We start from the raw sequence: 144,179 nt of genomic DNA, 5'->3' as shown, positions 1-144,179 counted from the left end.
AACCACGAATGCCAGGATTCTAGGTCACATCAGAGCACACAGCCTACTAAGACCCATGCAGTCAGGGGGTAGAACTAAAGCTCATTCTGCTATGGACTGTCCACAGCTGAGATAGGCTTATAACCTGATGCCATTGCTGTCATCACTGATAATGCCGGTTGGGTTACATTGAAGTCATGGTGCTCTGCCAGATACCATAGCAGGTGCAGAGGCTCTGTCTTCAAGCATTGGTCTGGGGACAGGGATTGCTGGGAACTGCTCAACATAACCAGATTTCACGGAGACCAGAAACTGTTCCATGGCATTTTGTTCTGCTCAGGGGTGGAAGATGGTGATAGAAAGCCTATCACCTGAGTTTCATGGTTGTTAGGTCTTTGCTTTCTTGAAGGTTCCTGCCAGGTCATGTTGGCTTGACTTTGAAACATCCTGAAATGATTTCACACTCCATCCCAGGTGAAGACTTCTGTCTGATACTACAGCACATCTAGAGACTGCATTAGGCATTGGCCTGGAGATGGGGACTCTTGGGATCTGCCTAGTATTGGACTGTACCAGTTTAGCACTGTGTCGGAAGATGTAGGCCTGGAGTTCTTTGCTGTTTGCCTAAGGTTGGAGGAATGTGATGAAGTAATATACTTAGATAACACACTGCAGGTGAGATGCAATGTAGCAGTACCTAAGAACTGTAAGACACATAGACTTGAATGTGGCAAATGCCACTTTCAGATATCACTTCTAATTCCTGACATGCAGTCACTCAGACATATAATTGAGGGGATTTTTTCAACATTATAAAGAAGTAGAAAGACAATAATGTTAATATCAATTGGTAGAAAAAGATTGATATGGAATAACTTTATAAAATAAGTAGTAAGATAAATTATGAGATTGGAAGATTTTCCAAACATTATTATAGGAGAAATCAAGTTTAGAAGAGGGAAAGAAATGACACAAGAAAATGCATAGTGTGATTCCATAAGTAAATTCTCCCAGTGAGTGTACATTTTGTATTGTTATTGTGTGGTAAAATATCTGGAAATAGGCACACCTGTGTTAATTTAAGTTATCTCTGATAAGGAGAGTAGGATTTGTGAGACAGGAAGGTGCAATAGGGAAGCAGAAGTGAGGCTATCAGAGCGTTCCACCCTTTTTTGTATATTCCTCTTTGTTTAAAATGTTTATGACCAACATATATTCAAATAGTCTACACAAAACTTAAGAAAAATAGACATCATGGTTACCGTTATACAGAACTGCTTGGTGGGAGCCCTAATAGAGTGATTACTCCTCAAATCTACCTTAAGATCATTTACATTTTCAGAATATAAATATATAGCCAATTAGGAGATTACAAACATCCAGAGTATATAGCAGGATTGCTCACAGGCCACCAAACATAGGGCTGGTCTCACCACAGTACATGTTTTAAGATAATGCCTAGGTCCTCATTAGAGTAGCAGCCAGGTTTATAATGAGGTGATTGTGCTGACACACTGCACTCAGCCCTATCACATTAAATTCTGCACTGCGGCAAACAGAGTCCCATTCTGGAATGGACTTTCTCTGCTGTGATCCTACTAAACTTAAAAAAGAAGAAGAAATACAATTGTTTGTGGCCAAATGGGCCAAACTAGAGACCATTTTGCTAATGGGAATGAACCAATCCCAAAAGGTCAGATATCATGTGTTTCTTCTACAGTAAGATAATATGATGCCAAACTTAAGGATTTTACCTGTGAATTCTACCTTATTGTTCCTCCCAGTTACTTGTACCGTTTGTAATAAGACCTTGCGGTATAATTTTTAAGCAGTCATTCATAAGAGATTGATTGCTTGTAATTACCTGAGATTGTTAATATCCCTTTTGTCACTGATTTTTTTAAAAGATTTACTGATTTTTATTGGAGTCAGATATATTGAAAGGAGAAGAGACAGAGAGGAAGATACTTCATCTGATGATTCACTCCACAAGTGGCCGCACCGGCCAGAGCTAAGCCGATCTAAAGCCGGGAGCCAGGAGCCTTTTCCAGGTCTCTGGTGTGGGTACAGAGTCCCAAGGCTCTGGGTCATCCTCGACTGCTTTCCCAGGCCACAAGCAGGGAGCTGGATGGGAAACAAGGCTGCCGGGATTAGAACCGGCGTTCATATGGGATCCTGGCACATGCAAGGTGAGGGCTTCAGTTGCTAGGCTACCGTGCCGGGCCCCCTTTTATCACTGTTATTGCTACTGTCCATTAGTGATGAGGATCTAGTCCTCATTGTACCTTCATTGATGCTTGGGACACATGCTGGCATTTGTTCCTATGTGAAGATGCTGGACACTCTTTTCTACCACCCTAGTGTCACATTCATACCTTTGTTGTATGTTTGCTAACTTCATGTGGATTAAGGATCAATATTTTTTTTTCTTCCTGTGGTGGAGTACTGTACTCAAGGAGATTCATTGTGGAAATGCAGGGAAGATTAGTATGTTCATAGGTGGAAACAGAGAAGTAAGTCCTCATTCATGCACTACAAGGATGGACTCACAATGAAATGGCTGATAATTTTGTACACTGTTGGAAGACACCTCAGTGGCAGCATGATGGACTTTTGAAAATTCATGAAAGACATCCATAGTAAGACTGGAGGTGAGAACAGAGCGGAGGGAAGGGAACTGGGGTGGGGGGAGACCCCAGTGCCAACTACACTGAATCATAAAACAGTAAAAAAACAAAACCCCAAAAAACCCAATCAAGAAAAACAGTGACAAAATGAAACGTCTCTGGTGTTGTTAATTGTGAAATTGGTTACAGTCAGTTGGCAACGCCATTGCACAAGGACATCATTAACATCCCTCATAAAAGTCCGAGAGAAAGAAGTGGAATTTTCTGCCCATAGACTGACCTTTTGGTACTGGCATTTTGCTTTTGACTATTTGTAAAACAGTGAAAGCACAGCTGTAAGTAGCAGTGTTGTTCATTGAAGCAGCTGTGTTGCAACAGGGAGTGAAGAGGACTGTGACAAAATGGCTAAGTACAGCACCAGTGCTATCTAAAGAAGCTGACTTTGTTCAACTCCAGTTGGTTGAAAGAAGGCCCACTCCTGTAGATTTTGATTGTATGTGATTACTCCTGCCCAGCTTTTAAATACTGGCACGTTTATATATATTTGCAAATATATACATAAACTCTGTGAAACTTCTTAGAAAGTAAGTCAGATTTTTTTAAAAGATTTATTTATTTTATTACAAAGTCAGATATACAGACAGGAGGAGAGACAGAGAGGAAGATCTTCTGTCCGATGATTCACTCCCCAAGTGAGCTGCAACGGGCCAGTGCGCGCCGATCTGAAGCCGGGAACCAGGAACCTCTTCTGGGTTTCCCACGCGGGTGCAGGGTCCCAATGCATTGGGCCATCCTGGACTGCTTTCCCAGGCCACAAGCAGGGAGCTGGATGGGAAGTGGAGCTGCCGGGATTAGAACCAGCACCCACATGGGATCCCGGGGCGTTCAAGGCGAGGACTTTAGCCGCTAGGTTACGCCGCCGGGCCCGAAAGTCAGATTTATTTGAATAGCCATCATTTTGCAACTTCAAATTTGTGTCATTGCTGTGCCCTGCATCCTTAATATGATTTCCCCAAGCTAGTACCACAATACAATTAACTGTGGAAGCTATTAAGAATAGGGCTTAGGGCTGGTATTATGGTGCAGTGGGTTACGGTGCCAGCATCTCAGTCTGAAGCATTGGTTCACATCCAGGCGACTCTACTTCTAATCCAGCTCCACGCTAATACACCTGGGGAAGCAGTGAAGGATGGCCCGAGTACTTTGGTCAGTGTCACTGAGGTGAGGAAATAGATGGATTCCCTTGCCCCTTCAGCCTGTCTGCTGTGGCCATTTGGGGAGTGAATTTGTAGATGGAGAATCTCACTCTCTTTACCCCCTTTCTGCCACTCTGCCTTCCAAATAAATAAGTAAATAAGCAAATTAATTAATTAAAAAAACAAGGACTATCAGGCTACACTCAATGATACTAAATCTGAAAGAATATTTTTTAGTTAGCTCCTCCACTGAGTGTATACAGTTAGCTTAACAACAGCTTCTGACCAGCTGCCAATCAGCTATAATTGGAATGACAGATGGGATTTATCTTGAATGCAAATTCAAATCCATTGATGGTAGCTGTCTGTAACACTGATTTGTGGAGCAGTTTCAATGGGGAAGGATTTATGATCTTTCAGTGATTTTTTTTTGGGGGGGGGTCGGGGATCCAGCAATAGGAAGGGATGGTACATGTACAGGTTATTTTCTGATCATGATCTATAGTGTAGTATTAATACTTCAAAAATATTATTTAAGACTTCTGTGATGTGACCTCAGCTTCTACCCCAAGAAATCTGTATTTAGAGATAAAAACATGACAAAAGAATGTTTGGAAACAGGGCTCAGAAGCATTACCTTTAGAATTTAAACTTGGATTTCCAAGAAAGCTTATAAGGAATAATTCATTTCAAATCCCATTTTAGTAGACGTTGCTTTAAGTGAGGTGTTTGACTTTGAAGCAAAATATTGTTTATCTGGCAGCCAGTTTGTTTCCTAAGACCCGTTTATTCTAACCTGTTCAGTAGTAGTTCTTCTACTTCATTTGTTCAGCTCTCTTGTTGTTACAATTTTGGGAAGGATGGGATGCCCATGAATAGTGATGTATATAGCTGAACAGTTTACCACTATTTGCATCAGTTAAGATTGTTTGAATAGAAGTGGTTTAAGGCATTATCGAGTATCATTCATTTTCAGGTAACTGAAGCTGGGCAGTCTTGTTGTTGGTTAAGTAAATCAATTTTGTCATGAAGAATCAAATTTCTTCCCTGTCTATTCTGCCATACTGATTGGACCAGCACTGTCCCTCCTTATGATCTCAGAATGACTGATCATCTCCAAGCATTACCTCCTTATATGAGAGTCTCCTGGGTATTGAGGAAGAGGGTGGCATTAATAGGAACCTTTCTCATTAAGCACTGTTCTCATATCAACAAGCAAAGATTTCCACTGAAGCCCCAGATAGCCTCTCCTTAGACACCATTGGGTAGAACTGTGTCCTAAGCACACCACTAAACCAATCATTATCAAATGGAAATGGATTCAACCAATGGTAACTCATTTCATGGCCTAGATACACCGTGATTGACAAATCAGAAAAATCGGTTAATGAAGGGTGGAAAGTAAGCAAAGGTGTGTGCTGCATGCCATCCAAAAGCCAATTCAGGAAGAGGCCCTAGTACTAAAAATGCAAGTGCCACCTCCCACCAAGAGTGACATTCTTAAGGGTCAGAGATTTATGGACATAAACAACTTGGAGGCTACAAGATGTGAAAAAGTGGTGACTATTACAAATTTTGTTGCAGTCACTTAAAGGCTTATTAACTATCTGAACAAATGATATATAGTTCAGGGAAATTTCACTTGTTTGGCTAGGTAACACATGCTAGTTACCAAAGGGGTTTAGTAAACATGATGAGAATTCTTAAGACATTAAGTAAATTCTAGTCATTCTCATACCTGACTTATAATCTGAATGCATGAGCTTTGGAAACTCCAGAGAGCTAAGGGATAGGTGAAAAATACGATGGCCAGAAGTATTTGTAACTGGACAATAAAAAAGCTTAGAAACTTTTACTAACCTACAGAATCTAAAGCAATAATATATAAAATCAGTATGTGTGTCTTGGTCACACTGAAGCTTTTCAAAATGAGAATGAGGTAATCACTTTTCAGTAAAAACGTTCATTAAAAAAATAGAGCAAACTAACTTACATTTCCCTCGATCCGGTAGTTTTTAACCTTTTGGGTTTAACGGTCTCATTGAGAATCTTAACAAGGTTATGGAATACTTCCCAGAGAGAGGCATATTTGCATACTCACATGATTCTTTGAATACTAATAGCCTCTTCTGCAATGTTCTTGACTCTATTAGAAAAACTAAGGCAGCATAACTAATAACTAACAATAGATACCATTAATTAAGTCCTTGCCAGATTTGCAGGTTCTGCTGAGATCTACTGAGCTAGAGCATCAGGGACTGACAAAAAACATATAATTATATAAAGCTCTTTCATTGTTTCTGTTGAAATTAATTTGATCTTTGCTGATTAGTCAGAGAAACCAAGGCTTTAGAGCCAGGCAAATGTGAGTTAAAAATAAGTTTTCCATTTATTGAGTAACAGCAAGTTTACAACAACTGTGTAATGGGATAGTTAGTTATCCTCTGCTTGGAGCAGTATAGAGATGGTGAAATGAAGTAATGTGATTACATTAGATTATGCCCCTAGCCTATAGTCTGTGCTGCAAATATTCCTTCTTTATCATAAGCATCATATAGGGCTTGATTTGTTTGTAGTGAGAATATTGTCCAAATGTTAAATAATTACTTGAACTAGAAAATTCATGGCTACAATATTTACATTAAATGTTAAAACATAACTATACTACTTAAGCAAGCAGAAAATGGCAACTGCATGAGCTAGAGATTGCATAATTTGAGCCATATATTCACATTAGCAAGGCAAATCTTCAGAAAACAACTCACCAGCCCTTAGATCCAGAAGTTTTTCTTCATTGTAACCCTGATTTTGCAAAGGTTTTGTAATGTTTCCAATTCTAAAGATCTAAAATTTTCATCTGTATGCAATAAACTCTTGGTTGCATACAGGAAGTCTTCCTAAGTGTGCAAAATTGTTCCGAATTGGGAGGAGAATCAAAGAAGACATATTGTATGTACAACAAAAGAGAGAAAATAGCCTTTGAACATGATGTATTAAACATGGTAGAAAGGTGTTAAAATCTGAAGATTTACTCTGATTGCTTCTTTAGTTAAGACTATTCTAACGTCATGTGGCAATTTTTAACAAGGAAAAAATGGGGAGTCTATAGTAGGAAGAAAATAAGAACATTACTTGGGTAAAACTAATTAAGGAAAAGAAAAGAGCAGAGGGAAGCCAAAATAGGAGAAGCAACGGACATAGGAAATTTTTGCAGGGATTTTAAAGCAGATCAATAACTTACCTGGGAATTTTTCTATTATTTCTAGTGTTAATACAGCTTCAACCCAACCAAGAACCTATCAGGTGAGCCATGAGTATTAAAGTCAACAATGGAATCCAGAAATGGAATCAAATCAATGAAAGCTCAGTGACCTTTGCAACCTACAAGGCCACTATTGTTTCTTAGAGAAACAGCATTTAAGATAAACATTGCCCTGAGCTTATGAGTGTCCAATCAAAATTGAGGGTGTGGAGAAGTGGCTGCAGTTCTGTACACCTGCAAAGAGCAGAGCCAATTCACCTTTGCCTTTTCTCATGTGGGGACTTCACTCTCTGACTGTCAGTATGATCTTCCTAGCAAAATAGTTTACATTCACACACAAGCTGTGCTTTGTGACAGGCTTATCCCTTTGCTAATATTATGAATTTTGTAGGGAAGTAGAAATTGCTCTACCAATCAATAGCTAGCAATAATTATTTATTAAGTTAATAATATGTTATAACAACCATGTACTTTTTTTTACTATATTAAAAACATTGGGCTAAGCTCTTCAAAATGTAGTGTTTCATTTAAACCTCACCTAATTCTTACCTTAATCCTATGAGGTAAAATATATTGTTGACCACATTTTATAGATGAGAAAACTAAGGTTTATGGCAATTCAAAAGCTTACTTAAAAGCTCTACGAGTAGCAAGTAGTAAACAGGGAAATAAAACCATGATCTGTTCGATGCTATAGCATGTAGTCTTTAAGACTCTGTTACACAATGTGTGAGGTTTTTTTTTTTCTCCAAATGGACACTTAAGATCTCATATTCCAAACTGGGCTGCAAAGAGTCTGTGAACTATCTGTAGTTAGATGTCATCAAGTGTGCATGTGTAAATGTGTGCCTGCAGATGTACAATGTTTGTAATTCTGGGAGGTTTGTAATTCTCATCAGGTTCTTTGAGTAGAACTCATCCAAAACAGTCAGAAACATTTGCCTAGCTGGTCCATGTTTCAGTTCTGGAATAAGGTAACACCATCCCAGGACTACACCATTGGGTCGCATTGACAAGCTTTCTCGCACATTTTTTCACCTCTCAGAATTGCTGTTATTAAGTTGTTTGGGAATTAAATCTTGAACTAAGGAACAATACCAGAAATAGCTGTACAAAGTCTGCTGAATTCACTTTAGGAACATTTTTTTAGTTATTTTCTCGTGTATTTTATCCGTCTTCGAAAGAAAATCCCATGCCATAAATTATATTTGAGAGAATGAAAATATTTCCTAAATGTATTGCAAAGGACATAATAGTGTTTTTCCTTACTCTTTGAACCAACGTTTCAAACTCAAATCTGCAATCCAACTTTAGTACCTGTGTAGGACTCTTTGGCCTGTATGTTTTTACCATAACTTTCTCTTCAGTCAGAGCCATCTGCTCCAATTTGAATTTCTCTTTGATCTGAATATATACATATATGTATGTATGTGTGTGTGTGTGTAGTACTTCATACATACCATTTCATTTCCATGTATTCTTGTAAAGCATTTTAAATTCTTTGTGGAACAAAGAACACAAATGGAAACTTAAACTTTTTCTTCTACCTCTTGTATCACCTCATGCTTCTAAAGAGGAAGAGCTTGGAACTGTGTCAATTGTTTAATAGTTTAGCCTTCCAAAATATTTGGAAATTACCACAGGATAAGACATTACAACAGACCAAAGTAACATATACTTCAATGAAAAACATTAGTAATTAATTGATTTGGGGAATACATTTACTCCTCTCTTCTTTTTTTAAGATTTATTGATTTTTATTGGAAAGGCAGATATACAGAGAGGAGGAGAGAGAGAAAGGAAGATCTTCCATTTGATGGTTCACTCCCCAAGTGGCTGCAATGGCTGGTGCTGTGCCAATCTGAAGCCAGGAGCCTGGAGCTCTTCTGGGTCTCCCACCTGAGTGCAGGGTCCCAAGGCTTTGGGCCGTCCTCGACTGCTTTCCCAGGCCACAAGCAGGGAGCTGGATGGGAAGCGGGGCTGCTGGGGTTAGAACCGGTGCCCATAAGGGATCCTGCTGCGTGCAAGGCGAGGACTTTAGCCACTACGCTATAGTGCCAGGCCCGACTCCTCTCCTCTTGCACAATTACTATCTCAGGCAAAAAATGTATTTTTCATGTTGATTGAGTTATTTTTAAAGCTGTATGGAGTGAAGGGAATGAAGACCTTATGACTTAAATCCTAGATTGGAAAGAATAAATTCTCTTTTATTTATGTACGCTTCAGCACATGAATTTGTCTATCCTATTCAAAAGATCAGCACACCAGCACAGATGTTGGCCAATACAGCGGTATCTATATACAAAATCAACACTTTCCTTAGAAGGAACTTTGGGTTTGGTAAAGTCCTCTCATAAGTGGGAAACTTGAACTCACACTTCTTGGTATTTTTTTTTAAAAGGATTAACATATGTGAATGGAAGACACACACACACACACACACACACACACACACTCACACACGGATACAAACATCTCCCTTCCGCTGCTCTATTCGCCAGGTGCTTGCAACAGCAAGACAGCCTGGGCTGGGCCAGGTTGAAACCAGCAGAAAGGAATCAAATCCGGATCTCTCACCTACTGCCTCCCCGGGTGCTCATTAGTAGGAAATTGGATTCAAAAGTATACCTGAAATTCATATCTGATATAGGATGTGGGTGTCCCAAGGGGTAGTTTAATCTTGTAACAAATATTTGTCCCAAGAACTTTGGATTTTTGAAAGCAGTTACAATAAGTAATTGCTTAAGGATATAAACTTTGGTGCCATAGAATATGAGTGCTGAAAGTATTTTAAGTGAAGCTGAACCAGTTATGAACCAATTGTGAACTTCGCTGGAGGATTTCAAAACGTGAGGGAAAACCTCAAGACAACTTCAATGAGTATGTGGTGTGAAACACACGCTCAAGTTTGACTTAGTTACCCTCTGAATGGGAGAATTCTCATTTTTTTGCTTCTAGCTAAGATAAATTCCCTGAGCCTTATTCTACAGACCTAGCTATGTAGTTTCTGACTTCTTCGCTCTGTCTCACAGTTCTTTCCAACTCAAGATCCAAAGTTGGATTTAAACACTTCCGACTGATTGTTCTTAGTGGCCCCTGTCTGAGAAAATTCTTTGTTTATCAGTACCTTGAATTGCTCCACTCTTCTCTTGCTTCTTCTCTCAGCATAGTTCTTGTTTTTCCATCTCCCCTGCCAAGACCAGTTCCTGCCAATACCCTTTTTAGCCAGATCGCTGTATAATACCTCCAGCTAGTGGCCTAGATTCCACTCTTGTCTAGCCACAATCCCTTCTCCACAACAGAAGCTTGAGTGATGTTTTCTATCTTTGACTAATTGCATCATCCTTTTGTTTGAAACTCTTCCATGACTTCCTGTCTTTTTTACAAATTAGGACTTAAGACCTAAATGTACCTGCTTGATCTACTTTTGGGACTCATCTCCAGCATTTTCAATATCTTGCCACATGGACCTTTCTCAGATTTTTCAAAAAGCCACTGCCTCCTTTGTTTGAGTCCTACACACACACACACACACACACACACACACACACACACACCCCTAACTATTTTCTGTTTTCTGTTCTGTCTCAAGCTCTACCCAAAACTCACTTCCTAGGAAAAGCCTTCTGTGCCATCTTTTATAGTTTCAGTACTCTATAGTGACAAATTTTGTGTCTATTTGTTTAAACTCTTTCCCAAGGCAGCATCGTGCTGTAGTAGGTTAAGAGATGCCTGTGATTCCAGTGTTCCATACGAGCCCCAGTTTGAGTAATGGCTGCTCCAGTTCTGATCAAGCTCCCGGCTAATGTGCCTGGGAAAGCATTTGAAGTTGGCATAAATATTTGGGACCTGGATGAAGTTCCTAGCTCCTGGCTTTACCCTTGCTTGGCCCTGGCCTTTTAGGCCATTTAGGGAGTGAATCAGCAGATGGAAAATCTCTCACTCTTTCTTTTTTTCTCCCTTTCTCTTTATAATTCTTTCTTTCAAATAAATAAATATTTAAAATATTCTCTGCTGTTTGATTTAATTTCCATGAATAATGAATATCCTTGTTTTTATACCATAAGTCCAGTGCCTAGAATAATACATTGCATAGATTCAGTGTTGAATGAATTAAAAACAAATTAAGTAATAAATGATATGCTCCTTGAATCATCCAGAAACACTACTCTAAATAATGTTGTGATTTTATCTTGAGAAAGTTACCAAAAGTTCATTTTATTATTTCTATTTAATTCTGAAAGTATTAAGTCATTGTAAAATGAATGTTCTTATTTATTTGAAAGTCAGAGTTACATGGATAGACAGGAAGAGAGAGGGTGATTTACTCCCTAAATGGTCATAACAGCTACTTCTGGGCCAGGCTGAAGCCAAGATGTCATCACAGTCTCTCATAGGGAAGACAGGGACCCACACACTGGTGCTGTCTCCTGCTGCTTTTCCCAGGTGCCTTAGTAGGGAGTTGGGTCAGAAGTGGAAAAGCCAGGACATGAACCAGCGCCCACATAAATTCTGACATTAAAAGTGGATGCTTTTCTTGCTGTACACCATACTGTTGATCCTTGTGAAAATCAACTCTAAGCACAAATTTCAGAAAGAACTAGGAAGATGATGGGTATCCACAGTTAGGGAGTGCTTCTAATATGCAAGGTATTTAAAGCTAATGTTAATGCAATTGTCACCCTTACCTAGTGAGAGTTCATGAGAAAGAAGAATAACTCCAAAAGTGCCTTGAGCATAGAGAGTTATCACATGGTAAAAATGGCCAATACTTCAGTGATTTCAGCAAAATAAGCTTGATCTTTTGAAACAACAGAGCCAAGTGTATCTCCTTTGTATCACAGAACCCTTATAACACCATTAACAAACCCTTCTGAATGGTTATGTGAATTTATTCAGACTTTGGGACTCATGTGTCAAAAAACATTCTCACCACTGCTGCCAATATTCCTTTCTGTATCTCTTTTTATGCATAACAGTATTTTCTCCATTTAATGAACAAATAAAAAGATATTAGCAGCAGTGTTTTGATATACTCTTAAATATGTAGTAATGAGCTCAGAAGGTTATAAAGTTATATAAACTTTTGAGGATTTGTGGACAAGTTTAATCAAATCGCAACAAACAAGAAGCTTTCTATCTGCTTCTCTGGCACAAGCTGTCAGGAACTTTGATCTCTGGGCTTTATGAGCATGAAAAGTCCTCATTTTTAGTTTCATTTTTATCCATTTTTTCTAAGACCATAGGAACTTCCGAGATGTCTCTCTTCTCTGTAATGTGACAATTTCTAGAATTCTGAAGAAGCAGAAGACAAGTGTTGTGCGCTTCTCTGCTCCTACCTTATTTTCTAGGTTTGGCATATTTTTGAATATATATAAAAAGATTTGTTTTATTTTTATTTGAAAAACAGAGTTTTGGTGAGAAGGATCAGAAGAGAGAATCTCCATCTTTGGGTTCACTTCGCAAATGGCCATAGTGGCCAGAGCTGAGCCAATCCAAAATCAGGAGCCAGGAGCCTTCTCTGGGACTCCTACATGAGTACAGCATCCCAAAGACTTGAGCTATCCTCTGTTGCCTTTCCAGGGTATAAGCAGGAAGCTGGATTGGAAGTGGAGCACCTAGGACTTCGGAGCAGTACCCATATGGGATGCTGGCACCCTAGTGAAAGCTTAGCCTACCACGCCACATAGCTAGTGCCTGTGCTTGGCCTCTTATGAAACAGGTGCAACAAAGGAGTGAAACAATTCACAGTTCTTAGTGCAAACTCACCTTTTGTATCTTTGATTTCAGACTTTTATCAGTCATCCATAAAGAGATAGAGCTAGCAATGCAATTGATTAAGTCTCACTATTGTGGGTGTGTGTGTGTGTGTGTGTGTGTGTGTGCCTGCACGTGCCTCCTCCCTTGATGCTTTTTCCTTTGTATACTGCCATGATTCCTCTGTGAAGCAACAAGGCCACACATATGTGGGTGGGATGTGGGTGAGGGGGTCTCACTTGAAAGAGTTGGCTATTCCTGGAGTCAATCATGTGGTGAAGAGGAGGATTCTTGGAAAAGAATGAACACTTAGAAGGTGGGCTTTAGAAAGGCAAGAGGGAATGCCTGCTGCTCTCTGAAGTTAGCCTCCCCCTCAAGTTAAAGATGGTCTCTGCAGCATGGAACCCAAGCAAATGAGCTGGTGCTAGGGGCGGAATTGCCTTTCCAGGAGACAACAAAATAAAGCACGAGCAAACCATATTTTATGAATTGTATTGCTGGTGATATGTTCCTATCTGAAATTGTTTCCCTTTTCACTATCTGCGAGCTTTAAGTGGAGTCTGTTTAAATGCTCAAGCCTATGTCAACCCCGATGCTGGGCATTTAGAGAACAGTTGTGTTCTGAATTAGTGAACTCTCTGCGCTCATGTGCTGGTAGCAATGCTGGTTTTTGAGAGATTCCCTCTACTCAGCTGGACATTGAGTAGAGTCAATCATTGAGTATCCTCAGTGATACCCTGGGAGAAAGAAGATTTCATGAGGGAAGATGATGATCCCTTTATAGGAGCATTTTTTAGCGTCTTCCACCTGAAAGTGAGCCCTTAGATGATGCTCCAATGCCTTTGGGTCTCAATAGCTAAAGGGGTGGTGATGAGCTTTTGGTCAACTTGAATGAATAGCAGATCATGCATTGAGTGAGGTTTCTTCAGAATTTATTTACCAGAGAATTCTTGACTAAAGGTATCTTTTTATTTTATATGTTTACACAATAGAGAAAGAACAGGAATAAAATCATAACCTAATTTCCAGCAATTCAGTTGTTAGTCATTTTAATGCAGGAGTCATCTAAAAGAAAATGAGTGGTTTGGTAATGATTTAAAACTCTATGAACAGAGTTATTTTTGGGCCCTTATTGGAAGACCAGTGCCCTATTTGACAGCAGGTTGGGAAAAGCTATCATGTCCATACCAACAGGATGTAATTGAGTTTGCATTTTACCAAGACTTTTTAATCACTCTGCAGTTTGCACTTCTGGAGCCTTAGACTGTACTGTTTTCTATCATTGTTCTCTTCTTTCCAGTCTGCTTTCCAGGTCTAGAGCCCTGAATAAACCCTGAACAAACTGACTTTCTTGGAGTGGATAGAAAGTGTTTTTTTATAAAAATGTTTTTCATGGATTTGTCATTTATAACCTTTTTATTTTCTCCATTTTATTGTTACCTTGTTCTGAAAAAAACAGAGAACCAAACCCTGCAAGACTGTTGCTAGCCAAAACAGAAACAAAAAGTAAATCAAAATAAAACTAAGAAAAAAAACCAACAACAGGCAAATGGAAGGGAACAACACAACCATGTGGTCCGTTTCATTTAGCTACAAAGCACTTGTGGCAGGGCGTCACCTTACAGGTGCTACTGGGATCCCATCCCAGCATATCCCAGCTGCTGGTTTGTATCCCAGCTGTTCCACTGCCCATCCAGCTCCCTGCTTGTGGCCTGGGAAAGCATTAGAGGATGGCCCAAAGCCGTAGGACCCTGCATCCGCGTAGAAAACAAGGAAAAAGCTCCCGGCTTCTGGCTTCGGATTGGCTTAGCTCTGGCTGTTGCAATCACTTGGGGAGTGAACCAGAGGATAGAAGATCTTTCTCTCTGTCTCGCCTTCTCTCTATAAATCTGACTTTCCAATATAGTAAGTAAATCTTTAAAAAAACAAAAACAAATCGCTTATGATAGCCAGTATCTTTTCACTAACTTCAATTATCGTCTACTGTGGCTTGACTGTGTCACTTGAATTTCACATCCTGAGATCTTATTCTCAACTTTGTGTGATAATGGTACTGGAGAGGTAGAGCCTTTGAAAGGTGTTTGGTTCATAAAAGCTTCGCTGTCCTGTATGAACTAACCTTTAATGAATTAATTGGTTATTAGTAGGAGTGGCTTTGCTTTCAAAGCAGGACCTTCTAGCTGGATGATCCAGGAGGTCACATTCAGTACTGGAAAAATGTTGTTGGACTTCCAGCCTCCATAACCATGATCCAAATAAGTCTCTCTTCTTTATCAATGTTTCTGTCTGTGGTATTCAGTTACAGAAGAAGAAAATGAACCAAGCCGTCATCATAACCTCAAACACAAAAACACAAAAACACACACACAAAAAAACAACCAAAAAACAATGTAGTCTTTTTAAGATACTGAAAGCAATATAATGAAATATCTGTTAAACTAAAAATTAAATTGGAAAGATTTTATTTATTTTTATTTGCAAGGTAGAGTTACAGAGAGAGAAGGAGACTGAAAGAGAAGGAAATCTCCCACTGAGAGATTCATTCCCTAAATGACTGCAATGGCAAGAGCTTGGCCAACCCAAAGTCTGGAACAAGGATCTTTTCCCATGTTTCCCACATGGTGTAGGGGGCCAAGCACTTGGGCCATTCTTTGCTGCTTTCCCAGGCTACCAGCATGGAGCTGGATTGGAAGTGGAGAGTGGAGACTTGAACTGATTATTCCCATATGGGATATGCTGTGCTGTGGTGTGAGTTAAGGCAGCCTGTGACAGTAACCCATTAAGTTTTAATTATATTTTATCATCTAGGTTTTATTCCCCTCACCTAAATGATTAAGTATCTATTCCTTGTATTTGTTTTTTATTCAAAAATATTTCTCTATGGCTGATGCCTTGGTACAGCAGGTTATTCCATGTCAGAGAGACAATTTGTGTTCTGAATACTCTGTTTTGATTCTGCTTCTTACTACTGAACCTGGGAAAGTGTCAGTAGATGGCCTGTTTGGCACCTATGTAGGAGGCTGGGATAGAATTCCTGCCTCCTGGCATTGTCCTGGTCTAGCCATGTCTATAGCAGCTGCTTAGTAGTAAACTTGCAGATCAAAAGGTCTTTCTCTTCTTTTCTTTTTGACACCCCAGATTTTGAAATAAGTAAATGAGTGCATCTTTTAAAAATTTCCTCATAACCTTATTAATTAAAGGTTTTGTGAATGGTAAAATATTACTATTCTCATCTAATTAAAATGATAACCTACACGTTTTATTTGCATAGTAGTCTGAAAACATTTCATTAACTGAGCAAGTTTGAAGTTACATTTTACCCCTTTATAGCTGAAGAAAATGAAACATGATAAAGTCAGGGCTAAGTGTGTGCCATACATAAGATGCCAGAAACCTCAATTTCAGACCTCAGTGTCTTTGTAAAGATCAATCAAATTGCTTAAGCTCTGGAACAGAGACTCGAATCTGGACTTGACATTTCTTTAGGACCTCTGGTACCTTTGAAGATTTCTCCTGTTTGGGGGAGAATTACCTGTTGTGTGTTTTTCCCTCTCTTGATGTATTCCAAGTCTCCATGGTGAGGCTGAAGGAGGCCTTATCCAGAACTCAGGTGCATCAGTCTGGGAGACCCCAAGAGAATCATCTGGGGTGTTGCTGGTGCTCCATGAAGCTGAAAAGAAACCCCAGTGCAGGGGCCATGCTCTAGATTCTCCCGGGCAAGATCTGGTGCAGAAAATGGCTGGTTGTCCCTGGCAGTGTAGCCCAAACCTAGTTGCTGAAACTTTTTGGAGAAGATACAAGTTACTCAGTATTCTTTAATAAGTTTGACTTCTAACCAAACTTAAAGAAATGTTTATTTATTCATTGGAAAGGCAGAGTGAAAAAGAGATTTTCAGTCCAATGGTTTCCATTCCAAATACCTACATCAGCCAGGGCATACAGTGTAGAGCATCAGGCTTGCCACTAGTAGATCCTGGAACTGGAATCTAAATTTTCGAACCATCACCTGTTGTCTGCCTCAAGCTATGCATTTATGAGGTAGCTTGGGATTTTGGAATTTTCTCTGACTGAAAATCCTGAGTGATATGGATTTAATTTCCATAGCCAGAGAGTCCCTTTGCAAACATCCTACTTGTTTCTGAGATTTGTTCTCTCAGCTTTAACATTCCTTCTTACTCCTTCAACCCAAATTACTGCCTCAGGTTTGGCAATACAGATATATTGGAAGATAACACTTTGTTAAAAAAATTTTGCTTCTATCTAACTTTTGTTCAGAGGGAACATGACTGTACACTTGGAAAAGTAATTCGAGTGAGCATATCACAGGCCTGTCACTCATTCAGCAAATGTTTATTGAGTGACTCCTAGATGCCAAGTTGATTCCACATACCACAGATAGGACAGTGAAGACACAAACTCTACCCTGGTATCTTTTATTTTAAGGTTTATTATTTTTTGGAAGGTCAGATTTATAGAGAAAGAGAGACAGAAAGAACGATCTTCCATCTACTAGTTCACTCCCCAGGTGGCCACAACAGCTGGAGCTGAGCTAATCTGAAGCCAGGAACCAGGAGCTTCTTCCACGTCTCCCTGCAGGTGCAGGGTTCTAAGGCTTTGGGCCATCCTCTACTGCTTTTCCAGGCCAAAAGCAAAAAAATGGAAGGGAAATGGAGCAGCCAGGACATGAACAAGTGTCCATATAGGGTCCCAGCACATGCAAGGCGAGGATTTTAGTCACTAGACTACTGCATTGTGCTGTACCCTGAAATCCTAAGGTATTAGGTGGTAGAGATATAACAGAGTTAGTTGCAATTAAAATAATATTCTTAAGTATTCATAGAAAATTGAATTAAAAATTAAAGTTTATTTTGTTGTAAACAAAAAAGCCACCGTAATAGGTTTTATTATGCATGTACACGAAGTAAAAAATAGTTATGTGAATTTTATTTGAGAGAGTTACAGAAAGGAGATGAGGAGAGAGTCTGGCGAGATGGCCCAGTGGCAAAATCCTCAACTTGCACATGCCAGGATCCTGTATGAGTGCTGATTTGTGTTCTAGCTGCTCCACTTCCCATCAAGCTCCCTGTTTGTGACCTGGGAAAGCCATAGAGAATGGCCCAAAACCCTGGGACCCTACACCTGCATGGAAGATCTGGAGGAGTCTCCTCAATCCTGGCTTGGGATCAGCTTAGCTCTGGCCATTGAGACCACTTAGGGGGTGAACTTGTTTGATGGAGGATTTTTTGCTAGGTTGCTCCTTCTCTCTGTGAATCTGCCTTTCCAATAAAAATATATATGCATATATATTTTAGAAGGAGACCATGAGCTGAGAGAAGAAAGGAAAGAAAGGTGAAAGAGAGAAAAGGGGAGAGAGAGAGAGAGAGAGAGAGAGAGAGAGAGAGAGAGAGAGAGAAAGGGAATTTTTATATCCTGGTTAATTGTCCATATGGCTGAAAGTGCTGGGGCTGAAACTAGGAGCCTGGCACTCCATCTGGATCTACCACAAGTGTGGCATGGACCCAAGGACTTGGGCCATGTTCTGTTGCTTTCCCAGGCATATAAGCAAGGAGCTGGATTGGAAGTGGTGCAACTGGGTACTGGCTCCCTGTGGCTGCTTAATCCTCTGCACCACAACAATAGCCCCACATGAACTTTTTTTAAAAGATTTATTTATTTTTATTGTAAAGTCAGATATACAGAGAGGAGGAGAGACTGAGGAAGATCTTCCCTCCGATGACTCATTCCCCAAGCGGCTGCAATGGCTGTCACGGAGCCAATCCAAAGCCAGGAGCCTGGAGTCTCTTCTGGGTCTCCACATGGGTACAGGGTCCCAAGGCTTTGGGCTGTTCTTGACTGCTTTCCCAGGTCACAATCAGGGAGCTGGATGGGAAGAGGGGCCACTGGGATTAGAACTGGCACCCGAATGGGATACAGGCACATGCAAGGTGAGAACTTTAGCCACTAGGCTACCAAACCAGGCCTCTAACTTTTTAAAATATTGAAACCATAGGACCAGTGTGGTTGCACAGCAAGCTCATCCTCTGTCAGAATTAATGAACTCAATCCTGGATTTCTCATGTTAATGTCAGGACTCAAATACTTGAATCCTCACCTGCTGCCTACAAGGGTATGCATTAGCAGGAATCAGGAACAGTGAATGGGGCTAGACCCAGGACTAGGATTTGAGTCCTGATACAACTGGCCTGGTATGTGGGTATTCCAAGTGGCAGCTTAACTGCTGTGTGACTGCCCATCCCTCTCCTTGAAATTTCTGAAGATCCCTGTATGTGAGGATCAGGTTTTTTAATACCCAAGCACATGTATTTTTAAATTCTACTTTCATGAAATCTTTGCTATTTCTGTACAACATGATTAATTACAAATCTTATCAGTGCTGTGGTAACAGACAGGAAGAAGCAGTTAACTCAGACAATTTGATGGGAGACAAGGTGACAGAAAATTCTGTGGTACCAAGTAGAGAAACTAACTCTGGTGTAGGACGAAAGATGAGAGTAATGTTTAGTAAAGAAAATCATAGACCACCTAGTCAAAGACAAGAAGGCATGAGACAGCTTTCAGGAAGGGTACAAAATGTGATGTGTTTGGCATGATAAACAATAGGTAGGTGCTTTGGGGCTTTAAACAGGAAAGGTTTGTAATTTAACCTGAAGGTAATGTTAGGCTATGAGTGGCATCAAGGTCATGAACATTGCCCTGATAATCCAACACCATAAAGTTTATTGGCACATAGAATACACTTGATACCCCTTGGAACTTTTTGCTTATGTCATTTAATCCCAACAGCAGAAGAGGTAGTTACATGTGTTGTGTGTACTATCTTTACTTCACAAATAAATAGAGTTTGGAAAGATTAAATAATAAATAATGGCAGGATTAGATTTAGCCAGATGTCTTAGGTTATACAGTCATGATCACACTTCTGATACGAAAAGATCTCTCTGATTGATGGGGTCTACAGTACATTAGTGGGGAGGGCGCCTAAGGAAGGGAGATGAATCAAGAGGCTCTCAAGGCATTTCAGATGAATGAAGGTGGTGACTTAAACTAGCTGAGTGGCAGAAACATAGAAAGAAATGAAAACCATGAGAGGTTCTCATAAACTTTAGAATCCACAGAACTGCTGATTCACTGGATGTGAAGGATGATGGAGAGAGACGATACAATGGAAAATCAGTGTTGCTTCTGACATCTGTGCCTGATACTTCAGTACTTCTAGAGGTCCAGGCTACTCGATTTCCAATTCAGTTCTCTGCCTGTGTGCCTGGGAAGCAGCAGATGATGATCAAGTTTCCGAAAGCCACATGGTGATCTGGTCCCTGGATTTTACTTTCAGCCTTGTCCTAGGCCTGTCTGTATAGGCCATATGGGGAGTGAGTCAACAGATAGAAGATCTTTTTCTGTCTATTTCTTTTTCACTTTGCCTTCGAATAAATAAATAAATAAATAGATTTTTGAAATATCAGGGTATTTGGCTTGATGTAAATGAATTTGTTCTGTTTAACATGTGTTAGTTTTGACCACTTTTGTGGTTTTTATGTAGAGGTGATATACAAACTTGCTGTTCAGAATGAAGATGAATGCTAGGGGTAGAGCACATAACAGAAGAAACACATAACAGAAATGCACGTTGCAATCATGGCAATGGGTGATATCATCCAGAAAGGATGTCAAAATGGCTATTAGTTCACGGGGTGGTCACAAACTTCATGGGATTCACAAAATGAAACCATTTCTGTAAGTAATATAAAGATCCTTGCTTGTCTTTTCTATTCCATTCCAGTCTAATGCAAGGATACCCTGGATTTTTTCAGGATCCACATACCGTGTAACGATGTCATTGCTCTGAAGGTTAGCAGTATATGTGTCCTGCATACTCTCTTAATACTGCCTCGGTTTTAATTTTAATATGTTAAACATTAATAAGCAGCTCTCAAACTTCTAACATATTAGCTATTGCCTACTTGATATTAGTATAAAGGAGTCACAGTATGAAAAAAGTTTAAGAATCATTGTGGTTGGGGTTTTAGGTTTCATTCCACCAACAGCAATCACTGGAGATCTGAGGGCAGTGGAGAATATAGCTGGAGTCAGGTCAATAGAAGGTTGTTTTAATGGCAGCTTTGAGGATACACTGAGTGGGGATAACATGAAGCTATTGAGGCAATTTGCTTGGTAATTACATCAACTCAGGTATGAAATTACTAAGGGTTCATACTCTGGAAATATCAGCCAGAATGACAATGGCTAAAACAAAAGAAACACAAATGTGAATTGATATTTTTCCTAGATATGTGTTACTATGGAACAAGAAAGGTGCAAAAACAAATTACAGTTGGGACAATGTGATCAGAAGAAAGGTCTTGTTACTGTTACATCTCAATCCCAGAAAAAATGACCTTTGGTTCACAGTCAGGATTAATTAGATGAACATTACCCAGTAGAAATATAATGAGAGCCATATAACATATTAAGAGCTGTGCTAAAAAAGAAAAGGTGAAATTAATTTTAAGAACATTTTTAACCCAATACATTAAAAATATTTTTGGCATGCAATTAACATGAAAGTTAATTTTAAAGTTATTTATTTCAACAACAGAGTTATATAGGGAGAAAAGGAGAGACAGAGATTTTCCATCGACTGGTTCATCCTCTAAATGACTATCATGGCTGGGATTAGGCCAGGACAAACCCAGCAGCCTGGAGCATGGAGCTACATTCAGATGAACTTTGAGATGGACTTTGAAGACATCTGCTGCTGCAGCCCCATGTGTAGTAGTAGGGAGCTGGATTAGAAGTGTAGCAACCAGCACTCAAACTGGCACTCACGTGGGATGCCAGCATTGCAGGCTTGCCGCACTGTACCACAAGGCCAGACTCAGCATGAGAGTTATTAAGGAGATAGTTTAAATTGTTCTGGAGGGGTTAAGTCTTTGAAACCTGGTATGCATTTTGCACATATAGCACACATAGAATCTAATTAATCAAATTTCAATATTTGATAGCAAACATGTGGTTAGTGGCTGCTACTTTTTCACAGTTATAAACTACTGTTTTCCATGAGTCAAGATCATCAGAGCTCTACTATTGTTTCCGTCTAGGGTCTTTCATAGTTTTGTTTCTTTGGAGCTATTTTCCAGGGAAACACTGAATTTGTGCTGAGTCATCTAGTACTCTTACCTCCTCCTGAGCTCATTTAGTCAGGGTGCAATTTCAGGCCCTGTCTAACAAAATAATTCAGTTGGTGATGGCTTGCTTCCTTGGAACCGAGTCTGTGACTTATCTTTTACAGGAGCTGTTTTTTGGGTAGCTAGTCAACTTGCACAGTGGTCTTTTGTCTGTGTTAGAGAAAGCAAATCTTGAATTTTGTGAGAGATTATATCGATAATATTAAGAGACTATGAAAAAGCAGTGATGTAGTGAAGTAATTTTGTAAGATGGTGAGAACAGGTAAGTCCTAAAACACAACCTTAAGATTTCGGAAGTGGTAGCTGAGCTAAGAAATTGTTAGATACCCTCCCTATACCCATTTCCACCTAAGAGGAATCATTATTTTTCTTTTCAGGAAATCTGAACTGTCTCATCAGGTAAATGCATTGAGGGCACTTCTTGCATTATCTCTATGAAGTTTCTAAAACACAAAATTATTTTTTTCATGGAATGAAAATGAAAAATTGGAAAAAAGAACAGACATGTAAAAGCTCCTCAAATCCCAAGATTTCTGCAAAGATTTCTGGGATTAAGAGATGAATGAGTAAAGATGAGAGTGTCATGTACTTATTTTGGGATATAGTTAGTTTGTGAAAGGAAAAAAGACAGTAAAATGAGAAAAGATTAGACCTTGATAGTGCATAGCAAATTATCATAGCATGTCTCCACACCATATGCTCATTCCATGGTAAGTTCATGTTCCAAGATGAAATGAGAAATTAAGATGCATGGCATTGGATATTCTGGAAAGGATAATAATAAAAGAAACCTATCTGCTAAAAAATAAACACACCCAATGAGTAGTCTTTTTCAGAATGCAGCTATTACATGCATTTATGTGCCCTTATATTTAGAATAGTATTTGGCAAATCTTTAATTTCATGTCTGTCTATACCTTCTTTGCTTGCTTACATATGATTTATTCACACAGTTTTCCTAATGGGTTATGGACCCCCCAATTATTTGATGTTGTTTTATCTTGGCTATGAGAATCCTGGAGTTATGATGCAATGTTACCATGACAATGAATATGTACAAATAGATGATTAAGAGTAGGGGGAATGCTGAATGTTGAGAAACACATTAGCATGTAAATTTCCTTCCAGTGAAATCTAAAAATCTTGCATGTAAATGTTTCTGTTATATACAAAAATATAGACGAAAGATGTGTATGTCACATTGTAAACAATCTATTTCTATTGTTTATGTTAAATAACATGAGCAACTCGATATGCTGCACCCAAGGCTACTTCCTTAATATTATTTTATTTAAAATGAATGCTAGATTCAGACTGGATCCATTTCCACAGATGATGTGGCAAGTGTGTTAGAGTGTGTGTGTGTGTGTGTGTGTATAAATAAGATTTAAGTTGGAAAACATTTACCCATTTATTAGAATGAAAGTCTTTTCTTGGTTGCCGTGAAGGTGATATTAAGGTATCGAGCACTTTAGAAATATAATTGCCCAAGAATAAACTTTGCCAGCTTTTTGGACTCAATGTATTTGGTGGTAATTACGACCGTACTTCAAAAATTTCAATGTACTGATATTATGATGTGCACTATAGGAAGGAAACTACCTTTGAATACATATTTTAAAATGCTATTACAAATAAGGAACTTAAATATTTGCTTTATTAGCTTTTTTGTAGTGTCAAAAACTTGGAACCAATAATACAAAGATTCTGTTTTTGTATTAGAGGGTCATTTATTGACTTGCAAGGCCTCTGACCACTCCTGGCTTTCTGAAACTGTTTCTTGAGGCAAGGTAAAGATCTTTGCCATCTGACGAGAATTCTTTAGAGCTGTGTTATCAAAAAAAAAAAAAAATAGTATTGTGAGTCAAATAGATGATACCAAATATCTAGTCATTGCATTTAAAATGAAGATAAGTAGGTGAAAATAATTTTAACAATACAGTCTTGGACTACTTAGCAATGGACATATATTAAGAAATGTATTATTGGGTGATTTCACCACTGTACAAATATTATACAGTACACTGGCATGAACCTAATGGTATAGCCTACTACACAATTAGGCGTGCTGCGTTGCCTATTGCTTCAGGACTACAAAGCTGAGTAGGGTCTACTGTACTGATTACTATTAGCCATTATAACAAAAGGTAAGTATTTGTGTCTGTAAACATATCTAAATACTAAAAGGTACAATTAAATGTGGCATAATAGATAAATGAGATACTTGTATAGAATGTTTATCTTGAATGGAGCTTATAGGACTGGAAGTTGATCTGTGTACTGGCTAAGTCAGTCAATGGTGAATGAATGTTATCACTGTGTGCCACTGTAGACTATAAACTCTGGACACCCAGGCTATACTGGACTTATACAAGTTTCTTTCTGCAGTAATAAGTTATCCTAGGGTCCTTGTAATTTTTAAACCCATAAACTTTTCTCTTTTTTAAAAAACTTTTTGACTTTTGTAATAATATTTAACTTAAAAAGAAAACATATCCTACTCTTAAAGAAATTAACTTTCTTTTTTTGTTTTTGGAAGCCTTCAGATTTGTTCTTTTTGTTAACATAAAAAGAACCAATTTGATGTATTTCATAGATAGAACCTAAGAAGATAACCATGGGAGTTAATATAGAATAAAAAATGTCTGGGAATAAAATTGATGTGATTTGAATATTGTCTGTTGCCTTTGTCTATTTTGCTGTGAACAGCAGTCTTTCTACTTTTTACTTGAACAGTAGGACTAGTACATTAAGCCTGTGATTAACAAGCAAACTGGAAGCATGGATGCTTTTTTCTTTTTAAGAAGTGCTTTATTAATTTGAAAGGCAGAGTTACACAGAGAGTGGGAGAGACAGGGGAAGAAATCTTCCATCTGCTGGTTCACTTTCCAAATGGCCTTGATGGCTGGGGCTTGGCCAGGGAGAAATCTGGAGTTAGAATCTCTATCTTGGTTTCTCAAATGGGTAGCTGGGACCCAAGTATTTGGGCCATCTTAGATTCCTTTTTTGGTGCGTTGGTGGGAACCTAGATGGAAATAGAGTACCTGGGCCACAAACTACTGCTCATATGGGATGCCAATGTCACAGGTGGTTGCTTAGCTGGCTGTGCCAAAAAGCCAGACTCTATACTTATTTTTCCGTCTTAAAACTTATTTAACTTTTTAAATCCTTTTTGCTAAAATCTAGACACAACAACTCACATTTATGTAGGCCTACATCAGATCAGAGTTAGTAATATCTGCTTTCTAGTTCCATATCTTTTCTCACTGGAAGGCTTTCAGGTGAGACAACCTGTAGTCTCTTATGATAGCAGTGTCTTCCTTTGGGCTACATCTTGGCTGACCTTCTTGAAGCTGCTTCACAGTTAATAACAACCATCATATGTATGTTTATGAACATTCTAAAATAAGTATAAAATACGATATAGTACACACCTAAAACTAGTTTCATCAATTGTTACGTAGTGCACGCAGTTGTACATGTAACATTTTTCTACTGCTGGTGATGCAGTGCTTTTGCTTGCTCTAGCTTCATGACCAACATGAGAGCCATGCTGTCACCAGGCAATAGAGAATTTCCAAATCCCTTATAATCGTACGAGACCACAATTGTGTGAGCAGACCACCATTGACCAAATATTGTGGATCACATGTTTATATATTTTTTGAAACTTACTTATTTTTATTGGAAAGTTGAATATACAGAGAGGAAGAGAGACAGAAAGATCTTCCATCTGCTGATTCTTTCTCCAAGTGGCCGCAGGGCCGGAGCTGAGCCAATCCTATGCCAGGAGCTGGGAGCCAGGAGCTTCTTCTGGGTCTCTCACGTGGGCACAGGGTCCCAAAGCTTTGGCCGTCCTCTGCTGCTTTCCCAAGTCACAAGCAGGGAGCTGGAAGGGAAGCAGGGCTGCTGGGACATGCACCTGCACCTGCGTAAGATCCTGGTGTGTGCAAGGAGAGGACTTTAACCGCTAGGCTAAAGCGCAGGGCCCCACATGTTTGTATTTTAATACAACGTGAGCAAAATCTCACCATCTGAATATGTAAGCAGTGAGAAATAGTAATACGTTTAACATTCTCACTTACGTACTTAGTTTCTTAGATTGGATAAAATTCAATTGGATCTAGTCACCATTGCAAGTGCTCAATATCCACATGCAGCTACTGGAACCTCGTTGGCAATGCACCATTCGACTTAGAGGAAAGCTGTCTAGCTTTTTGAGATAATAACCCTGATTTTTTTTCTTAGAAAACGAGAGCTTTTCAATTTGCAGAGGACATTGCTTACCCTATTAGAGGCAAAAATAAATATGTGGAGAGCAAACACCAGACATAAGTGTGATTCCCACCGTTGTACCGTGCTCACATACACTACCCTTAAAAAAAATCTGCACAATGCTTGTGAGGAACGGGGTGCAATGAAGTTTCATTTGCTTTGGGCACTAAGTTCTTCTTGTTGGATTCAACGTCTCATGATTCCAGAGCAGGTAAGCATGAGGTGCAGTTGCCCAATAATGAGCAAGTCAAGTCAGTCAAAATATGTGTCCTAGCATTTTCTTGCCTTTATTTTAAAAAGCATCTGTTTTGTGGGTGTCTGGAAGGGATCAGACGTGTCCCACGTCTCCATTTTTTTTTTTGATTGATCAAGGATGAAATGAGAACGGAGTCTGTTTATGGTCAGAAGTGCTCTATTTCTCTGATGTAGCAATGGAAGTGATCCCGAGGGTCACTCTCCTGCCTCAGAGTCCAATGCGCCCGCCTCTAGCACTGTGCCCTGTGACAGGGAAGACCAAGGCTTTCCCAGACCTCGGGAAAACCTGCTGGTTAGTGAGTGCCCAGCAAGTCGTCTCTTACGCTAAAGCATTTATCATGTTCCAAGCACCCCATTGCAGTAATAATCATGTGTTCTTGCTTTTACGTGTGTGTGGCACACTTACATGGATCAAGTTAAAATAATCCCCTCTTAAAGTTTAGGCGACAAAAGTGAATTGACTTTAGGTTCATTTTCATTGGTTGGTAATGCTGCCCTTTTTATTGTCAACACTTACCCCTTTGCTAATAAAGTTCTAGGGATTTAAACAGTATTCAAACAGGTTTCTAACAGATTAAACTATTTCCCGTCAGCCCTTAGTCTGGGTGCTGGCTTTTTTATTTTCCCCTCCAGTTCTTCAATTGTTCCAACTATTGCTGCTGAGCTTGGATTGCTCTATTGTATGCTGGAGATGGCCACGTCATGTAGTGCAGGTGGTTCAGCTCTAGTCCTCAGGTAAGAGATAAAGTTTGCTAAACCAGAGGTAGGGCCCCCTGACAGGCGGTCGATGAAAGGCTGTTTCCAGGGATGGACAGAGAGGGCGCCTTTTCAGACTCGTGGGCAGCTAGGACATGTCAGTGGGACAGGCGGGTAGGAGCAGCGGGGGGAGGGGGCGTTTTCTCATGGCGCAGCCTGGTTATGTTGAAGGACACTGGGCAATAAATAAACTCCGAGAGCTTAAAGTGCGGATCTTCTGTAGGGAGACCACAGAGCTGATCACCAGGAAGTCCTTGCCGCTTAACTGTGGCTGAAGTTTCCTTCACGACTCTTGTCCCAGACTCCCTTTTAGAGCATCTAGTCTTGGGGGCTCCACGTTATTGCCCCTTCCGTCCTCGCCCCAGCTGTGGGCGCTCTCGCTGCCCCGCGATCCGGCCGTCTCTGCCCGCCTGGCTGGGAGCTCGGGGCCGGGCGGCTGTCAGAGGGCGCAGGGGGCGGAGGCGCGGCAGGGGCGGGCTCTGTGGCCCCCCACCCCCTCCCAGCACGGCTGTCAGGGCCAGTGGCAGGAGCGCCGCGCACCGCCAGCCGCGGGGGCCGTAGGATGGGGCAGGCAGAGGAGGGGGGCGCCCGCGCCGACTAGAGCCAACTGCACGTAGGAACAGGGTGTCGGGGCTGCGCCTTCCACCTGCGTCCCTGGAACTTCAAAGCGGTTCGCGCTGTCCCAGCTACCTCGCTTAGCTCTGGGGCCTCGCAGCCCCGGCGCGGCCGGCTGGTGGCCATGACCCCGGCACTTGGTTCTGCGCTCCGCCAGGCTCTCCTGCTGCTCGCGGCGGCAGCAGAGCTCTCGGCAGGTACGGTAGATTTTTTTTTTTTTTAAACTCCACGCTCCTTAAGGTGGGATTTGGGGGTGGTTTTTGATTGGGCACAGGGTTGGGGGAAGGAGGGTGCTGCGAGTAAGCGGGTCTTTCGCCGGGTGGAGGGGGAAGCGCCAGTCCAGTTGGGACGTTGGGGCACAGGAAGGGGCGCAGCCTGGGTCTGGACAGTGAGGGGTAGACAGGTGTGTTGGGAACCAAGCCACCAGCAGGAGGTGAAAAGGCGACAGGAACTTTCAGGTAGGGTAAATAGGGTCGAGGTGGTGACTCATATGGAGGAGTTTGCAGCAGGCGGAGTAGGAGAACATTCATGGGTACGCGCACGGTTGGGAACTCGGTGGCACCGTGAGTTCACCGTGCAGAAACTGGGAGGGCTGCAGGTGCAGCTTAGAGACGCTCGGTGCCGAGTGAGGCTCCCTGAGGGTGTGCAAGGAAAACAGAAAACGGCATGGTGGCTGTGGGGGCGGCGGTTTAGTCTGCTAAGGAGATGAGGGATGCCCCCAAAGCTGCAGTTGCCAAGCTATGGAGGTGGGAACGTGAGTCTGGGTAGTTTGTAACGCCTATTGCTTTCGAGGTACGATCTTTACTGAATTTCAGCGGGAAAAAAAAATCTGGCAAGCACTCCAGCGTATCTAACAGGTCTGTGCTTTGATAGCCTCAACAGAGCGCTCGACCCAACCTAGAAACCACACGTTTCCTTAAAGTGTTGACTAGAAACCGGGGCATATGCGCCTTAGGTAAAATCAGAGTGTGCCCTGAGGAGCACCTCTTTAATTCTAAAACTATTTTCATTGCATCATTGCCCTGCATTACACAGAGCAGGAACAGATCCCTAACTCACTCTTTAAATATTTCAATCAGACATTGAACACATTTGCACACAAAAACCTGGTGTTTTTCCATGGAGCTGTACTTTGTCCGAAGCTGATTTTGATGCATTTTTGTTTTCCCAGATGACAATCTGCTTGACATTAATAGCTATACCCGGGGTGGGTAGTTTCCCTTGTAGTGACATGTGCAGGAGAATGTTTTGAATAGTATGATTGCTGTCACGTACAGATTTCAATGTTTCAGATGGTGCGGGAGAATCACTACAGGCAATATTCTAGGATAAAACGTGATTATTGGACAGGATTAATTGGTGACATCTGAGGATGAAAACATTTCAGTTGTCTCTTAGGAAAGAAGAAAGATGATAGAATAAAGTGAAATATGTGTATTTAGAATTCAGAAGTGGGAGAAAGGTCCCATACGGAAAAGTTACAAGATACAGGTGAAAAGTACCTATTTGAGTTGCTGACAAGGCTCTTGATAATGAAATCAAGTTCGCCATGCCCTTTCCCCCTCACTTGCTGAGAGATCACAGCTTTAGCTGGGCACCTGTGAAACTGTTTCCATCAGCTGTCTGCACCATCTTTTTAATTTGAGAGAGCTAATAATTTGGTTGTGGACAATTAGGAGAAAGAAATTTAGTTACTATTCTTTGCCCTGGTTTTAAAAATATGATTTGTTAGATGACGAAGTCTTTAGACCTATGGCCTGAAAACATTAGAAAACGTGTCCCAGTGTGTTTTTGAAAAGGCAAGATTTTGGCATTGATATGCACAAAAGACATGCATCATTCACTCAAATTTGATTGCTTCCTCAAAATTTGAAGTATAGGAAAAATTCATGCTGTGGAGTTAATGTGTCAGTGTAGTAGAAAAGTTCTTATCAAAGCTGAATCTATATAATGAATTTTTCCAGTCAAATGCAATAATTTCAAATCTTAAGAAACTTTCACACTTTGAAATTCACATAAACAATGTCTATTGTTATCTCCCATATTACTAACTTTTAAACAAATCTTTGGTTATGTGATAGAGAAAGGAATTCAAGGAAGGAGTTTGCTTTATATTTACATCTTTACAAAAAAGAAACCACTTCAGATTTATTTATTTTTGTCTGAAAGGTAGATTTTACAGAGAGAGAAGGCTTTCCCAGGCTGTAAACAGAAAGCTGAATTGGAAGTGAAGCAGCCAGGACATGAACCAGCACCCATATGGAATATAGAGGATTAGCATGCCACCATGCCAGCCCCATATTTTCGTGTCTTAAACTGATTTTGTCACATGGGTACCTGCCTTATTTTTGGCCTGATCACATTTTCAAAGTACGTGGTTGTCATATTGGCCATTCCTGAGTATGTTTCTGCCATTTTTGGAATATTTTATGAGAGCTTGACTTAGTAAAACTGTATATAGAAAGTACTATCATCAAATTTGTTTCAGCTAGGCACCAGGAATAAGAACTTAAATTTCTGAAAACAATCAACCAGCAATCCCACCTTGCTGGGCGTGCCCTTATTCAACATATCTGTCCTCTAGGAGGGATGACTGTCAGGAGCAGCGAAAAGCCTACCTACCCACTTGAGAATCTCAAGAAGACCAGAGGGTGGGAAATCAGAAAAGTTATTTATTGGTCTATATTCGATTTTAAAAGTTAGTCTGTTCTGAGTTGTTCTGACTGTCTAGGTTTTGGATTCCTTGATATTTGATAAGAAAGACCAACCCTAACCTTACAGTATTAATCATGTGTGCAAAACAATTAAATGGCAGAACATGTCCTGAAGTTCTCTTCTTTGAAACTGTGATTTAGAAATTATACAGTCTGGCACATTTTGTAGCCTCTTGTGATTTTATGAAATTTCTTTGTCTTTTGATTGGGAAATAATTATTGAGAGTCTAAAAAGCCATGTAGTACTTCTCTAACAGTCAAGGCTAAATGTTTCCTAATTAACTGGGCTAGAATTGGAGGTTTCAGATGGTTAAAAAAAGCTCCAAAACAACAGTGGCTTCCATGAGGTTCCCAGTACTATGCTTGGAAGTGAAAGTGAGAGCTTGGGAATGAGTGCCCAAGTGCCAAAGTATTACCATCTTTTGCCCTTCTTTAAACACAGTCATATTCAGTTGGCCCAAATGTCAGGAGGTTCCCTTGTTCCAAGGAAGGACTTGTTGGTCCAGGAGAAATTTCTTGCAGAAGCTCCTGGGGGTTTCTTTGTTCATTTAGTGAACTGCCAAAACGCATTATCTAGCCTTAAACTTGTAGGTATGTAACAGCAAATTCCTTGGAACCACTGAACTCATACAAAAATGAGAAGATCTAAAATGTGGGAGAAAGGGAGGAGTGAAGAATGACAGTGAAATTTTTTTGTCCTAAGCAATGGAAGAATGGTCCATTCCTAGGGTTGGACAGATTGCAGGAGAACCTGGTCAAGGGAGAAGAAGGGTACCATGGTGGAGAGAGGAGCCAGATGAGAAAAAACTGTGAGACATAGAAGTGAATATGTAAAGTAGGCAGTTACTTTTATCTGCATTGAATTAAGGGTTTTTCTTTTCTTTCTTTCTTTTTTTTTTTTTTTTGGTCTGGAATGAAAGTTAAAGTCTGTGAGCCAAGGGCATTTACAGATAAGTTTCAAAGAGATTATTAAGTGAGTTCATAGATTTAGTATATCAAGGACAGAACACACAGCGAAAATGAATTTCAGATAAGCAACAGATAGCTTTCTAGTATAAGTGTGCTACAGATATGACATGGGATATACTTATACTAAAAATTACCAATCACATCCAGATTACCTGAGAATTCTATACTTTCATCTGGCAACCCAACCTAAAGGAAAAATTGCGATGAACCATTCCTGACATACATTTCTACCTCTTTCAGCAAAAGGTGTATTAATAGGTGCCTACCATTTTCTATGACTTGTGTCTCAGCAACTTTCGTTCTAGCTGTTCCCAGTGCCCCTGTCTGTCCCTGTGTGAACAGGAAGACATACCTAGCTCCTTCTAATCTTCTCAAGTATCTCAACATGAAAATATGTAGGAAAAGCATAAGAATAACTTTTTCAACTTGCTGGAAGAGATTGCTAGATGAAAGCTGTTGGTTTTTCCAAAATTTGCTGTCTTTGGAAAGTGATTGTGATTCTCAGAATCATTTTTAGAATGTTTTTCTTGTGAATAAACTTTCATACTTTTCTCTTTTAGGGGAAATGCTTTCAGACAGCAGATAAGACCCACTTTAGTGTGATTTTCTTGGTAGGAAATTTCATCTCTTGTTGTAAATAGGAATGTGAATGGTGAGATTGGCCAAGCAGTTAACCTGAAGGTAAAGACAGATATATCCCCAATTGATGTTCCTGGGTGCAAGTGCTGGCTCCGCTGCTGACTCACCTTCCTGCTAATGGACACTCAGGGAGGCACCAGTGATAGTTTGAGGGGCTGTGTTCCTGCTACCCAAGTAGGAGACCTGGAATGAGTTCTCTGTTCCTGGCTTTGCTTCCACTCCATATGCAATAATTGTGCATGCTTAGGGAGAGGGAACCAGTGAGTGGCAAAGTCTCTGGATCTGGGCCTGTGTCTCTCTGACTCACAAATAAGTAGGTCTTAGAGAGAGAAAGAGAGAGAGAGAGAGAGAGAGAGAGAAGAAGAAGAAGAAGAAGAAGAAGAAGAAGAAGAAGAAGAAGAAGAAGAAGAAATTGCATAGAATGAGTGGTGGGGAGTTCATTGATTTCTACAGGATTTGTTAATCTGCCACAGTTTGAGGTATTGAAGCAATACCTTAAGCCCTTTGAGAATTCAAGCCCTTTGGGAAAGGGTCAAAGATACATAAATATCAGTAAGGCTACTTACTTCCTGGCTTGGCCTAGTTGTAGGCACCAACTAATTCATATCATCTTTATTTTGAGATTTGGGGTTTGTATGGGAAAATGTTCTATCATTGTGTAACAGACTATAGTAAGAATGTGTCATTGAAAAGCTCCAGCAAAATATCTTTAAAGTTTATCTTAGCAAATAATGACACAGAAATTTATTTTCAATTATACATAATTGATACAGATTAATTAAAAACCACCCCAATTTTTTAAGGACCAGGAGTGTATAGAGAACATACCTTATCAATTATACATGTAAGGTTTTGGATAAATTTTCTATTGTCTTGGTCTTAAGTTTTTCTTAAGTCAGTATTGCAAATCTTAAGGTATTTATTCCTATCTATTTTTTTTTAAAGAAATTGAGGTAAGCTCATAAGTGATATAGAAGTAATACTTTTAGCCTGGTTGTGTTATATCTTTGCTCAAGGAAGGATAGCCAGAAAAAGGAGGTGAAACAAGACGGAGTGACTTTCTTTTGTTACCTGTGCTTTGGCTTGAAATTGCATGACAGAATTCTGATTATTTACCATTTTCTAAAATTATAACAATCAGGGAGCCAAAGGATGCAGAAAGAAGGGATGGGAGAAACCAGAAAGTTCCATCCTGACAGTGATACCATCAAAAACCCATCTATTCCCTAGAGAAAGGAAGCCAGAGAGGCAGCAGGCAAGGGGAACTCCACCTCCAGCACTTCATTTATCTTCCGACTTGCATGAGTTCCAGGCAGGAAGTTCAGGGATAAGTGTCCACTGAGGGAAAGGCACAGAGTCTGTGGAAAGAGGTGACTGTATCTCTTCTATGAAGAAGCAGGTGTGACCCTTACTGTACTCGATCTGAGAAAAGTTTAGAAGACACGATCATGACCATTTTTGTTTTTTTCTTTGAAAACTGGTTCTCTCCCTAATGAATGGGCTTGTAGCTTGAAATCTCAGTACACATGACTACTCCTTCCACTGAGTGATCCAGTGAAAAAGTGAAACAGAGGGTGGGAATGAGTTGGAGTGTCAAACAGGAAGGAGATTTTGTTTACATAGAAGCCAGCACTGCTACACCTTGTGCCTGTGGCGTTCACCTGCTCTGATTGGCTGGTCAAACAAGTGAGTTCTCCTGTGTGTCGATTCCTTCCCCCCTAGAATCAATTCCTTCTTCTGTTGTTCTTTTGGAGTAGACATGTGAAGATACAATTTCTTTGGAGCTATTTTAAATTAATCCTCTCAGGAATTCATGGGTGAATCATTCTGTATGACTCAAAAACTTGACTTATTATTTTTTTAAGGAATGTAAATTTGCCAGTGACTTAAACATCCCAAACTATATTAATCTACCTTCTCATTAAACGTTTTACATCAAGAAAAGCCATAGGGATGTTCATAATTTTTTTTAAGATTTATTTATTTTTATTGCAAAGTCAGATATACAGAGAGGAGGAGAGACAGGGAGGAAGATCTTCCGTTCGATGATTCACTCACCAAGCAGCTGCAACGGCTGATGCTGAACTGATCCAAAGCCAGGAGCCAGGAGCTTCCTCCACGTCTTCTACGCTTGTTCAGGGTCCCAACTGCTTTCCCAGGCCACAGGCAGGGGGCAAGATGGGAAGTGGAACTGCCGGGATTAGAACCGGCAACCATATGGGATCCTGGCACGTTCAATGACTTGAGCCACTAGGCCACCAGACATTTTTCTCTTCATCTATTTTTTTCTTTCTTTTCTCCTAGTATTGTGAAGGGATATTGATAGATGCCACATCTCTGTTGAGAAAGTGCCTTAGACACATTTTTGTGTGTGCAAGTCAATGATTGAAATAATGATTCTGTAGTTTAAAACAAGATTAGATAAAAAATCCAATCCATCAGGATCTGGACAATGATAATTGTAATAATGTAAAATGTTTAGTTTCATAAATACAGACTTATCCAAGAGATAATAACTCAGAGGGTAGTAATCCAGATTAACACAGATTTAAAAACCAGATTGTTTTAAAACAGCGCCAAAATATATTGAAGAGTATTAACTCATCAGATCTCACGATTTTATTTGATGACATTTTCCTGGCTTGCTCTCCTTGAACATACTTTTTTTTCCTTCATCATTACTTTCCAAGAGCAAAAATTCTACTCTGAACATTTGCTTGCTCTAATAGTCATAGTGAGATTGTGTTCTTACTTAACTTCCGCTTGGAATCTGTAATGTGCATTTCTAGGAAATAGACAATACACTAAATTTTAAAGATGATTATTATATTAATAGCAAAGATTCCTCACAGGATAACAAGCATGTAATTGAAAGTTTCCTTTTCAAAAATACTTTTTCCTACAACTGTTTTCTAGCTATGGTTTATGAAAAGTCATTTCTTTTTTTTTTAACGGTTTGAATATTTTATTCTGTATTTTGCTTAGACCTGAAAAACCAAATAGAGCGTGAGAGATGAGAAAAAAATGGTAGTGATTTGTTAGAGTTGGACATTTCACTTTAGTGCTCATCGATAACAACCCGTCTACAGGCAGGTAGGCAGAAAGTTGAGGAAAATATCAGAGTTAGGAAAACAACATCTTAAAATGCTCTACAAGTGTTCAAAAACAATGCTTGGCCCGGATTTTTCCACAGTCTGTAAGGATTCAATTTGCATGAATATTAAAATATTTTTGACTGTTTTCTTGCTTCATAAGATTATTGGAAACAGTTTTAAAAAGTCATTTCTTTTTGCAGAGAGAAGAAAGCTAACTTCATTAAAACATGACTGAGAGTTACTGTGCCAAAAAACATGAATTTCTCTAGGATTGGTTTTGCTGCACTGGGCTTTGGTTGTTGACTTTACCATAAGGTTTTCCACGATGTGCTCTGAATAGGCTTTTAATATTCATAGAGTTTGTAGTGATGTCCCCTTTGATGTTTCTGACATAGGGAATTTTGACTTTCTTTCTACCATGATCAATCTAAATAGTAGTTTGCCAAGTTTTATTTACTTACCTCAAATAGGTAGCTTTCAGTTTTGTTGTTTTCTCATTTGCTTATTCAACTGTTTTCTGCTCTATATTAATTATTTTCTCTATTCACTTTTGTTTTTCATTCTAGCTTTTTAAAACAATACCTTAGATGAAGCATTGGCAACTTTTTTTTTTTTTGTAAGTAAGGGCCTATTAGAACCTAGTTTAGGCTTGTGAACTATGTAGTCTCTCTTTGTATCTATAATGTTCCCTTAGTATCTGTGGAGAATTAATTTCAGGACTACCTGTGGATTTCAAAATTTGCAGGTGCTTAAGTCCCCTCTGTGTGATGACATAGTGTTTACATAAAACCTACACATATGCTCTCTCATTTAACTCATTTCTAGGTGAGTCATACAATACGGTGCAATATAAATACTGTATAAGTAGTTATTATACTGTATTAATTAGGAAATAATAGCAAAAAACCCCTCGTACATATTCAACACAGATGCAATTTCCTCCCAATATTCCCCCAATATTTTTATCCATTATTGGTTAAATGCATGGATGGGGAACTCACAGAAGAATGGCTGTGGTTAATATTGCCTTTATAGTATGAAAGTGGCCATAGACACACATAAACAAAGCAATATTGCTGTGCTTCAATAAAACTTTATTTTAAATAGTTTACTGGTTTCTCTTCAGATTGAATAAATCTTTCACCCTAAATGGTTTACTATGTCAGTTATCTGTCGTTTTCTGAGATAGTGTATTTAATACTGCTTTCTAATGTAAGTGTTTAAAGTTGTAATTTTCTCTCTTTTTAATTGCTTTAGCTCATTCATAAGTAGTCATATGTTGTGATTTTATGTTCATCATATTAAAAGTATTTACCATTTCTCTTTTTCAAAATATTTGGGGAATTCTCAGATTTTTTTTTACTGTTGTGATTCTAATTTAAATGAATTAATGATGAAATAAAGTAATCTGAATAACCTCAGTTCTTTTGAACTTTCATATGCATTTTATGGTCCAGTATGGGAATATTCTTTGCACATATGAAAATAATGTGTATTTTGCTTTTGTTGGATGCAGTGCTGTATAAATATCTATTGGGTCAAGTTGCTGGGTTCTGTTATTGAAGTCCTTTAGATCTTTATTGATTGTCTTCTTGTTTTGCACATTGTGGAGAGACAATTTTTGACATCTCCAGAATACTTGTGGATTTGTGTATTCCCTTTTACCAATATTTGTTTTGTATATTGAGAATTTAGGGATATTACATCTTCTTGATGCATTCTGATATTAGGAGAGCTGTGCATTTTTGGGTGATATTTGCTATGATGGCTGTCTTTTTCCATTGCCGGGATGTTCTTTGCTTTGAAGTCGATGTTCGCAAGATTCCCATTCATTTCTCCATCCAGCTTTCTTAAGCTTAATATTTATATGCCCATGTTCAAAAACTGTCCGCATTGCTATTCTAGCCTTTTATACCGAATGTCTGTATATAGATTTTTCCATCCTCTTATTACTAATGCATATTTGACTTTTTTTTTGAGAGGATAGGGGTGAGTCCTGCTTTTTCAGTGCATCTTACGTGGGTTTTAACTGGAGTGTTTAGAACAACTAAATGTAATATATTTGTCAGGATGGTTGTTTTTATATCTGTCAGTTCACTATTTTTGGTGTGTGTCCTTTCACTTCCGTTTCTTTCCTTTTATTCATTTGATGTAATTGACTAAAAACATAGTTATATATATATATTATTCTCACAAGTAATGCATAAGCTATACCTTTTTATTTTTAGTGGTTGCTTCAAACTTCTAATATTATTTATGTTGTCATATTTTATTTAAGAAGCTTTTAGTCATATAATTCCATTTTTAATCCTTTGCATTATCAATCTTGTACATTTTGCTTCTATGTATCTTCTAAACTTTGAACTACCTAGTTATTAGTTTGGCTTGAAGTATTTGCTATTTTTCACCTAATGAAATAATAAACACAATGTTACATTACTCATGTATTAATAATTTCTAGGTTTTTCATTATTTTTCATGGATTCAAAATTACAACTAGCATATTTTTTCCTCAGGCTGAAGAACTTCTTTCATTTAAAAAAAAATTTTTAAGGAATATTTATTTATTTATTTATTCATTTGAAAGGCAGAGTTACAGGTTGGTGGGAGGAGTGGGTAGGATAGATGTGTTCCTTCTTTTTTTGAAAGTTTTATTTAGTTTTATTGAAAGTCAGATATACAGAGAAGAGGAGAGACAGAGACGAAGATCTTCCGTCTGTTGATTCACTCCCCAAGCAGCTGGAACAGCTGGAGCTGAGCCAATCCAAAGCCAGGTTCTAGGAGGAGCTTCTTCCTGGTCTCCCATGTGGGTGCAGGGTCCCAAGGCTTTGGGTCACCCTCAATTGCTTTCCCAGGCCACAAGCAGGGAGCTGGATGGGAAGCGAGGCTGATGGGATTAGAACCGGCGCCCAGATGGTGAGGACTTTTGCAGCTAGGCTACTGCTTCGGGCCCAAGGCCATCTTTTGACTCATTCCCCAAATGACTGCAACAGCAGGGATTGGATCAGGCAGAATATAGGAGCCAGGAGCTTCATCCGGGTCATTCAGGTAAGTGCAGGTGCCAAAACAGTTGGCTGTTCCTCAGCTGCAGTAGACGGATGTAGCTAGGGAGCAGCTGGGACTTGAAGCAATATCCAGATGGTATGCTGCCCCTGCAGGCAACTGCTTTTATGTACCACGGCACTAGTCTCCTTCACTTATTTTTATAGTCCAGTGTTTATGGGATTAAATTTTAACTTATTTTAGTTTTTGAAAATGTTGTTATCTCACTTTCCCCCTTCAAAACCTTACTATTGAGCTATTAAAAATACATAAATATTGAAGGAATTTTACATGTACCATTCACACAGATATTAGATTATGCTATTATCACCTTGCATTTGCCTTATCACGTATATACCCATTATCCATTTTTCTATCCATTAAGAAATGTTATTTTTGGTGCATTTCAAATTATATTAGACAGCAGTACTTCCTTCTAAGTGCTTCAGTATATATATTATTTTGACAGTTCAATATTTACTCAACAAATATGTATATATATATTATACAGAGCTCAGTATTTACTAATAGTTTTGTCTGTTGAGCAAACATGCATATATCATATTTACAAGTCTTGTGTGTTTGTGGAATTTTGAACATGTATTTGTCTATTCTCTTTCAAGATACTGAAGGTAAGATCACCACAGTTAGCTTCCTTCTGTGCCTGGCTATTCATTCCCATTGTCCCAAAGGCATCTGTTCTTATCTTTTCCCTATATTACTTTTGGTTGTTTATGTGTGTTGTTTTGAAATGTCATAATGTGATGTTTGTTGACAGTGCTGGTCATCTATACCTTTACTGAGAGGAGCCTGTTAAAATCTCAGGGTATACTTGTAGATCTATTTTTCCCATTACTTCTGTTTGTTTCTACTTCATGTATGTTGAAACTCTCATTAAAAAAGATGGGAATTGACATGTATTCCCATGCATGTCACTTCTCCCCATCCTTTCTTGCAACTTATCTGTCTTTATATTGAAAATGGATCCATCATACACAGTATACCACTGCCTCCATATTTTTATTTTCTAACAATATGAAATACCTAGCTTTTATTAGAATGGTTGATCCATTAATATTTAATGTAGTAATTGAAATAGTTTTAAGCCTAGCATAATGCTATTTGTCTCTCTTTTAATTGCTTATTTGTGTGTCTCTTCTTACCTCTTTTGGTTAGTCATTAGTTTTGAATAATTTCAATAACTTACTGATTTATTAACTTTTGATATTTTATTATGGCTTTAGACTGAACTGCATTCTTAATTTAGAGTTCATTTTGAGCTAGTACTGCATTGTTTCAGATTTTACTCTTCACATCTGACTCTTTAATTTTCCTACTTCGCACTTACCTCTTTGCCCTGACACATCCCACTTTTAGAACAGAGACTTTATGATGGCATGATTAAATATACCAGTAATATAATTAATGCACACCAATCAAAAGTGATGAGACACACAAGTAATTAAGGACGAAACCTATTCTCACAAAACTGAACATTCAGCAGAACCTCGTTTGGATATGATATAGCATTGGAGTTAACATATAGGGAGTTTAAAGTAACTATGATTAAAACATAAATTGGAAAATTATGGAAAATATGCATAAAGGGAAATGACATTTTACAGGAAAAAAGTTGTAAGAAAATGAAGTGGAAGGGTTAGATACAAAAATATGTGCTAGATAATGCTTTTGATGTACACTTAGTAGACCCAATACAGCTAACGAGAGTCATGATTTGAAGATGGATTAATATAACTTATTTTTAAGAGTATAATTATACTCTTAGGAAGTAATCTTTCTACAGTGGGAGGTGCTAGAAAAGAGGATTGGGAATGAAATGAACCAAAAGAGAGCATCCAGAGCATCATAGGGTAGTGACAGTATCAAGTAATATAATAGATACATAGTTGGAATCCTAGCTGGAAAAGGGAGAAAACAGGGTAGAAGAAATATCTAAAGAAATATTGGACACTAATTTTCCAAATATAATTAAAGAATTACCAATTATAGAAGCTTAGAGAACCTGAACTGGGTATATACATTTCCTTCCAAATCCCACACCATTAAATACATTATATCCATATTTCTGAGATCCAAAGGTTAAGAAAATATTTAGGGTAACCCTAGGAAAACAGAGTTGTTGTGTATAGAGAAAAAAGTCAGGAATCATAGCTGTCTTTGGATCAGAAATTTTGCAAAAACAGAAAACAGTGAAATAACAACTTTAAAGTGTAGTAGGTAAAAATCTTCCATCATAATATGCCATCCCAATGAAAGTCTTTTAGAATCAAAGACAAATAGTAACATTTTTAGGGAATTAACAGCTTAATTTCTTGTCTACTACCCACACTGTGAGAAATGCTAGAAGAATAGTCTTAGACAAAATGAATGTAGTATCAGATAGAAGCTTGGCTCTGCATAGAGAAATATTGAAGTGGCTAACATGGAGGTACATATAAAATACATTTCTAAAATTAACCCTACTCTAAAGCATTGATTCCTAAAGCAAAATAGTGGGTAGGCTAAGTGACTATATAGCTGATTTACAAAAGGTAAAATGTGTGACAGCCTTAACACAAAAGCTGGGGAAGAAGAATTGAAACCATACTTGCCCTATTGTAATTTTCTCACATTACAAGTTAAGTATTATAATATATCTAAAGATATATGCTAAGTATGCAGTGGCTAATTAAAGATGTATATTGTATATCCAAGGAAACCCTTGGAATATTTAAAATGATGCCAAAAAAGGCAATGATAGCCATAACATTGAATAAAACTACTTGATTATTTGAAGGGGCCAAAAATACGTGAAATAAGTGAAAAAAATAAAGCAAGATTATAGATTTTAAATTAACCATATTGATAATTACATTAAATATAAATGGTTTAAATTCAGCCATTGGAAGCTAAATCAGGAACTGGAACCAGGAATCAAACAGTAGCACTCTAATGTAGTTTATGAATGTCTTAACTATCATACTAAATGTTTGACTTGGATTCACCTTATTTTAAGGTATACAATGAATCCTAACTAAGGTAAACCATACTGTGGGCAATAAAACAAACCTAACACAATTAAAAGAATTTAAAGCATATACAATATGTTCTCTAAGTATTTACTAATTAAGCAACACAACACAAATTTACATCATAATTGAAAATGGAAGTCCACAGCAAAATAGAAAACATCTTGAATTGAATGAAAACGCAAATGCAATATTAATAGTTTCACTTCAACTGCAGTGGTTTTTTTTAAATCAAACTTTGTTTAAAATGTTTATGCGACACATTTGTAAGTATTATTTACCAAAATAGTTTTAATGATTTTGTGATTATTTTAAAATTTACTTTAAGTGAAGTTGAACATCTTTTCCTCTGATTATTATGTGTAATTTTTGTCTATTTGCTAGTTGGACTAAGATTGTCACTTTTTATTTGCTTAGGAAGCCTTCTCTTTCTGTAACACTGCATTTAAAATAATTTTTAAAAAATTTTAGAAAGAAATAGTATTTATGCTCTACAAATTTTTCCAGACTTGGAAAGTAGAGAGAACATGTTTCTCCACATTTTAATAGACCAGCATTATACTGAAACAAAAAGTAGTAAAACATGCTGCTATGAAAGAAAACTGTAGATCAACAACAACAAAAATTAAATGCAAAAATCCTCAACAAATTATTATCAAGTTAAACATTAACAAAACAGAAATATAATATGTCAGAATCAAGTAGAGTTTATTCTGGAAATATAAGACTGGTTCAGCAATCAAAACTCTAATGTTGCAATTTATAATTTCACCAGAATAAAGGAAAAATGAATGAAAATATCAATGAGTGTGTAAAAACCAGATAACATTCTTTTAAAATGTTTTATTTTTTTTAAAAAAGATTTATTTATTTTTTATTGGGAAAGCAGATTAGTTTTATGGAGAGAAGGAAAGACAGAGAAAGGAGGCTCTTTCATCCTCAGGTTCACTCCTGAAATGGCCACAATGGCCGGAGCTGAGCTGAGATGAAGCCAGGAGCTAAGAGCTTTGCCTGGGCCTCCCATGTGAGTACAGCATCCCAAGGCTTCAGACCATCTCCCACTGCTTTTACCAGATCATAAGCAGGTAGTTGAATAGTAAGTGCAGCAACTAGGACACGAACCAACATCACATGGGATCCCAGGTTACAAGGTGAGGATTTAGCCATTGAGACATTGCATTGGGCTCAACATTTAGCAATAGGAAGCACTTGAAAGAATTCGAGCATCTACCTGGGTAAATGGAATCAAATACCACATTTATAGACTCAAAGACTCAATGTTGTTAATGCTAATTATTTTATAATTTCTCTGTAGATTTATGTAAAATCAAAGCCTCAACCAAATTCTTAGCAGAAACATTTATAAAATTACTAAAGCTGTTATTAAGATTTATATTCAAGAGCAAAGGAACTAGAATAAATAAATTGATTTTTAACAAAGGGAAATAAGCTCACAACACCTTATTTCAAGTCACATTATAAATCTACAGTAATTAAATGTGATAAAAAGAATAAGTTGAAGACAATAATAAGTAGACTACATATAAATGTCAATTAATTTTGACAAAGAAATTGAGGCAATTTGCTGGTGAATGGATGGTCTTTGAACATATGATCCTGTAGTAATCGGACAGGAAGGGAAAAACGCCCTAAAAGATGCATTGCACATCTGTGATTGTTAACTCAAACTTAAAAATGAAATATGAATCTATTAAAAGTCTAAAAGTAAATGATCTTTTTACATTAGATTAGATGTAATTTCTTAGATGATAGAAGCAAAGCACAACACATAAAAGAAAAACAATGATAAATTAGACTTCATCGAAATAAAAAATTGGTCCTTTGACGAAGCTGTCGAAAGACCGAGAAGACAAGGCCAGGGATAGGAAAGAGAAAGTACCAAGCAACATCTGATAAAGCACTTCATTCAAAATAGAAAAGTAATATTCAGAACTCAAAAGTAAGGAACCAACCCAATAGAATGTGGGAAACAAGGCAAGATTATTGGAACACTCAATCACTGATATAAATGTGAAATAATACAAACACTTTGGTAAACACTTGACAGCCTTCTGTGAAGTTAAACAAAGACACTTTATATATAACATAGTAGTCCCACTCCTATATATTTAGTAAGAGATCTGAAACTTACATAAAATCCATATATTCATATTTACAAGTTTATTCCTAATAAGTAAAATCATGGGAAAGATACGAACACCATTTTATTGTATACAACCGTATGAGCATGTTTCACACGTCTTGAGTGAAACGAAAGAAACCTAGCTCAAAGAAATGAATTCATTTGATATTCTGGAGAACATAAAAGTGTTGTAATACAGAACGTTGCCTGCCAGCAGTTGGTTGAGGAGGGAAGGTGTCTAAAAAGAGAATGGAGAAATTTGTGCAGAGAGATGATAGTACCACAATTGTCAAATCTCATAAAAGTACCCACAAAAACGAATAACTATTGTAATATATAAATTGCACCTCAGTAAATCTGCATCTCCCCCCTAATTGGAGGATATGTATGTAAATTAAGAGGTTTTATAAGAATTAGGAAGTCAGCAGATAATGTTTCAGATTGGTTAATCAGTAACGTTTTTAGAGTTACCTCCCTAATATAGTATGTTAAAGAATAATAAGAAAAATAGTTATAAGTGGGTGCGTAGTGGATTTGACTGACCTGGGATGGATATTTTAACTCTTCTTATGCTTTTTCCCTGTATGCACTTATTAAACAAATTTAAATGTTTTTAACTTTAAAATAACTTAAATTTTATTTAAGTGGTAATGTTTAAAAAAGATTTGTTTACTCATTTATTTGGAGAGTTACAGGGAGAGAGGGAGACACACAGACACACAGAAAAGACAGACAGACAAGATTATCTTCATCTGCTGGTTCACAATGGTCAGTAGTCTGAGGCTTCATCTAGGTCTCAGGTGGGTGCTGGGGCCATCAGCCACCTTCAGCTGCTTTCCCAGGTGTGTTAGTAAGCATCTGTGTTGGAAGAGGAGCAGTTGGGACATGAAACTAGTGTGTGCATGGGATGTCTGCATCACAGGTGGCAGCTGTAGCTGCTCTGCCAAATGCTGGCCTCAAGATGACCTGTTTTTAATTTACCTTATAGTCAAAGGCTTAATAAAGAATTCAATAAGTAAAAAGTATAAAGACCAGAGGCAGGAAAATAGGCAGCAGCTATAAGCAACAATGAAATAAAAAGACATTCAAGTTCTTATCTTACATGTGCCAGGATCCCATAAGGGCCCTGGTTTGTATTGCAGCTGCTCCAGTCCCCTTCTTGTGGCCTGGGAAAACCCCAAAGCCTGGGACCCTGCATCCACATGGGAGACCTGGAAGCTCCTGGCTCTTGGCTTCAGATCAGCTCAGCTCTGGTCAGTGCAGCCACTTGGGGAGTGAACCAGCAGACAGAAGATTTCTCTCTCTCTCTCTGTCTCTCCTCCTCACTATAAATCCAACTTTCCAAGAAAAATAAATAAGCATGTTTTTAAAAGACATTCAACTTCACTCTTCTAAATTTTAAAAGTCACAAAATCATTAAAACTGCAATAGCATATAATTCTATAAATTTGCTTGAGAGGTATTTAATAAAAAGTTTGCCAGAATGTTGCATAACAAAAATCTGCAGTTACCTTTGTTTCATAACTTTTTAGTTAATAAGGAATTCCTGTACATATTGAATTTTTTCATGTATCATCTTCAGTGTAAAATTCTATGACATAGATACAAATGGAATCAAATTAGAATAAAGTAGATTGTGTTTAAATACTATGGCATAGTGGGATAGTGGTTCCTCCTGCTAGCAAAGGAATTATAACTCAGGGATAAATCCACATTTAGATAAAACTCATTGTAACTGCAGCATTGCTTGCCTGCTCGTTTACACAACAGCATTTTGCTCAAGTTGAAAGGACATTTATCACCCACCTTTGGGTTACTTGGGCTCCTTGTCTTCGTTTACTACAGCATTAAGCTTGTGTCTAGAGAATTTTGCTTGAATCTGCAGTCTCGGACTCACTAATGTGTTGGCAAACCTCATCTTGCTGAGTCAGATCAGAGGTGCCTCTTGTTCGGTACACTAGCATGTACATAGTGGGCAGTTAGCATTTTCTTGATTCATTTTCTACTTCCAGGACGAGTCTCTATATCTGTACTAACCCTCTCCCAAGATAATTAAAAGAGGAGAGAAACATCTGCCAGGCGAGGCTGGTCTGTTGGTGTATGTTCTCTGTAGAGATCAGGCACATTTCCCTGCAGAAAAGGAGGCATTCGGTGATCATTACATATTTGAATTTTCAGGGACAATTCTGCTTGTCAACATCCTAGCGTATTTTCACTGCATAATTCTAACAAATTCATACTCAAAAATGGAGTTGCTGGGATAGCATGGCAACAAGCGGCACAGCATAGCAGCAGGGCCTGTGGGTGTGTGTCAAGAGTCCACCACCAGCACTATTCTAAAGAGCTACTTAGTGTGGTGGTTCACACACCACATCTGAGTACTGGGGCTCTGTTCCTGGATTCAACTACCAATTACAAATTCCTACTGTTGCAGGCCCTGAAAGGCCATGGTCATGGCTCAAGTAATTTGGTTCTAAACACTTGTATAGGAGTCCCAAACTGAGTGTCTGGCCTCGCCCATGACTCAGTCCAGCACCTGGCACTCTGATATGGGATCCAGCTTAACTCACCGTGCCACAGTGCTGACCTTCCATTTTTAAAGTTTGTACTGGGAACAAGCATTTAGCACAGCGGTTAGGATGTCTGTGACTTGTATCAGTGTCTGGGTTTGTTTCTGCACTTCAGCTCTTCCCTTCATCTTCCTGGTAATGTGCACCCTGACAGGCAGTGGTAATGACCCAAATAATGATATCCTTGCTGCTCCCGTGGGAGATATGGGTAGGACACTCTTGGGCCAGCCTTGGCCCAATCTTGGCTGTTGCAGGCATGTGCGGAGTGAACCCGTGGGTGGGAATGCTTTCTGTCTTGCACTCCCTCCCTCCTTCCCTCAGCACCCCTCCATGTTCTTTCTCTTAAATAAGAAGCATTTACTACTTTGTACCAATTGATACTCTGTATGGAAATGTAATCACATCCATTACCCTGCCCTCCCAACAAATTTCTGGGTGTTGTATAAAATCATTTCCAACTTGGCAAATGAAAATCATATCTTTGTATTAATTTTTTATTGCTTAATATAATTAGCCTTTTCATGTTTGCTGACAGTTTTTCTTTCCCTGTTCAGTCACTTTGTTCTCTTTTCTACTGAAATATTTATCAGAGGGCAGAAATGACTGATTAAGAAAGGAAAAATATTAAACTATAGTAACCAACATGAAAGATAATATTCCAGATGCTTCTATACTTTGATTGTACTCGGATGCCCATTTTCTACGCTTGAACAAAAATGTCTATCTTTCTGGAGCTGCTAATTTCATCATCATATCATGGCCATGTTACTTACTACCTGTTAGCGTGGCAGATTTACTACTAAGAAAAAGCTCAGGAAGCCATGAGGGGTTGTTGAACACCGAAAGGAGTGTGGTTAGTTTCTTGAATATTGAGCTGTGGATTGCTTAGAACATGCAATAGCCAGAACTTGTTAAAAGTGTTATCTAGAATATCTCTTTGAATCAGTTATGGTAACCCCAGAAGTCTGAGAACCAAAATATTTGGATTTAAAAATTTAATTTCCTATTCATGAGTTCCCCCTCCCACCCATCCTCTTTGAAGACAGATGGACAGGTGATGTCGACTCATTTTACTTGGACATGAGGCTCATATTGTCCAAGAAAAATGAGCCTCATGTCAGCAAAGACAAGACTTGAGCCCTAGAGTCTGTTGGGCAGAAGCATAGCTGAGGTCCTGTGTGGTCCTGTTCTATGTGGATTGCATCGTTTCCACTTCAATGAGGACTGAAAAACAGAACTAGGCCCAGCGCTGCAGCCTATTGGCTAAAATCCTCGCATTGATTGTGCCAGGATCCCATGTGGGTGTCGGTTCTCATCCAGACGGCTCTGCTTCCCATCCAGCTCCCTGCTTGTGGCCTGGGAAAGCAGTTGAGGATGGCCCAAAGCCTTGGGACCCTGCACCCACATTGGAGACCGAGGAGAAGCTTCTGGCTCCTGCCTTCAGATTAGCTCAGCTCTGGCTGTTTTGGACGGAACATCTTTCTCTCTCTTTTCTGTCTCTCCTTCTCTCTGCATATATGTGTTTCCAATAAAATTAACTAAATCTTTAAAAAAAGAAAACCCAGAACTACACTTTGACCACTTAATAGCCTTCCAAATTACGAAATCTGCTAATTCACTGTAACTTTGATTAGAGTAAACTTTTTTCCAGAACGATTTTCTTCTTGAAGCATGATCCTAGGACAACAATTTCTTGGTTTACTGCGTTGCAATCAATTGATTGATCTACCTGATACTGCATGGTGGCTACTGATGTGTTCTACTCTTAGGGTTATGGAAGCTTAGAATTGGAAGGGATGCTATGGATCACCTTATTGAACTATTCCTGCACCAATCAGTTAACATGTGCCTCTAAGGACATGTTACTAGCACTAGCATCAGCACCAGGTGATGTTGTCTTCTTGACACAAGTTCCCTTGTCCCTGCAGAAGAGTAGCAATTCTTACTCATCATTACAAGGTGTTGCTGGAAGCTGGATCCTTCTGCAGGTGATTATAAAATGGTAATCCATTCCGATGGAGACAATATTCAAATTATGTGGTATATTCTAGATATAGAAGTTAGCATCAAACAGGTCAGATTTGTTAAGCAATGTAGGAGACATGGTCCTGTATTTAACATCTATATGATCTTCCAAGTTCTGTAAAATAGGCTTAAATGCTTTTACTGAGGAAATGCAATGTGAAGGTCTGTGCCCCAGTTGTGATGGAAGCATTGCCAGATGAATTTCTGGTGTTTGAACATCCTCCTCAAGTGAGCTAACTGAGCCAGGAAGGCCCAATAGCCTTGCATCTTGAGCAAATACTTTGTTAGACAACTGATGTATCAGTATTTCTCATTGAAGTTTAGAGTGAGTAATTATTGCTATTCAGCTCTATTGAGTTTCCAGAATATTCCATAGTGACAAAAATTCTATTGTAGAAGTTTGTTATTTAAATTTGAGACCACCTTTCTAGGTGTAGTGTGGCCGTTGGTTGTAAGCAAAAGACAGGTTGAAACAAACACAGGTTGGATACTTCACCTTGACATCAGGGTTCACAGTCAACTACAGAAATATAGTGTCATAAAATATAAGTATGTTTTAAATTTTCTAAAGCTTCAAAAAGATATCTTGGTTTTCTTAAATTCAGTGCTTAATTCTGAGATACATAAGTATGTCTTTTCCTTATTCGATAGTATTTTTAAAAAATGTGTGTTTTTAAAGGCAGGCTTTACAGAGAGAGGAGAGACATAGTGAGGTCTTCCATCTGCTGGTTCTCTCTCAAATGGGCACAACGCTTTAGAGCTGATCTGATCTGATCTGAAGCTGGGAACCAGGAGCTTCTTGATTTCTCAAGTGGGTACAGCGTCTCAATAACCTGGGCCATCCTCTGCTGCCTTCCCAGAGTATAAGCAGATGACTAGTAATGTATTTTTTTAATGTCCTTTATTTCTGCCTTTATCCTCCTCGCCATGCCCTTCTTTCACACCTTTTACACTTACATATGAGATTTTATCTTTAACTTTTAAAATTTATGTTATTTTACATGATGTATTTATGGAATGCAATATGACGTTTGAGTTCACTTGAGTAACTTCCTGAGTTATGGTCACAGAGAGTGTTTTTAATAGCTTTATTTAATTATTTGAAAGGCAGAGTGACAGAGTCAGGTATCTGACTCACTGGTTTACTCCTCAAATGACAATAATACCTTGGGCTGGGCCAGGCAGAAACCAGGTGGCAGAGAGACGCAAGAACTTGTGCCATTTTCTGATTTTTTCCCCAGATACATTAGCGGGGAACTGGAGCAAGACAGGAACAGCAAGGACTGGAATAGGAACACAAATAGGCATTGTAGGCAGTGGCTTAACCCACTGTGCTTCAACACTGGTCTTTATTATTATTGTTTGTAAATGTTCTTCCATGGATAGGTTAAAGTCCTCGCCTTGAATACGCCGGGATCCCATGTGGGCGCCAGTTCTAATCCCGGCAGCTCCACTTCCCATACAGCTCCCTGCTTGTGGCCTGGGAAAGCAGTCGAGGAAGGCCCAAAGCCTTGGGACCCTGCAAAGGCCAGAGCTGAGCCAATATAAAGCCAGAAGCTAGGAGTCAGGAGCTTCTTCCAGGTCTCCCATGCAGGTGCAGGGTCCCCAGGCCTTTGACCATCCTGTACTGTTTTCCTAGGCCACAGGCGAGGAGCTGGAAGGGAAGTGGAGCAGCTGGGACTTGAACCAATGCCCTCATGGGATCCTGGTGCATGTAAAATGAGGACTTAGTCACTTGGCTACCATGCTAGGCATGAAAGTTTTCCTTTTTCCCCTTTCTTTTCCTTTCCCTTCCCCCACCTTCTCTCTCTCTTTTCTTCCTCCTTCCTTCTCCCTTTTCTTCCTTTCTTTTTCTTTCTTCCTCTCCTTTCTTTTTCAGATTTGTTTTATTTATCTGAAGGGTAGAGCTACATAGAGAGGTGGGATGGAGAGAAATTTTCCATTCTCTGGTTCACTCCCCCAATGATAAACCATGACTGGGCAAGATTGAAGCCAGGAGCATGGAACTGCATCCGAGTCTCCTATGTGGGCAGCTGGGGCCCAAGTACCTGGGCCATCAGCTGATATCTTTCTTGCTTCCTCAAGTGAATTAACAGGGAGCAGGATGGGGAACTTGAACTGACTCTCTGCAATGGGATGCCAGCATGTCAGGCAGTAGCCTACTGTGTACCCACACACTGACCTGATTCCATTGAATATGGACCTAAATGAATATGAATTATATAATAACTAGTAAGGAATTCATGGTCAACTTTGAGTATTTTGTTTGGAAAGACTTCACTAGCAATATTGAGATGATCAGAATCTATTGGTACAAAAAAGGCATTTCTCAGGCTAGGAGAGAGATCTGAATGGAGGGCCACTTTGCCAAACGAAAAACATTCAAAATGCTATTTTGTTATTTGGAAACGCATTTTATTTGGAGATTTTAATAATGGAAAGTCCAAGGTGCAAAACCTTTGCTTGAGAAATGGCAATGGGAGGCTCATTGTGTGAAATAGTAGCCAGCCGGCGCCTTATCCTTCTGCCACTAGGTGGTACCAGGAAAGGCTGCAGCACCTGTGCCACTGAGTCCTGCTACAACCACACCCCACTTCCCACTCCAGCAGGTGGCTGCAGCTGCCAGGATGGAAGCATGAGTGCCCACAGTATCCCAGGGAGGGTCTGAAAGTACCAAGTTCCGTCTCTGTTAACGAGAAGGCTCTGCAAGTTCAGAGAGCGAGGCACAGAGCAGGGGCCCTTGGACAGGGGACTCTAAGGATTTCTAGCAGGGCAAGGGGCAGAGGGCGGGCTGGCAAAATGTGGGCAGGATAGTAAGTGTTCCTACAGGGCTGTAGGTGAGGACTGCTGGCAAGTGGGCTGGGACTATGAAAGGCCGGAAGTGTGAGAAGAGCTGTGTACCTCGGGACTCCCCTCTAACACACCTGTCACCCTCTCGCCCCCACCCTGCCGCATGAAGTGGGGGCCTCTCTGTCACGTGTCTTGTAAACTCTTTTCTGTTTACTGCACTATCCTAACATCTTTTAACCTACAGGGCAGAGTTCCTTTAAGGCTTGCCTTTTCTTGCCCTGCCCTGCCTCCTTTTCTTAACTCTTATCCCAGCATTTGGCAAGCAGTAAAATACTCTAAGTAATGATTAAAAAATGTTTGCTTCTGTGGACTTAGAATAAAATAGCTCATTCACCACCTGTTGAAGATACCTGCTGCACACTCATACACAAATCTGACATAAACTCAAGAATTAAAGTTTAGGAAGATCATCAAGTAGCATCTGAGAAAAATACTGAATAGCAATTGTCTGATAGGTATTTGCAAGGTTAATGACAAAGGAAAAATCGTGGAGAAATTGTTACTGTTTACATCTCTCGCATTAAGATTTTAATGAGGCCATCACTATAAACACATATATGTATATCTCTATAGAGAACCATTTGCTGAGGCAGTTAAAATGGTGCTGTGGTGTGACATTTGGGAAATTTGTTTCATATTGCTTTCAGCTTTGTGTCCTATGTGCTGCTTGACTTCAAGGAAACACAAATACCATCTTTCTTTTTTATTCCAAAAACGATGCAGATAATATGCTGGGAAAAATCATGTTCATGTGGATTAGGGATAAGTTATTGGTAACACAATGGCAAATAATTTCAACGTTTTACTTTGTGAACAAAAGCTTTTTAAAATTGAGAAGAAACAAGATTCATTCAAGGGATAAATGGCATGGACAAACATGCACTGAGGAGGAAATCAAAATGAAAATTTTTTTGTAGACAAGGTTCAATTCCATTAGTAAGAAAATGCAAGTTTAAATCAGATGGAAATTTTATCTGTCATATTACTGAGATTTTAGGGAGAATATCTAATGCAGAGAAGTGTATTGTGAGACTGGCACGTTCTTCCCATGCTGATGGATAACTTGATTAGTACAAGTCTCTGTCAAGCTGGTAAGACAATAGCAATAGTGCCATTGCATTTTCAGGAGTCTAATCTAAGGAATGGAAAGTATATGAAGATTAATCCACACAGACTATTAATACGGTAATATTTAACTGCAAAAACTAAAATGTCTAAAAATAAGGAAATGCTATATTTTGTCCGTTTACATTGATGATAAGTTTCTAAGTGACATTGAGTTTTTTAATCTAAAGATTTATTTTATTTTTATTTGAAAGGGAGAATTGTGTAGAAAGAAGGAGAAACAGAGGGATCTTCCATCCACTGGTTCTCTCCCCATATGACCACAAGGGTTGGAGCTAAGCTTATCTGAAGCTAGGAGCCAGGAGCTTTTTTCAGATTTCTCACATGGGTGCAGGGACCTAAGGCCTAGGGCCATCCTCTGCTGCATTTCCAGGCCAGAAGCAGGGAGCCACATCAGAGAGGGGGAAGTTGTGACATGACCCAGTTCCCATATGGGACACAGGTGCTACAGATGGAGGCTTAGCGTGCAACACCATGGCACCGAGTCTAACACTGGATGATTTTAAAGCAGATGTTATGAAATTCATAGTATAATGCCAAAGTAACAGAAGAGCAGACCTTAAAGCTGCATTTATGAGCTAAGTTCAATTATAAAAACCTATACAGAAGACTGGAAGAAAACAGACCCACAATAAAAACAATGGAAGGGCTTTAATGTGTTAGACTATTTCAGATGGTCTTTTGCTGACAGACAGCTTCAGCGTTCTACAGTGTTTAATTCCTGACATTCATTAGGTTTTTGTTGCATTGCCACGCCGAATATGATGGTAGATAGAACAGGGAATGTCCCTGACCTCATAAGTGTTTTGATCTAGTGGGACCAATTCAATAAACACATTAATAGCAGGTGTGCCAAGCGCCAGTATTTCATCAAGGAGAATCAGTGAGGATTTCCTGGAGGGGGATGGTGGTCTCTGAGCTGATACCTGAGCAATTAGAAGGACAGGAAGAACGCTGTGGGCAGAGAACGAAGGCTGTGAGCTGGGCGAGCAGCTCCTGCCGTGATGGTATAGAAGGGACACCAGCGCTCTCACCCTCCATGATGAGATCAGAAGTGAGAGAACCTGGACTGTCGGGTTGTGAGAATGACTATGGATTTTGCTTTATTCTTTTTTTATATTTTCATTCTGAATTTTTCAATTATGTAATACAATTTCGTATAGACTGGGATTCCCCCTCCCCCAAACTCCTACATCCCGACAGATTTTCCCCAATTTGCTACAATGGTATAGTCTTTCATAAGAAATCATAATTTCATCCGTCTCTTATTTAGGATTTTGCTTTATTCTAAAAGTAGTGGTAGTGTGTTGAGAGTTTCTGTTCTAAGCTGAAGATAATGGATTTAAAATCCCCAAGACCAAGGGAAGAGTTTGCTGAGGAAATATTTAGGTTTCCATCATAAAAACATATGTAAAACTAACCATGAATTACATGAGATTATGATACTCATGTTCAGCCTTGGATAAACATATATGAGAGGTTAGGGTGGGTGTGGGCATGATGACCACTACCCTTTTTTTGGCCTTCTGCTTTCAGATGGGAGATTTCATATAGGACATTTTTCCTCCTTAAATGGCTGGAAATCATTAATTTGGCGGGAGTATCCTAGGAAGTCAGTGTTTCTCTGAAAAAAAAAAAAGATCAAGGATTTAGATTAGGAGATACTACAATTGCAACCAAAAGCAGTTATCACATAATTGCCAGCCGGTTGCCCACAGAGACAATGCCTTCTACAAGCAGGAAGGAGAAGGCTGGCATCTGCCTACCTAGCAATCCTTCTCTATTTTCATTCTTAAAAAGAATATATTAAGGGAGTCCACACAGAAGGTTTTTCTAACTAATTGTTGTAGATTCAGTTGATTTATGGCATTGGTACCATACCGTGGGAACTTAGTGGTTCATGTTATTAACAGTATTCTTGGAAGAGTGAATCTTTAAGTAAATAACTATTCTGATAAGCTAACATGTTGGCCAGACAGGTTTTGTTTGTTGAAGATATTTAGAATGTGCTAAAAAGCTTTATGGACCCCAGCATGGTAGCCTAGTGGCTAAGGTCCTCACCTTGCATGTCCTGGCATTCCATGAGCGCCAGTTTGTGTTCTGGTTGCTCCACTTCCCATCCAACTCATTGCTTGTGGCCTGGGAAAGCAGTAAAGAATGACCCAACGCCTTGGGACCAGTACCAATGTGTGAGACCCGGAAGGGGATCCTGGCTTCAGCTCAATTCCAGCCACTTTAGACATTTAGGGAGTGAACCAACAGATGGAAGATCCTTCTCTCTGTAAATTTGCTTTTACAATAAAACAAACAAATCTTTATAAAAAGCAAAAAAGGAAAAGCTTTATGTCATTATGCACAATGTAATCACATATAACTCTTCTCAGATTGTTCGTAATTTTTTGGCTAGGTGCAATTAAGTACTTTGATTCTAGTTGACATTAAGTTCCCTTGTTGTTGCTGTTGTTCAACAACTTAATAATTTCTGGAAACATTTTCATTTCCAAAACCAGAATTAGTAGTAATCACGTTGCTGAAGTAGGGTGCTGTTTCTCAGTCATGTTTGGACTTGTGTGCCATTTCTGTGGTCATGTGTACCCTATGATGGTTAAGATAATCATCTCAGGATGCCTAACACAGAGAGTTAGGGAGCATGTTCAGCCTTCAATCACTTTCCCTTTGTTTCCCCAAACTTCATGCTGACATTGAAAAGAACATTATGTTCTCTTGTAATAAGTAGAGGTGAAGATGACTGGTCTTTCATGTTGACGAGGGAAGCTTTTTTTTTTTTTAAATTTCTTATTATAAGCCAGTAGGACTCTCTCATCCCCTGTAACCCTGGCAATCTTTTCTTATCGATCATAGGTAAATTAATTCTTGGGTTACTTACTTTGAGAGTCATACAACTGGATGGGTCTTAAAAAATGTGAATAGGTTGAGAAAGTTATGTCAAGGCTCAGATACACAAACAGCTTTCGTGGTGCAGGAGAGCTGAAACTAACCCTGGCTTCATACAGTGCTGCCGTTGGAAATTGCCCATAGTTAGTGTTGCAATTCAAAATGGCTTAAGTTTTCCTAAAATGAGCCCTACAGCTGGAAACTTCAAACAGTTCGTTTGATGGAATCCCTCCATTTCTTCTCAGCCCTTCTTTAACTAGGGGGATGATTGCCATTTTAGAATGCATTCATACAATTTTAGAATCCTGAAGCTTCCTGTATGTTGCCTGGTAAATAGAATTTCAGCAATCTGAATGGTTATTGCGTTCTCACGAGGTCCAAAAGCTTTTTTCCTCTATTCTGTTCTTCGTTACTATGAAGAAAGGCAAATACTTGAAAACAATCACGTAACAAGAAAAACAGAATTTTGACAAGAAATACAAGAGAAGGACTGATCTTTTACTAATTGTCTTCGACTCTGGTTTTCTTTTGGACTGTGTAGTGCTGGTTGTCCTGGCTTCTTTCCTATATTGCATTTTTCCTAGTCAGCACACTGAGGAGCTTGAGTTGTTTCTTTGTTAATCCAAAAGCCTGAAAAAGAGAAATGGCTGTGTGTTATATGTTTATATTAAGCACTGAACAATAGATGCTTCTGCATTTAGGTCCCAAATAGTGGTAACTTAAGGAATATGACACTAACTGAAATTAGTGTCAAATTATAATCCAATCAATGTTATCACTCAAAATTATTTAAAAAATCTGGCTTTTAAAAACATGAACAGTGTATACATGAAAATTGATAATTTTTATGTAGCTTGATGGTATTCACAAGTCTGGACACCAGGGTGTGCTAGGCCAACACACGCAGATATGGATGGCACTTCATTTTCTGATGGATTGGGAATGCACACATCTTTTGGTGGATGTGGATAACAGATGTCTTGTGGGTAACAGATGTCTTGGCTTTTAGAGACTAATTGGCAAAGAGGGGCAAGGGGGATAATTAGAGAGGTGGGAGGAAGCACAAGGAAAATGTAGTCTTCTTTGTATGGAAAAATCGAACAGGCCTCCTTATTTGGGGTAATTGCCTTCCTCTTGAACTTCATTTGCTATCCCTTTTCATATACTCAAGTTCGTTTAACCATGAAGGTGTAAAATAAAGAGCCGTAAAGCAGGACTATTATCTAGCAACCAAATTTATCATGAAACATTGCAGTGTAATTGACTCTATTAGTACCCATGGTTTTAATTTAAAAAAACCTGAAAGCATAAATCTAATCACTCATGATAACATTTATTTTGATTGGTGGCATAAAAATTCTGTTAAGGGTGGTTGATGTGCACCTAGTGTAATATGTACCAAATGAAACCTTGTAGTGGACTAGTGGGAAAAGGAAAATGAGTGACTAAGTATGTCATATGTTACTTACACATGTTGGATATTGTTTAGCTTATTGTTTGTTCTCAGCTAGTGCTATCCTACTGCCAATTGACCTAGAATAATGGGAACATTTAGCAGATGTGTAAAGCCATTATCATCAACAAGTCCTCAATTATGTCAGTGCCTTCCACTGTGCAGGATTTCAAATAGGTGGCATTTTCTATCTTAACTCTGTCACTTAGGTCTTTGATATTATTATTATTGTTATTCAGTTTTATTGGTATCTTTTTTTGAAACTGAAGAATTTTATATCTGCTCGATATTCAGTGAGTAGCTACATGATTCCTTGATGAGAATTGTTATGTGGCTATTTTCTCAAAGAGGCAGGAGTGTTTCAGTGAGAAAGTATCAGGTTAGGTACTTAGAATCTTGCTTCTAGATTGAAGTAAGATTAAAAATGGGAATAGTTATTCCAGGCGAAAGGCACAGATGACTGGCTTTGTTTGACACTTGTCTCCTCAGAAATTATGTAGATGTCTTTGTTTTAAAGACATATGAGCTGTGTTTTAAAGGTAACTAGAAAATTACTGACCAAAATCTCAGTTGTCAATTGTTACTTATTCGTTCTTTCTTTTTCACTAGAATTATTATTTATCCACAACCAGTAGACTTTTGGTGGGGGGAGTAGAGGAGTAGTTTTAGAATCCTCCACTGTTGCAATGGTGGTTTTAGTAGTATAGAAGCCATGTTGCTTGGGTAGCCCAGATAGTCATATTAAGTCAATCCCTTGACTTCTGTGGACTTAATTTGAATATTCATAAAATGGAGACAGTAATAACTAGCTTTGTAGCAGAGCTGGGCATTACATGTTCCGAGTACTGCACGGGAAATGGATGTGTTTGACTGCTGGAGCCTTTGTGGTTGTCTTCAATCAGACTGTTCATATCCCTTAGTAATATTCTCTCATAACTTGGCTGAGCTCCCGAAGGACAGAAAATTCAAGGAGATGCTGATGAAGAGTGAAGAACAAATGATTCAATGTGATGAGTTAGCAGAGTTACTCCTCTTCCCACCTTCAGGCCCTTTTTTAAAATATGAAGGTGATGAATAACCACAGTGGAGCAGGCTTCTTACTTGGTAGAGTTTTCATATTTTAGTTTTAGGTTTCCAAAGGTAAGTTTAAAGAGGCAAAACTGTTAGTTTTACATATAAGTTTATGTTTTCTGGAGACACTGCATCTGCTCCAGTTTATTCTCCTTGTTGCTGGAAAGCACTGAGGCTATGTAAGATGAATTGTGTCCTCTAAGGTCAGTGAGTTACTGAGAAAACTAGAGATGAAACCTTTGTCTTTTTCTGAATTCTTGGTCTTGTCTTTCTTTTTTCTTTTTTTAAGATTTATTCATCTTTTAGTGGAAAGTCAGATTTACAGACAGCAGAGTTAGAGAGAAAGAACTTTTGTCTGCTGGTTCACTCCTCAGTTGGCCACAATGGCCAGAGCTGAGCCAATCCAAAAGCTAGGAGCCAAGAGCCTCCTCTGTGTTTCCCAAGCGAGTGCAGGGTTCGAAGGCTTTGGGCCATCCTCAACTGCTTTCCCAGGCCACAGGCAGGGAGCTGGATGGGAAGTGGAGGAGCCAGGACACAAACTGACACTCATATGAGATGCCATTGCATGCTATACGAGGACTTTAACCACTGGTCTACTGCACTGGGCCTACATTCTCTGTCAACCATTGTAAGACATTGCTGCTGTGACTGCAGCTGATCTAGCCTGGACCATTAGAAAAATGGCAGCAGTCAATTTATTCTTGGCAAGCACACAGAGATATATTTCTTTTTCATATGACTCTAAAAAGTTTCCTGCATTGTAGTTTATCCAGTTGTTCTTTTATGTATCACAGATATATATCAATTGTTTGCATAAGATAACAGCTTTGCTTCTGTTAGTGATAAGAGAGATGGTTGCTAATGTTTACATGCTACTATGAGTCAGATATTAACTTTGCATAGATTAATTTGCATAGATTAATATTAAGAGAGATACTCAAAATTAATGGGATCCGGGCCTAGTAGCTAAAGTCCTCATCTTGCATATTCTGGGATCCTGTGTAGATACCTGTTTGTGTCCCAGCAGCCCCACTTCCCATCCAGCTCCCTACTTGTGGCCTGGAAAAGCAGTCAAGGACGGGCCAAAGCCTTGGGACCCTGCACGCGTGTGGGAGACCCGGAAGAGGCTCTGGTCTCTTGTCTTTGCTCAGCTCCAGACAGTGCAGCCACTTGAGGAGACAATCAGTGGCTGGAAGTTCTTCCTGTCTGTTTCTCCTCTCTGTAAATCTGACTTTCCAATCAAAATAAATAAATCTTCCAAAAAAATTTATGGGATCCAAAATTATGGGGTGTAAATCAAGTAGGATGTATGGTTCTACTTTAGTGCATAAATAGTAACAAGCCAATATGTTTATTCATGTTAATCACTACTGGAATAAAGTGTGGATGATTATACTTGGCAAAGCATTATTAATAAAATGTATTTTATTTTAAGATTGTATTTCCCTTAGAACATAACTGGAGGACAGTAATTATTTAAATAAAAACAAGAAACATATATCGCTTTGATTAAGTATGTTAGCTTTCTATCTAGTATTGTGGTTGTGCATATGCGTATGCGCAGTAACTGGAGAGTATTGACAGCTTTATGGACGAGAATAGAGGAATAAAGTCTAATTTTTGAAAGCTTGTGCAGGCATGTTAAAATCTGTTGTTGGTGTCTTTATTTTATGCAATTTCTCATTCTAGGATGTGTTCCTCAGTGAACAGGAGTAGACTAATGACTCATTGATGCCTTAAACAATATTTTTAAAATCATAGAATAAGAGAATTACAAATGCTTTATTTTATTTCATTTTAAAAAATTTATTGTTTTAATATTTTTATTGGAAAGGCAGATATACACAGAGGAGGAGAGACAGAGAGGAAGATCTTCCGTCTGGTGGTTTACTCCCCAAGCAGCTGGAACGGTTGGAGCTGAGCCAATTCGAAGCCGGGAGCTTCTTCCAGGTCTCCCATGTGGGTGCAGGGTCCCAAGGCTTTGGGCCATTCTCAACTGTTTTCCCAGACCACAGCCAGGGAGCTGGATGGGAAGTGGAGCTTTCGGGATTAGAACTGGCTCCCATAAGGGATCCTGGTGCGTCCAAGGCTAGGACTTTCACCACCATGCTATTGTGCTGGACCCAAGAATCACAAATACTTTCTTTTTTAAAAAAGATTAATTTATTTTTTATTACAAAGTCAGATATACAGAGAGGAGGAGAGGCAGAGAGGAAGATCTTCCATCCGATGATTCACTCCCCAAGTGAGCCGCAACGGCCGGTGCTGCGCCGATCCGATGCCGGGAACCAGGAACCTCTTCCAGGTCTCCCACGCGGGTGCAGTGTCCCAATGCATTGGGCCGTCCTCGACTGCTTTCCCAGGCCACAAGCAGGGAGCTGGATGGGAAGTGGAGCTGCCGGGATTAGAACCGGCGCCCATATGGGATCCCGGGGCTTTCAAGGCGAGGACTTTAGCCGCTAGGCCACGCTGCCGGGCCCAAGAATCACAAATACTTTAAAGAACTCTAGCTTTCTAAAATAGTTTTTTTTTTAATGCTTAGCACATCTTCTTTAAAAGTTTCAAAGGAAAAAGTAGATGAACTGAATGTATTGAATTATTGGCTACGAAGCTGCCATACTCACACTGCAATGTTCTACAGGTGATATTGGACAGCTCCCATTGATTGTAATTCTGTCTCCTAGCATTTCATAGGCATTATTGATTAGGGATTCAGCTGATGGACCTTTTGAATGAGGTATGATATGAGAATATGATAACGAGAATGATAAATGAGAAAATATTTTAAAACACAATAGCAATTGAATAAATTCCCCAAATGACCAGAAATTGCATATAATAATCAAAAAATCTATTGAAGGAAATATGTCAGAGAGGAAGCAACAGTATTAACATGTGTTCACTACAAACTGTTTATGTATGCCCTTGTTTAATTTTAACTAATTTCAATTTGAAGTTTCATGTATATACTTGCATGCTATCTTTTGTATCTTAGCTTTTCTGCCTTGCTATTTCCAGGATTGAAGTGTGTATGTCTTCTGTGTGACTCTTCAAACTTCACCTGCCAAACAGAAGGAGCGTGCTGGGCCTCAGTGATGCTAACCAATGGGAAGGAACAGGTGATCAGGTCCTGTGTTTCCCTCCCAGAGTTAAATGCACAAGTCTTCTGTCATAGTTCCAACAATGTTACCAAAACGGAGTGCTGCTTCACAGATTTTTGCAACAATATCACACTGCACCTTCCAGCAGGTAAGGAATTTATCTTTGTTGCTTCCAAGTTCAATTTTATTCTTGGGAAACTGTAAGCATGATAGAAATCAAACTCTCTTATGTTTCTTTAAATATGAAAATGTGTTTTACAATTCTCCTTTTGTTTCTGACTAGTAAAATTCTTTAGAATCTAGCTGATGTGATTTTTTTTCAAGTGCGTATCTGTTAAAATATTGAAGACAACTAAAAATTTTAGCGTGTTCACACAAACTATACTTTTCGAAATGACTAATGGATTTCAAGTAAAATGTAAATTTATGTGGTTTATTCTAAAGAAAATATATACATACACACACTAACCAAGAAAAAGGGCGCAAAACATGCAACAATAGATTACCAATTTTGTGGAGATACAATGTTGATTCTAGGGATGATTTCTCCATATCTTCTTTTTCACAGCTAGAGCAAACTTACTGGAGAGAAATTTGCAGAGGTGGCCAACTGCTGGTGTGCAGATGAAGCGAGGGTGTGGCAGAAGCCTTGTCCTACAGCAGTCACGGAGCAGACGAGCCTGGGAAGGGAGGGCAGTGGCTGGGGCTGAGATAGTTTCTGCTGGGACTTCCTCCCTGGGGAACAGGTGATTGGAAAGGAATGGGGAGCGTGGGATGGGGGAACACTACCAGGGATTAGTTTGAGCTGGGTTTTTATTTATTTATTTATTTAGTTATTTGGAATATAAGAGCCAGAATCCCTGGAGGTATTGGATCTTCCTTCTGACAGGATCGTACAGTGGCTTGGGAGCTGAAAATGGCTAAGACTCATGTCCTTGCTCCATCAATCCTGAGTATAGATAGAAAGATGGGTATGAGCCTCTTTAAGGAAGAAACCTGGCTGACTCCCGTGACCTGACTGGGTTGGCAGGAAAACTGCTGTGAATAGGAGGCTCTTACAGAATACACACTGTCTTTAGATGAAAGTTTACAGGCCACCCCTTCAATACTGATGGTTACTTTGGAACGTAGGCAGAGCAAAGGACATTTTTTGCTTGGGTCTTACAAAGTCTAGTGTTGGAAAATAGGAGTCCTTGACCCCCAGGCCAATTGAAGTTACAGCGCTCTGGCTCTTAGCAGAGCTGTTCAGCTCCTTGGAAGCTGGCTTCTGTCCTGTTTGCTCGGTGCCTGAGCTTTCCATATCATATGGGAGTAGACTGGCCTTGTTGGCAGTCCATGATGGACAGCAGGTACTAATGGCACACCACCCATCTTTACATTGTTCCTACTGCTTAGCTGGCTCTTCTTACTCCCAGTTTTTGTTAAAGTAGACCACAGAGGCAGCCTTTGGGATGTCAGCTAAGGGGGTGCTCCGCTCCATTCTTAATCTTTAATGGCTTGAGCTAGAAATCTGCAGTCGTGGCATGTTTTGTGTTTTTCTTGTGAGGCGAGACAATACCCTTTAGGGGAGCTGAGTGCTTCTAGGTAAGATAAAGACAGATTGATCATCTTATTGAACCTGTTTATAAATTTTGAAGTCGTCAGTTTATCTCTCGCTTAGTTTGGTTTGAAAAAAAGAGTTGGGGTGGTTTGCTTGCTGTGTTCACAGCGAAATATGTCTAGCTGTGAAATCATTACCTTAATGCTCTTGTTTTTGGCTGTACTATTTGATCTTCTTTATGTAGCCAGGCTATTTGGTCTTTTATGTGTGGCCGGGTATTATACAGAGAAAGGTTAGTCACCCCTAAAATCTGGAGATCAACCATCTCTCCCAAGAATTCTTCAGAATAGAATCAGCTTCCCATCTTGGAGGGAAGAGAGGAGAAATGAGGGAATAAGCTAGACCCCTAAATTGCTTGTTCTCAGTGGTTTAATATCAGCTGGAAAATGAAGCAAGCAATTTTAACGGTCAAATATCGGTTTAAGGAAAATTTACCAAAAGGTCCCGTGCCTTCTATAAATTTTAAAGCATGAGTACATGTATTGGAAACATTTATCTTTTATATATGTCAATTTAAATTAAATTATTTAAGAACTTAAAATATTAGATAACCTGATTTTTACCTGAAGTCATGATTTTGGCCAAGTGAGAACTGTAGAAGCCAAATTGGACTTTATGGGGAGCAGTGAACAATACATCTTACCTTCACCTACATTATGTCTTTTGGGTCAGCACTATAGCTTTATGACACAAGGCGACTAGTTTGACCTGAAAATTAAGGCATAAACGTTTGTCTGAGACTTAAAAATGGCTTCCTTCCTTTGTACCAACAAATTTAAACAGCTTACTAGGGATTTAAAACACTGTCTTTATCCTTTTTAAATTGAAACCAAATTTTGTAGTTTTGTAAAGTCCACCTGAGGGGGCTATAGCAATAGAGTTGTGACCCATTGCTAGTCTGGCCCAGATCTATTGAGCCACTTACAAAACAAGTTTTGCAAGTTACTATGCAAATTTTTTCAAGGTAATGATCTTTATCTACCCATGTTCAAGTGACAACATTTGTTAGCACAAAGAGGCAAATAGAATTTGATTCCTTATTATTGTTCAGATATCTCTTGCCTTTAGCCTGATTTCTTGGTACCTTATTTATCCTAATGTATAAGACAGAAAATTCTAATCTGAGTTTCTATCAGTAACTATACCACTGTACCATTTTCTACCTACATTTTAAAAAAACGAACCCTCTCTTTAAAACTGGAATTCTATAGAATTTGTAAAATTGGAATTTCTATAGGAATTTAGTGTCACAATTACACCTTAAAAATGATTTGCTGGCCACAAATTGAAGATAACTGTGTAAACAAATAAAAAAGCAATGCAATTATATTTTAATTAAGTATTTTGTATTTTATCTTTGTTCAAATGATGAAACAAGTGTTAAAGACGTTCTAGCAGTAAAAAGTTTTATTCATATAAAATCTGAAGGACTAAGACAATTAGGGAAGTTGTGTGATTCAATGTCATTCCAGGTTCTATGTATTTACCACTCCGATTCATCTCAAAAGCCTGTAGCAGTTGCTTCATGTACACTCTATGGTACTTTTCCCATTCTTTGGGAAAATGATTCTAAAGCATTATCTCATAGATAGCAGGGAAAAGAAATCATATTTGGTAGAATTCATCCCCTAGTGAGTTGGCACTCATGGTTTCTGGGCCGCATTCAATTCTTTCTGCTTCAGATTCCATAGACTTCCTTGAGTTGATAGAGATGTGAAGTTGATGAGTATGTGTGCACTTTGTTTTCTTAGATTATTTTACCACATGTTTTCTATGCTTACATATGTTTTGTTACATATTCATTATGTGACAGTTTCTTGTACTATTCAGTATAAGAACATGCTGTACAAGTTTGTAGCCTAGAAAAAATAGGTTATATCATATAGCTAGGTATGTGGTAGGTTATCTCATATAGGCTTTGCTTTAGGTACACTCTGTAATGTTTATACAATGCTGATATTGTCTAACACTACATTTCTTGCCATTAAATGTGTGTAACTGTATATTCAATCAGTGTGAAAAGCAGTCTGTGATACAGCTGTTGTACTTTGGTAAATTCTATCTTGTGCATGAGCAAAATGACAGAAGGAAAGGTCAGGGCAGTGATTAGAAGAAGTCAGGCAAAGCATTTTCTAAAAAATTGTTTCCATTATTTTCCATGAGAGTTTCGTAGGTGTAAGGATTCCCCGTCCCCCACCTCTTTGTCCCCAGTTGTGCTTCCCTCCTTTCCTCCCACATTATTACAGTAGTATAGTCCTTTCGTAACAGTTACAGGTTTAACATTCTGCTATTTAAGAGCATCATGGAACTGTAGGTACAGACAAAGGTAGAAAATCTAGTATCGTATTTTTTAAGGTATGCTTAACTGTTTCACCGGGAGTTCTCCTTTTATTTGGAAGTAAAGATTAGGCAAAGTCTTTATGGTCCAAGCTGAAATGCATTGTTTCCTTTCTGGCTCTTTCAATATTTAACCCTGATGGCCAGGTCATTTCTGGGTAGCTGATAACTCGAGTACAGTAACATGGTTTCAGTATGTTTTGGTTGACTGGCTTCTGTCCTGGATCTTGGGTTTTTGGTTTTTTTTTAATGGCTGAGTGCTTGCTTTGTTTCTTTGTGATAAAATTTCTAACTTGCATACAGCTACTGACCACCCTAACCACTCCCGCTTCATTCATTCCTAATATCCTTTTCTCTGCTGATACCCTGGTAACCCAATAGTTGGAATACTTCTGGCACTTACAGAAAAGCCTTTTAAGTGTTTGATAATAATTGTGAACCTTAGTGGCTTTCACACAGGTTTCTATTATAATACACGGAAGGAATACATTTTATATATATATATATTTTTACTCTATAAGCACAAACAGCTGAAACAGGAATTTTACAGAACACATTTATTTTTAAAATGTATGAGGCACTCTGATCTTCTATTTCATTAAATTAAGGTGCTGATCAGATACCAACAGTAGGTTTATTGACAGTTGAAAGAAACGCTGCTCTAGTTGGAGCTTAACTTGTGGTAAGTTCAGATGGCACAAGGACAATTATTATTTTAATTTACTAGTTCCAAAGAAACCTGTTAAAATCCTAGTTACTGTTTATACTTTTATGTTTATGTGTTTCTTTTTAAATGGCCTTAAAGCCCATATTATTGATTCATTTGAAATATTAACATGGATTAGATATAAGTCAAATTAATTCAGATTATTATAACTAAGATTTGGTTTGTTTTTAAGATCTATTATTTATCTGAAAGTCAGATTTAGAGAGAGAGACAGAGAAAAAGAGGGAGGTAAAGGGAGAGAGGGAGATAAATAGAAAGAGAGAGAAAAATCTTTCATTGCTGCCATAGGTCTAAAGCCAGGAGCTGGGAGCTCTATCCAGGTATTCTAGAGGGTGGTGAGGGCAAGCACTCTTGGGTCATCTTCTGCTTCCTCTTCTAGGTTGTTAGTTGGGAGCTGGATCACAATGGAGCAAACAGTACAACTGTGCCCATGTGGAATGCTGGTGTCTCAGGTGGTACACTTACTGTTGTAAGTTGACCAAATCTATCCCAGAAATGAGCCAGGGGCCGACCTTTAGAAGCTCAGGAGTCTATTTACTGTCTGGTGGACTGGCCCCTTTTACCACACGTGGAAGAGCAGAACAGCCTCAATCAGCTGTGTTCAAGGGTTTTTAAGCAATGATTTTCTAATTATCTAAGAGAGCATTGGCACATGATATGAGTCCTTCGATCAACCAGGCTCATATCAGTGCACAATACAAACTATCCATTCAATTCTAGTGACATGAAGCACAGATATCCCGTTTTTAAGCACCATGTACTTTTAACAATCCAATCAGTAAGAGCTGCATTCTATCTAGTAGTGAACAACAGAACTAGGCAAACCGGTCTTTCCAATTCCATGTACAGAAACAATTTGGGATAATCATTTTACTGCCTGAGCCATAAAAAAAAAGCAAGATCTCATCCTGGAATGAGATACTGTGTTGTGATAAGCACTCTCACTCCCTGTTCTGGACTTTCCAAGAGCTCAAGATTATTACAGAGGTCTGGTTATGGACATATCCCAAAAATGTTTCAGAAGACCTAGCTTTATTGTCACCATTTTCTATTTTCTGGGCTGTTACATTATGCATTATTCCATAATGCTGGCCCATAAAATTTGGTTCAGCTCATGTAGAGTTCAATTGCTTGCCCTTTTGAAAAAGTCCATGTTGTTCAATGGCGTACATGGGTTTAATTTGTCAGAGTTAGTAATATGACTTGACAGAAATTATGTTGTATTTTCATACAAATATGGTATTAGAAAACTTGCGCTCCCCCTGAGGTCGGCTGACCTAGGTAACTTTGATGTCACTGGAGAAGAGGTCTTCAAATTAAATTGGGTAGTAGTTACCTAGAATTAAGTTTTCCAGATGAAACTTGGAAGGCCAAAATCATTTCCCCAAACTGCCATTTATTTGATTAATGCCTTGAGTTCATGTCCTTACTAATAACAAGTTTGCTATTACTGTCACAAACAGGGATAGTATTGGGAATTTGAAAATTAAATATAGGTTATGCAAATAAGTTAAACAAGGGAAGCTTAGGTATACGTAATGCAAGTTGCTCTGATGTTTTCTTCCTGTACATTTTTAGACCAGATAAGTGTTTTCTTCAATTCCAAAAATATCTGTGTGCTTTTCTGGATCCTGTGTTTTTACTGAATGCAGACCCTTTTGATCTAGCACACTGTGTGTTGCCAAATTTTCTGCTCAGTCACAAAACATACAGGATTGTCCTCTCTCAGCTTCCTTTGAGATTAGGAGATGCAACATTTTAGTGGGAAAAATTCACTTTCAGGAGTAAACAGCATATCCTCTACTCTATGAAATATTCATATTTTTCAGAAAGTATTTATTTATATAAATCGCTGTGTACCAGATATGGAATACTCGGGTTATATGGTAGATCAATTTTCACTTGTCTTAGCACTTTCAATACTGGCTTCATAGTAGGGTACCTTTTTCTGCACATCTGTGCAAGGCAGGTGTTATTAGTAGATTTCTGAATGTAGGCCAAACTCACTGGAGTTAGGTGTGACCCTAATGTTTTAATTTGTATTTCTCTAATAGCTAGGGAGTCTTAGCATTTTTACAAATGTCTGTTAGCCATTTAAATTTTCTTTTCAAAAATGCATCCTCATTTCCTTCATCTGTTTCTTAACAAGGTTGTTTGTTTTCCTGCTTTTCTAATCTGTGATTCTTCAGTAATTTCTGTATTGACTGCTTCTGTGGAAACTGATTCTGTCATTATTTATTTTCATTACTTATGTATTTTTTCCAAGAAATACTTATTTTTTATTGGAAAGTGAGATTTACAGAGAGAAGGAAACACAAAGAGAAAGATCTTCCCTTCACTGGTTTAGTCCCCAAGTGGCTGCAGTGGCTGGAGCTGAACTGATCTGGAGCCAAGAGCCAAGATCTTCTTCCGGGTTTCCAACATTGGTGTAGAATCCCAAGGCTTTGGGCTGTCCTTAATTGCTTTCCCAGGCCACAAGCAGGGAGCTGGCTGGGAAGTGAAGCAGCAGTGACACAAACTGGCACCCATAGGGAATCCTGGCCCATGCAAAGCAAGGACTTTAGCTACTAGGCTACCATGCTAGGCCCTGGCTTGACTTTTTGATGACTTCTTTACTTGTGTATTTCATGACTTGTTATTGTGAGCTCATGCTTATAAAAATCCTGGCTGGAGGAAACTCTTGAAGACTGTCTTTAAAATGTGATATGCTAGAGAATATTTACATTAACTTCTATCAGGAGACTAGGGATCTCCCAACCCAAAATGCTCATCCCCACTGCTGGGTCTCTTGGGTCAGCATGATGAATGAATTCTGAAAATGATCTCAATTTACGTATATACCCAGCAGTGAAGAGTTCTCAGGAGAATATCCTCTTGTTCTGTTCTACTTAAAGTCAAGACTGAGGCAGTTTGTGTATTCAACACATATCACTTTGGGCTATTTCTTAGTTTTTTCCCAAGACAATGCCTTTCTCAGTGGCTTGTTTGACTCCTGCAAGAATCTCAGATCTGACTTTTTACTCTTTGCGGAACAATGATTTCATCTGCTGACCTTGTGATACAGTCAGGTGATGTGAGCATCTGCCCCTTAAATGCTTGCAGCATCAATGACAGGGCAGGGCCTGACACACCTGTCTGTATTTGTAATTTACTTTTAACTGCTGCATGACTTTTCTGTCTTTTGTTTCTTTTTTTTTTAACCAACCTAATCATATTTTTTTAAAAGTTTTTTCAATTTGTGTTTTATTTAGCATTTCTTTTGTGTGTATGTATGAAGAAGGGCTTTTGTGGACATCTAAAGTGTAACTTGGCAAAAATGGAAATTCTCAGATGGTTTATTTTTGAAATGATACTGGCAAAATTATCTATCCATCTGGAAGAAAACGGGGTTGTACCACAGTGTCATACCATATACAAAAATAAATTGCAGCTTGATTAAATATCTAATTGTGAAATATAAAACAATCTAAATGTCAGAGTAAAATTTAGAAAAAAATATTTTTGTGACTTTATAGTATGGAGGCTGTTCTTAAATAAGATAGGATACCCAGCTACTATAAAAGGAGAAACCAGATATAATTGATGACATGAGAGCTAAAATACAAATGAATGATAAAAAAAGACCATGAATAGAACCAGAGATACATTAAATATTGTTTAGAAGTATTTGTAGCATACATGACTTAAAAAGATATCCACTAAAATATATTGTATGTGTGCCTCTGTGCATGAGTATGCTTGGTAAAACTCAGTTGGAGACAGAGAGTTAGGATGGCCAATGCCAAAAAGAAAAGAAAAAATGATAAGGGACACAAGCAGAAATTTTATGTGAGATAACGTTTAAAAGAGTCAAATATTGAAAAGATGTTTATTCTCACTAACAGCTGGAGAAATGCAAATGGAAACAACATACTAAGTTTTCTTTTAATCCAGTAGGATGGCTGTAGTTCATAAGAGTGATGTGTCAGTCAGGGTGTTGTCAGTGCATACGATCAAAAGCTTAGACTAAAATGTCACAGACAATAAGGGCATTCACCCAGGTGCAAGACAGGAAGCGTGGAAGCGCTCTGGTTCTATGGTCTGCTAATACACACCCAACAATGGCACCATTCTGCTCTCAGGTTTGTCATTTATGAGTCAGTGAACACACTTATTGTTTCAGGCAATATTATTTAAGTTTTTGGAAATTGAAATAAAAAACATATTTCTTCAAGAATCAGAGGAATGGGGGAAAGAGAGAAAAAAGAAGGTGACTGAGTTAGCACTCTCATTTGCTGCTATACTTCTTTTTTAAATTTTTTATTTTTATTTGAAAGACAGATTTATAGAGAGAAGGTGAGGCAGAGACCTTCCCTCCATTGGTTCACTCCCCAAGTGGCTGAGATGGATCGAGCTGAGCTAATCTGAAACTGGGAGCCAGGAGCTTCTTTTGGGTCACCCACGTGGGTGCAGAGTTTCAAGGACTTGTGGCATTCTCAGCTGCTTCCCTAGGTCATAAACAATTTGCTGGATCAGAAGTGCAGCACCTAGGACATGAACTGGCACTCCTGTGATATGGGATGCTAGCCCTACAGGCAGAGAATTAGCCTGTTGAACCACCAAGCTGCTCTGCTGCTTTACTTCTAACTGACTTGGTAACATAGGATTTTTATATATATTCATACACATGTATTATATAATCTGTAAAGGACTAGAATATAGAAGGTTCTGCAGTAAGGGAAGTAGACTGAACTAGCGATTAGCAGATTATTTGGTATGAAAAACTGTAAAGAATATGCTGAGTCAGTGCCATAGCACAGCGGGTGAAGACTTCCCCTATAGCACTGTAATTCCACGTGGACACCGGTTTGAATCCTGGCAGCTTCATTTTTGATTCTGCCTGCTGACAGTATGCCTGAGACAGAGCAGAATATGGCCCAAGTCCTTAGGCCCTTATACCCACATGGAAGACCCAGAAGAAGATCCAGGCTTTTGGCTTTAGACCAATCCAGCTGTAGTTATTGCGGTCATTTGGGGAGTGAACCAGCAAATGAAAGATCTCTCTGTATCTCATTCTCTCTCTAATTTTGCCTTTCAGTAAAAATAGGTAAATTAAAAAATATGTGCAGATGAATGGAAATTAATAACAAAGTTGTAACATGCAAAAAGGGTAGAAAAGTTAAAAAATATAACAAACAGGTAATTTTAAAGAACATTTATGTACAGCAAAAGAAAGTCTTGTAGGTCTTTGAAAAAATATAAACTGACTGTGTAGCATAAAAATGGAATACTAAACTTCATGCTTTGGAATGTGACTGATGCAATTTCTCAATGAATGAAACAGGAGAATGTTCCTTTTGGTCTATAATAGGAAAAAACAAAGTAATAAGTAATCCAGTGGAATTCAAGAAAAGAAAATATGTAACAGATGTGGCAAGAAGTATCTAGCATCCTGCACAGTAGCCTCATGGTTAAAGCCTCACCTTCCAAGTGCTGGGATCCCATATGGGTGCCAGTTCCTATCTTGGCTCTCCACTTCCCTTCCGGCTCCTTGCTTGTGGCCTGGGAATACCATCGAGGACATTGCAAGGCCCTCAGACCTTGTACCGTGTTGGAAACCCAGAAGAAACTCCTGACTCCTGGTTTAAATAAGCTCAGCTCTGGCATTGCGGCTACTTGGGGAGTGAACCAGAGGATGGAAGGTCTTTCTCTGTCTCTCCTTCTCTGTAAATCTGACTTTCCAATAATAAATAAATAAATCTTAAAAAGAAAATGTCTAAATGCATCAGTAATAGTTAACTGTAAATAATTGAATGTAAGTAGACTAAACATTTCAGCTTAAAAAGATTATAGAATTGTGGGCCTGGAGAGGTAGCCTAGCAGCTAAGGTCTTTGCCTTGCACACTCCAGGATCCCATATAAGCGCTGGTTCTAATCCTGGCAGCCCTACTTCCTATCCAATTTCTTGCTTGTGGCCTGGAATGGCAGTCAAGGACCTCCCGAGGTCTGAGGACTCCTCACCCATGTGCAAGAAGCTCCTGGCTTCGCAGCACCGGCTGTTGTGGTCACTTGGGGAGTGAATCAATGGATGGAAGATTTTCCTCTCGGTCTCTCTTCCTCTCTGTATATCTGACTTTCCAATAAAAAAATAAATCTTTAAAAATTGTTTTTAAATCTTTAAAAAAAGATGATAGAATTAAAGAAAAACAAATAAAAGTACATGTTTTTTTCTAAAAAAATATGTGCTTTCTGGTTATGTACTCAAAAATATGAGCATGTATCAAAGAACTGCCTCCATTAGCTCTGTTTATGATAGCACTGTGCACAATAACAAAAATAACATTAAATTGTCCTTCATAGAGGAGTAAAGAAATTACACACATATTTATATAGATACATATATATATACATACACACACAATGAAATATTGTTTAGCTATAAAAGAATGGAGTTTTACCATTTGCATCACAATGGATACAACTGGAGGATATATTGAGTGAAATAAGACAGACATGAAGAAAAATACCATATGTTCTCTCTTATATGTGGGAGTTAAATTTTTTTTAAAGATTTATTTATTTTTATTACAAAGTCAGATATACAGAGAGGAGGAGAGACAGGGAGGAAGATCTTCCATCCGATGATTCACTCCCCAAGTGAGCCGCAACGGCCGGTGCTGCGCCAATCCGAAGCCGGGAACCAGGAACCTCTTCCAGGTCTCCCACGTGGGTGCAGTGTCCCAAAGCTTTGGGCCGTCCTCTACTGCTTTCCCAGGCCACAAGCAGGGAGCTGGATGGGAAGTGGAGCCGCTGGGATTTAAGCTGGCACTCATATTGGGATCCCGGCGCGTTCAAGGTGAGGACTTTAGCCACTAGGCCATGCCGCCGGGCCCTAAAATTTTTTTAAAAGGGGAAAAAAAATTAGATTTGGATGTATCACATTTGTTGCAAGCATATTTTTGTCAAACTTTATTTTATGCCAATGGTGAGAAATGTTCAACTTTTCCAAAGGTCACAAGAAAATGGTGACAAAACTATGTTTTAAAGAAGGGTCCGGAATGGGAAACATTGTGGTACAGTCGATAAACGCACTAGCTGTGACACCGGTATCCTATATGGTGCTGGTTGCTGGTTTGTGTCCTGGCTGCTACCTTTCTGATGCCTGCTAATAGCCTGGGAAATCAGCAGAGGATGGCCCAAGTACCTGATCCTCGTCACCCATGTGAGTGACATGGAAGAAGTTCGGCTTCTGTCTTTGATCTGACACATCCTCAGGCATGTGACAATCTAGAGAGTGAGCCAGCAGATGCAAGATCTCTCTCCTGAGCTCCCTCTTTCTGTAACTTTCTATGTTAATGCTGACTTTAAACAGAAATAAATAAAATGTTTTATTTTTAAATGCATGGTAATGGTTATTCAAATAAGATAACAAGTGTCCTGGGGAAGGGCTATGAGTGTGATACATAGGGCTGTGTCTGAGTGGGGAGTGTGGAGCACTGTGTTGTATGTACTTTTCTGCACATTCAGTATACCTCACAGCAAAAGAAGAGCAGATCATTAAGTTTCAAAGTCATGGAGTATAGTGAAATCTGTGCAAATTGACGTATTGCATTAACACTTGGAATTGACAAATGGTAAATCTGACAGGCATGGGGCACTCCTTATAAATTTGTCTCTTGCCTGGCTTGTTTTGCGGCACACATACTCACCAGACAAAGTCTAATCAGTCAGAAATTGCTATGATAATTGACAGGTGCTTCAGACATGATTTGCTTCAATGCTGTTCAGTGGAAGTTAAACTTTTAGTTGGTCTTGTGGCTGTCCACGTAACAGACAATATTTTCAGCTGCTCTTGTGACCATGAAATGAGGTTCTTATTAATACAATGAGGGGTAGTATTTTAGAGAACCTCTGGGAAGGTTCGTTGGTAAATTATGCCATGCTCTGTATGGTGCTTGGGTGTGGAGGCTGAGCTTCTTATAGCAGCCTCAACCTGTAGAGCGCTGCAATGAGAACTAGCCGAGAGCACTGTGGCTCTGGAAACATCACGGGGCTTGTCTGCTAACATAGAACTACTCACTTCCAAATTTCTCTTACATGAGAGAAAAACGGAACCTTTCTTGTGTATTCTGTTTAAACTCAGTTCTTGTTGGCACAGAAGTATCATAACAAATCATCCTGAAACCTATTTGACAATGAGTTGTATCTGGCCCACAAATGAGTTTATTTGACCTGTACAGTTTCTGGAGAGAAATGGAATTGTTTATCATGTTAAAAGAGTTTGCTGCATTTTCAATGTTTGTGTCTCCCATCTTCTCAATTTTATATGTCCAAGTCCTAACTCCAAGGGAATGATGCTAAGAAGTAGTGTGTGTGTGTGTGTGTGTGTGTGTGTGTGTGTGTGTGTGTGTGTTTGTTCGGGTTTGGGGGATGATAAGCAGGGTGCAGCCCTCATGAATAAGTTCCCTAATGAAACAGGCCTAGGGAAACTTCTGTTTCTTCCAGGAAGTGAGGATACAGCAATGAGTTTCAATCTATGAGAAAGAAAGAGGGTGTGTGGGTCGGGGAGAGGGAGAACTCACTACACACTGAATCTGCTTGTTCTTTAATATTGGACTTTCCAAACTCCAAAACTGTGAGCAGTAAGTTTCAGTTGTTTATTAACTTTCCAGTTAATGACATTATGTTGCAGTAGCACCAATGATCTAAGGTGGAGTCTTATTTAAGAATCCATATTCCCGGTTGTCTCTAAACATCAGAGGATTTGGGATCTTTTAGGTCTCTCTTGTGTTATTGGTTGGCTAAAGCACAAAAATGTCTGATATTTATTTGATGTGAGCATTCCCTGTTTAATTCAAATGGTTTATACCCATTAGCCTAGAATTCCTACTACCATTTGTTTAATGATTTCTAGTTTAGATGAGTTGTTCTGTTATAGTTTTGTATGTTGTCTTCCTTGATACTAACCATATGTGTTTTTCTGTATGAAATAACCTTTTTTTTTTGCTTGATTCTTTCAGGGATGGCTTGCATTTCAGCTCATAATAGAAATGGTTTCTGATCACTCTAGGTAATCTTAGGGACATACTCAGAGAATTAGCTCATATGTCAAAAATAGCATCAAGAATACTCAAACTGTCCATGAAAATTTTCCAACATATGATCAGGAATCTTTGACTAGAAAAAACGTGATATTTATGCTATTGATTTTGACTGACACTACTGTTTAGTTCATATTTACAGTAATTGAAACCTTTCACATAGAAATAGAATATTCAACAGGACCTTCAAGTTAAAGATATCTTTGTTTCCATTTTGCTACCAAAGCATATAGTGCTTGAATGGGTAAGTGTAGGAACAATTTTTTTCTCCTTTATACCAATACACAATTTTAATGATTATATTTTACTAATTTAAAATAATTTATATAAACAAAATAAAGGCACAAGATTAAAACATGGGCGTTTTATTGACTTCTGTTGTTTTTACTTTCTCAGTTAAGTAAACAAAAAAGGAAAATACTTTTAATCATTTGTGGTAGGTGTTCAATGTATATTGATTAAGTGTATGCTTAAATTAGACTTAATCTGAATGAAAGTCTGCATCTAAAGGGAGATAAGCTGCTAAAATTTTAGAACCTATCAAAATTTTGTCATTTTAAATCATCCTAACTTTCAAAAATTATAGACTCAGGGATAGGAATTTGAAAGTTTTATTATCTTGCTTGCTTGAAAAAAGCATCTGTTGTTTGTTTCCTAACTTTCTGTGATTTTTTTTTATTTGAGACAGAAATTCATTGCTGTAGTCAATGTGAGATGACATGGGCATGCTGAGAAACACTCATGGGACCCTTGTGGAACTGCTTTGACATCACACGAACAAATGCATTTATAGCTCGCCCTCTGGGGATTTAGGACAACACACCTGACAGGTGTGCCAGACAGGCTTGTATTTCCTCTTCATCAAATGAAAGGTGCCATAATTTTTACCTTTTGGAAGGGGCTGTGAAAACAAGTATACAAAAAAGTAAGCTAGTTGTGTCCAAAGTTTAGTATTGGAAGCATTTCTTTTCCATAAAAACAGCTACACTTATTTAAATTACAAACTCTGGTTTTTGAGGCTGTAATGGGAAATTGAAAGCAAACACTATAACAGATCCTAATCTTAGGATGCCATATTATACAAGGTTCAACTCTCTTAGTTATGCAAATAATGCCATTCTTTTATTCATGTATTTTTATGGTTATTATGTGCAAGACAGTGAGCTAGGTAAATTGTGCTTATTCCAATCTGTCTTTTCCTACTGAAAAAGCTTCTTGCTTGAACCCATAAGCTGGACAGAAGTCACACTAACAGGCTACAGGACAGAGAAGTGCTGCTTTTCCCTTGTCATCAATATTTTAAGTGCCTTACGCTATGAGCTGGGGCGATAGAGGTTTGAGATATTAGTACTTCTTACAAAGACCTTTGCTTTTTCCCATGTGAAGGTTTGAATTAAGGGGGAAAATGCTTTAAAATATTCCTTGAGTAACTATTAATTCTTTGTGGATTTGTATCATTTGAGGTTATATGTTTGAATAATTAAAAAAGTAACATTTGTGTTTATTGCATGCCCAAAGAGTAAGGAAAGTTAACTTTGGAACTCACCTTAATTCATTTTCCTAAAATTTTAGTCAGTCTCACCTGTGATTGAAAGTTTTTCATTCCTTTTATACCCACAATTATGTTCTTCAATCTGAATTCACATTTTATGTTCTTGAGACGTAGAAGTGTTACTGTCTGCAAATGCAGTTGCTCATGGTCAGAAGGCGGCCTGTATCCCTTACCATTGCTCGCCTACCTCCTGAAAACCAACAGCACAAGTCAAACCTGCCCAGAAACTATCCTTTAAGTGTGATGCTACCTGCTTGCTATGACATTGTGATAGCCAGATGAAAATCGTGTATGCAAATAGCCATTTGAGTATTGAACAATGGAATGACCCGTCTGTGACTCATCAGATTCAGTTGTCTTCTTATTTCTGTCATGGCTTGTTTGAATTACTAGAAAATCTTACGCTCTTGCTCAGTTTGTGAAGAACATGTTGATCACAGACAATCTTTTTGGCATGATTTTTCTCATGATGCGCAAATCATTTGCAGCTGCATATAGTGCAGCATGTTGGAAGTTGAGCCTGAAATTGGATTGTTCTGATGAAATTGTATAATGGTCTCGGTGAAGAAGCAGGAAATTGGGACAAACTCCCTGGTTGAAAAAGGAGAGGTGGAAGGAAGCTAACTCCACTATTACATGGGACTGTTAGATAAAGAACCCCATGATTTGGGACTTAGGTTCCAAGTCTGATCTGTGTCATATTTTACTCAAAGTTGCATATTCATTTATGATGTCCTGATTGATCATGAATGGAGTATTGCATGATGATCTTTTAAACTGCATTCTCCTGTGTTTGTATGTAAAATTTTTTGTTTTGTTGCTTGCAAATATGCACACACATTGTTCTCTAGGCGAGTCACGTGTTCCTTAATAGAACTTTAATTCCATTAGGTCAGTGCCCTACTTCTCCAGCATTCCTCTTAGAGAGTAGTTCTCAGTGGATGTTATACAAAGCAATCCATTTGGATCTAATCTTTGAACACACTCAAAGCAACAAGAAACCAATTAAAATGTATTTCTATTGTTATCGAGCAAAAGTGTAAACTAACAGTTTCTACGTGCAGGGATGCTCTGAAGTGGTGGATTTTAAGGGAATTCCTTCATGAGGATTAAGGAAATCCCTCACTGACAATTAGGCCACTCTATTTTTAATGAGAGAAATTATTACTAGTGAGCTAATCAGTGCAAAAGCTTTGAAAGTCCTGGGGTGGTGTGTTCTCTTCTGCTGTATTTCTACAGACTATTTCCCCTGTCCCTATTTATATGCAAAGCCCTGTGAAGTAAACACAATCTATTTGATTGAGCTGCATCTCTGAGTTACAGGTAGATGGACAAAAAACAGTATGTCATTCAACTGGTGGCGGTGTCATTGTTGTTAGGTATTTTTATTGTTGTTGTTACTTATTTATTTTTATTGGAAAAGTAGATTAACAGAGAGAAGAAGAGACAGAGAACTAGATCTGTCTGCTGGTTCACTCCCCATGTGGCCACAAAGGCCAAAGCTGAGCTGGTCTGAAGCCAGGAGCTCGGAGTTTTTTCCAGGGCTCCAATGTCAAAGTAGCATTCCATGGCTTTGGGCAGTCCTGGACTGCTTTTCCAGGCCACCAGCTGGGATCTGGATGGGAAGTGCAGCACCCATAAGGGATTCTGGTACTTGCAAGGATTTAGTGACTAGGCCACCATGCCACGCCCTGCTCTCAAGTCTTAAGACAGGAGCAAACACATTGGAAGACATTGTGGGCAGTATTGTCTTTTGGATGACTTAGCAGCTAGTAGATTTCAAAGCTAAATGTTGGGGAAAGAAATGTTTCCTTCTTGGGGCCTGGGTGGGGTTTAAGGGCAGAGGGGGTATTAATTTTTATGCACTCAGAATTAAATGTTGCAGTGCTGTCTTTTCACTTGGAAAAAAATAACAAAAGGAAGAGGAGTTAATTTAGTGCTAAACTAGTCTGTGGCTCCTTGAGGAGTGTTTTAGGCCCATTAGATTTTTGCAGTTTCTTGCTGCAGTGCCTTTTGGAGATGAAATACTGACCTTGTAAAGTGCCACAAAAATGTGCTCTGTCTGAAACTACCTTTTTGGACTGTGATTTTATTTATTTGTACATAAATAAATCTCTTCAGTTCCTCTACTCTCAGATAGTTCCTGCAAATTGTTGCATTGCAAGGTCTTCATTTTCAGTCAAATGCCATTTAAACATCTTGGGAATATAACTGAATGTAAATACTGTATGATCCCAGGTGGTTAATATACATTATTTGAAGCAATTGATCAAGTAATTAATTTGAAGGGCAGATGAATCTAAACTCAAAAGGTTTGCGTGGTTCTCATAAAGAAGAGGTCAGCAGACAATAAATGTGGGAACCATGTCCACATGGTCTGAGCTTCTCTTTTTCCTCTTGAGGAGTTTCCATCCCAAAGTATGAAACAGGAAGTGGTGAGGAGGTATTGGGGCAGTGTACTTTCGTCTGGGAGGCTGATGCACCTGAGCCAGCTCTGAGCTTGGTTAGGGCAGTGGCAACTACCAGTGAGTGCTTTTAACCATAACCATTTCCCATAGAATCTCTAGGAATGACTCCCAGGTTCCCAAGGATGAGAACGTCATCTCTTTCCGCCTGACTTCCTGTCTGCTCCCTCCCTTTCCCTCTCTTGTCCTTCCTTCTCTTGACCTTGCTGATGCACTAGACCTTCTACATTTGTTGGTTCTTCATCCAACAGGATCAGCAAACTTCAAATGGAAAATGATAAAAAAAAAAAAGTGGCTCTTTAAAGGTTCCTTTTCTTCATCCTTATTTCTTAAACAGTATGGCAAGGGGCTCGCATTGTGTCGTGGCATGTTAAGCTGCTTTCCACAGTGCTAACCTTCCAAAGGCTAACATCTCAGAGGCAATGCTTTGAGTCCTGACTACACCATTTCTGAATCAACTATCTGTTAATGCACCCAAGAAAGCAATGGATGACAGCCCAAGAGCCTGCGTGCCTGCAACCAAATGGGAGACCTGGATAAAGTTTCTGGCTCCTGGCTTCAGCCTGGTCCAACCATGGTCCTTACAACCATTCGTGGAATACCGGTGGATGGAAGCTCTCTCTCTTTCTCCTTCACTCTATCTTTCAAATAAGTAAATAAATAATAACTCCTAAATTAAAAAAGTACAAAATGAAACAAGGCAGTATAACAACTATTGAAGTAACATTTTCATTGTATTGGATATTGTAAGTAATCTTGGTATGACTTAAACAGTATAAGAGGCTGCATATATGTTATATATGCAAAATTGACCTTTTTATATAAGGGACTTGAGCATGCACAGATTATGAAGCAATTTCCCAGGATGCTGAGAGATGACTGTACTTCTTTCCTAGGCGTTATGTATTCTAGAGCTTATACAGAGGAGATATTTGTGAGTAGAGCTGTCACAGATTCAGGCTGGTGCTTTTCTCTTATTTCCCCTGCAGTGTTCTACTGAATTTGATAGGAAGGGAAATAACTAGAATCAGCAATACAGCTGCCCTGACCTCACTTTTGAAATTTAACATTTTCTCCCTTGGAGCTGCTTATTCCATGGAGAATGCATCTCAGTAGGCATACAAAATGCATTGAATTTGGAAATGATCAAATAATAATAGTTCTTCTGTGGTTAAAAACATAGAACTTGCTAGAAACATTAGTATGCTTGCCAAAGGTAGCTATTATTAAAATGTATTTTAGCTGTATTACTTCCTTATGTAATGATCTATTGAATGTAATTCCACTGGTTTCCTCAATTATTTCCTCTAGTAATTATTATCAACGTTTGGCTTAAAGCATAGTTTTACAAATGTTTTCTTTTTAAAATTGCTCCATGTTTAAGGAGTTCTTTCTGGGTGGTGTTGCTAGCGTTTTCTGGATGGTGTTGCTTGCTTTTTTTTTTTCTTGCTAAATAACCCCTGTTTTCCCCCTCGCTAACACTTGATCAATAAATTTGTTCACAAAAAGTTGCCATCTGCAATGACGATCCTGAGAGGAGTAGGCATCCTGAGAGCAGTGTGACCTCATGCAGATTACTTTAGTTTCAAGGTTGCTGATCTTTTGACTCTTCATTAGTTGCCATAGTGATAATCTGAGTTTAACAGAATTTGATTGAAGCCTCATCAGTGGCCTTTTCAGTGTTAATGTTTAGATGTACAGTTCCTTACAACAGATATGGAAATGAAATTTAACCATATAAATGTATACAAGAGTGGATTTAAAAAAAAGTGAGTTTTGTTTTTTTAAAATAAAACTAATGTAGGTGATTACATGAATTTTTGTGGGATTCTCAGAATACTTCTGTGAAGACATGGGCACATAGGCTAACAATCTGGTAGATCATTGTGAAGTGACAGCAGATTACTTTGTAATAGCTAACCTAAGCAGATTCCAGTACCATGATTTCTACAGAAAAGTCAAGTCAGACTCCACTTTTACCAACTGCTGTAGGAACACTCCAAATGAGACATAAGGGATACTGAGTTGGTGATCAACTAAAACTCATTAGAAGAACTAGAAGTGTGTATTTCTGAGATTCACTTTACAGTTTTAAGCCTCTTATTTACTGATAGTAAATAGACGACTATTCCTATCATTATGGTGCAACTTTGAAGAACCCATTTTGAGGAATTTGATTCTCATTTCCTTTAAAGTTTAATAATATTTGCTGAACCCAGAGCTATGACCTAGTGGCTAAATCCTTGCGTTGCACTCACAGGAATCCAATGTGGCTGCCGGTTCATATTCCAGCTGTTTCACTTCCCATCCAGCTCCCTGATTGTGGCCTGGAAAAGCAGCAGAGGATGGCCCAAAGCTTTGAAACCCTGTACCTACATGAAAGTCTTGGAAGAAGCTCCTAGCTTCAGACTGGTTCAGCTCCAGCCGTTTTGGCCACTTGGAGAGTGAACCAGCAGATGGAATATTTTTCTCTGTTTCTTTCCTTTTCTCTGAAAATCTGCCTTTCCAATGAAAATAAGTGAATATTTTAAAAAAATAATGCTTGTTTTCAAATGATAGACATGCACTTTTGGACACATAAGTAAAATACAAATTCAGAAAATATAATGAGCTCTTTAGTATTGTCAGTACAAAGCAGGAAGTCTGAGTGGTGGCTTAACTTGTCAGGTCCAGAGTCTTTATCACTGCTTTAGATTCAAAGGTGCAGGTATTACACTATTGCTTTCCAGTTATGATCTCTGAAGCTCTCTATACCCAATGCAGAGTTAGTTGGGGTACAGTTTTCCCAAAACTCAAAACCAGGAAGTGACAACCCACACCCAAGGCCCAGCTTCTGTCTCTCCCAGGAGATTTTGCTAGTTCTTTCTGATGTTTGAAGACCTGAGATTCCTCAGTTCTGTTTCTATAGTTTATGAGATTTGGGGACGCTTCAAACAGTTCATGGAAAAATAGAATGCTAAGTTTATTTTGGTGCAATAGTTTTTGAAATCCATGTACAGATTTTTTGTTGTATGCATAGCCCATGAACTTTTTGAAGACTCCCTCATATACTTCCTAGTTTATTAACAAAAACTAACATCCATAGTGATGGGATATGGGAATTAAATTAGGTTGTTGCTGGAGCTGAATTTAGTGAATGAAAAAGAAGCAAACAATAAGCCAGTTTCAGGTGTCAAAATAACCCCTTTGAAAAACATGCAAAATATTTGTCATTGTTCCTTTTACATGTCTCTCTTTTTTTCTGAATTTTAAAGCAAGTATTTCTTAAAAGGAAAATAAAGTTGAAAATTTGGCTGTATGTGTTTAAAACTAGATGATTACAATTATATCTGTGCTATTTGATTTTCATTATCACATTGATTTTTCCAAAATGAAAAGGGTCATCCTTTACTTATAAGGAATGAAACTAGTAAGTCTTTGGTGATCATTCCAGTTAAGAATTTACTGGCCATTTACTATATGCCAGACCATCATTATAAACACTTTGTATAAGGTTGAGAGCAAAATAAGTAAATGTCTTTGTCATATGAAGCTTGTTCTTTTTTGGGCTTGGAATCATAATAAAAAATGATATGGTATACCAGGTGATGATATGATGCAAGAATTAGAATAAAGCAAGATAAGTGGGGAATTAATGAGGAATGGGAAAGATGTATTATTTTAGGTAGCCTTGTCAGATAAGACCACTAAGCTTATTGCATTAGCTTTTATTTTTTCTTTTTCCAGGAATCATTAATTTTGTAATTGGTCTCCTTTGCTTTTATTTTTTTTGTCTATAGTGTCTTTTCAAATGGCAGTCATGCAGATTAGTTTAGATCATATCTCTTGTCAGCTCAGAACCATGCAACCATTTCTACTTAGGATAAAGCTCACAGTCCTGCTCTTTGACTCCTGAGCGCCTGTTTCTGACCCCATTTCTCTTGGTTTCCCTCATGTACTGCATTCCAGACATTTGTTGATCCTAAACTCATCAAGTAGGTCCCACTCCTGGGATCCTTACACAGATTTTTCTATTCTGAAACTTACCTTTCTTTCATTTGTTCTACTGGACACTTGCTCAGGTTGACCTGTGTACCTAATGTGGTATGCAGCCTTCAGTTTTTCTCTTACTTGCTTCTTTTTCTTCTTTTATTTAATCTTGTTTATTTTTAATATTAAAAGGTAAAGAAAGAATGAGAGAGACAGGGCAAGAGAGAGAAAATTTTTCAAGCTGTTGGCTCACTCCTCAAATGACTGTGACAGCCAAGACAGGGCCAGGGGAAAGCCAGGAGCCCAGTGCTCCGTCAAGATTCCCCATCTGGGTGGCAGAGATGCATGAACGGTCATCCATTGTCTCCCACGCTGTGCATTAGCAGAAAGCTGGATCAGAAATGGGAACTTAAACTTGGAGTAGAAACTCCAACATGGGATGTCAGCACCACAAGGGGCGACTTCCCCCTGTACATTTTTCTTTTTAGTACTTATCCACCCCTGCTGTAGTGTTAGAGATCTACTTGCTTACTTGGGTGTAAGGCCATGCATACACCACAAAAGCAGGGATTTGAACTTTTCACTTTCTCTTGTACCATCCATACATGGAATATTGCATCATACTGTAAGAGACTGATCATTATCTGTGGCATGAATGAATGACAGGATGAATATGCTCTAAGGACAGAATGCTCAAAGTTGAGGAGAAAATAATAGGCAGAAAGGAATCAACTGCTTGGCAGGTTTTAGAAGAGATCCCATATGTTAGTACTTTTCCATGATCCTAATTCTGTCTCCTCTTGTCACCTAGTATAACTATTCCTCCAGCTCCATTTCTCCATTGTTATGTACACCACTAAGTGATAACAAACACAAACACATACTATAGAGCTGCGTGTTCTGTTTGGTAAGTTTTGTTTCTACACTTCCAACTTTAAAAATATTTAAATGGGTTGATTTATGGTTGTTTTGTTTGTGTTTAATTACAGCCTCAACAAGTGCCCCCAGAGTCGGGCCCATGGAGCTGGCCATTGTGATTATGGTGCCTGCTTGCCTGCTGTCCATAGCTGCTATGCTGACACTATGGGTGTGCCAAGGACGACAGTGCACTTACAGAAGAAAAAAGAGGCAGAATGTAGAAGAACCTCTCTCTGAGTGCAATCTGGTAAATGCTGGAAAAACCCTGAAAGATCTAATTTATGATGTGAGTGCCTCTGGATCTGGCTCCGGTATGTGGTCCTTGTCCATCTTTTCCTGTTTCTTAACTAAACAGACATTATTAACCACAAAAGGGACCAACTATTACGAATTCCATCATCTGAAATGCTTGACAGGTAGTATGTGGGAAGCTCAGCTCTGGTACGGCAGCTTGTGCTAAGATTTGATGAAGTGAAAAACTGCTATGACCTGTAGCTGGACGAATTCAGATGCTTATTTTCAAATGCATTAAGAATTTATACCTGAAACAAATAAGTAATGCCTCTTCTCTCATCCCTAGATTACCTTTTATAGTCAGAGCCAATGTTGCTTTGTTGGTAATGTTTTATGAAAACAGAAGAGTAGAAGTCATTGTATTTAAGGGCTTGGATTCTAGGGAAAAGATGTTAGTTTTGCAAAATAATGTTCTTTGAGCACTTTTGCTTGTGAAAGTTTTCAGAATCTTTAGAGACCCTCTGGGATATATACAGGGAATACACACACACACACACACACACACACACACACACACACACACCAGGGAATTAACCTGAAATTAAATTGAGAACATTAAGGATCTAAAAATAGTTCATTGGCAAATACATATTATGAAAAATTAGCATGTAATTAATTATTAAAAATTTAATTGGTTGAAATTTACACATTATGAATGGATCTAGCCTGTCTTAAATATATATGTATATTTGAAAGGCAGATAGAAAGAAAAGAAAGAAAGGAAGAAAGAGGGAAAGAAAGATAGCAGGAAGAAAAAAAGAAAAAAGATTTTTCATCTGCTGATTCACTTTTCAAATGCCACAACAGCTGGGTTGGGGCTAGACCAAATCCAGGAGCGTGGAACTCAACCTAGATGTTTCAGAACCCAAGCACTTGAGTCATCACCTGTTACCTCTCAGGATTCATATTAATAGGAAGTTGAATCATAAGTGGAATGGAAGATCTGGGACTCAAGTCAGGCACCTCGGTTTCACTGGAGGCCAGTGTCCCAAGCAACAATTTAACTATTGCACCCAAGGTCTTCCCAGTCTCCTTTTGGATTATTCTGGGTTTTCTTGTGGAATGAAAGGAGGAAGCCCAAGCATGGATGACTGTTTTGAAGACAAATTTGAAAGTGATTTCAGCATTGTTTTTCTGAAGCTGGCTGTACACATGGGGCAGTGACCACTGGCTAACAGTAATTGCTGGCCTTTCTGCCGTTTGTTAATCGAAGAGTGTATCTCTGCACCCAGCTTCAGTAAAGAGAACTCACCTGTGAGGATGAAATTGGGTGGTCCTACCTCCCCTGCGCTCCCTTTAGTTGGCCAATGGCTTTAAACATGAGACAGCTTTGGCAACTGTTGAGAAGCAAAGAATTGTGAGGTTTATCCTTGAACTGGTCAGGGACACATTCTAGAGACAAAAATCCTGCGAGAGGAAAATAGATTCATGTTTTACTTCTATTGTTGAGAGTGGATTATGTCTCAGCAGGTTCTAAGAGCCTGGCCAGGTGACTGCTTTCTTCTCATGGCATGATGGTTGGGATGGATGGTAGCACCACTGAGAGGTTGTTTCCAATGGCTACAAGACAGGCATTGGCTTTTAGAATCCCTGGTCAAAAGTAGAAAATAAACCTACCAGGAGAAACAAAGTCTGCGTATTTTTTTCTGACAACTTCAGGTGTATACGCAAAAATTGGTCAGACTCCCTGTGCTGAGAGATATAGAATCAACCTGTACCAAGCTTGACTGTCTCACCTTCATTGCGACATGAGTAGTTTATAGGCTGCTTTCTTTGTCCTGGGTTGCACCATTGATCGTTCATTTGACCAATGCGCAGTTTGTAAATGTTAGTTCACCTCATTCTCTAGACATTGGCTCTTGCTTTGCTGCTGAATGAGGCTGCGGGTGGTATTTTTGAGAGTGGATGCATGTGTATGTGTGTGCAAGATGGGAGTGGAAGTGAGATACTGAGATTATGATTTGGCCTGTGCATGATGTGCCAGGTTAGTGTGTGGTCAGACAAAATCTCAGAAATAGCCCCTTGAGCTTGCTCAAGGAGTTGGCCCATCAGGAAGGCCTACAGTCAGGAGAGGAGTAGACTATGGATGCAAGACCAGTTATTTAGACCAAGGTCTGCCTCTTACAAGCACCACAATCCTGGCAAGTCTTTAATTCCTGTGGGACTTGTTTTCCAAACTCTAAATGTGAAGGTTGAATCAGATGATTTCAAAAGAACTTTCTGGCTGTGGGGCTTTGTGACTAACTGTTGTGACCCATAACATCAAATTTATAGTCTGTGCTTATTTAGTCATAGTGGGTGGTTCCCATGAAGATGAGAATGTCTGAATAAAGTGTGGCTCATTTTAGGAGCAGGGACTAAAGCCCCCAGGAGTTATGGGGTTGTTGCTATGAGAGTATCCCAGCCATCGGAGTACAATGACAAGAAACAAATTGGCTCGCCAGAATAAATTCATATTGTAACCTTTTAAAGTATTTCTCCAGATTCTGAGAGTAATAAATATTCATTATGGAAGTTCAGAAAACAAGAAAGAAGAATTACAATTTACCCTGGTTTCAGCGAATTAGAAATAATCATCATAGCAATAGCATATTTCCTTTTCAGTCTTTTTTTCTGTGCATATTTTGAGTAGCAAGATGTACTTCTTTATCTGGATAAAATCCCCAAAATGGTTTTCATTTAGCCTAGGGGTTAAGATGTTCATTAAGATATCTGTGTCCATGTTAGTGACCCTGGGTCCAACAGTCATCTTTGACTTGTGACCTGTTGCCTGCTGGCGCAGATTCTGGGAGTGAAGGCTGAAGTGGCTGGCTTCCTGCCGCCCACTGGGGAGAACTGTACTGACGTTGATCTCACTCACCCATGGCCATTCACAGGGGATTCTCCTCCACCTCTAAAATAGATAAGATGTTTTAAAATGTGGTATGGCAAAGTATCTTTTCTTGTCACTAAGAGCATCTCTTAACAAAATGAAGTATATGCATTTAATTATGCTATTACATTGATGAACTGTGGCTGGCTATATCTAAGTAATCCATTGTATCTAAGTAATCCATTGTAGATTAACAATATTAATAATAAGCTATGGTTGATAAGTAATATGCCACAGACTGTGTGGGGTGTTGACGATGCTTGTTGATATTCACATCACCCCTATGTGATGGATGACATGATATCTTCAATTTTTTAAAGGAGGGTGAAGGTAAGATATGTTATAAGCAATTTGCTTGTTTGTGACTGCTAGTGGTATGGCTGCAATTCGAACTTAGGTCTTTCTTGCCTGTACTCTTCACTTCTGCACTGTATTTCATGATTTTGCTTTATTATTAGACACTTTACCCTATTGTCTTCTATAAACAATAATATATGAAACACTGGCATAGCTAGTCCTCATTTTGCATTTAATCTTTAGGATTGGATTTGAGAGGTAAGGCCATGGGTTCAAAGAATATGCACAGTACGCATATGCTCAGAATATAATTTCTTTGGAACATTTGAATTTTATAAATATTTTAGTATTTTTATGCCTCAGCATTGTTTTATATATATGTCATTACTCACTTGATTGTTGAATTTTATACTTCACTTTCCAATTTGAGTTTATTTTGAAAAGTCACACACATTTCTTTTGCTTTCCCAGTTTGACCAAGAACTATACATTTTATTTTAAATGACAACTAAATACTTTCCTCTTGTGTGCTTAAGTAACCTCACAGACTTTGGTGGGCAACTCAGAGAGGCTTGCTGAGGTTTTTAGAAATCATATATATATATCTGTAAGATCAGAGCATGTTAAATTTTTTTGTTTTACTAATATGAGAAAAGAGTATTTCAGCAAGCTTTAATATTAAATTAGTAAATATAAGGGTGACTATTTCTTCTAAATTTGCAATATTAATGAAGTGCTTAAAAGTTTGCTTTTTTTAGGGTGGATGTAATGGTAATGATGATACCTGTTTTGTGGTTTATATTTTTAATAATCAATTCCACCTTTTCTTTCATCAGGCCTTCCTCTGTTGGTTCAAAGGACAATTGCAAGGACGATTGTACTACAAGAAGTTGTAGGGAAAGGTAGATTTGGTGAGGTGTGGCACGGACGATGGTGTGGGGAGGATGTGGCTGTCAAAATATTCTCCTCCAGGGATGAAAGATCATGGTTTCGCGAGGCAGAAATTTATCAGACTGTTATGCTGCGCCATGAAAACATCCTTGGTTTTATCGCTGCTGACAACAAAGGTATTTTCAATGTGATTGAGTAGAACAAGTAAAGATGCTTTTTTTTTTTCCAGATGAGAGCAAGTGATCTTTTGGTTTCAGTACAGTTTATTTCAATGTTGTTTCTTTATTGAGGAATCCTCTTTTCCACAGGTAACTGTACATAACCATGTAATGAATCAGGGCGGGTGAGCCCTGTGAATTCATGATGATGCAAATGCCAGATTGATGTTTAAACTATTTGGTGACCAGTCTAAGGCAGGGCTGATTAGTCAGAACAGAACTCTGAAGTGGAGCTGAGTCCCGCAGAATGGGCTATCTAGGTTTATTCTCTATAGGCGACACTGGGTCATGGAAAGTTTGGGCGGATTCTTGTGCAGTGGGGAGGTTTAGGTGTCTCAGGAAATGTAGGCCCGTGGGAGTTTTGAGTAGCAGCTTCCTAACAAGGGCAGAAATATTCTCCTATGTTTATAGTTGGTATGGATAAACCTATGAAGGTTGATTGAACATTCACTGTGCTAGGACTCTATTTCCATGTGTATAACATGTTTCATCTTCAGAGCTGAAATGTGAACAGTCTCTAGACTGTTTCAGAATGACAGCAAGCAAGAAAATATTAAGTGAAATTTTGCAATAATGTTGTTTGGGCATTATTTATATCTTATGATATAACCTTGCCACTCTTAAGTAGTATTACTTTTTGAGTTTCATCAGGATAGAATATTGGCATCCTTGTTTTTAAAATCCATACTCATGGGGCTCGCACTGTGGTACAGCAGGACATGCCTTGACCTGTGACCCTGGAATCCCATGTGGGTGCTGATTTGAGTCCTGGCTGTCCATTTCCTTTCCAGCTCCCTACTTACACAAGATGACCCAAGAATGTTGGTCCCTGCACCCATCTGAATAATGCAGAAGAAGTTCTTGGCTTCTGGCTGAGTCCAGCTCTGCTTGGGCCATGTGGACATTTGGAGAGTGATCCAGTGGATGGAAGATTTTCTCTCCATGTTCCTCTCTTCCTCTCTCTGTAACTCTGATTTTTAAATAAATAAAGAGCAACTAAATGTTTTAAAACATCACACTCAGGGTCTGGAGCAGTGGCTTAGCAGCTAACGTCCTCACTTTGAATGTGCCGGGATCCCATATGGGAAACGGCAGCCCTGCTTGCCATCCCTGCTTGTGGTCTGGGAAAGCAGTCGGGGACAGCCCCAAAGCCTTGGGACCCTGCACTCGCATGGGAGACCTGGAGGAATTTCCTGGGTCCTGGCTTCAGTTCAGTGTAGCACTGGCTGTTGTTATCACTTGGGGAGTGAATCAACAAACGGAAGATCTTCCTCTCTGTCTCTCCTCCTCTCTGTATATCTGACTTTCCAATAAAAATAAATAAATCTTAAAAAAATCACACTGATAAATTTACCGTTGTATGCACAGGTTATCAGGGACTATGTATAAATCTTACACACATATGTGCTCTATTTTACACAGTTTCTATGAATTGAACTGTGTGTTACTGCCCTTAACAATTTAATTTAGTCATTTTTCCAAACTTCAATTAGTATTACTTAGGAAAAGTTGAAGTTATAATTTCCTTTTTCAAAAGGATTGAAATAAATAAACAGTTCCTATCAGGATTCACCTTGCCTGTAAACATCAAAAATCTATGATTATTTCTGTTTAATATGTTGATTATGAAACTATTAGTTATTAATTAGATAACAAAAGAGAAGCTAAACATTTGTCCTACATTTTGACCATAGTTGTGTTTGCTGATGATTTATATTTTTCCATTTTCTAGGGAATAACTGAGTAAAACCAGGATCATCACACACATGGAGAGTTTCTCTCTAAATTCGTATCTATCTATCTGTCTATCTATCCTTAAAATTATATTCAGATTATTCACAATGAGACACTCTTATTTAAATCTTAAAAATTTTATTTTTTCCCTTCTAACTCTGAGCTGAGCTACCTACTGATTAGGTTAATTATCAAGACTTTCAAAATATCAATGATTATACATAAACAGATCATTCTGATTGGACTAAATAATTATGATCTTTATTGGATTATGAGTAATATGCACAGGAGAGATCGTTCTTCACTTTCTCTTTAGTTTAAATCTTTCTGTACTGTTATTTCCTCATGTGAATGAGTGTGCATCATTCTAAATGGTCTCTAGCATCAGCTCCTTCTTCATCTGTTATAAAATTTACATTTTCAAATGTATTGGAAAATGTCTAATACATTGACATGAAAGAATGCTGTAGCCACTTGTGTCAGTTAGTTATGGAGAGTATGGTCAGTGGATTAGTAAGTTTTATCCCTTTATAATAACTTGCACAGTCTTGGGAAATTTTATCACTACTTAGATTTGGAAATTAAACATTTGGATAACAAAGTGTTCTTGTATAAAGAGAATTTTGTCAGCAAATGTTTAATGTAGATTCCTTTTTTGCCGAGTGCCAGAACTGGTTAGGACTGCTGAGTGTGGTTATAGACATTTTATTTCAAAAGCTAATGCTATTTGTAGTGAGTGTAAGGCGTGAAGAAGCTTAGGTTAATTTCTCTTATGTTGGATGTCTTTTTAATAAGCTGAATTAGCGTTATTAAATGATATGAATTGTTTTAAAATGTCTAGTAATTGTGTTTGACTCTTAATACAAGCTTTTGGAGAAAATGATAAGCTTTATATTTTGAAAATGAATAGCATGAACATTCTTGGAGTGTTAAAGCTTTTATCATAGTAACAATCAGGACAAATTTGTTGTATCTTTAATTTTTATTGGTGTATTATTGTATAAAAGCTCTGAGTAATTTATTACACAACACAGAGCCTAAGTGCACCTCTCAGGAATTTCTCCTATAATGTGGTTGGTTTTGCCAGCCTGTATTGATTGGAGGGAACAAGAAAAGAGTGGTTCAGTCATATTTAGTCGTTAGAATCACTGCCTCACATCTTCCTATTTTATGTGAGTAACTATAACAGGCTTTGATGTATCAGCATCCTTAGGGATTCATTGAGAATGTGGACTGCAAGCATTACTACTGAAGAATTTAACCTCCCTTTGTTAACAGTACGGATTAGACACTGATATTAGTTAAAAGCTCCTAGTTTTGTGTGAACTTTTATTTTCAACAACAAAATTCTATTTTCTTGTTAGATAATGGAACTTGGACTCAACTTTGGCTTGTATCTGAATATCATGAACAAGGCTCCTTATATGACTATCTGAATAGAAACATAGTGACAGTGGCTGGAATGATAAAACTGGCACTTTCGATAGCTAGTGGTCTGGCTCACCTCCACATGGAGATACTTGGTACCCAAGGTATGAATTTCCTTCCAATTGTTTCTCCTTAAATATGAATATAGACCATCAAGTTGTATTTCAGTTTTTATAAACAATTATTGAATATAAAGAAACATTAAATGATTTTATAAACTGAAGATTTAGTCATAATAGGCCAACTTGTACTTACTTGCAATTTTGTATATTATCCATAATGCATCATTAGTACTTTTAACTCCCTTTTTGTTGTTTAGCCTTGGAGATCTCATCTGGTGGTGAAAGCTCTATTTTCAGAGATAAAATAATTTAAATGCTTATATTGATAGTTAAAATAAATTGGAAATGATAATATAATTTTGGAAATAATATAATTTAAATGCTTATATTGATAGTTAAAAATAATTGGAAATGATAATATAATTTTGGAAATAATACCCACTGCTTTTATTTAGTAGTTAATAGAGACTCAAGGAAGCGCTTAGCAAGAGTAATTGTTCTTAAATAGTGACATATGATTCCTTGAATTTTAAAATTAAGATCAAAGGGAGAGACAGAGAGATACAAAGGGAGTTAGTTCTTCCATCCACTGGCTCTGCGATTATCCCCAGGCCAATGGCAGGGACCTGGAGTAGAAATGGAGCAGGCAAGGCACAAAACAGCATGCTTACGGGATGCCAGCAACCCGGGTGGTAGCCTTACCTGTAATGCCATTATGCTGACCCCATGACCCTTTGCATTCTTTTTTTCTTAAGATTTATTTATTTTTATTGGCAAGTCAGATTTACAGAGCGAGAGACAGAGAGGAGGATCTTCCATCTGCTTATTTATTTCCCAAGTGGCCACCTGCTGATTTATTTTCTATTTCCTGGACACAGGAAAGAGGGCATCATATAGATAGCAGTTGCAAAACAGTATTCAGGACCCACTTACGTATTTAAGAACCACCTAACTAGGGTAGTAAGAGTTGGAAATTTGCTTAATATATTTGCCTTATTCTTATATGTACATGGCAATAGAATTCATTCTCATTTATCAAAAACAAATTTGCTTGGCCTATAAATGTCAGCTACTCTTGTAAGCATTGTAGGTGTGATGCATAAGAAAAAGTAACTGCGGGGCCCGGTGCAGTGGCCTAGCGGCTAAAGTCCTCGCCTTGAATGCGCCGGAATCCCATATGGGCACTGTTTCTAATCCCGGCAACCCCGCTTCCCATCCAGCTCCCTGCTTGTGGCCTGGGAAAGCAGTGGAGAACAGCCCAAGGACTTGGGATCCTGTATCCACTTGAGAGACTTGGAGGAGACTTCGGGCTCCTGACTTCAGATCAGCTCAGCTCCAGCCGTTTAGGCTACTTGGGGAGTGAATTATTGGACGAAAGATCTTCCTCTCCGTCTCTTCTCCTCTCTGTATATCTGATTTTCCCATAAAAAGTAAATAAATCTTTAAAAAATTACTTTTAAAAGGCTCAATATTCAGGAAAGAAGAAAATGAATATATTTCTTTGTGTTTCATAGGTAAACCTGCTATTGCTCATCGAGATATAAAATCAAAAAATATTTTAGTGAAAAAATGTGACACTTGTGCCATCGCAGACTTGGGGTTGGCAGTGAAGCATGATTCAATATTGAACACCATAGACATACCTCAAAATCCCAAGGTGGGAACCAAGAGGTAAGCTGCCTTTGCGGGGTAGTATTCTAGGACTTGCCATTAACCAATGCATTTGAATGCCTGTGAGGTGCTTGTATGGGTCTTAGGTCCACGGGGGAATCCTTAGGCCCAAGAAAGAAGGGGGTCTTCTCTGGATCACTGAGAAGTCAGTAGACTCAATGATGACATAGAGCAAGAATCTTGGCATTTGTGGACATGTGGACATCGGCTATCATTCAGTGTAGAGAAATGATGGAAAAGGCAATAATATCTGAATTTGAATGCACTGTATTCCGAGGCTGAATATTCCTACAGATAAAAAAGAACAAGCAATTGTATGTAGTATCAATAAAGCCTTTATACTTTATACCAAAATGTGTGGCTGGTGATGAATGTTAAATTTCTGAGCAATACGAGTTAATGAATTGGAATCAGTAGGTTTGCTACCCTTTAACAATAAATACATTTATGTGTTATTGTAGTTCATTAATGCCTAGTGATATTACCTAACAATTTTGTATCATATACGCTTTACTTATCCTAAAAATCTCTTGAATTTGTTTTTATTGATAAGAGTTTGGTCACCATTTTCACACTCAGAATAACATCTCTGAAAATCAAAGACAAGCATGATGTGAATAAAGCATTCTTACATGTATCAAGACTTGCTATGGACAATCTACTTCTATTTTATTTGAGTTTCCCTGTTACTTTGGCATAATTTTAGGGTATTTGATTGAACATCAGTATCAAAATATTGTCCTTTGCCAATATTGTGCTGTAGTATTAAGCTTAAGCCACTGCTTGTAGTGCTGGCATCTCCTATAAGAGGGTGGGAATGAGTCCTCGCTTCTTTGCTCCAGTCCAACTGCTTGCTATGATACCTGGGAATACAGTGGAGAAGGACCTTGCCCCTCTCATGGGAGAACTGGATGGTGTTGCAAGTTCCAGACTTTAGCTTTGCACAACCATTTCTTGGAATTATTAAAGGCCTTGGAGAGCAGAGAATTTCTATGCTGATGACCTTTAACTCATATTTTAGATTCTAGGACAGTGCTTCAGATTCATTCTTTTGATTCTTGGAGCCAATAATGAAGACTAAGAGTGCATCAGGAAGGTTTACTCAGACAGGACACCCTAAAATTTTTGCTCATTTCCTCTATTAATATAAGGACTGAATTTGTATACCTGGCTCTCTCTATGTTATTCTCAGGGTAGCCTTAGATGATGTATTGCTTCGAAGAGTAGTTACTTCAGTTTGAAAGGATGTTGTATTCCCCACTCCAACATCCTGTGACTTCCAAAAAGCTCTCTAACACAACTAGGCTCATTAGGTCCCATGGATTATACATTTTTTATTTAGTCATGCTCATCTAAAATTACACTAGTCTGAAATTCAATGTGTAAGAAAATTGTTCACTTAGGGAAGACATTTCTGGAATGCTACTTAGCACAGTGCCGAAGGTTTGCTCTCAGTATGATGAAAACGTTATACTCTTTGATGTCAGGGCGTTTTCCAAGAAATGAGGTATGGGTGTTGAATTCTATTTCTTGTGTCTAATGCTCTGATAATTCTCCAGCTTGAAATTTCTAAGCACCAGGTTCCTTATACATTTGTTTTAACAAAGTAGAATGACCATAATTTTAAAAAAAACTTTTTAAAACTGAAGATTGCAAGAGAGTAACTCTATTGCTGAATTTTATTTTGTAGTGGTGCTTCAGATCTTCCTTTAAAATTGATGCAAGTGATCTTAGTTTAAGTTTGGATTACAATTTACTAAGGTTGTGTTTTATTGAACTGCTCTAAAGTCACATACAGAATCTGAAGATGTACATGTTTTGAAGGTATATGGCTCCTGAAATGCTTGATGATACAATGAATGTGAATATCTTTGAATCCTTCAAAAGAGCTGACATCTATTCTGTTGGTCTAGTTTACTGGGAAATAGCCCGAAGGTGTTCAGTCGGAGGTACGATGTTGGAAATATCCTTTGTGTCTTCCTTTCTTTGATACTCTGAATGAAAAATGAAATTTCTTTTTTCCCTACACTCTATATTGAATATTTTCTAAGTATTTATTGGAATATCCAGTGGTGTGCAGCACTGGAAAATTATCTTATTTGGGTTTATATGCAGTGAGCAGGCACTTCTACTTTATATCCAAAAGAATTTGAATGGCTTGATAAGGTAACAGGATTTGCAGTTTTCTGTTATATGCACTGTCTTGTTCTTCCTTGTGATTTGATAAATTTGTGTGGGAAAGAGTTGTATGCAGTTGGGGGTAGGTGAGCAAAGACAAATTTTCCATTTCCTGCTCCAGGAAGTTTAAAAATTAATATTGAGAGGAAGGAAATAGTATATTGTTGCAAAAATTTAAGAAAACAGAGAGAAAAGTAGAAAAGAGGAGAGAGGAAGGTAAATATTCTTATTTTTTAGACTTGTATTCTGGAAATACATAAAATATATTCTCTTTATATTGTAAAAATAATTTTTAGTGTGCAAAGGCCTTAGGACAATGCTTGTTATATATGAATATTTTGAGAATATTTATCTTTTTAATGAAATTTTCCTATGTCTGTATTGCTTTTGAAGTTTGGTCCCATAATTTTTTAATGTTATTAGAATTGTATCAACAGTCTATATTGACTCTTAAAAATAATTAAAAATTAAAAAAACAAAAATAGTGATTTAATTAGCATGATTTCCTATTAATTTTCTAAGATTATGGCATGTTTTAAATATAGTCTGTTGTCACATAATTTTTTTTCAATTCCAAACCACATTTGTGACAGTTGGTCCATAAAACTATTGTTTAGTGACATTGTAAGCATCTTAGTGTAAAAACACTTTATGATATTCATGAAGAGCAATTCTCAGGATGTAACCCTGTGATTAAGGGATCCATGATTACATTTAAAAATGAAAGGACTCAGTTAAATCCAAAAGTCTGTATAAAGGTTGTGTTAAAATTGAAGTTATAGTCTGATAAATAAAGGCATCTTTTTGATTCCTTGTAGTGAAGTCCTGTCTTTCATCTACCATTGCCTGCTCTTCCAGAACATTAGGAAACATTAGAAGCATTGGCTTGGAAAAAGGCATTTTATGTAAATAAATATGTGATTTTTATAAGGAAAAATATAGAAACACTATTTGATATGTTATGAAATTATATGGATTTATTTTATATGATAATGAAATTAAATTTATATTTTACATAAAATTTACAGTTATAAATAATGTCATAGTATAAAATACTCCAGTTTTATATAATAGCTACTTTAACGAGTCTTTTAAACTATGTCCATGGTTTAATAGTGATACATTATCTCAACAATTCTGACTTTCTTGTTTCCTCAAGGTATCACTTATGCTTTAGAAGATCTAACTGGTATTGCTTTGATTTAAACATCTTTATTTACTATTAACACAGGAACATTTTTATGCAAATTTCTTATAGGAATGGTGGAGGAGTATCAGCTGCCTTATTATGACATGGTGCCTTCGGATCCCTCAATGGAGGAAATGAGGAAGGTCGTTTGTGATCAGAAGTTCCGACCAAGTATCCCAAACCAGTGGCAAAGCTGCGAAGTAAGCCTGTGCTTATGGTTTATTTTCTTTATTTTTAAAAAAGGTTTATTTATTTTAATTGAAAAGGCAGATCTACAGAGAGGAGGCACACAGAGAAAAAGACCTACCATGCTCTGGTTCACTCCCCAAGTGGCTGTAACAGCCAGAGCTGAATCTATGTGAAGCCAAGAGCCAGGAGCCTCTTCCAGGTCTCCCATACAGGTGCAGCATTGCAAGGCTTTGGACCATCCTCGACTGCTTTCCCAGGCCACAAGCAGGAAGCTGGATGGGAGGAGGAGCAGCAGGGACACGAACCTGCACTCCTATAAATCTTGGTGTGTTCAAGGCAAGGATTTAGCCACTGACCCATTTTCCCAGGCCCTTGTCTATTTTTTTCTACTACATATTTTGATGATTGTCAGGGAAGATTTTCAGAGACCTTATGGTTCTTCTTTATTAATATAAGCATTTAATTTATTCCATGTAGGTTGGTGAGATGTTTTTATATGCCTTCAGAGGATTTTATTGTTTTTCGTGATATCTGTACGTAATGCCAGGCTATGCTGTGGGAGCAACTCCTGAAAACGTGTTGACTTTCTACAACAAGCATTTACTTCTTGATTGCACAAGTCCTGTGCATGTTGTGCAGTTCCCTATAGCATCGGTTCTCACTGAGACAACTCAGAAATCTTGGTGATTTTGATCTCCAGAAGCTGACATTGAACACAGTTTCTTAGGTGAGGGGAAAGAGAGAGGGTGGAGGATCTCACGCACTGGCTCTTTCATCCTTGACCCTGTGTGACACCCCACCACTGATATGCACATAGTCACATAGCTGTCTGACAGCACAGGGACTGTGAATTGTGGAAATGTAGGCCGCTCTCTGGGCACTCTCCAGCTAGGCCACACAACATACTACAGCCATCATCATCCTCGTCATCAGTGTTGGCTTCTGATCTCTAGCCTGCTGGACTTGAACTTGTTCTCCCTCTTCAGAAGAGGTCTCTCACAGCAGAGTGCTCTTGCTTGGTTTGCCAGACGCAGTAACCCAGCACAAGAACCACAGCACAGTAAATACACGATAAATGCATTATTGGGGTATTTGTTCTGCCTTGTATAACCACAGAGAATCTTCCAACTGCCACCAGAATCAAAAAAGGGAAGGTAACAGAGAGACAATGAAACTAGTCCCAGAAGTGTTCTAACACTGTGATACCCTCATTCCTTTTCATTTTAGAAATAATGTTGTACATACGCGTAATTGTGCAGGAGTTTTTGAGAGATTCTTCAAGTGTCAACATATATAAGTCACACCTGTAATTAATGAGAGTTACGGTAGCAGTCTTTCTAAATTTTATTTCTCATTTCAGTTTTTAGTGTTTCTAATACAAGGTTACCTCTAAATAGTGAAACTCGGATGGGAAGTTTTGTTCTTTGAAACATGTTATGTTGCACTTCTGCATCTGATATCTGCTATGATTTTGTGATGTTTTAGTAAAAGTGTAGGTGAAATAAAATCTAGCCTTTCTCTTAACAAAATCTTATTCCCTGTCTTGGAGAAGTATTTTGACATTTCTGCTATATTCTTTTAGTGCAAGGAGTTGCACCTGCAAATATCCCACTGTAGACCAATCATGCAGCTCTAGAAAAGACATGACATAGTCTTTTTATATTAATTTTATATTGTTGATGTATGTAATTTTGTGTAATAATTTACTTCTATCTTGTTTTATGTTAATACCAAGTGTTATAAATTAGTCTCTTTATACTATCCTGCTTTGTTCATTCTTATTGCTTTGTCAATGCTATCTCTCTCTTCCTTCTAAGATAACTTCTACCTTTCTAATTTCCATCCTTTTAAAGTGTTTTATTTAAGTTTTCTAGTGACAGCCAAGTTGTTTTAAATTTTAAAATTTGGGATATACAGAGATCTTTATTTTGTATTTAATAGATATGTATTTTGTAGATAATTCATCTCGGCATAAACATTTAGGTATACATTTATTACTCAACATCTTAAGATAATTATTCCATTGTCATTTAGCCTCCATTATCACTGTTGAAAAATTATTATGTGATCAAATATTTGTTCCTTTTAGTTGATTTGTCTTTTCTTTCTGACTGCTTTTAAGACATTGTCTATGTCTTCATGTTATTTTGCATGTTCTTTGTGATGTGTTTTGCTAGATGTCTCCTGTTGAGTCTTGTTTGAAGTGTTTGGATTTTTTAAAAAAAGATTTATTTATTTTACTTGAGGGAGATTTATTTATTTATTTAACTGAGAGAGAGGGAGAGACAGAGTAAGATCTTCCATCCGAAATGGCTGCAGTGGTCAGAGCTGGGCCTGTCTGGAGCCAGTGTGAGTTCAGGGGTCACAGAAATTAGATCATCCTCTGCTGTTTTCCCAGGCTGTCTGCATACCACTGGATGAAAGGGAGAGCAGCAAGGATGGGGGCTGTTGTCCATATGGATGCTGACACCATATGAGATGCTGACACCAGAGGTGCAGGATTAGTTTGCTATGCCACCATACCAGCTCTAGGACTTTTTAATTCTAAGGATTTATGACTTTTCTTAATTCTAGAAAAATCCTGAGAGATTGTCCTTTCAAAAAAAAAATGTCCTGGGACCAGCGTGACAGTGTAGTGGTTAAAGTCCTTGCCTTGCACGCACCAGGATCCCTTATGGGCGCCAGTTCTAATTCCAGTGGCCCCGCTTCCCATTCAGCTCCCTGCTTGTGGTCTGGGAAGGCAGTCGAGGACGGCCCAAAGCCTTGGGACCCTGCCCCCGTGTGGGAGACCCGGAAGAGCTCCTGGCTCCTGGCTTCAGATCAGCTCAGCTCCAGCCATTGCGGCCGCTTGGGGAGTGAAATATTGGACGGAAGATCTCCTTCTCTGTCTCTCCTCCTCTCTGTATATCCACCTTTCCAATAAAAAAATAAATCTTAAAAAAAAAGTCCTCTTTTAATTGCTTCTATTACCCACTTTTTTTTTTTTGAGAGCCCATTGAATGTATCTTAAGTCTTTCATTTAGTTTTGCTGGTATAATAGGTTTATACTGTGTTTGTACTGTATCTCTTTCTCTGTAGGACATATTGATCCTTACATTTAGGGCTTTGGAAGTGTCTTTAGGCTGGATTTTCTGCCTTTCGGTGTTACTCCATCAGGTCTGAAGCTCCAGAGCAGCTATTGGCTTCAGAGACTGTCTGCATCTCTGCGGTTTCATTTCACGTGTTTTCATTATTTTACGCTCTGTGTATCACATTTCCTTGATCATTCATTTATGCTGTTTCACAGATTTTCTGATATTTGTACTTGAATCATGTGTGCTGGCATATAGTTTTTATATGTTAAGGCACAAACACCTTGGTGTGGAATTTGATGGACTACGTATCTGCGTGTGTATGTGTGGGATTGTGCATGCTGGAATGTTTGCCACCAAAATCAAGACACAGGAAATTTCTACTCCTTTTACTGTTTTTTTTTTTTCATAAATCAGTGGGTTGGATTTTCCACTGTCAGTATTTACAAGGTCAATAATCATTCTCAGAGCTTTCTTATGGTGTTTTGCATTTATAGTTTCTTCATACAAGCTGAACATCAGTAGAACAATGTGCAATTTGTGGCTCTTTTTTAAAAACTGTTTTTAATTTCCTGAGTAGCTAACAGGTTTGAGGTGGTACTAAGTTTAAATCTTATCTTTGTCTTTCAGGCACTCCGAGTCATGGGGAGAATAATGCGTGAGTGTTGGTATGCCAATGGGGCAGCCCGCTTAACTGCCCTGCGGATTAAGAAGACCATCTCTCAACTTTGTGTGAAGGAAGACTGCAAAGCCTAATGTGATAATTTTGTAGGAAAAAAAAAATCTCTCACAGCTTTCTTTTTGATTTTCCCTCCTTATGTGAAAATTTTTTTCCTTTTTTGTTCTACCTCAAAAATTATACATTACAGTATTTAAGTGCCCAAAGGCATGAAAAGACAGCTAAAAAGTTAAGCTTGGACAGGAATCGACTTCATCCAATCTCCATGTTGTCTTTAATTTTACTTTGAAAAGCAGCATATTGACTTGTCTTTTTATTTATTGAGAAGGAAGATATTGTAAAAGTATAAAATAAGCTTTATAACAATAATAAACTCTAAGATTAAATTTTACTTGAATGAAGAGCACATGAATGAATTGGGGAAAATGTCAAAATGTAAAAAACTTTTTCTGGGGCGAAGCAAAATGTGAATTAGAGTATGTTGTAGTTAAGCAGAATCCTAGATCATGCAGTCCTTTATTTTTCCTTTTAAATTACTAAAATATAAATATTATTGTGAATTTTAATGGATAAAATCTATGAAGATTGAGAGGCTCAGTGGAGGATATAAGTGAGGTCACTGTTCTGCTTACTTGGTCTTCTTTCTTCTTGTTCCCCTACACTTTGCAATCCATTATTACCACTGTCTTAGAGACAAGTAGTTTGAAATTGACCAGAGATATTCCTTCCTGTTATTTTCAAAAAGGGACAAATGATATTTTGAGGTACTCCAGAATGTCGCCAGAGTCGTATAGCTAATAACAGAGGTGGTACGAAGTTTAAATCTTATATTGCTCACCAATGTAGAGTTAGCTAGATTTCTTTTTTTCCCTGAAATTCCCAGAATACTTTTGTTGCAGGACACTTCTCAGTGTGATGGATAAAGTTTAGGAGGTGTATTTAAAGTAAAGGAATTATGTTGAGTTATTTTTCACAATCACAATGAAGCTACTTGAAATTCTTGAATTATGTTTATTAATATTTTCCTCCTAGAATTATAAGACTACTTCAAAACATTTGTTGAAAATAGAATTAAAATTTTGCTACTTGGCTACAAAAAATTTTGAAAACCATGTATTTTTTTCCATAGTTTCCATTTTCCATGTACGGTTTGCAGGTCCCTTGGATCATCATCATCCCATTTGTTAAAGAATATTAATGTTTATGAATACTTTCAAATATCCATATGCATATAAACATCCACGGTCTGAACATGTTTTTAATATGCAATTCAGACGAAACTCCTAATGGTTTCGAACATGCATACTCAGAAAAGGGAGAAGAAAGAAGAAAATATATTGAGGCAATGTAATGTACTCTTTGATGAATTATAATACGCAAACCCCACAGAGTTTCAACAACAGAAAGTAGATATTCCCTTAGTTTTTCAAAATGAGCAGAAGAATGCAAAATGCTGTGACAGCATTACCTGCTTTCTACTTTCTGTGTAAATACAGAGATGAGTAGCTAGTGGGGCATGAAAGGTTTCCTTCCAGTTTGTAATTCAGCTTTTCAGCTTTGGGGAAGGAGACTTAACATAGTGGCCGGTTTTAAAACATGGTTTTGCTGACTGTTCTTCAGGACATTCTTTTCAGATGATTCAGGATCAAAAACATGCTTTGATAGCTTGTGAGAAAGATACCTGCGCATAAGTCTATCATCTACCTTGAGGTGTCTAGCAGGATAGAAATGTTACTTGAATCTTTTAAAACTCAGATTTCTCTAGATAATAATGGAACAATTTCATTAAGAACAGAAGAAGCCTCTTACCATCCCACTTTTAAGTGTTCTACTAAGCAGACTGTAACAACAGTGTTCTGACGCATGTACCCATAAATTTTCACATAGGTCATAATTTAGTGATTATATTTCTGATCATTATGGAAATCCATCTTCATTTGATTAAGTTGAGATAAGGCAGACAAAATACTGACAGCTATGAGGTTTGTATATAGTTTAATTCCCATTTGTGCGTTTATTCATCTATTAAATAATCACAGGTTATCTCATATCTTGCTTGCCACAATATTGGGCACAACAGGGAATTAGAAGATAGATGGTTCTTGCCCTCAGGGATTTTAAAGTCTAACTGGGGAAAGGAAAGGAGATGTAGGTGTGTGTGTGGGGGAGAAAATGACAAATAATATATAAAGTGTAATGTTCTGTATGACAGGGGGTTTCTAGAATAGGTCTAAAAATCATGTTCAATTTGCAACACCTTTAGAAAGTATCTTTAGTTGAAAACTAAAGTCTAAATACATCATCAGTTTTAAAAAGCGCCTATAAAAAGAGTTTTCAAAAAGAGGTTATGTGAAGTGATTATCTTGCTTGTGTGTATTGATTTCTCATAGATTGTTTCTGCAATATGAGAATGAAATTATTTATTAACTATGATTATACTCTAGTCTCAAATCACAGTAATATTTCCTCTTTCATTGACTTATGTTGGGTGAATATATTTATTGAAACTTTGAGAAGATGTTTAACATTTCCATTTTCCTTGTCATTATATTATAATTTATTTGAGGGCATCTAAATATAATCCTGTATGTTATTGGTTTTATTTTCATCCTAGAGAAATCTGTACATTTGTAAATTTTGAGGCGTTTTACTTATTCTTATATTAGCTATAACTCCTAATGAAAAGTGTGATATTTCAACTACAAAATACATTTTTTTCAGAAGAGTGGTATAGCCATAGAAATGACAAAGGAAACACTAAGTGTTGGAAATGTCCTTAGCTCACAACATAATCCTACATAGCAAATGCTCACTGACAATGACAGAATAAAGTTGGGGCATATAGAAGATACACTGTATATACCTGTGCTGTTAGATCTTGTATTGTTTGTTTGTAATTAACTTCCATTGTGTAATATTTACTCCTTTTAAATTTGTTATGGGAAAGCAATATTATTCTTAGAGTAGGCTTACTTTGTCTTGAGTATGACACCAAGCTTGGGGGAAAATGCCATGTGACATTTAAATAACATGTAAAGTGTTGATGGAATTTACATACAGCATTCCTTCCTGAAAGCAAGAGGAAATATTATTTGTTGTCAATACTTCAGCATGAACTGGTTGCCTTATAAGTTATGCATTTAAGTTTGTAATTGGTACAGATTGTGTTGTATGCTTTCTTCTATGTCTAAGCTATTTGGCATGTCACTTCTAGAATTCTTAATTTATGTTCTGATTTGAGAGTTAAGTGAAACATGACTGTCGTGCGCTATTTTAGGCATAGCACTTGCTTTTCATCTTTGTACTTTCAATTAACTTTGCATTTTAAATTTCCATGATTGTATGAAAATAGTAACCTGGTTGCAATGTCTGAAGAACTTAGAATCAGCTTTTATTTAAAAATGAAATTCTACAAAAGATTCATTAGGTTAGAAATTCCACATTCTTTTATTTTTAATACTTATACAATTGTAGAATTATTAACCAAAACAGCACTATTTCTACTGTCTTGGATTTTTGCCACCGTGTGACTACAGGGGCAGAAAAAACTCAGGGCTAACTTGGAGTCTACACAAAAGCAGCAGGGCACTTGGCAAGTCAATCGAAAGCAAAGACTGACATTTGCCACTACACAAACTTCAAGTGAACAACTTCAAATTACTTTGCAGGGAATAATTTTTGATAGATTATTTAAAATAAATGCACTTGTTTTGGGTATTGAATAAATGTATTTAAAGTGTGGATATTTTATTTCCCATTGGGACCTTTAGGAAGCAGTGGTTACAAAAGAATACTAGTTGGCAGTTGACATGTTCAATAATTATTCCTTTAAATAAATTTATAAATACAACATGAGAAGCTATGGAGATATGCTTAGGATTAATGTATTAAAATGGTATCATGGTGGCTTTTGGATCTATTCCAGAAGTTTTTTTTTAAATTTTGTGAAACCTATCATTTATATGTTCGATATTTCTTCATTTTAAATCCTTATTCTAATGTCAGCATGGACTTTGCTATCTAAGTGAAGACAATAATCTGAATTTGGGGGTTGTTTCTATACAGTAGAGAAGTCAGAAGACAAAATTTTCATCCAAATTTTAATACTAAGCAGATTTTCTTTACAGTTTCCCCAAGGGTTTTTACTATTCAAATTTTCCTCTTATTTTCCACAGAATTTCTTTTATTTTCATTATTTTTCTCATCTCCTGGTTTTAAATGTATGCCCTCATTTTTCAAAATTATTTTTATTTTCTTGACAACCTTATGTGCTTTTATTTTTTTACTACTATTAAGAGAACGTGTTTTATGCAGTCCATAGATACAGTTTGGAGACAATCACACTATTTTTGGTACTCTGCTTTCCGGCCTCCCACCCCATACCTCACCCTCTCCTCTGTGCAAACAGGGCTTGCAGTCATGATTAATTTACTTTCTATACATAAGCTTAATTTTTCACTTATCATATATTTGACAAGTCAGAATAAAAAGATCATAAGACCACATTTTCAATGGAGTAAAATCATGGGTTACAAATGACAATTTTATTGTTTATCAGAGAAAATATGCACTTTATCTTTTTGAGACGGGCTTATTCTATGCAGCATAATTTAGGTTTCCAGTTTTGTGGCAGAGGACAGAGTTTCTTTTTTTGTCGCCAAGTAGTATTCCATAATACATATATAGCACATTTTATTTATCCAGCACATTTTATTTACTCTGCAGTGCTTACCATTTTGCTTTTGCCATCTTTGTAACTAAGCCATTACACAATAGATTTGGGGAATTTGGGTCAAGATTATCTTTAGTTTCTAGTCTTAAAAACTCATTGCATTTACACATGCTATAATTTAACATTTTAATCAAAGCGAATTTCCTTATTAGTGTGAATTATTTCAGTTGTGTCATTGGAAAAGTAACTTAATTCCAATATTTTATCAATGAAGAAAGTCAAGGACCAGATATTAAATGACTACTAGCTATTATCAGAAACCTGGTAATGACACCCACCACTGTTCCCTATTTTATCTCTAATTATTCCTGATTGAGCCATTAATTAGCATGCATCTAATGCTACCTTGAGTGTACACTAACATAAGGTGTCATTTAATAATAACAACGATCATTTACCACTACTTTATGCATACCAACATAATTTGTTCCATCTAGGCAATCTGAGAAACAGGCCAAGGAAGATTTGTATAATAGTTCTCAAGTTACATAGACAATCCCTAGAGTGATGATAAAAGTTAATGAGTAAAATTTAGGATGTCTGAGTGTGGAATCTCCTAGTGGAAGTAATAATTAGGGAAGTTTTATAACTCTTCCAAACACACTTACTGTAAAGATTCTTCTCTCTGCATTGGAATGAGGGTGAAAGAGGATTTGATGTTTGAATTTGAGACTATTTAGTTGCAAATCTAACATCTCAGATTTTTTTCTTGGTTTCTCATTGATATATCATCTGTATTTATTTTGTCTCCATGCATTGAAAAAAAAATCTTTGCCAGACTTCATCATCTACAAATCACTTACTACAATTCCTTTTTTCTGTAGTGTGTTCTAGTGCAGAATGCTACACAATGAACTTCCTACGAGAGCTTGATTTTCCCACTCAGATAATCAGAAGTTTCACCTCATGACTTGTGTTTGGCATTATAAAGAGAATGGTTGCCAATAACAGACATGATGTTTTTTCTTTTAATTTTAGATGGACTAGCTGTGTAGTTATATATTAACATTTTAGTTTATGCACCAAGACATTTTTACTGCAATGCTAAACTTCCCATGAGAGCCAGGGTTTTTGAAAGAGAATGTGAAACATATATCCCATAGTATGATTGCTAAACTTATTTCTGCAGTGCTTACCACCATTACTTTCTTTTGCTTTTGTCATCTTTGTAACTAAGCCATTACACAATAGATTTGGGAAATTAGTTTTGAAGTAGCTTATATTTCCTATTAAAAATCTATTGATTAAGAACTGCCTTGATACTTTTTCATTTTATTTGTAGATGAATATGACATTTGCATAAATAGGAACTCATTTCATCCTAGACTTTAATATCTTCAGATATTAATTTAGTTGGTCATTGATTCATATCATTTTATGAGAAGTTTTTCTCTCTTGACCTAACAATTATAACTACAAAACTTTCACCCTGGTCTATAGGACTCTGAATATTATTATCACCAATGGGAATTCAAGTGCATTTGGAAATTAACATTATACCCACTGTCATCATGTGGATTTGAGCATATTTTGCTCTAAGCAAAATAAATGCCAGCCAAAGGGTATATGGGTCTGAAATCTAAACAGTAGTGAGCTCCTCAGATCAGACATAATTTTTGTATTTTTCAGAAAAGCATCTAAGTGTTTATATAACATCAGAAAAAAAAGTCCATGCTTGTATATATTCAAAAAAATGAGAGCTAAACAATCAAAAAGACTCTTGATATCTGCAAATTGAACAGAGAACTTAGAAAAAATGCTTTGATTTGTCATCCTGGCATTTGAAAATAAGAAAGATTGTATGTTTACTCCATTAATTCCACATAATTATTTTAACCCAGGCAATTTACATCAGGGCACAAAGACACTGATTTCACTCTCTCGGTTAGATTTTTCATTATATGCATGTACCTGTTTTTTGACTTTGTCTGTAAAGAGAGATTATATGTCCCATGTTCTGTCTTTAAAAATTACAAGCATAAAATGATTTACCAAAATCTCCATCTCTTCCACAGGCTAAGTAATAGTAACTAAGAAATTATAAAAATTCAGCATTTTTATTTTCTTTACATAAAGCAAACAACATACCTAAGCTGAAATACTAAGTTCCAGTTCAAGCCCACAGTGACTAGTGTCAAGATTGTGTGCTCTGATTCTGTCCTGGAGAAGATTATTTAAATTTGGTATGTGTTTCAGGTTTCAAGTGCCCTAAAAACAGAAAATTAGAGTCATGTCTCAAAAAAAAAAAAAAAAAGAAATTTTGGATTGACTTTCAAAGTTCTAATTCTAATTATACATTTCTTTTGGTAGTGTGACTCTTATACCTAAGAACATATGACAAATGTCAAAACCATTGCATTTTGACATGGCAAAAACATGCCTTGAACTCTTGAACTACCGTGAAAAGAATCATTGTCATGAAGACTTTTTGTAAGCCAGCTGATATTCTTAAGTGTGTAAGAAGACACTGCTTTTTCAAAAGACAGGTCCAACAGACATATGCAAAAAATATGGAAATAATAAATTAGGCTTTAAAAGGAGAATTGTGCAACAGATTGTATAAAACCATGAAGGTGGGGGAATTTAGTATGTACTTATAATTGATTGTGGAAGGTCAAAAGAATTCCAAATTTCAAAGAGAAATGAATGACATTCAGATGTTTTATTAATTTTTAAACTGAAAATATGCATTTTGTAATAATGTACATGCTTATTTAGAAATAATTCTATTTTAAGAATCTAACAAGAACTCAGTGATATTCTTCATACCAAAATGTCCAACTTTACCAACAGCAAGTCATAAAAATATTTATTTTAAAGCTTTTTAATGTTATTATAGAAACTTTGGCTGCCTCCAGATGTAAATACTTATCTGTCTAAATGTTCTATTTTTATGTATGCATTTTCTGAAAATGTATTGTTTGTAAAGTGGCAAGGATCATAAATTAAGCACTCTTTGGGCTTGTTTCTGTGATGTACATAGAAATCTATTTTAAATAAAAAAAACTGTGTAAGACTTTGGTTTCTATATAAATCGCTTGTGTATAAATTGTATTTATATTTGTGTGGGGAAGCTTGCTGAAAACTTGAATGCTGGCTCCAAAGGGAGCTGGGATTTCTCTTACTATCTCTTAACCATAGAGTTACAGAATCTTGCTAGAAAGGATACTTCTTCAACATCTGTTTATGCATATGGATGGCTCTTAGGATAATAGTTTCTGTATTACTTTGTTTTCTACACCTATGTAATATTTATTGAAAGCTTATTAACTTGACCTGATTCCAAGCCTGAATAGCTCCCATTACACTTACAATTAAAAACAAAATAAAAATAAAATATAAGCTTAAAAAAATAAAGCACTCTAAATCCCACAATTCTTTTCAGGTTATGTAACTATTCAGTCATTCTTCCTTAAATTCCTTACTCCAATCCTAGCTGTTTGCTGGACTCCAGCATCTCAGTGTTCGGACCCTGTCGGTACTCAACTGTCTCAGTGGTTTCACACTGACCTTTCTGCCTGGAATATTCTTTCTCAAGCTATTTAAGCAGTGTAGGTCTGAGTTACAATGCCATTAGAACAAATGATACTTTCTTATCACCTTTTCTACAGTATCATGGTTTGTCATTCAGAACCAACAGAGAAGGTTTTGTTTTTCCTTATATCACTTGGCATTAATTATTTTATGTAGAACTGGATCCATAAGCAATGTGATTAGGGGTTTTCACTTACATTTGAAGATTCAGTGTTCTGACTGTAAGAATTCTACCTTTTAAAAAAGGATTTATTCTTTCATTTTCTTAATAGAAAGGCAGATTTACAGAGAGAAAGAGAAGCATAGAGAAAGATCTTCCATTTCCTGGCTTACCCCCAAATGGCCTAAACAGCCAAGGTTGAACCCACCTGAAGCCAGAAGGTACAGGGATCCACGATTTTGGGCTGTCCTCTACTGCTTTATCAGGTCATAAGCAGGGAGCTGTATGGGAAGCAGAACAGCCAGGATATGAACCAGAGCCCAGATGGGATGCAGGAGTTATAAGGCAGAGGATTGGCCAATTGAGCAATCTCATTGGCCGCTAGAGTAATACTTTCTCATGATGAGGAATACAGATGAAACTCATGAATTCCCCAAAATAGCCATAATAAACTTTGAGAAATAGTTATAAACACAATCAAGAACATTTTTACCTAATTTTCAATGGCCATTTTAGGATGAGATTATGGGAAGAAGAAATATCTGATTTACAGTTCCAATCCTACACAATGGGTGTTTTCTGAGGCTAAGTATTGGCAAGTCAAGATATTAACTTGGTTTAACGTTTTTTTAAACTATATTCACTTTTTCTTTCCCCATAGGCTCTGAGATTTCCCTCCCCTCCCCCCAGGGCCTTCCCCACACTGCTTTTCCCTATATTATTACAATAGTGTTATCATTCATAAACAGTCATAAGACCATCATTCTGTTATTTAAGTGTATCCTGATCTTGTAGGTATGGCAGAGTCCAGCATCCTATTGTCAAAATATGTTTAACAGCTTCATTGGGAGTCCACTTTGATTTGGAAGTAGAGATGCATATTGCATTGTATCTTCACGTCTGGATATGATAGTGTCTATTATACAGTTACTATACATCCCCTTAAATGAAAAGCCATAAAAAATCTACAACATGAAGAAAAATATAATTTACAATGCCATGAATTTAAATAACATGCTACTGAATGAGTAATGTGTCACTGAAGAAATGAAAAATAAAATCAAAAATCTTAAAGTAAATGATGGTATTGTATGACCTATGAATCAGTAAAGCAATTAATAAGAAAAAAACCTTTTTTTGAAGAAATGAAAATAAAAGTGAAAACAACAAAACCCATGAGATGTAACTGAAACAGTGTGGAAAGGGCTAATGATCTTGTGGTTTTCATAAAGGTTGCCTTATATCAGAGAGAATATACAATATTTGTTCTTTTGAGATTGGCCTATTTCACTGAGCATAATGGGTTTCTAGTTGGGACCACATTACATGTTATGCTGGTGTAAATAAAGGATTGCAGATCCCTTCTTTATATGCAGATTTCATTTTCTTTGGATATATTCCCAGAAATGGGATCGCTGGTTCCTATTGCAGGTGTGTTTTCAGCTCTCTTAGTTGGCTTAACTTTTGATACAGGTTCTTCAGTTATAGTGTGTCTTCATTTCCCACCTCCACCTCCACTTTAGGTGAAATTTTGTTAATATGTGCCATGATTATCTTGCATAATGTTGTAACTAGTCAGATTCACAAGTCAAACAAGTTTTGATTAGCAATCATTCATTCAAGTTCTGAACTTGCTTCATTTTTGGCTTCTTGGAGTTGTAGGCAGAGGGAAAATATTTATGTTACATCATGAAATGTTAGATCATGAAATGTAGGCCTGAACTAAAATGAATGCTGTTTTACCCACTTTCCTTTGTGCCCTCATCAACAATGTAAAGATCATCAAAATAATAATATTAATAAAAATAATAATAATAGCAAAAGAAAAGACATCATGAGTTAGTGGAGAGATTGTGAATGGTTGTATTCAGAAATGGCAGTGGAGTGGAAAGGTAAAATATCAAAACGTACATTCTAAGCCTTATTGATATGATTTTGTGGTTTATCAAAAATAAAAAATGTGTGAAAGATAAAAAAAATCTTAATGGCACTTATACTAGCTTTTCTTGCTTTAGTTGATTGGGAAATCACTAAATGCAAGGTGTTTTATAGGGCATTCTTGAATCAATATTTTTCAAAAAATGGTCAGCGAGTTTTATAGGAAGCATATATACATTACAATGAAGGAGAGTTATTAAAATTTTTATTTGAACAGCTCCTTTAAAATTGGTTCTTTCCAATGGGAAAATGTTTATTTTGGTTTTGTTAATGCTTTTATCTAACAAACTTGAAATTATAACTACTAAACTTAAGACTAGTTATTATTATCTTTTTTATTGTATTTTTATTTTGAAATTTTGAATTTCATGGTACATTTTCATATAGACTGGGGTTCCCGACCCCCCAGACTCCCACCCCTTGACAGATTTTCCCCGTGTTGCTCCAGTAGTATAGCCCTTCATACTGAGTCATAATTTCATCAGTCTCTTGTTTAACTGTGACCCGACAATGCTGGTACAGATAATGTCAGACAGTCCAGCATTCCATTGTCTACACATTTCTAACAGTTTCATTGGGAGTCCATCTTTTGTTTGGAAGCAGGGATGCGTGTTGCATTGTAACCCTCACATCTGGATATGGTAGTCCCCAGTACTCCATCACTACATTTACATAAATAAGAAGCCATGAAATAAGGCCAACAACTGGTATGAATTAGAACAGCCACACCAATAACAAATTACAGCACCATGAAAAAATGAGCCATTGAGTAACCAACACATGGGTGACAAAAAGGAAACACGTAAGTCTCTTGGGAAAAATGATGCCATCGTGTAATCCATGAGCCAGCAATCCTTTTATTTAAGTATTAGTTAACATATCTTGATCAAACATCAAGAACATAGAATTATAATGATCATTGCAGGTGATATTAGCTCATGTCTTTAAGAAGATAACAGGAAGACAAGGTATACAGATAAAAAGCCATCTAGCTTTAGAAGGTGCTATATAAAACATTATAATGAAGAAAACTGAGACTCCAAATACTAGGAATTAAGATGCAATTATGTAGGAAGTGTCAAGAAAATTGATTAATAGAGCTTTGTAGGGTGAGAATGATTTGTATAATAACAATATAAGAAAGAGTTTCCTAGAAAAAAATAGTTCAAAACAAAGGCAGGAATGCTCACAGCAGTCAGTAAATCAAGCAATTCAATTGGAGAATGTGTGTAAGGATCAGATCCCAGCCTTTAACTTTGATCATTCCATTGAGTCAGACTCCGAAGGTTTCAAAGCAGCAATCAACATATTAAACTGGTATTTCATGATGGAAGTGGAAGAATTACCTTCTTGAGAGTTTTATCAAAGCAACCCAAAGATTTCGCAATACCCATTCTCCCCTAATTGGGTAAATATTTAGATATGGTTTGCAGGTGAGAAATTTTAAACAAAGGTTTGCAATTGCTGTTATGGAAGTGGCTTTCTATGGTGTTCCCTTCTATCTTTTAACATGTCAAAAGTAAAGCAGGAGAGGCAAGATGGCAACACAGAGTGCAGACACATTTGGGATGACAGAGAATCAGTAGATAGGGGGAAGCACAAGGAGATTACAGGCCTCAGCAAATCAAAAAAAAAATTGAAATTATGCCATGTATCTTCTCAGACTATTATGGAGTGATGCTAGTGACCAAAAAGTCAAAACACCAAGGAAGACTTGCAAAAACATGGAGACTGAATAATATGCTACTAAATGAGCAATGGGTTAGTGAGGAAATCAAAGGGGAAATTTAAAAATTGCTTAAAATAAATGAAGGTATCAACACAGCATATAATATTGTTAGATATATCTAGACAACGGGATGCTGGGCTGTCTGACATTGTCTGTACCAGCAATGTCAGGGCACACTTAAATAATAGACTGATGAAATTATAACTTGGTATGAAGGATTATACTATCATAACAGTAAGGGGAAAATCAGTTGGGGGTGTGGTGGAATACCAGACTCTCTATAATTGTACCGTAAAATTCAAAATAAAATACAAAAAGGAAATAAAAGTAAAACAAAATAATGTCACAAAGAAGAGAAAAAGATGAAATAAGCAATTTACTTTAAGGGGTTTAGTTGCATTAGGAATATGACCCAGGAACTAAAACACACAGACACACATACACACACAGAGAAGCAATAATTTAAAAAGATCTACCTCCTAATCCCATCTCCACATGAATAAATTTCCAGGTGCCACTGAACCGTTTGCATTAAATTTCAAATATAATCAAATCAGGTTTTGAAATACTAAATGGCGATTTCACAGAAGAACCCTTGCTTCAGCAACTTAGGAAATTACACTTGATTTCTTTTGAGTGTTAGTCAATTGTGCTTGAAATTGTTCATTCGAACCCTTCTAAACAAGAAGCAGGTGGCTAAGTGTGGGCACTGTTTAACATTTACACAAAACATTCCTAGCACAATGTACTTTTGCCCTTTGAATGCCAAGTGGTTTTCTCCCCTCTCTCATATTCATCCTTCCCTGGCTGTTTGATTTGACCTTGCTACACCCCTGAAAGGAGGATTGACTCAAATGTAGTTAGCTGCTAGGGAGCATTAGACTATTTTTATAGTCTTCCAGTTAAAGCTCTTAATGTGGCAACTGCTGGTTATTGAAGCAGTTTCAGAAAAGGAATTGCTGAGTTTGTCTTTTATTTTTAAATGGAGAAACACAAGGTGACACAATCGTAAAAAAGATTTAAGTGAACTGGAAGTAGGGGAAATAGTCGAGATTTTCTGCACAGAGCAAAAGCAAGACTGCAAAACAGACACACACACACACATTTCAGTGCTATATTGCAATCTGGTTCTTGGCCTTTATATAATATGTGAACTAGTTCATAAAAAGTAGTTTTTTCCAAGACAGTTTCTCCTTTACCAGAAATGGGTGAGGTCATGAGCATTTTCCTGAGAATCCAGTCACAGTCAGGTATCTGTTAGATACCAGTTTCTTGGCCCACTGACTCCATCCACTGCAATAGAACTTTTGCTCTCATTCATCGTCTGAATTTTCTGTCTTTGTGTTCATGCTGAGTTTATAGTGGTCTAGTGCCAAGAATGTTTACCTTGATCTCTCTACAACTATCATAGCCGAATGTCCACTTTCCCCTTCTCTTGCTGTGTGCTCCACAAGTTTTCGTTGTCCTGTGCCCCTAAAATTCTGGCACTGACCTGGGATTCTTTCTTTGTGTCTCTCCACCCAAAATGCTCATCCTTTGTGAATCCCTCCATTCTTTATTCTCTCTCTCTCTCTCTCTCTCTTTTTCATTAGCAAGAGTGGTGAATTCCAAGGTTAAATATTTGTTCTAGACTTCCCTTCTAGGAATTATGTGCAGCTGTTTTCTGGTGTTTCTACTTGGGTATCACACAATTACTTTTGCCAAAAATGAACTCATTTTTAAAGACTTATTTACCTTTATAGGAAAGGCAGATTACAGCGAGGAGATGCACCAAGGTCTTCTGCCCACTGATTCACTCCCCAAAGTGACCGCAGCAGCCAGAGCTGAGCTGATCCTAAGAAAGGAGCCAGGAGACTCCTCCAGATCTCCCACGTGGGTAGAGTGCCAAGGATTTTGAGCCATCCTCGACTGCTTTCCCAGGCCATAAATAGGGAGCTGGATGGGAAGTGGAGCAGCCAGGACACAAACCGATGCCCATTTGGAATCCTGGCATGTGCAAGGTGAGAATTTAGCCACTGAGCCACTGAACCAAAAGAAGAACTCATTTTCTTTAATGACAAATCTATTCTATACCTGGAATCTCTCTTGTTGCACCCAATAACCTTGTTATTCTGTTCTCACCTCCTTCATACATCTTTACGCAACTACTATTCAGTGAGCTACAAATATTATAGTCTGTGCTTGGTCATCACATGCTATGTGCTATAATCTTTTTTCACTTCTGTAATTTATTTCCTTTCAGAAAACCATTAGCAATTCTTTTAAATCGTGAGCATCATGATTCTAAATTATAAAGATAATGACATCCTATTGTTTAAAAAGGTCCCATTTAAAGGCTCACCCACTAGATCCCTCTTTTCTTCATGCACAAGAATCCACTCAGGATGAATGAAAGACCTAAATAGATGACCTGAAACTATAAAATTTCTAGAAGTAAACAGAAAATAAAACACTTAAATACTTTGGTACCGGCAATGACTTCTTGGATATGACCTCAAAAGGGCAGGCAACCAAAAGTAAACTAGACAGATGGTTTCATAGCAAGCTCAGAAGCTTCTGAACAGCGAAGAAAATTATGGGTAGAGTGAAGAGACATCTGACAGAATGGGAGAATATGTTTGCAAGCTACTTTTCTGAAGATGGATTAATATCCAGAGAACCCTAAAAACTCAATAATGACAAAAACCCACTGAATTCAGTTAAGAAACGGGTAAAGGACCTGAATCATTAGTTCTTGAAAAAAAGAATTACAAATAACTAATATATATATATATATATATATATATATATATATATATATATATATATATGTAAAACTCTGATACCACTATCCACTAGGAAAATGCAAATCAAAATCACAAGATATCAACTCACTCATGTTTCAATGGCTTTTATTGAAAAGACAAAAAGTAACAAATGCTGGCAAGGATATAGGGAAAAGGGAATTCTTATATATTTGGATGGGAATGAAAATTAGTGCAATCACTATGGATAACAGCGTGGAGATTTCTTTAAAAACTAGAAATAGACTTGCCATATGATCAGCAATCTCACTACTGGGTATATCTCCAAGACCTGAAATTCTGGTATTAAAGACATGCTTAGCTATGAGGCTCATTGCAGAAATGTTTACACAGCTAAGATCTGGAGTCAACCAGGATCTCCATCTTCAAATGAATGGATAAAGAAAATGGGTGTATATCCATAATAGAAAATTATTCGGGCATAAAAAGAAAGCAATCTTGTCATTTGTAGCAAAATGAATGGAACTAGAGGAAATGATGTGAAGTGAGATAAGTCTGGTACAAGAAGACAAACAGTAGGTGCTTTCTTTTAGGAGTGGGGTCAAGCAACAAAACCTCAATATGAACGGATACAATCTGGGAGAGGTGAGAAATACGGAGGGAGTTTGGATAGCGCGAATAGGGAGAGATGGGTGTGGTTCATGAACATGTGACAAGTGTACTGAGATGTTAATAATAGGATGGGGCTGGGTGTGGTTTATAGATTGTGCAGTGCTTTCAGTCTTGTATATGATGTTAACAGCAGAGGAAACTGAATGTCGGGCATATAGATAATTTTTGTATTACTTTAAAACTTTTGTAAACTTAAGCTTCTGAAATAAAAAGTTTTAAAAACTGATCTCTATTTACTTCAGGACAAGATTAGAATTACCTTCATTTTATATTTCGTCCTAGACTCACCTGCTACCTCTTTGTATTTGTCAATCAAAAACATTTTTTAAGGATTTATTTATTTTTATTGCAAAGTTGGATTTACAGAGAGGAGGAGAGACAGAGAGGAAGATCTTCTGTCCATTGATTTACTCCCCAAGTGACCACAATGGCCAGAGCTGCTTCGATACGAAGCCAGGAACCAGGAGCCTCCTCCAGGTCTCCCACATGGTGCAAGATCTGGCTTTGTGCAGTCTTTGACAGCTTTCCCAAGTCACAAGCAGGAAGCTGAAAGGGAAGCATCGCTTCCTTATGGGATCCCAGTGCATTCAAGGGGAGGACTTTAGCCTCTAGGCTACAGCATCAGGCCCTGTCAATCAAAATTGAAGTGATGTAAGCATTAGTATTTTACCTATAATTCTGAATTTTTACATAATTTATTTTTCCTCATTCTGAAATTTCTCCTTCTCTAACTCACTTGATTGACTTCTATCAGTAAGTGTCGTATATTTGTGGCTAATCTTCCAATCATCTATTCCTTGGGTAGGCAAATTTATACTATTTTTTTAGGGAAGAGAATTAAAGAGATTAATTGGTGATGGCTTATTTCAGAGATGCAAATCTACTGTAGTTAAAATGAGAACCTCCATTGTACTTATGTCCTTTAAACAGGCAAATAAGTGTGTGTGTGTGTGTGTATGTGCGTGTAAATCCTCACATAACTTTCTGTAAACCACAGGAAAGCGCTGAAAAAACCACTAGTACTGCATTTAATGGGCACAGAATGAATGAGTGCTTTTCTCTTACGATCAGGAATAACTGAAATATGTGAAGTCTTGCAATTTTTGATTAACATTGCACTGAAAGTCTACGATGTAAAATAAGGTAAGATAAGGAAATAAAATAAATACATTGCAAATAAAGAAGCAACTAAGTATGTTTTAATAAATTCATTAATAAACTATTGAAACTAATAAGTCTATGTCTTAAGGTAAACATAACTCTGAAATATTTAATATGAATGAGATCACACAGCATGTACTCTTGTCAGGTGAATGTGTTGAAAATATTTTCAGTTAGTGATTTGCCTTTTAATTTAGTTGATGGTGTTTTAAAATAACAGACATTTTAACATTTGAAGAAAATCAATTTATTATTTTTTCTTGTTTTTCTCCTCCCGTGTTCCAAAAATGTTTGTGTTCTCTAGGGTAAAGGCAATCCTAACCTGTTTTCTTCTACAAGCTTTCCAACTGGAGCTTTTAGTTTTTATCGCTAACCCATTCTGGTTTTTTTGTGTGTGTGCTATGAGGTAAAGGCAAGATAACGTGTGGGTGTAGAGTTGTTCCAGCCTCTTTTGTTGAAAAATATCTTTTCACATTTAAATATTGGGCACATTTGTCAAAGTGCCTATTTTGTGTCTGTTTCTACGTTTTGTTTCCTTCATCTATATACTGTGTCAATTACACACTATCTGGACGATTCTCACTTAATAGTAAATATTAAAATGAAGTAGTGTTTTTCAAATTTTGCCATACTGTTTGAAATGTTTGTGTACTTTTAAGTCATATCTCTAGAAATTTTAGAATGGGGTTTTCACTTTCTACAAAAAAAAAAAAAAAAAAAAACGCTCCTGAGATTTTGACTGAGATTGCATTAATGGCATAAATGAATTGGGAGAGAGTATTTTTCATAAATTGAGCATCTAATTCATGAACCTTGCCTTTTTAAAAGAAACGATTTATTAGTTAATTTTTACTTGATGTCAGAATTACAGGGAGAGAGAGAGAGAAAGAGAGGAAGAGATAGAGATCTTCAAATTGTTGGTTGGCTCCCTAAAATATGCTACCTCTGCCAAAGCTGGGCTGGTCTGAAGCTTGGAACCAGGAGCTACTTTTGGTGCAGGAGCCCAAGGATTTGGGCTATTTGCATGGCTTTCCCAGGCCATTAGCAGGGAGCTGTATCAGAAATGGAGCAAGCAGATATGAACTAGTGTCTATATGGGATTCCATATGGGGCACCATGCTGCCCAGGAACTTATTCTTCATTTGGTTATGTTTTCTTTAACTATTTTCAGAAATGTTTTGGGGTTTCTCTCAATGTATTAGTATTGCATGTTTATTTACTTAATTTACCTGTAAGTATTTCTTGCTCTTAAAATGACAATTACGAAGTTAGTTTTCAAATTTGTTTCTTAGTTTTTACACTGCGTTAATATGTGGAAATATAATTGGTCTTACTTACTAAGCCCCTCAAAGGTTTAGTACTTCCATTAACTGCCTTTTATTTACCCATGATACTGAAAACAGTAGGTTAGATATATTAAGAAATTAGTAAATATATGCTGAATCAAAAATTTACAGTTCAGATTTGTTTCATCTCAAAAGCTAAATTAGTTTATAAATTGTAAACGTCTAGAGCTATAATTTTTAACAAGTGATAAAATAGTGAAATAAACAGAAACTTTCTATAAGCAAGAAAACTAAACCAAAGTCTTTGATATTCAGTAACTTGCCTCATATGGTAATGGTGGTATCTGAAAGCTCAGAAATCTTAATTGCATGTCAAGAAATGAAACACTATGCTCTGAAAATCATAAGTGAGTGCTTGCTATAGATTTGCAAGGAAGCTAGGGAAAGAGTTTAAAACTAAAGATGCTATTCTACTGGATAAACTTCAGCAGACAAAGATGTGGCGTGGAAGTAGGTAAGTTCATATTCCTCTAAGTTCTACTTGGCGGATTGGGATGAGTAATGGCTCTGTGTCTGGATTCTAGCTCATGTATACTCTGAGCAATACAGTCCTGGACTAAAGGGCATCATCCCAGAAGTCAGCATATTTCCTTTAGAATTCCACTGTAGGTCTAGCTACTACAGTCTGGCTTTGAGTCAAAAACCAGTTCATCCACACTGTAAATTGTTTCTATCCGCTTCAATTTGTTGAGAGTTGTTTTCTGGCCAAGAAAATAGTTTGTCTTGGTGTATGTTCTGTGTGCAGTTGAAGGTGTATGTGTTCTATTGCTTCCTCTGTTCAAGATGCTTAGACTGTTGCTCACATTTCATTGTACTGTTTCCTGTCTATGTACTCTGTTACTTATTGAATGAAAGTGGTTGAAAATTCCAACTATACTGTGGAATTGTTGATTTCTCTTGTATCTGGTCAGTCAGCTTTTGTCTTTGACATTCCCTTTTTATGTCTGATGCTATCAGTTTTCTAAAGCTATTTTTTGATATTCGCATAGTATCTGAAGCTTTCTTATGATCAGCATTTGTACAATGCATATTTTTATAGTCCTTTTTGTCACATCTGTGTGTTCATAATTGAACCAATGTTATATGGTATATAGTTGGGGCTTACATGTTATGCAATCAGACAACTGCTCACTTCAAAAACTTTAAGTGTTTGCATCATTCATATTTCATATAATTGTCAATATGATTACATTTAATTTATTAACTTGCTGCTTTTTAATTTCCATTTTTTCCTTTTTGCTTCTTATTTTGTATTAGTTTAGTATTTCTAATATTGATTTTTTTGGTATATGCTATTAGTGATAGCTCTTTAAGTTTTTGAAGTCCCTCAATTTATAAAATGCATTTTTAACTTATCATAAACTATTTTCTCTTTTTCTTTTAATATGCATTTATCTGAAAGGTAGAGTTATAGAAACAGAAGGAGACACACAGAGAAACATCCATCTGTGGGTTCATTTGCCAAATTATCTCAATGGCTCGTACTGGGTAGATGCAAAGTCAGTAGCCAGGAGCTTCTTTGAGGTGTCCTATGGAGGGTTCAGTGGTCTAAGCTGCTTTCCCAGGCATGTTAGTGGGGAGTTGGGTTAAAATGGAGCAATTAGGGTTTGAATTGTTGCTTAGGTGGGATACTGGCGTTACATGTGATGCCACAAAGTCAGCAGAAATACTTTTGTATCAATTTACATATTGTATAAGGACCTTACAAGGTATATGTTAATTTTCTCTCCTGACCCTTTCTGCTCTTGCTGTAAGTTTTACATGTGGGTATATGAACAACTTCACAGCATATTGAATTTTGGTCTAAACCATCAGTTCAACTTCAAGTAAATTAAAAAAATTAAATCACTGTCTTCCCATGATCCTTTTTATTTCATTGTATAGATCGAGTTTTGACCAGAAATCACTCCTTGAGAAGTCTGTGAAATAGCATTCCTTACAGAGCAGTACATTCTTATAGGTTTGGCTGTTCTGAACATGTCTCCATTTTTAAGGATATTTTCACTGGTTGTCAAATAATACTACCAGTTTTTGTTTGTTTTTGTCAGCACTCTAAGGATGTTTCTTTACTTTCTAATATTCATTGCTTCTGAGAAGGTCATTAGTAATTGTATTTCTCTGTTTGTATTTTGCCTTTTTTTTGACATCTTAACATATTTCTATTATCAAGTTTTTCAATGATGTGATTATAAAAGATGTTAGATGTTGTTTGATTGTTTTAAATTCCACTTTTGTTTTATTGAACTTATTGAGTGTGTTTATGGCCTCTAAGATATTTGGAAAATTTCTGATCCCCAGAAATGTCTACAGATTTTTTTCTGTCCTATGCATTTTTTTCTCTCCTAGAGTGCTTCAAGTACATGTGTGTGAGACAACAGGAATTTTTCATATCTGAGTTCTTATTTATTTGCTTATTAATATTTTATCTACTTTTTTAACTGGAAAGGCATATTTACAGAGAAAGATTAAGATCTGCCTGCTGGTTCATTCCCCAAATGGCTGCAATGGCTGGTGCTGAGCTGAATCAAAACCGGTAGTTAGAAGTTTCTTCTGGGTCTCTGGGAGTGAAAGTTTCCAAGGCTCTGGGCTTTCTTCTGCTTTTCCAGGCTACAAGCACGGAACTGGATGGGAAGTGAGGTGGCTGGGAAATGAACTTGATCCCATATGGGATCCTGATGTTTTTAGGGGGATGATTAATCAATGAGCCACAGTCCTATCTATTGTTATGTAGCTACTGTTCTTTCAAAGTTGGAATTTTATTCATTTATTTAAAAATTTTTGTTTATTTATTTTTCCTATTATTACTTTATTATACAGTTCCACAGGCTCTGGAATTATCCTTATCTCCTCCCTGAATTCCTTTCCCACACCCTATTATGCTCTATATTATTATAATTGTATAGTTCTTAATAAACAGTCATAAGTTCATCGTTGCAGAAATGGACAACAGCAGATCCACTGTAAAGATATATTTCACAGTTTCACTGGGAGTCCATCTTTGATTTGGAAGTAGAGATGCATATTGCATTGTATCCTCACAATGGATATGATAGTCTCCATTACACAGTTACTATACATCCTTTAAATGAAAAGCCACAAAACAAAATCCACAACAAGAAGGAAAATTTAGAATTCCATGAAGTTAAATAACATGCTACTGAATGACTAATGTGTCGCTGAAGAAACGAAAAGGAAAATTAAAAACCTTTAAGAAAATGGTGCTACTATTTGACCTATGAATCAGTGAAGAATTTTTTAATTTGAGAAAATAAAAACTGTTTTGAGGAAATGAAAATAAAAGCAAAAACATCAAAATCCATGAAATATAGTTTCCACTGATCTTAGAATGGTGAGATGTGTCTTCTGTAGACAAGAGATAGATAGATGGATTTGGTTTTTTTGATCCAGTCTACTAATCTATTATATTTGATTGATGACCTTAAGTCATTTACATTCAGGGTTAAAATGAATGGGTGATAATTTGGTCTTGTAACTTTAGCAATTGATTGTTCATTGTTTGATTTAGTTTTCTGTTACTTTACTGGGATGTTTTTCATACTTGCCTTTGGCTTTGGTGAGTGCTATTCCTTTTCTCTCATCAAGAGAACATCTTTAAGTATCATTTGTAGTGCAGGTTTGGAAGATGCATATTCTTTCAGCTGTTCTTTACTGTAAGGATTTTATTTCACTTTCAAAGACAAAGAAAAGCTTTGCTTGGTATGTTCTTCTGGGCTGACATAGTTTTCCCCTTTAGAATATGGGATATTTTGCTCCATTCTCTTCTGGCCTGTAGTTTCCTGTGAAAGGTTAGATGTGAGTCTGATTTGGGCTCCTCAAAATGTTAACTGACTTTTTTCTCACATATACATTCAAGGATCTTTTTTTATGTTTGATTGAAGAGAGCTTGTTTATCATGTGTCATACCGAAGATCAATTTTGTCAACCCTGTTGGGAGTTCTGTGCCCCTCCTGTATATTGTTTCCCAATTATTTCTCCAAATTAGGGGATTATACATTTATTGTTTATGCATCTTCTGGAAATTCCATAATTTATATTTGGGCTTTCAGTAGTGTCTCTTAATTCATGAATACTTTGTTTTAGCTTGATCCAACTCTGCTTCCAGCTTTTTGTTTCCCCATTGTGATAAGAAATATCTTCCAATTCTGAGATTCTTTCTTCTGCCTCATTCATTTTTTGTTGAGAATTTTCACTGAATGTTTAATTTACTCCATTGTGTCCTTTATTTCTAATAATTCAGCTTGATTTTGTTTCAGTGTTGCTATTTTTTGTGTGACATATTCCCTAAATCCCTACATGTGCTTCTTGTTGTTGATAAGAAGCTTTATACCAAGTTTTTAAAGTTATTTATCCCCCATTTCCTCAATGAATTTTTATGTTAATTCTGAGGTTGGCAAAGGGTTCTGCTTCTTTGCAGGGAAGTCTTCAGTAATATTCATTGTGCCTCTGTCTATTCTTTTGCTCTTGGTCATTGTACTTCTTATTAGCAGATTCATCTCCTTTCAGCAGGTTTCCAAGCTGTGTCATCCACAGCTCTACAGTTAAACTTTTTCTTATTGCAGTTGGTACACAATTTTTTATTTGCAGTCACTTGTGGCACTCCCTCCAGCGAGTTCCAGGTCTGGGTTCTTGTGTTAGACTTTTACCATGGCCTCCAGAGCCCCAGCTCCTGGCTCAGGGCAGGCATCTTAACTGTTACCTTAAAAATGCCCACTCACTCTTTTTGACTTATGTAGCAAGCCTGTACAACTCTACATAGAGGATGTGCAAATTTACAGTCCCACCAGCAGTGTATAAAGATTTCATTTTCTGTACTATTGCCAGCATTTTTTCTTTCCTTTTGGTAATAGTCATTTTAAGTTTAATAAGATATTTCATTTTGGCCTTAATTTTCATTTTCCTGTCTACCATTGATATTGAACATTTGTTGTTGTTGCTGTTGATCTGAGAATTTGTTTTCCTTCATTTGACAATGTCTATTCAAACCATTTACCCACGTTTTAAACTGGCTAGTTTGGGAATTTTTTTCTATTGAATTGTTCAAGTTCCTTATTTACTCTTGATATTTACCCCTTGTCAGATATAAAATTTGAAAACATTGTGTGCCATTTTGTATGTTGTCTTTTCACTTTGTTGACTTGTTTCATCTGCTATGCAGAGTATCTTAGTTTGATGCAATCTTATATGTTCTACTTTTGCTTTTGCTTTGGGGATTTTATCCAAAAAAGAATTGCCTGCAGCTTTTATCTTTTTGTTCAATACTGTTCATATATTCAGGTTCTTTTGCATTTCTGTGTGAAATTAAAATTTCTCTATTTCTTTGATAACATTGATGTTTTGATTAGGAGTACATTGCATCTGTGGATAAATTTGAATGATATGGATATTTAATAATATGAATTTCCAATCCATAAACATGGGAGGACATTTGTCTTTTTGTTCATCTTTAATTTCTTCTTTCAGTGTTTTGTGTTTGCCATGGTGAAGTTCTTTGGATCCTTTGTTAAATGTATTTCCAGGTATTTTTGGTATCTATGGTGAATGGGGATATATATATATTTTAAAAAATTGATCTGCCTTTTACTTATGAATCACACTTTCCTGTGTTTTGCATGTATCGTAATTTCTTATTAGATACTGGACATTATGGGCCCAGGACAATGCCTCAGCGGATAACTCTTCACCTTGTAAACACAAGGGCTGACTCTTCACCTGTGTAAGCACCGGAATCTCATTTATGGGCACCAATATGGCGTATGGGTGCTGGCTCATGCCCCAGCTGCTCCACTACTCATACATCTCCCTGGGAAAGCAGTAGGGAATAGTTGAAGCCTTTGGATCCTGCACCCATGTGAGAGACCCAGAAGAAACTCCTGGCTCCTGGCTTTGGATCACCTCAGCTCTGGCCATTGCTGCAAGTTGAGAAATGAATTAGCAGATGGAAAATCTTTCTGTGTCTCCTTTTCTCTGTAATTTTGATCTCCCTTTCCAATAAAAATAAATAAATCTTTTTTAAAAAGATACTGGGCATTATAAAAGTTGCATCATCAAATGTCTGGATCTTCTTGTTATTATCTTTGGAAAATTGAAGCTTAATTAGGAAGACATTTAATTGAATTTAAGGAGAGTTTGATCCATTGAAGTCTTGTCAGTTTTTTAAGTGAAGCTATAGAATATTCCTAACTCTACAGCTACTTGAATCCTACTACAGAGCCTGGCACCATGGCCTAGTGGCTAAAGTCCTCACCTAGAACGCGCTGAGATCCCATATGGGCGCCGGTTCTAATCTCGGCAGCCCTGCCTCCCGTCCAGCTCCCTGCTTGTGGCCTGGGAAAGCAGTCAATGACAGCCCAAAGCTTTGGGACCCTTCACCCGCGTGGGAGACCCGGAAGAGCTCCTGGCTTCGGATTGGTGCAGCACTGGCCTTTGCGGTCACTTGGGGAGAGAATCAACGGACGAAAGATATTTGCTTCTGTCTCTCCTCCTCTGTCTATATATCTGACTTTGCAACAAGAAGGAATAAACCTTTTAAAAAATCCTACTACAAAGGAATTCCAATTGAATTCCTACTCCCAGAATTCCAATTGAATGCCCCAGGTTTTAATAAGCTCTTTACATTCTGCTGGAAAATACTGGAACTTTTCCTCTCCCTCTGATCATTAAGACATGTTCTTTCTCTTTTTTTTTTATTAATTATTTTGCATTATGTGACAGTTTCATAGGCTCTGGGAAATCTCCCACCCCTCTCCCTCCCCTCCCCCTCCCCTCCCCCCTGGTGGATTCCTCCACCTTGATGCAGTATTACAGTTCAAATTCAATCAAGATTCTTTCCTTGCAAACATATACCAAGCATAGAGTCCAGCTACTTATTGTCCAGATGGATTGAACAGTTTCTTGGGGAGACCATTTCTGGTCCAAAGTTAGAGCTGGTGGAATATCATCCCAGTCAATCAAGAGTCCCAATATAACATCAACAGCAATTTGCAATATTATGGAATTGACATGGTTTTGAGTAACCAGTAAGGACATGTTCTCTTTATAGCCACTTAGTAATTCTGTGTCTTCACACTCATGAAGTTTCACCATAGTAGGTAGTAAGTGTCTATTGTGTTCTCCTAAATATTATTGTAACACTTAGCAAAAGACTTAAGGATACCTCAGTGCATTCTTGTGAAACCGCTTCTCTGAGAAACACCCTCACATTCTTCAAACATCAATTTTTGTAACCTTCCAAACAAACTTCAATATCTGTTTTCTGAGCTCAGGGAGCCCATCAGGCTTCACTTAACTCTTTTCTCTTCAGAATGCTGTAGTAAGTACCTTTAGGAAAAGAAGATCTGAGTTAGTACTGGAGTTTGTTTTGTGCTTTTCCCGTTTTTATGGATTGTAATCCTGTGCTGCCACCTGTTGTTGAATGCCTGCTTTATTATGTTTATAAATCATAATATATACATATATACATATGTATGTTTCACACATATGTTTCACATACACAGGTTTAATTTATATGTATCTATCTATAACCCCTTATTTTTAGCCTTTTTATGGCAGGCAAGAAATTAAATATTCATAATGTCTGTCATAGGTGGAAACAGCAGTGTCTGTTTTTATTCTTATATGTTTTGACTTACTACCTTTGTCCAATTCTTTTTCTAAAATATTATCTATTTTGTAGAATGAATTTTTAAAACTGAAGCAGGCTAAATACATCAGGATGATAAATGCCTCAAATAAAATTTTGGACATTCCCAATTCATTACTGTGTGTTTCTAGGAGAGAGAAAAAGAAAGAGAGAGAGAGAGAGAGAGAGAGAGAGAGAGAGAGAGAGAGAGAGAGAGAGAGAGATTTGAATACTAAGGGAATAGCATTGACGTAGTGGCAATGGCAAATGCTGAATGATGAATGACCATGACTTTTGAGAGATCTACGTGTAAGCAGTGAAAGATCTCAAAATTATCCCTGATACATTTGTTCTCATTATATATTTGCCTTGAACCTACTATTTTGTGTGATATCTATGTTAGTCAGGTATTTAGTGTTCTCTATTAAATCCACAGAGTTTACAGATCTCTAGGACAAAATGATTGGTTATTATTTCATGTGAATGTAGATAATGATGTACCTCACATCTCTATTTTGTTTCTAACAGTGATGGCTTTCTTCTCCTCTGGAATGTTGGAGGTGAGCGTGGCAGGTGCCAACATGCAAATTACTGCAATGCTTCTCTTTATTATGCCCACTTTCTCTTTTGCTTTCTGCTTTTGTGTTTATTTCACTTCAGAGTCATTGCTACTGAAGATACAGTAAGTCAATGTGATTTAGAGTGGTTAGGGTGGTTTATAGAGAGAAACAAGTTTATTTTTGTTACTTTTTTTCATTCACATGGACTGGGCACTTTTGCATCATGATGCTTATATGTCTACCACAAAATCTTTAGAACCTAGCTTAATGAAACCAGAGCTTGCTCGTTAAAATCTGGTACACAACAACTCCAGGGGAAGGTTGACACAGTCTCCAGTGTATTTTGGTTCTATCATAATGCACTATTTTTTTCAAAGATTTATTATTATTGGAAAGCCGGATATACAGAGAGGAGGAGAGACATAGAGGAAGATCTTCCATCCAATGATTCATTCCCCAAGTGAGCCGCAACGGGCTGGTGCGTGCCGATCCGATGCCGGGAACCAGGAACCAGGAACCTCTTCCAGGTCTCCCACGCGGGTACAGGGTCCCAAAGCTTTGGGCCGTCCTCGACTGCTTTTCCAGGCCACAAGCAGGGAGCTGGATAGGAAGTGGAGCTGCCGGGATTAGAACCGCCGTCCATATGGGATCCCGGCATGTTCAAGGTGAGGACTTAAGCCGCTAGGCCACGCCGCACCTTTTTAATGCTCACACGAATGTAACAAGATTGCTGAATTACTGCAAATTGATTTTGTGAGAAGTTATTTAAGGGCATGCTGAAACAGAAACAATATGTGTTCACTTAAGTATATAGAGTATGTATCTTTTGGGTTAGAAAAATTACAGATGCCCTATTCCTTCTGTTAATTTCCCTGAAGGAAACATGTGTAGAGTTTACCATCACCATTACAGGATACAGGTATCCATGACACACATCACCATATCCACCCCCTCAAGTCATTAATATTTTAAAAGTCTAGAGGGTTCTTTCAATATTAAAATGAAATTACAATCACATGATATTTCTTTTTAAAAAGATTTATTTGAGAAGTGAGAGATGGGGGCAGGGTGGCAGGGAGGTTCTGTTCATGATTCAACCCTCAAATGACTACAATATCCCAAATTTGACCAGCCTGAAGCCACGAGCTGGAAACTGAAGTCTGCTCACCTGCAAGTGATAATTGGCCAATCCTCTACTACCTTCCTCGAGTGTATGAACAGGAAATTGATTCGAAAGGGAGTAACTCAATCTGCACTTTGATGTGGCATGCCAGCATGAGAAGCAGCCGCTGAAAATGGAAACTCCAATATCTGACGCCCCGGCTTGGAACTTTGCATTCAATCCATTGTGTCTTTAAGGATCAGTTAATCTACCCTACGATTTTCATTGAAGGTGGAGCAATGTGTGGTTTTCTTTGAGTCAGGGAGCTGCTATGTGTTGCACACCTGTTTTTAAATGTAAATTATTTTATGTAAGTCATTTAAGGTGGATTGCATTTGACAAAAATGACAATGGCAATGTGTTTTGCTCACGTGGTCCTCAAGGGCCTGGCTACTCTCTCGTTTGTGGAGTCTGTTTCATGTCCTCTATGCTTAGAGAGCTGACATGATTGCCTCAATGAAAAGAATGCAGAAACCGTGACCTCAATGGCTGCTGAGGCTAAGTCGTAACAGGCACTACACCCTCCTATACCACTGCTCCTTTCAATGTTTATTGCTGAACCCAGCTACAGGGTTGTGAAGAAATATGGAAATATTACCTGTAATTATTTAACCTATAATTGCTATACAGATTATAGCCAATAACTCATATCAACTGTCAGACATAGGTGAAAACAAGCATCCAGGTGATTCCAAGCCCTAGACAACAAGTTTCCCATAGACTTAGGTCTACCAGCACAGGTCTCCAACATTATGAAACACAGCCAGTCCTCACATATTGAGGTGCACTTGCTAAGGCTGAGTTAAACAAAGATGAACCATCCTCACAGATATTCCTCAAGAAGCACATTTCTGCACACAGTAAATGTCATTCTTCTTGGCCACTGAGATTAAAGATGGTTTTACAGGCAGCATAACAGCCAGATACATTTTGCTTTCAGGAAGTGAGGTGCAGCCTTTTATATGTGGCAGGAGTTTTGGCTCAGTAGCAGGTGGAAGTGGGAATGATCTTAGGAGAGTGTTATTTAGAGACTACAGGAGTTCAAGGAGACTATTAAATGAAGCACAATAGACCTTGAAAGGGATACTGATGAGAACTTAGAAGGGGAAAAATATTTTTAGAACCTGGAAGAAAGGGGACTCGTTGTTTTCTAGTGATATAAAGTTTAGCAACAATGTCTCCTTCAGTAATGTGGAAATTAAGAAGTACACCTATTTTCTAGCTACGGAGTTTCAGAGAAAGAGTTGAGAGTCTATACCTCTTGAAATTTTCTAGCTGCCTGTAGTAAAATGCAAGGAAAAGAGATATGCTAAAGAAAGAACTGTTATATATAAAGTCTCCGGGACTTGCTGGTTTGGAAAAGAAAACTGTTTCTCATTCCAGGCCTCTCCAGATGGCAAATGATGCTAAATTAAGATGTGGCTTCTGAGCAGAGATCAAATCCAGGGTGCTGTCAAGAAAACATGATTTAAAGATAAAACCTTTTGTTAACACCTCATAAAGTTTGAGATAGTGCCTTTCAACCATTTTGAAAGCACAAAAGGCCCTCTAAGGATTTTATAAGATGCCACATGCATTCTTTCCAGAAATCAATGAGATTTGTAAAAACCTGAAGAGTGGCATTCATAAAGAAAGTCCAAGTTAGGAAAAAGCTAATCTCAATGAAGTTTGAGCATGTGGCTTTTGTCTAATGGAGTAGATTATAAATTGGTTCATAAGAAATCCACAAAGTGTTTAAAGGAATTTTATTACCTTGTACTGAAAAGGCATTGTGCAAATTTTAAGCAGGTTTGAATCCCCACATTTCTTTGGCCAGGAAACTGACCAAAACACCTACTCAATTGGGAGGATGAAAGAGTACAACTGACAGGGCCAAAAAGGCAGAGCGAAGATCTGTGAAGATATTCTTGCTGTTGGGGGGGATGGAGCATCAAGAAACAATTTTGCAAGATGTACCTGGCTACTTGTCTGAGTTGTTATAGGCAGTGTTTTTTGCCTGCTTTCTTCATTTTGAGTCTGAGATCATTTAATGCTTTTCCTCTTTCACACCTAGTATGTATGAAGTATGTAATTAATCTCTTTAGATGACCAACTTTTGGATTAATAGGATCAGCATGAAATGTGGTGAAACCAAGAAAGCATACTCAAAAACCTCTTAGAATTTCAATGATAAAATCATGGATGTGAAGTCTGAACTTCACAAATTTGGGAAAGGGGTCTAGGTAGCAAATTTTGCATGTGGAAGAAATGTGAATTGTTGTGTCTTAAAAGTGGATTGTGGAAAATTTTAGCTTCCAGAGCTTGCTATAATTCCATTAATAGGCTGTATGTCCCATCTTCCAAAACTTTGGAATTTTGTAACTACACCTAAAAGTAGACATGACAAAGTGATACTATGTGATATCTGAGGCTAGATGATGGGAAAAAAATAGAAGATTCATTTAATTTCTTTTTCTCTTGGAATGTTTGATTTAGGATCAAGCACTGTACTGTGAGGAAGTCAATCTAAAGGGGAGACACATATGGATATTGTGGTGCACAGCATCAACTAAAAATCTGCAACAGCTAGAAATTATTGCCTGACTTGTGGGTAACTAAGTTTTCACGTAATTCTGCCCCAGATTTCAGCCTTTCTCAAACACTTGGAACAGAGATGGGCAAAGATTCTGAATAGCTTACAAAATTACAAGCAAAATAAATATTCTGTCACTAAATTATAGAACTGGTCAATTTTGAATGCAGCAATACTTAACTCACCCAAAAGCACTGGAAGTTACATATGATCATGCATTGTGCAAGCAAGGAAATAGATTGACCCAGTGACACCACTATATGAGAAACAGAACTGAGATGTGAATTCCAGTGTGTCTGCATCCGAAGTTTGAGGTCTTCCAATTCTGTGAGAGGGTGGAGCTCGACCAGGAAATATCTGAGTTGAATTAGAAAAAAATTAATTAAGAGAAGATTGAGTCCTGTGGTACAGAGAGATAGCTTGCCAAACAGAGTCCTCCCTTGAAAACAAGGCAGGCAGTCCAAAATCTAGATGGTGAAATTCTGCCCATACGTTTGTGAGCCTTTACAAACTCTTGAGCAATGCAAGTGGTTATAAGCTACTTTGAATCTACAATTGATGAAATTAGTGGGAGAGGCAATTTTGTTCCCAGAAGTTTTTTTTTTTTCTTTTTGCCTACTCTCTCTACTCCCACAATAAGCAAAAAATATTCTTGAAAGTTACATTTTCACCTCCCATACACCTTTTGGAAAACACTCTGTACCCCAAAGAAGACCCAAAAGATATAATTTGTTGCTTGTGGAGAGAACTAAGAATGGCAGCAAAGGAAAAAGGCACTTTACTTTAAAATAATATTTTTCCTACACTGCAATCATTTTTTGCTAGGGTATGTTGTTAAGGTGGAAGCTTCTATTTATTGACCAGCTTAACGTGACAGGTGCTTTGTAAGACTATCATGTAATACCGTGGCCTGACCATGTATTTACTTTCTGGGTTAACCAGACTTCACCTTTTCAAGATATCTTTGCTATTTGTGACTATTTGACTTGTATATGAAGGGAAAGAAAAAAGTATAATAATGTTGTTCCTTTGACTATGGGACTTCACTCCTGTTTGACACTGAAGCACATAGTCTTCCTCTATAACCTGTGGTGAAGGATCATAAGGTTGAAATTAAGTGGAATAAAAACTAGAAGCTCTTTAGATTAGGTTTTTGGTTCTCTGTTTAAGAAATAAACCTGGAAACTTTTCAAAGCTTGGGATATAGACAGAGATGGAGAAATAGAAAAGGAATGGATAGAGCTTGTGTTTCCAATACATTTTATCCATTAAGACTGGTTCAATTTCTAATCAACTTAGGGTTCCACTCATTAATTTCCTTTTAGACTGATTTGCTTATATTTTCATTTTGTTCAAGTGTGCTATCTTAAAATAAGTGACTTTCTGATTTTGTCATAATAAGCCTTTGTTTCCTTTGACTACTAATCTCTATCAAAAGGTCATGTCTCCACTAATGTTACCATATGGGACTGGCATCTTTCCAGTCTCAAAGTTCCCCTTTCTTTGTATTAGAAATTGCTGGGCAATGTTTTTGAAAATATCAAATTTCTCAAATCTATCTAGAGCTGTTGCCTCATAACACTTGCCAACTCAGTCCATATCTTTCCATAGATGTTGCTATGACTCAAGTATGCTTTTATTTGCTAGCTTGTGGAAATTGTCTTCTTACAAATGTCTCCAATTAGGCTGTCACCTACCTGCCTTTGCCTTTGCAAGGTTAATTATTCTAAAATAAAACATTACATCTATTGTCCCAATGTCCAATAATTTTTAATGTATTTTATTGCCTCCTGAAATACAATCTATTATCATTAATCTGGCATTTAAGAGTTCAACAGTTTCGCTTCTACATAATTTTATGTCTGATGTGACTTCTAATCAGAGCATACATTTCGAAGATTCCTCTGAGTTCATCAACTTGAGACACTGCAGCAAAATATCATAACCTGGGTGACTTAAACAACGTCTTCCAGTTCTGAGGCCTGGGAACTCCCAGACTAAGGTGCCAGAAGAGTCAGTGTCTAGTGGGAGTCCTCTTTCTAATTTCAGGAAGCTGCCTTTTTGTTTCATCTTCATATGGCAAAGAAGAAACTCTCCTTTCTCGCTGTGTCTTCATATGACAGTAAGGGAAGGATTTCTGGACCCTGCTTGTTGTAAAGGGGGACTTACTCTGTCATGGGAGTGCTATTTTCATAATCTCATCTAAATAAAATTACTTACCAATGACCCCACTTTCTTATACTTTCACATTAGGAAATAGCACTTTAGCATACAGATTTAGAATGGATTCAATAATTTTCAGTTTCTCATACCTCCCTTCTGCTTAAACATTTTTCTTCCTGACTTCTTTGATATCATATAATCTCTTTTACATTGTAAAGAAAGTTAATTTAGTTCACTGTTCATACTTTTTTTTTTTAAAAAAAAACACAACTTTATGTTGAAGCAATTTCAGACTTACAGAAAAGTTGCTAGTGCAAAGAATTCCTGATTACCCTTCACTCATATTCCCCATATGTTAACATTTTACCACATTTGCTATATCATTCTCCCTGTCGTATACATATACATATACTTATAAAGATATATTACATATTTCAGACATGATACTTTATTTCTACTTCAGTATGCATTTTCCATCACAAGGACAATCTCTTAGTCGCAGAACAATTATAAAACAGAAAACTCACTTTGATATGATACAATCATCTGATTCACAGAAAATGGAAGACAAGACATTAATAGGAGAAGATACTTACAAAATATATACCTGCAAAGGTCTTACATTAGTAATAAAGAAAGAACTCTTATGGTCCAATCATGAGGAAAAAATGCTGTTTTCACTGGTAGACTAGAATATGTCACAAAAATAGACTGACAAATATTTAATAAGCACAAATTATCAACAGTCAATAAGCAGAAAATAATTGACATTAGAGAGGCAAGTTAAAGATACGTAATACCACTACAAACTCAGGAGAACACCTAAAATTATAAGTTCAATGTAACAACTTCAAATGTTGGCAAAAATGTGGAGAACTTGAACTGTTATACAATATTTAAGGAACCCCAATTCATCCAAGCATCTTGGAAAACTATTTGTACAGTAACTGTACATTTTCTCTATGAACTCAGTTATATTACTCTTTCAGTGTCCAAGAAAAATGAAAATATACCCCCACAAAATATACAATACTCGTATCATTTTATGTGGAAAAAACATAGCTGCTAGAAACCATGGAAAGTTCATAAATAATATATCAATTAAATTGTTAACAATGGGATAATACATTATAAAACACACTATGGACAGAAATGTACAATGTCTATCACAGATATGGTGCTAATGGTGAAAAGCAAAATGCAAAGGAATAACAGCTATAGGATTGTATCTGCAGTCAATCAAAAGCAATTCATGGATGTAGAGTTCAGGAAAAGGCCTGTCCTGTCAGAATGAACTGATTAGAAAGAGGTGTGAGAAAAAGTTGTGATGTGTTGCAAACATTCCATATATTGATTGGAACGTGGGATATCCAGGTGTAAACACTTGTTAAAGTTCCTTGACTCATATGAATTTTACTGCATCAATTATATTTTGCTATTAAATGTAAGGCAAAATATTTGGGTGGATTACAGTCAAGCTACAGGTATAATGTGGCAACCCCATCTTCCAGCATTGGAGCTTCTAATATCTCCAGACAAGAAGAGCCTCAGTAGGAAAAGATAGTTCCCAAAATTCAGAAGGAAAGTCAGCCATGAGGGTAGGAGAGGAGACAGACAATTTTTGGTGATTTTGCAAGGATAAAATAAGCAACATGAGCAACTAAAATTTTCTTTTATCTTCCTTTGCTCTAGAAGTGTTTGCAATAGAGAAGATGGCTCAATCTCAGTTGATGATAGCAAAGTGTCAAGGGTGTGCCCATGACATTTATTCATAAATAGAATACAAAATGTTCAGAGGTGACGGAATACAGAAAGTGAGCAAATAGAATAGTGGTACATGTATTTGAAGTTATACAGAACGGAGAGAATAACAGAGAGTTGGGAGGTAAGAAAAAAACTCTCCAAAAGAGTTAGGAGCATTGAGAGGAGAGGGCCTTGACTGACTGCTAGAAGTGGGTGGGGGTAGTCTGTTAATTTGAGTCATCTCAATATCTTTATCTCTCAGCCCCCATAGGCAATCAATCATGATGTACTGTCAATCTGCTGCATTTCTCAATATTAGCAGCTCTCCAGTTACTAGCAGGATTTTAAAAAGTCATTTCTCCTTCTTTCAGAACATTAGTTTTCTAATTGACCTTCTAGTAACTACTCTTCCTAGTCTATTTTCTTAGCTGCTGCTGCAGTAAAATTTCTCAAGAGACACAATTGGTTTATGCAAACCCAAGTATGTACTCTCTTCTAATTCAGTACCTACACTTTGTCCGCAGAACTCAACTTCTTTTAATGTTAGGACCAAAATCCTTCAGCATAAGCAAGCCTGGATGATCTGGCTTTGGTTTGCAAGTATTATCTAGCAAGGATTTCTAACACTGTCTATCTGCTATGCCAGACACTTCATATAGAGAGCTTCTTAAAATTGGCATTCAAAAGAGTGTCTCAAATGAAAAATATTTAGAATTTATGTTGCTTTTTCTTTTTCTAGAGTTATGCTCCATCACTTGTTGAGGCAGAATAGACCAATAGACATGTTACAAATGACATTCTCTTAATGGTAGGTTATCAGTGCTGGGTCCTGTTGGAGAAGAGCTCAGCTGAACAAGTGTTTACATTATATTGGAAGTCCTTTAGGTTTAAGCCTGTATAGTTTAAGCCTATAGGTTTAAACTTGATTTGACAGAAAATTAGGATTGATATTGAGCTGCATGCTCTTGTTCAAGATCCAATAGGTTCTGCTAGATCTAAACCAACAGAGGTGCTTTAGGATAGGACAAATCCAGGGCTCCCAAGAGGGCAAATGAGTCTGTATAGAGACACCAACTGGCTCTTTATTATATCAGTATCATGTAGGAAGTTGTGAAAAGATACTAACACTTGTGATGTTTGCAGATATATAAATTTACTTTAAAACTGTACATTTAGAGTGGATTTATGATATGTCAGTTGCACCTCAAAAAAGAATAACTTTTTAAAAATGATACAAATGGTAGGCCCTCACCTTTGGTCACTGATATTAAAATTTCTGAAGTAGGACCTGGTGTTGAAAGTTCCCCAAGAAAATTGAGAACTATCAAACAAAGAAAGGTATATGTGAATTTACCTTTTGGCAGAGAGTTAGTCTGACAACACATCTCCAGCAACACAAATATTCATGTATGAAGTTAGTCATTGAAACATTGTGAGAAACAATATAAGAAACTACCTGAAAACCCAAACTAGTAGGTGGGTTGAATAATCTGTGATGCAAATACATAATATATAGTATTCTGTTGCGGGAAAATGAGTGAAGTGATATGTACAGTGGCTTCCATATATATGCATATATATGCATAAATATTGCACAAAATATAGTACACTAAGGAAAAAATAAGCTGATATTAGAAGATGATTTTTAGGATAAAATTATGTTGACATACCAAAAATAAATAGTATTAACTTAAGTATATGGGGACACCAAATAAAATACAAGCTGTCACAAGTGAATGTATTAAAAATAAATACCATAGCCACAGAAAATAGGAAAACAAGACAAGCATTAAAGAAACATAAAACCTAAATAATAATGGATAGCGGTTTTTAAATGTATTTTACAAAACTAAGGATGAATGAATGGCACACAAACATTTTATTCTCAAGAGAAAAATTGTTTTTCACAGCAGCATGTGCTGTTTATTCTGAAACTACTTTTTTATGTTCTAAGACTGAAAAAATGAGTAAATAAATTGTGGATAATGTGAGATGGTTTCTTATTTTCAGAGAGAAGAGTTACAAAGGAGGATTGGAAGAAGACTGGAGTAAACTCTGGAATGAAATCAGAGGTGTGTGACATATGTGATAGGTGATTGGTGGAGTGGTTAGGATGTTGTCAAGACACCTGTGTTCCATATCAGAATTCCTGCTTTTTAAGTTCCAGATCTTCTTTGAATTCCAGGTTTCTGCTGCTGTGTTCCCCAAGAGACAGAAAAGGATGGCTCAAGTCCTTGGGTCCCTGCCTTCTGTGTGGGAGACCCAAGTTGAGCTCCAGGCTTCTGTCTTCAACAGGACTTACGTATTGTGCTATTGTGGTCGCACGAGGAGTGAGCCAGCAGAGGAAAAGTTCGCCCTTCCCTCCATCTCTTTCTGTCTTTCATTGGAAGAAAGTGAAAACAAACAAATAAACAAACCATATGTATCAAACGTAATCATTTGTTTTATAGGGTTTGCATACATATATTTGTGTGTGTGTGTGTATGTGGGGATATGTGGGTAAACATATATTTATAGAAATATATGTTAATCATGCATTTGTATGTGTGTATATATGTATGTATATATACACATAAATAAATATATATACCTAAATATATTTTATATATTATACATTATAATTATATAATATAATATATTATAGTATATAACATATATTCTATATCTATATCTATATCTATATCTATATATCTATATCTCTCCCAGCTTCATTGGCTTAGAATGATAGCTTGGAAGCCTCAAGTATACATGGCATCTGGAGCTTGGTCTCCAAGTAACATCTTCAGTAAAATGGTTGACTCTAAGATTGACCACAAAAAGTTCAGCATAAACCATACCATCTTACCGTGTCAGACAGTGTTGAAGCTTCTGTACAGCTAGAGAAACAATCAACAAAGTAAAAAGGCAACCCACAGAATGGGAGAAGATCTTCGCACACGACATAGGTGATAGAGGGCTAATATCCAGAATATACAAAGAGCTACAAAACAACCAAAATGTCAAAACAAACAAGCCACTCAAGAAATGGGCACGGGAAATGGGCAGACACTTCACAAAGGAACAAACCCAAATGGCAAATAAACATATGAAAAAATGCTCAAGTTCCCTGGCAATAAGGGAAATCCAAATTAAAACATCAATGAGGTACCACCTAACGCCAGTAAGACTGGCCCACATGAATAAAAGCACCAACGACACTTGTTGGCGAGGTTGCGGGGAAAAGGGAACCCTACTCCACTGCTGGTGGGGCTGCAGGCTGGTACAGCCTCTATGGAAATCAGTATGGAGAATATTCAAACAACTCAAATTCAACATACCGTATGATCCAGCAATAGCACTCCTAGGAATATATCCAGAACACTTGTTCTATGAGAAACCAACATGCACTCCTATGTTCATAGCAGCACAATCAGTAATTGCAAAAACATGGAAACAACCAAAATGCCCATCAACAGAGGATTGGATAAGAAAGCTATGGTTCATCTACTCCATGGAATACTACTCAGCTATTAAAAAAAACAAAATGCAGTTTTTTGTGGCCAAATGGGCCAAACTGGAAACCATAATGCTAAGGGAAATGAGCCAATCCCAAAAGGTTAAATACCACATGTTTGCCTTAATTTAAGATGATATGATGTTATGTATAACATGTTATGTTTTGAATGTTATATGTTGTGTATAAACTAAAATTGAAGTATAGGTGAGGTGGTCACAGAAGGTGGCTGGGAACCCGCATTTACTTTTAACATATTGGTTACTCATTACTATGTCAATTAATTCCATAATGATGTAAATTTTTGCTGATGGTATGTTGGAGCTTTCAATTGACTGGGATGATACTCTGCTGGCTCTGTCATCAGACCAGAGAGGGTATACCTAAGAAGCCGTTGAACTTGACGGGACAATAAGATGCTGGACTCTATGTTTGGTATACGCTTGCAATGGGGAAATCTCAACTGAACCTGAGCTGTGGTTATGCAACAAGGTGGAGGAATCCACCATGGTGGGAGGGTTTGGGGAGGGGTGGGGAGAACCCAAGTATCTATGTAACTGTGTCACATAATACAATGTAATTACTGAAGTTAAATAATAAATAATTAAGAAAAAAAAACCGCTGGCAGCATCATGAAAGATTTCGAAGTCCATGTAAAGGAGTTTCTGATGGGCAATGCAAGGACAATGTGGGCAACAAAGTAAGGAAAGTAAGGAAAAGATTGTATTATAATTCAAGGAATAAAGCTAAGATCTACGAGTTCATACTGATGAAAACAGGCAATGAGACAGCAAATCGAACAATTCAAGAGGGAAAAGACAGTCATCTTTGTAGCAGAATTACAGAGAGTCAATGTAGCAGAAATGGCAGAAACATGAAGTAACCTTTTGGCGAACACCATAGGAATGATTGTTTTAAGAACACTCCATGAATACTAAAACTAATGTTGACAATAGAATTAGAAGTAAGGCATTTTCATAATCAGATTATCTCAACCCACTAGTTACCAGGGAAAAGTAGCTTCTTCGTCGTGGAGAAACTTGGTAGGAACTAACTTAATCAGGTAATCAGTTATTGTCAAGACATAGCAGACCTTATATTCTTGATATGATAAAATAGTATTGCAAAATTTGTATAGTAGTTTTTCCAAAAAGACACAAATTTAAATTATTCCTGAGGAAATATCAGATAAACTCACAATGAATGACTGAGAAAAAGCAAGTCTGGGGAAATATTTCAAACTGTAAGACATGGAAGCTGATAACTAAATGCAATGTGGGTTTAGATATTGTGTTAAGGCTGAGGAAATGCATCAGGACTTTATGCTATTGAGAAAACTGACTGTAATTAACCAGATATGGCCAAACGAATAGTCTGACAGAACATAGTCAACAGAGCATAGATTTTTTTCATAGTGCCCTTTGCTTCTCCAGTGTAACATTTATTAATTTATAGTTCTTCATAGTAGTTTAAAAAGTTCATGGAAAATAGAATTAAAAGATAATGTATTTTGGTGTCAAAATGTTAAAACCCGTGAATGGGAGGCATACATGTATTTGCAGCAAAGTAAAATTATCACTTAATTCCATTATCCTTGGACTTTTATGAACACAAATAAACGTTGTATATGCACTCTGCTTAAGTATTCAATGCATTGCCTTTTATGTAGTAATGTTTCGTAAATGTGTTTAAAAAACACGACCTTGCTCTTTTGTTATTCAATTCATTCAACCAATCCTTCCCCCCATCCTTTCTGTAGGAAGCTCTGGTGATTGTTCTGTCCACAAGTGACTGAAGGTCCAATCCCTTCATTTCTTTATTTAAAAAGTGCTTTTTAATATTCAACTACTTTGGGGGAGGAGATGAAGGATAGAGAGAGAAAGAGAGAGAGAGAGAGAGATCTTCTATCCACTGATTTGCTACCCAAGTGCCCTCAATAGCTGGGTATGAGTCACAGGCAAGGTAGATAATCTGAAGTTCCCTCCACATCTCCAACATGGGTTGCAAAGTACTTTGGCCATCTTCTGCATCCCAAGATGTATTCACAGAAAGTTAGTTCAGAAATTGGAGAGTCAAGTACCAAAACAGACACTTTAATATGAGAAGCAGGTCTCTTAAGAGATGGCTTACTCACAATATCACACTGCTTCTCACTCCATCTCATTACTTAGTGTCATCCTCTTATTCAAGCTCAATGTAAGCCCAAGTTATTACTCAATATCTTAAGCTTCACAAACCTAGATACATGATTTAAATCCTAACTCCCTCACCTGACAATCTGCAACCTAATTCTTTTCTCCTTGCCAGACTTGATTTTAAAAAGAGGGGGGGAACTACAGACTTGGATATTAATTTTTGTTTATATCCATTTTCTTTGAAAGGTAAGGAGACAGCAAGAGAACGAGAGACAGAGATTTTCTATCAGCTGAGCTGACTAACTCCCTAAATCCTGGCAACAATCAGGGTTGGGCCTGACTGAGCCCAGGCGTGAACTCTCAATTCTCAATATGAATGACAGGGACCCAAGCTTTTTACCTAACACTGGCTGCTGGGATATGCATTAGCTGGAAACTGAATTAAAAGTGGAGGAGCTGGGATTAGAACCAGGCACTCTGCTATGAGATGCAGGCATCCCACGTGGTATCTCATCTTTCCCTGGATTTTAGAATAATGGGTTTCAAAGTGCTTATGTATTTGTTCTGTGGATACGATAACTATTGTTAAGTAGATTGTTTGCTTGTTTTTGGCAGACCCTGTTTCATTGCAGGCAATTTTTAGTGTCCAGAAGTTTACACGGGCAATACAGGTAAGAATATATTTGCTCTCAATTGAATTGGGAAGAAATGAGGCCAGAGGAGTATATTAGAGGGGAGGAAAACGAAAAGGCTGTCCCTAGCTCGACACATACACACTATACAACTACCACCTTTCATAAAAACCTCTGAGATTTTGGTGACAAACTTCTAGTGTTTTTTTTTTTTTTTTAATTCTAGAATTGAAGCTGGCTGCAATTATTCGGTTTGATTCAGAAATCTTGATCTGTCCTGGACTGTGCCATGTAAGTTTCCTGCTTTCCATTTTGCATTTCCTATGCTACTATTTAGATCAAAAGAAATAAGATACATCTTTCTAAACCCAGGACCTGGAAAAAAAATCCTTCACCTCATAGTTTACTTAGCAAATATTTCTTGATGATAATTACTAGGACTAATACCTCCAGACAGTTCCTGGAGGAGGTTGCTTTGAGTCAGAAATGTCAAGAGAAAGAAAGAATAAAAATTAATGAACAAGAGGCCATTGCTCCCCATTGGTGGAGGCTGTGCAATAATGACAGAGGGAGCCATTTAATGGGGAGCTGCTAATAGCTTACAAGGACTAGAGTTAACGCATGTGGGGCTGAAATAGAGCATATGAGTGGTGTAACCCATGTTTATGGGAGATTCTCATGGTATGACTTAAATGGGTTCCCCAGTGTAGCATCTGCAGAAACATATTCCAATAAAAAATTGAAACAGCCAAATTTCCAGGTATCTCAAACTAAATCACAAACACAGTGTAGGCAGACCCTAAAGCACAACTTTGACATTTCAAGGCCACATCCCACCGCTCTTATTCTTAGCTCAAACCCACACCCTTTTGCAGAACCAGGTCAGAAAACAATAATTGCATTGCTCTAATGCAGGAACGCTCTCCACCAGGAGTTGCATTGCTTTGGCTGGAGGCTCCAGCCAGCTGGCTGTTGGCGGGAATATTCTGCCCTCTGCTGGCTTTGGCTGAAAAAAATTTGGATTTTTTTAAAATCTGAAAATGGGCATTTGCTTGTATGTTGATGAGGTTTACTAGGAAATGCATTCCTCACAAGATATCTGGATTCACAGAGGATTTTCAGATACCCATATAAAAATAATTAGATATGATATTCCTATTTTTTGCTCAATTAACTAGACAGTGAAACATACAATGTGCACATTTTTAAGACATGTGAGGATTCAAAGTCGCATCTGTAATAATTAAAAAAAATTCCTCTGGTGTTCGAGTGTGCAAGAAATTGCCATTAGACCACTTGGGTTTATTTATTCATTCTACAGGATATTAAATCTCTCCAAGACTCAATCTCTTCATCTGTAAAACAGTGGTATATTAAAAGGTTTTTAGGAGGATGAACTAAACTACTAATGTATATTACAGTACTATATTGTATCAAGAGACTAGTGTGAGATTTTTTTTAAAGATTCATTTTATTTTTATTACAAAGTTGGATATACAGAGAGGAGGAGAGACGGAAAGGAAGATCTTCTGTCAGATGATTCACTCCCCAAATGAGCACAACGGCCAGTGCTGTGCTGATCCGGAGCCAGGAGCCAGGAACTTCCTCCATGTCTCCCACAAGGGTGCAAGGTCCCAAGGCTTTGGGCCATCCTCAAATGCCTTCCCAGGCCACAAGCAGACAGCTGGATGGGAAGTGGAGCTGCCGGAATTAGAACCAGCGCCCATATGGGATCTCAGCATGTTCAAGGCGAGGACTTTAGCCACTGGGCCACCGTGCCAGGCCCAATAGTGTGAGATTTTAAGATGAGGGGTCTTCAAAACATTTATAAAAATATGCAACTGCATATTTTCAATATGCATCTGAATTACAGATCCGTATACATATATCACATTCTGTTTAGTCAAGTGTCTATTAGAGAGGAAAGTGGTATTATATTTTTAGCTGTATGTTAATCTGAATATTTTAATTTTAAATTAAAAACATCTAAATAAAATTATTTCTATTGTAACTGATATTTTAAGTAATATTATAATTCCTCATGACTTAAAAAAGATGTGGACGTGTCTACATAAGAACCCGAAAAGGCTCTATGTTCAATTAAGATGTGTTGGTTATACAAATACTGGAACAAACAAGAATCCTTACCTTGTATCTTCAAAGGATGATAGATTGAATTCCTTTAATTTATGAAAAAGTCATGCATTTTTAAAAAGCAGCCATCCGTTAATTCTGTCCATTAGTCTTAGAAAACCATGTACCACCAAGTGTCTTGAGTTCTTTGTCCTAGGAAAGGGATGTAAACATAATTTACTTTTTATACCAGACCTGCAACTTTATCCCATACAATAAAAAGGAGGTCAGGAAAAGACCAGTGGATAAAGGCTTCCTCCCTCACCAACCATGTTTGCTCATCAGACTAGTCCTTTAAACAATGTAGATTATTTATACAAACTGCTTAGTGTTATATTATTGATCTCAACTCTCCTGGTCACCTATAGCATTTTCACAAAGAGAAAAGAAATGAGGATTGCTCACATTAAAGCTTTATTTATGGCCTCTTAAAAAAAAGCCCTTGGATATTTCACAGTTCTTATAATTGCAAGATTTATCAGTCATTTAAGATTTTTTTTCTTTTGTGTGTTTGTTCAGCACTTAGCATAGTATGGACAATTCTGAAGACTGGAGTAGATTCCATTAAACAGTTGGGTAAAAGTGAAGTGTAAATAAATGTAACAAGCAGAGTAATTACGAGATAGGTCCTCTGACAGGGCAAACTAAAGCACATTGAATAGTGTGAGAGTCATGTTGGAGCTCCTTTACCTCCAGGGCCCAGCACATAGTAGGCATTCAACAAATGGTTATGAAATAATGAACAGTGCACTGAATCTCTTTTCTAATGCTTGCCTTCAGTGGTTGTCTTAAGAGCATAAAAATGGAATAATTGTTTCATGTCTCCTTGGGCGCATGAGTTAATGTTTGCAAAGTGCTTGGAAATTCTTGGGTGAAAGAATGGTGTTTTTGTTGGCACAGTATCATGTTTGCAGTGGCACATGAATTCCTCCGCCTTCTCTTCCTCCAGCTGCCTGGTCTGTGCCCTCCCCCAGCTCCAGGCAGGAACAGAATCTCTCATGGTCAGTTGCACAGCCCTTTTCTGCCTTCTGCAAGCCAGCTCCAGCACTACAGGACAGGTAGGGAGAAAGCAAATGCTTGAAAAATTTTTGCAAGGCCCCTGGGGATTCTCTAGGAAAGTGAAAGCAGGGTGGATGCTACTAACTCTTAGACGGACTTACATATAGAGGGATGAAGGTGCCTGGCCAGCCTGGGAGGAGGCTATTGGGCAGATTCTTCGGTGAGGACTTGTTGAGCTGATCTGGAAGAGAGGCAACTTGTCAGACAGGCAATCAGGTGTAAACCACAAAGTCACTGGTTTCTCAATTTACCTGACTTACATGGCATAATATCAAATCTTAGCTAGTAACATTAGGAAAATATTATAGTTCTGTCAGATGGAACCTGTAAAACAAACTGTTTTATACAGGCAAAGCTTTCAATCACTATGCTTTCTTTCCCATTTTTTTTAACATTTGGTAATGGCCAACAAAGAAGTTCTATTTCACATATGTTTAGCAAAGATTGTAATCGTTTCCAGTGCTGTTGTTTTTATTTTTCAAAGACTTTTATTTTTAGGAATTAAGTAAGCAGTTCAAATATGATTTGTAGAGTAAAAGATGTATTTCCTATTCAGCATGGATATTCTTTAGGAACAGTGAAGCAAGTTTTTTAAATTCTTTTTGAAGTTACAGTGTGTTGACTTTCAGCTGAGCACACACAGTAAATATCTCAAAGCAACACAGGGAGAGCCCGTCACAGATCTGAATAACTAGAATGACTATCGGTGGCAGATCTTGCCTTGCAGGCAAGCACAGCTCCTGTTTTCCAAAGCTCTGAAGTCACTTGTTTTCCAAAGCAGATTATGAGGTTTTCTGTGCAT

General features: G+C 37.6%; 1 protein-coding gene across 1 annotated transcript; it reads left to right on the top strand.

Moving 5' to 3' along the window:
• The first annotated feature begins 27,810 nt into the window (after window positions 1–27,810).
• Window positions 27,811–100,570, top strand: ACVR1C (activin A receptor type 1C). The gene is made up of 9 exons (XM_004577147.2): window positions 27,811–28,125; window positions 60,567–60,797; window positions 83,369–83,608; window positions 87,597–87,827; window positions 90,968–91,135; window positions 92,608–92,764; window positions 94,589–94,713; window positions 96,201–96,331; window positions 100,022–100,570. The coding sequence occupies exons 1-9, from the start codon at window positions 28,053–28,055 to the stop codon at window positions 100,145–100,147; spliced, it is 1,482 nt and encodes a 493-aa protein (XP_004577204.2). The 5' UTR covers window positions 27,811–28,052; the 3' UTR covers window positions 100,148–100,570.
• The last annotated feature ends 43,609 nt before the right edge of the window (window positions 100,571–144,179 follow it).

The sequence above is a fragment of the Ochotona princeps genome, chromosome 5, assembly GCF_030435755.1.
Source record: "Ochotona princeps isolate mOchPri1 chromosome 5, mOchPri1.hap1, whole genome shotgun sequence".
Classification (NCBI taxonomy): domain Eukaryota; kingdom Metazoa; phylum Chordata; class Mammalia; order Lagomorpha; family Ochotonidae; genus Ochotona; species Ochotona princeps.
Note: the sequence above shows the minus strand (reverse complement) of the source record. Positions and strands in the feature narration are given on the sequence as shown.

Bases quoted from the DNA above. Each gene is read 5' to 3' on its own strand.
- ACVR1C (XM_004577147.2), top strand. From the start codon at position 28,053: ATGACCCCGGCACTTGGTTCTGCGCTCCGCCAGGCTCTCCTGCTGCTC. The intron at 28,126-60,566 runs GTACGGTAGATT...TGCTATTTCCAG, and splicing joins GGCAGCAGAGCTCTCGGCAG to GATTGAAGTGTGTATGTCTT. The intron at 96,332-100,021 runs GTAAGCCTGTGC...TTTGTCTTTCAG, and splicing joins ACCAGTGGCAAAGCTGCGAA to GCACTCCGAGTCATGGGGAG.